This window comes from Pieris napi, chromosome Z, assembly GCF_905475465.1.
Source record: "Pieris napi chromosome Z, ilPieNapi1.2, whole genome shotgun sequence".
NCBI classification, from domain to species: domain Eukaryota; kingdom Metazoa; phylum Arthropoda; class Insecta; order Lepidoptera; family Pieridae; genus Pieris; species Pieris napi.
In genome coordinates this window covers 1,424,311-1,568,489 of record NC_062259.1, presented here as the reverse complement: position 1 = coordinate 1,568,489, position 144,179 = coordinate 1,424,311, and the positions used below count along the sequence as shown (strand labels likewise).

The 144,179-nt window shown below is 36.1% G+C and overlaps 7 protein-coding genes across 11 annotated transcripts; 4 read left to right on the top strand and 3 right to left on the bottom strand.

The window, feature by feature from the left end:
- Positions 1–1,160: 1,160 nt before the first annotated feature.
- Positions 1,161–53,754, bottom strand: LOC125062283 (homeobox protein invected-like). Of its 2 annotated transcripts, none has more exons than XM_047668077.1 (6): positions 53,647–53,754; positions 43,530–44,286; positions 42,630–42,707; positions 6,285–6,308; positions 3,817–3,917; positions 1,161–3,327 (listed from the first exon to the last, which is right to left on the bottom strand). In XM_047668077.1, the coding sequence occupies exons 2-6, from the start codon at positions 44,263–44,265 to the stop codon at positions 3,070–3,072; spliced, it is 1,197 nt and encodes a 398-aa protein (XP_047524033.1). In that variant the 5' UTR covers positions 44,266–44,286; positions 53,647–53,754; the 3' UTR covers positions 1,161–3,069. The 2 variants fall into 2 exon arrangements, with proteins under 2 accessions (XP_047524033.1, XP_047524034.1); XM_047668078.1 differs by having other exon boundaries at positions 6,303–6,308.
- An 8,300-nt stretch (positions 53,755–62,054) lies between these two features.
- On the bottom strand, positions 62,055–72,740 carry LOC125062780 (aldo-keto reductase AKR2E4-like). 2 transcript variants are annotated; one of them, XM_047668937.1, is made up of 9 exons: positions 72,653–72,740; positions 67,448–67,543; positions 66,959–67,023; positions 65,881–65,980; positions 64,825–64,935; positions 63,953–64,123; positions 63,410–63,607; positions 63,005–63,113; positions 62,055–62,361 (listed from the first exon to the last, which is right to left on the bottom strand). In XM_047668937.1, the coding sequence occupies exons 1-9, from the start codon at positions 72,668–72,670 to the stop codon at positions 62,267–62,269; spliced, it is 963 nt and encodes a 320-aa protein (XP_047524893.1). In that variant the 5' UTR covers positions 72,671–72,740; the 3' UTR covers positions 62,055–62,266. The 2 variants fall into 2 exon arrangements, with proteins under 2 accessions (XP_047524893.1, XP_047524892.1); XM_047668936.1 differs by lacking the exon at positions 72,653–72,740 and adding an exon at positions 68,240–68,352.
- Positions 72,741–78,140: 5,400 nt separating this feature from the next.
- LOC125062173 (aldo-keto reductase AKR2E4-like) lies at positions 78,141–83,834 on the top strand. 2 transcript variants are annotated; one of them, XM_047667873.1, is made up of 7 exons: positions 78,141–78,229; positions 80,046–80,129; positions 80,873–81,055; positions 81,209–81,325; positions 81,984–82,151; positions 82,427–82,627; positions 83,490–83,834. In XM_047667873.1, the coding sequence occupies exons 1-7, from the start codon at positions 78,221–78,223 to the stop codon at positions 83,748–83,750; spliced, it is 1,023 nt and encodes a 340-aa protein (XP_047523829.1). In that variant the 5' UTR covers positions 78,141–78,220; the 3' UTR covers positions 83,751–83,834. The 2 variants fall into 2 exon arrangements, with proteins under 2 accessions (XP_047523829.1, XP_047523828.1); XM_047667872.1 differs by having other exon boundaries at positions 78,173–78,229; positions 79,968–80,129.
- A 9,853-nt stretch (positions 83,835–93,687) lies between these two features.
- On the top strand, positions 93,688–100,335 carry LOC125062175 (aldo-keto reductase AKR2E4-like). The gene is made up of 9 exons (XM_047667875.1): positions 93,688–93,802; positions 94,557–94,652; positions 95,529–95,593; positions 96,670–96,769; positions 97,454–97,564; positions 98,278–98,448; positions 98,823–99,020; positions 99,323–99,431; positions 100,034–100,335. The coding sequence occupies exons 1-9, from the start codon at positions 93,755–93,757 to the stop codon at positions 100,126–100,128; spliced, it is 993 nt and encodes a 330-aa protein (XP_047523831.1). The 5' UTR covers positions 93,688–93,754; the 3' UTR covers positions 100,129–100,335.
- A 5,836-nt stretch (positions 100,336–106,171) lies between these two features.
- LOC125062174 (aldo-keto reductase AKR2E4-like) lies at positions 106,172–114,719 on the top strand. Its single transcript, XM_047667874.1, has 9 exons — positions 106,172–106,301; positions 107,002–107,100; positions 108,952–109,022; positions 110,253–110,352; positions 111,405–111,515; positions 112,405–112,575; positions 113,093–113,290; positions 113,477–113,585; positions 114,375–114,719. The coding sequence occupies exons 1-9, from the start codon at positions 106,248–106,250 to the stop codon at positions 114,491–114,493; spliced, it is 1,032 nt and encodes a 343-aa protein (XP_047523830.1). The 5' UTR covers positions 106,172–106,247; the 3' UTR covers positions 114,494–114,719.
- Positions 114,720–128,984, bottom strand: LOC125062176 (protein obstructor-E-like). The gene is made up of 6 exons (XM_047667876.1): positions 128,960–128,984; positions 118,157–118,251; positions 117,859–117,972; positions 117,242–117,341; positions 116,057–116,153; positions 114,720–115,487 (listed from the first exon to the last, which is right to left on the bottom strand). Exons 1-6 carry the CDS (start codon positions 128,964–128,966, stop codon positions 115,316–115,318), a joined length of 585 nt encoding a protein of 194 aa, XP_047523832.1. The 5' UTR covers positions 128,967–128,984; the 3' UTR covers positions 114,720–115,315.
- Positions 118,397–124,832, top strand: LOC125062172. Of its 2 annotated transcripts, XM_047667870.1 has the most exons (3): positions 118,397–119,049; positions 119,182–119,864; positions 124,071–124,832. In XM_047667870.1, the coding sequence occupies exons 1-3, from the start codon at positions 118,598–118,600 to the stop codon at positions 124,136–124,138; spliced, it is 1,203 nt and encodes a 400-aa protein (XP_047523826.1). In that variant the 5' UTR covers positions 118,397–118,597; the 3' UTR covers positions 124,139–124,832. The 2 variants fall into 2 exon arrangements, with proteins under 2 accessions (XP_047523826.1, XP_047523825.1); XM_047667869.1 differs by having other exon boundaries at positions 118,397–119,864.
- Positions 128,985–144,179: the final 15,195 nt, after the last annotated feature.

The window sequence follows — 144,179 nt, the reverse complement described above, 5'->3', positions numbered from 1 at the left end:
GGAAGACATCGTGAGGAAACCTTAGACCTTTAGAAGGCTGATCACCTACTGCTATACTGGTAGTAGTTGCCCTTCGAAGCCACGAACTTCGTTTCGCCTTAAAATGATTTCTTTTCTTCCTTGGTAGCTACTAGATTTGCTATGACATAGAGATGATTCGCTTTTCCAGAATACATACTGCCTTGCGATTCTGTAACTCACTATTCGAACTCTCGCAGCGGCGGTCGCGCTCAAATCAGTCGTGAAGCAGTAATTTTACTATTTGGCATTCTGATAAGGAGGGAGCTTGTAGTTTGTTGTTTATCAGAATGCCAAATGGTAAAATGACAGCTTTAAAAAAACCGCCGTGTGAGTTCGAAAAGTGAGTTACAGAATCACAAGGCTGGTCTGCCAATTTCTCCACAAAAACCTTCCTCAGAGTTCAAGGAATAAATAAATACTTGAATTGGTCCAGGATTTTTGTGCTTCTCAAAATATTTTGCTATTTTTTATTTACAAAGAAGATTTATGCAAATTCTTAGGGGTGTTGATTTTCACAAAATCGAGTTCATAGGGAAGGGGTGTTATATTGAAATTTCTGCGGTGGCATCTCGAATCGGGAATGCGAGTTCGATTCCCGACTTTAATTTACTTTTTTCTTTGGGGTGATGTTATTTGAACTGTGAAAGGGGATAGTGAAGTTTGTCGCTTCAAAGTTATATATCTGACAGATTCAATGTGTTAAAAGTGTTGTTTCTGTATTAAATTTGTGTTTAAAACGTTAAAAAATGTTTTTCTGGATTTTTTTAACACAAAATAATATAAAATGCTTAACCAGTAAAAAGTGGCAAAGAAAGAAAAAGGGACAGATTTTTTGTGTCTTATAAATATCTTAGAATACAAATTAATATTTCTGATGTAGCGAAAAAAAGAATTGCTTTTGCATTTCTAATTAAAATCTTAAAATAACATTAACTACTTTTCATTTAGTAAAAAGCATCAAAGGAATGTTTTTTTCGTGTTTCTAATAAAACAGTAAAAATAACATTAAATACTTTTCATGTAGGAAAAAAATTAGAAAAAACTACTGTTTTTTTTGTATTCCTAATAACTTTAGCACTTTTCATGAAGAAAAAAAAGGTCTGTTATACATTATTAATTAACACAAAATAAAACAAATGTTCCAGTCTGCAATTTCGTTTATTTAGGACCAAGAAACGCTACACTTCTTCGGCTATATTATTCAACCTATCCTATATATTTTGTACATCAAATCAATAATACATCCGAAAAATATCTAACACTAAATTGCACAATAAATAACTTAACATATTTACATTTTAATACAATTCCAGTGGGATTGAAAATCGCGCTCGTAATACCAAATACGAACAACAATACACCATTTAAAAAAACAGGCTCTCTTAGGTTCTCTTACTTGCATAACAGCAAATATATATAACGCTATACAGCAGTATTGCTAACATTCGAATGCAATGGATTTTACTAAGGCCTTCTACGCAGTAACACATCGTGAAAAACATAAATCTAAATCTACTGTTGTATACTCTTCGTAATGATGTAGTTATTGATTATTATGCATACATAGATAGATAGGTAATCAAATTTAACTAATTTTGCATATCTATGGTGTATGAAGTCGGATTGGATTGATTAACATTCTATACGAGCGCTTTTAAGAAGAGAGCGATGTCGTCGTCTGTTAACAGAAAGAAGTTAGGTTCGCGTTCGAAGGAATGTCTTTCGACCTAAAGAGAGGATCCTCCACCAGTTTAACCAGTGACTGGCTTTCGTTCTGTTGGTCTGGGGGCCAGGTTCAGACAGGCCCGTCCGATCATGTCAACGACGACCGACTGACGAGGTCAGATTTGTGGCGGCATGTGGTGCTCTTTATCCAAATTTTAGAGAGGATCCTTTACTAGTGTAACCACTTTTTTTGTAAGGAATCTCGCTGCTGGTCTTAAGGGCCTTTACAGCTGAACTTGGGCTGTTATGGCGAGCGTAGCTCAGCCTGAATGGGCGTTTTTCCCGCAACTAGCGCAAGGGCGTCTCCTGTGAGACTCGAACCTCGGCTTGGGCTGTCACGGGACAGGACGGAAGCTCACTGGAGTGAGCGAAGTACGAATTAAAGGTCCTCCCCGGTGAGTGTAACCACTGATTAGAATGTTACATATACCCAATGGGAAATACTTTGATAGCGCGTTTCAGGATATGACGTAATCGTACTGATAGCGACATGAGGAAGGAAGGGGCAGCTACTACCGACTTAAAGAGAGGATCTTCGAACAGTCTAACCAGTTTTGACACTTCTAACCGTCGACAGAGAATTGGCAGTCGAGCAAATCCTACAGGATCAGTAATAAATATCTCCAAATTGAAGTGTTTCAACTTTCATACATAGACGACGACATGAATATTTTAGTTTCAAACTAAACGTTTCTAATTTACGAGTAGATTGTAATACTTTACTATTTCGTTTGCTTGTGATTGGTCGATCTCTAGTTCAATACATAGTCCGCTGGCTGACCGAAATCATTCGGTTTGAAATACTTCAGTGGGCAGCTGGATCCACAGTGGTGGTTCGCGGCGAAAACTGCTTTGACGTCGAGATGATACGGGTGGAATTTAAAATGCCTTGACGACCGATGATGAAACTATGTTCTTTTGGTGCCGCCATTCTTCTGCCAACACGCCGTTACTACTAGGAGGTAGTAGCGGTTACGTCACCAATCACAATCAAAGAAAACTCTCTATTATCTATCTCTTCTTTCTATTGATCTATCATCAATGCATATTCACATTTAAAAGCCAATAAGTGTATTACATCGAATTTATTCTAGAATACTTGACTTAATACTTAATCAGAGTCGATTAATTCAAACCTTAATTCACATGCCTCAATAGGCATTTCGGAGCTACTAGACGTAGACTTTGAGCTGAAATCAGCAGGATTCCAAGATTTTGTATCGATATTACAAAGTTTAGGAACGTAACATCTTTAGTAACTCTGAGTACAGGAGTATAACTAATTTCTGTCCTTTCATCAAAGAATTCACAAAACACTTCTCTTCACTGTCGGGCCTGTTCTCTTTCTCTTGCCTTCATTTCCAGTTCCTCTTCCTCCTTCGTCAACGGTATCGTACTGTGGTTGTACAGCCCTTGTGCCATGAGCTGCAGAGCCAGAGGGTTGCGATGCCCTGAAGCCTTCTTGATTTTGGCTCGTTTGTTCTGGAACCAGATCTTGATTTGGGCCTCTGCCAGGCCCAGTTCTGCAGCCAGCGCCTGGCGTCGACGCTCAGTCAGGTACCGGTTTTCAGCGAACTCATGCTGTAACAATGGTATTGAATTAGATTATCAGTCATATTATTGATATTTATCCATAATTATATAATTGCGAGAAGATCCATGATAGGCTGGTTTCCATAAGGAACAGTATACCATGTGAATACTATGGAAGATATTAACATACACTCCACTAGCTACTTCTCAAATTAAGAGCGTAGAGACAGAAGAGTAAACTCTCCTTTTCACTCTTTTTGGTCACAAAGTTTTTGGTTTTACAACATATTTGTGAGGAGCTCATCCTCATCACATCTTAAAGCAATAGCATAATATGACTGGAGTCCAAATCAAGTGGAATGGGTATCTACTGGTCATAGAACAAATGATGGTAGGCATTTTCGATAAGAGAACCAACATGATTTAGTCTAGGCACTAAAGGCTGATCACCTATTAGTAAAATTATCACGAAACAGACATAGGAATCTGACACTTCCATCGCTGATGTGTAAATCTGATGCCAATCAAGGGTCTAACCTTTAGTCTAGCCAACTGAGGACCAGAGAAGGCTGTCCTGGGTCTCTTTTCATCATTATTGGTATCTCCAGGCGGCTTCTTCGGCTTTCTCGTCCGAGGGCCTGTAAAAGAAGAATGTCAAATAATAATAAATCCTTATACATGGCAGAAATATGATGCGTTTAAAACAATTAAAAAAAAGGAGTCTTAATGTTACATCCAAAATAAAATAAATCAGTGGCGCTACAACCTTTTTAGGTCTGGGCCCGAGACTTGCGTATCTGTTTCATGATTTGTCAGTCTAATAGTTTATCAGCCTCCTGTGCCTGACACGCCGTCGACTTTAGGTCGAAGTTTAGGCAACATCGAATCAAACAGAAGTCGTGGAATTAAGTATGTGTGGTGTGTGTGTACAATCACTACAATACACAGTACTCAAGAGTGTGCCAGAGAGTTGATGTAAGTGCGCTGTGTCTATGTTAGTTTTAGGTACATCAAAGCAGTTTTTATGGTTTTAACTAAATGTAACTCTTGAATGTGTCCACCATGTTTTTCATTACGTTCTGTGAATGTCTATAGGTTGTGGCTGCAATTGGACCGCTGTTGCTGACTTCAAAACTGTAGAATTACGGAGCATGGTTTCTGATTGATTCAGTTTTATTTGTATCGTTTTATATAAGCACAAAACACACAGTTTCAGATTAAACTCATGAGCTGAACGGTCTCTTAATTAAGTCCTTTCTGACGGTGGGTCAATGGACCAGGACCATTGAACGTTGCCCTACGTCTTACTCAGAAATACCTCAACTGACAGCTGGTTCCCGGTTTCATTTGTTCACCACACTCACTATCTTGCAAATAATTTAAAATTGTAATGATGAACAGATTGAAAGAAAATTGTATAATGCCATCCAGTGCCACAGTTTGATTTTATAGAAATCGCTTATAGTTTCATTGTCCTTGTTCAATCGTTTGACAGGTCGTTTTACTCAGCGTTGAGGGATGACAACGTGAAACGATTGGACGCTTCGTTCGATTGGGATTGGCTGTGTCCTAGTTGACACCTGACTTGCGACGTGATGATCCATTTTGCCATCTATTCTCATCTCATCTTGAATCTCAAAACGTGGCTGGGGTATTCAAATGTGATTACGTATTATGAATTGTCCTGTTTATTTTCTGAATCTCTAACGCCTAGGGTGTCTCATCATGGCTTTTTGGTGATGGTAGAGCAGTGGCTAGTAGACTTGGTATATACTTTAATTGATGTTTTCATACTGTTGCCCTTTGGATGTTTGTCAAAGGCCGTGCTAAAGACATACATTTAGAAATAACTCCGCCACTCCGTGCTATGTCCTTAAGGCAGAAAATACTTGTTGTCACCGTCATTTTCTCTTTTTCTAAGATGTTTCTGATGGAAATTCATGAAAACCCTTTACTTACATTCAAACAGCACTCGATGATAACCCCACCAATCGGACGATGCAATATCTTAACCAATTCATTAAATTTAGTTTAAAATTGGTCAAAATATTGCACCGACCGCCTGGCCGGTCGCAGTAACCTGTAAGTATTATCCAGAAATGTCATTTATGCACCATTTTCCAAAGTGCTGAGTGTACAAGCTGATCTGATGCCTGGTCTTCCACAGCCCCCTTTCCTTTTCCTGTAGAATCGGGTCCCAATGGAGGGCTTATAGTGGGAAGACGGGCAGTAAGTTAATGGTTATAAGGTACGCTCTTTTAAAGAATTAGGGTCTTAAAAGGCTGGTAAGCGCGAAACTAGATACCAATAGTAGTAATTTATTTATTCCTTGAACTCTGAGGAAGGTTTTTGCGCGGAAAACGTTTAAATCAGTTTATATTTCGGAAAAGCGAACAGTCTACTAATGAAGTCAAAAACCATATTAAGGCGAAACGAAGTTTTATATATTGTGTTTGGGCTAAATCCTTCTTTGACTGATACCGATTTGACAATTGTCGATTTTGACTTTGACACACCGGAAATGGGAGGTGTTCCGGCGTAATTGCACAAGGAATTGTTGGATTTTGGAACCGCTGTCGCGTGCGCACTGATATGGAACTTTTATTTTACAATTATTAATCCAGTGCCTGGAGTAGAACACACCCATGTACTTAGTCTTTTGGATTCCTTTTTTTTCTATAGTGACCTACCAGCGCATATATTATTTTACCAAGGGAAGGGAGCATCCTGGATACAGTTTCCGAATACTCGCACACATTGTACTGTGCTGAAATGACATTTCTGGATCAGAACACATGCATAATAACGATAAAAATAAAACTTTCATACATATTTCTATAACAAAAGCAGGTAAAAAATGTCGTAAATTGTTCAAAACAGGACAGTATTTTAAATTGATAAACAAAATCATAAAATGTTGATATGTTTTGAATAATTTAGGCACTTTTTAACCTGTTTTAAACATTTGGGATAGTAGTAGTAGCTTTAGTTAGTCATAATCTCACCATATAGTCCATACTTACTTCGACCTGAAACAAAAAGAAAACACATATTAAAACACACACAATAACATAGAAAGTCTAAAGAAATTTATTTTAAGTAACATTGAACGGACGATGATAAAGATGGCATTAAAGTATCTATCTGCTAAGCGTGTTATTAATTAAGTTTGGGTTCAAGTGCACATTCGCTAATTAAATAAGTTGGCGCCTGGTTTCCTTAACGAATAATCACAATACCTTTAAATTTGTTTTGATTTTCTATTAATTAAATAACAATAAGCAACTATTCTTCATTAGCTGAAAGTTACATTGGTGAAAACTGTTTAAAAAATCCGTGCAGTGGTGTTTGAGTTTCACTTGTTTGTATAATAGACATTCTTGTAGGCATTATCAAGCTCCTATTACTCTAGAACTCATATAAGGCAGCGTTCGTAAGAAAAGTTTTCGTTCGACTGTTCGTGTTTTTCTACCACGGTTCTTTGTATTTTCGGGTTCATATATCTTATTACTAACAAATAACGTAGCTTACTATTGGTAAAAGAATTCGAAATCACTTCAGTAGATTACCCTTCACAACCTCACAAAGTGGTTAATATTAGTATAAACAAAATGATAACCACAAAACTATCACATAAAATGCGGTTTTTATTCATGCGTTTAGTCAGCGGTTTGATTTATCTTTGGACTTCCATAAACACTTGTCAACATCAAATCCTACTTCCGTTAAAAAGTCTCTTTCTCTGGCTTTACTCTGGCATTTGACAGGTTAATATATCTCTAATTACTCACAAATAACGTGGCTGTCTATTGGTGAAAGAATTTTCCAAATCGGTTTAGTGAATCCAAACTACAAGATAAACTCTACTAATATTATTAGTAATAGATAGAGTACTTATATCTTTAGATCTAGGTATTAATAAAACAATGGTGTATAACAAGGACCTACATTTAGACCAATTTTTTTGATAAAACTCAGTCCAACTGTTAGGTAACACTATTGAGTTGAAAGGTGGTATTTAGGGTTAAATTAATTAGTAAAATTAATGGTGTATGACAAACAGGTCCTTGTTATACACCTTATAACCTATAATTTAGACCTAATTTTATAGAAAGTCGGGACAGTTGGTTCGCTTCAATTTAGGGTGGTATTTAGGGTTAAAAGTACGTATTAATTAATATGATGGCGTCAAGGACCTAAATTTAGACCAATTTTTTTAAACCAGCTCATTCGAATGTAACACAACACAATTTTTATTAGGATATATAACTATAAACATATAATAAAAATTAATTCGACTCAAAGGCGGCAAATGAAAGCGAATTCCATTTGATTTTATCTAAACGTCTTAATTATAAAGTGGGTGGTCTGACTTAAAAAAACTAGTGCTCACGATACGCAAAGCAGGGGCAAAATAATATATACCATAAACAATAGACTTGTGTTAGTTCAGGAGCAGTGCTGGCCTAGTGGCTTCATCGTGCGACTTTAATCCCTGAGGTTCGATCTCCGGCTGTGCACCAATGGACTTATTTGTGTTTAAAATTCGCTCATAGGAAAACATCGTGAGGAAACCGGTTTGCCTTAGACCCAATACGACGGCGTGTGTCAGGCACAGGAGGCTGATCACTTGCCTATTAGATTGACAAATGATCATGAACCAAATACAGAAATATGAAGCAAGATCTATAAATTGTTTTTGTGTTAGTTAGGATTGATTCGCCTTAGACAATCTATAACGCTTTGAAGCCAGAAAAAGCTTTACAAACTCTAGGTTTTTTTATAAGATACCTATAAAAGGCTGTCACCACAGCCCATGAAAACCCATTTTAGTGGGTCCCGTTGAAGGAGCAAGAGTATTTTTAAAATAATTCGAGGTATCACGCAAGGAAGACAACTCGAGCCGATTTTGTTACGTGTTTTCGTAATAGGCAAATAGGTTTTCTGACGATGTAACTAAACAAAGATTGCCACCTATACTTCGCAACGACAGCGGTATTAACAGTGGCAGTGCGAGTGATCTATTTCTGCTGCCCTATTGTTAAATACCAGTTAAAAACATACAGTTAAATATTCAATTAACTAATTAGGTTCACCTGGTGTTTAACAGGAAACGGCCTCCTTTGATATTAATTAAATTTAATTTATGTATGAATTTGTTCATGGGCGAGCCAGCAACTAAAGTTAAGCTTGGAGATGCTCTCATGCTTCAAGCGTTGGTTTCGGAACTGTCTTCTAGATTTTTGAAGTTATACTTCTTTTGGCGAGTTAGAGAAAACGTCAAATGTCGGTAAAACAGTCTGGGCCGCTAGTTGGCGCCTGCTCTGCTTTATCGACATGTTGCATTGTCTGTCATGGCGTAGTGTTTTTCAGAGTCGTATTTATTTAAACCAAAATAATGATTTCTATACGAGAAAACATGTTTCAATGTGATAAAAAACATAATGTTTATTGTAAAATATAATTATTAGTACATATTATATCGTTTCGATTGGAAGTGACCATTAAAATGGACAAGAAAAATGCAATTCGAAGAGGGAAACGTCCCTCTAAAGTGCTCGAAGAAAATTTTTACGAAAAAGAATTATAACTTCTAACGCGTGTACACACACGTTTTTTTCTCCATGACATTGTTTCTTCACTGAGATATAGACCATTAAGATCTGGTCTAACTAAAGACTTAGTAACTTAGGTTTATTTAACTAAAAAGCATACCTATTTAAGATCAAGTATCTCTACTACGGGGAAGACACGCTTCTGTTCTGCTTCTTCATTTACCACTTTGCACCTAAGACTAACGTGCACCAACCAGTGGCGTAACTATACCATCCGGGGCCCGTTAGGGGTAAAGACTTTTGATGGGGCCCTATCAGTAAAAGTAGTCAGTAACGTTGTACTCAGTTTTCGAGATTTTTCAGAGTACTCAATTAGACGTTGTATATGTCCCACTAATGGCCATAGGAATTCTCTCTTTGGCGAGAGGGAATTGACACTTCACATTCATCCATAGAACTTAATATCTCTTGCTTTTTGCATTAGTGATTACTAATTCAAATAGTTTTGTCTTCAATATTCTCACTAGGCCCAGCTCAAGTTGAATAGCCTCGACGTGGTAGATACTCTGACGTCCTCTACATTAAGGTCCCGCTGGAGCTGGAAGTACCAGGGAGCATTGACTCCTGAGGACTTTGTTAAGGAATCGCGCCCTGTAGATACCAGGTATCAGCCAGGTGCAAACCATGGTTAATAAGATATTTTATCTTATTGGTAAATAAAAATGTTTCTGGCCCAATTCGAGTTAGTTCCCTGAGAAAGGTTTTTGTGGAGAGAAATTGCATGGAAGGCCAGGGTTTGTTCCGAAGCGAACAGTCTCTATGGAGTGGCTAGCAAAACTAAGGTGTCAGAAATCATATTAAAGCGAAACAAAGTTCGCATTTGGGTAACAATCCCTGGTCCCAGGTCCATTTGATGGTTATTAGATCACAGTTCATATGCCGTACAACTAGCTGTTCTTCCCTGAAGACCTGAGGAACTGAATAAACTGGGTTGGAGTGTATTGTGGAGATCTATAGCAGCCAATACCAGCCCATGGACTCAATGCCGGAGGACTCGCGTTGCCGGCCTTTTAAGATTTGTACACTCGTCAAAGGACCCTAAGTCGATTTGGTTCGGAAATATCTGTCGCCGATGGACATAACTCTTCCAGAGGGCTCGCAAGTGCGTTGCCAGCCTTTTAATAATTGGTACGATACTGAAGGACCCTAAGTCGAACTGGTTCGTCTTTAGGTACCGCTTTAGATGGCGCTTTAAAGCCCTAAATCGCTGAATAGGAAAGCGCTTTGTTGGTAAACCGGTCGAGCTATTAATCAACTCATTAGACCATAGATAATAAAGCGATAAATGTCAAAATTATACTAATGACGCCATTTGCATTTTTAAACGCTGTCTTAGGAATGTATAAATTTGTATTAGTATAGGGGAAGATCGTTACCCTTCGTACGCGGGGCACATTCATACAGTCGAAATAAAACTTGAACGAAACAAAGTACAGTCTTGCTTTTGTATGTGGGCATGAGTCGAGGTACCAACTATACATCAACGAAGTTTCATGAAATTCGCACCGATGAGAGTGAAGTTACAGGCATGGACGTGTTTTCGCGCTCGGTAAGTAATTTTTTGATCTATGTTTTTATCTCTTGTTATCGTAGATAAAATAAGTTTTCGTGTAGAGTATTCTATCAGTAACTAGCAAAATATACTTAAGATACGTCTCCAATACTTAATTTATGACGTTTTCCTATTAATATTAAAATAAGTTATATTTTGTTGTTATTCAGTTAGTGGGGTACATTCGGACAGCACTAGATGGGGCACATTTGAACGAATTGTACAACTAAATTTGTATAAAAATTTGTCGACGCGAACTGTCATTTTCATACAAATTAAGTTTTCGACTTTCTACATATTACACTACTGTTAAGGCATCTTGACTAAGGTTGATTTTGATGCTTGTGAACCAGATGCTGTGAATAATTTACCAATCCATCAAATAGTAGTTCCTTCGAAGTCAGTTTTGACACCAGAGGCATTTCGACCCTATCCGCATTTTGTAAGAAGTAATAAAACAAACAAAATGACGATGACGGCCAGGAAAACCACGAATTTATACTGCCAAACCCGAAAATAAGAAGTGCTAATCCACACCAAAGTGTAAAAAATGTGATTCTAAATTTAAGATACCTAACTAATTAAATTTTGTTTTACATAAGAAAAGTATTTTATTTTTGTTTAATAGAAGTTAAATCTTTATTTTTGTGTTTAATTTCATTGCTAATAAATGAATTTTGAACTACCTCACAGCGTAAGAAGGTACCCCCAACACTGTACGAAGGTGCCCCGTTGATGGGGCAGATTCGTACGTATTCCAGATTTAGTTTAAATCATAATTATGGTTGAAACATCGGATGAAATCATTTGTCATTTTTTTATTTGAATCTCTGATAGTTAGACTATAAATTTAAGCTATCAGGTGATTGATTCATGGAAAAAGAAAAAATAAAAAAAATAAAATGTGAAAACCGTACGAAGGGTCCCCACCTTCCCCTATATTTTGTTTTACGTTACGTTAACTATAATGTATTAATATATTAAATTTATTCAATAAAAAAAAAACGATTCGTTATTATAACGCAGCGTATTTACAATTTATTAATTATCATTTACCTTAAACCAGTAATGGGGCAAAGGTTAAATATTAGACTATAGAAATATAGATAATAGAAACTCGTGCAAAAGCTAGAAACTTGACTTTAAAAGTTGTCAATTGTTTCGCTTTCTCTCATACATTGAGTGAACTCATAAAAATAAATTGCGCCAAAATTTACCTATGGTGTAAAAAAGTAATACGTAAAAAGACAAACAGAGTCACAGACTACACAATTAAATAAAGAAAACTCTTTGGTGATGTAACAATAGTTAGATATAGACCATTTTAAATGTATGTAGGCATTCAATATGAGTATAATAAATAATTTATAAATGGCGCCAATATTGGCATATGCCTCAGACTATTCAGCGTATAGACTGAGAAAGTCATCGCAAAAAAATAAAACGTAAAAAGACAAAATTTGGCCTACACAGAATATAAATATATAATGAAAAACCTTCGGTTAGATATCCACGATTTTAAATGTATAGGCATTGAATATAATAAATAATTTAAAAAAACGTACGAAAAGCGCCAAATTTTGGCATATACATAATATACTTAGGTACAGACTAAAAACCTGCGTACAAATAATAAAATAATAAATCATTGGCGCCAAAATTAGCCACAGCCTATATGGAGTATAGGCAAATACACTGCTCAAACAAATAATAATAACGGTAAACTTTTTGGTGAGAGTATAAAGGAAAAAAACAAAGAGTGAATGGCGCCAAAATTGGCCAACATCACAGACTATATAGAGTAAAGACTTAATTATTGCTTAAAAATAATAAACCGTATGCCGCGAAAATTTGTCACAGACTATAGACTAATCGCAAATAACTAATAAAAACTTAATGGTGTTGCCAAAATTGCAGCCAAAATTGATATATCTATACTACATAGAGTATAAAGTAAAAATCCGCGCGCGAAAAATAAAGCAAAGAGTGAATGGCGCCAAAATGAGCGACAGAGTATATAGACTAATAAATCATCGCAAACAAATAACGAAATCTTCTTGGTGACATTATTTTCGTAATATAAATCCAACTACTTTTCAATTTGGTATTTAAAAAAACGAATGCCGCCAAAATTTCCACATACTCTTTAGAACAGTAACCCTATTAGAATATACACTAATACTCTGCTCAAACAAATAATAATAACGGCAAACTTTTTAGTGAGAGTATAAAGGAGAAAAATAAAATTGAGTGATTGCCGCCAAAATTGACAAACGTCACAGACTATTATAAATAACTACATAGGCTTACTGCTTAAAAATAAAAAAAACGTAAGCCACAATAATGCAACAATAAAGTAAGAAAACTCTTTGGTGACATTATTAAAATATAGTATATTTAAAACCTTCCTCTTTTATTTGGTATTTAATCACAAAGTTTACCGCCAAAACTTCAACAGACTATATATACTATTGAGTAGAATAATGAAAACTTTTTGGTGTTAAAATAGTTTTTCCTGAAGGTTTCAGATGTTTGCGAGTTTTATATCACTATATCTAAATGTATGTATGGCGCCTAATTCAACGTACACTTGCTCGCACGGTGGTCTGGCCACCCAGTGCGGAACAGAAAACCGTGGAGTCGCATTCCAATAAGAAATATTTGTTTTGTATTTATTTAATAGTTTCCGCTAGAAGGTATAAAGGTTTCGTAACTTGTCTTATGTAAAACTCGTTTAAACGCGAATATCTCAAAAACTATTGAACGGATTTTGATACAGTGTTCACTTATAATAGTGTGTTTCACAAGGAAGGTTTTAATATATAATAATTTACTGAAATGTAACGATTCTTGTTGAAAAACAAAATGTGTCTATAATAAAATCGTTACATAATATAAAATTAAGTCCCCTGTTTGATACGAAGGCGATTAACTCAAAAACTATTGAACGGATTTTTATAGTGTTGACCCATTATAGTGTGATTCCTAAGGAAGGTTTTAATATATGATTAATTATGGTTTTATATTTTAAATATAACGATTTATGTCGAAGACACATCTAATTGGGTTATGCGATAATTAAATAATATATTTTAAACATTTTAACAAAATATATCCTTAAACATCAATTAAATATAGTTATACCTACCACGTTTTACGACTTATTTTTCTGAATATTTTTTGTTGAACTTTTCAACAACTAAATAATATCAAATCAACACCTCGGAGTTAACCTACCATAAAATTTCAATAAGACCGCCTAACTCAAAAGTTACTGCACGGATTTTTATACAGTTTACACTAATAGATAGCGTATCACATATGGAAGGTTTATTCATTATAGTTTTATGTAAATTGACTGAAATATAACGATTATTGAAAAGCAGGTCGATATGAAGGCAAAAATCTCAAAAACTACGTAATGGATTTTTATATAGTTCTTACCTATGATAGAGTGACTCCTAAAGAATCTTTACTTATATAATTTATTATGTATTAAAGTAATTAGACTGAAATATAACGATTATTGAACAGCAAAATGTGTCTATATTAAGATCCTTGTATAAAATGAAGGCCTCTGTTTGGACGCGTAATTCAAAAACTTTTGAACGGATTTTAATAGAGTTAACACCAATAGATAGAGTGATTCCTAAGGAAGGTTTTAATATATAAGGTTTCTTGTAAAGTGACTGAATAAAAATCATTATGTCATTTCTCATGATACACTCGCGGTCGGCTGATAGCTCCACTGATTTCTGTCCACGCATGCTTCGTTCATGTCACCAAAACATTTCGTCCAACCGCATTCGTCAATACAAACGAAAATCAATCTTATTTAATACTAATACAATCGAAATTTCATTGACTAATTATTTTAATCTCCAATTGCATGCTATTTTGGTCCTTAATTGTAGAAAATAAGGTTTAAAATATATAAATTAAATCCAGAAATGCATATCAAATTTTATCTACCAATAAGACATTTATGTTTCTAATACTTCATGGGAATTTCAGCTGTATTGTATTGACTTAAGATCGACTATTCCTTGTACTAATTGTAATTGAGACGTCGGAATTTTTTGTATGCTGTCTATATTTCCTGTTCAATTTGGATTAAACTGCTAAATGTTTAATAATTAAATATGCAATTAAAAATAGACCCGCGAACTCCTTTTCGCCTTAATATAAATGACCTAGTAGCTACATATGATTGCTATGCTACCCTATATATGTTTGAGTCCGGAATAAAAGATTTTACTACTTGAATTGTTCCTGTCTTCTTCTTCTTCAGAAGGCTGATCACCTTGTCTATTAAAACAGATACATAGGGCCCAGACCTAAACGGTTTTAGCGAGAACATCGTAATACCTTCACACGTACGAAGGAAGACATCGTGAGGAAACCTTAGACCCTTAGCAGGCTGATCACCTACTTATTAGTAACAGATAAGAGGACCAGACCTAAAAGATAGCCGGATTTTAGAGAATGAACTATTAACAACTTTATTAGAACGAAGATCGGGAATTGAACTGGAAGAATGTGTTTTTAAGGAATGGTTTGAGAGGGGTACTGAGAATAGCAGTGTTGGCTAGGCTTCAGTGACTCTCTTCTTGGAATGAATGGACTTCGGTCTAACACTCGCTCGTAAGAAAAATATCGTTCAAATACTCGACCTTCTGGTAGGAAACTTTAGACAGGATTTTTTAATAATACTTACAGAATCTGATTTTCGGGAAGGAAGACATAGTGAAAGGAAAGAAGGTAGGGAAGGAAAAGAAGGAAACACTGTTAAGATTCTGGGTGACTTAACTGAGTTGTTTTATAGAGCAGGGGAAGATGGCAGGAGGTTCATCTGATGTTAAGAATACCCTGGAAACTCAATGCCAGAGAACTCGCGAGTGCGTAGCAGGCCTTTAAATAATTGGTACGCCCTTGTACAATTAAATCAGGAAAATATAAGCAAAAGACTCACCTGATGTTAAGTGATACCATGGAAACCCAAAGCATGATGGCTCACGAGTGCGTTGCCGGCCTTTTAGGAATTGGTACGCTCTTGTAAAATTAAATCAGGGAACGAAAAGAAGGAGTCTCATCTGATGTTAAGTGATAGCATGGACCGTCAATGCCACTTTCGCGAGTGTGTTGCCGGCCTTTTAATAATTTTCACGCTCAATACATTTGTACAATTCAATCACGTAAAGGTCCTCCAAATACACTCAGATTATTGATAGTGATTAGGCGTACGTGTCCCCCTAATGACAGTCTTATCAGGGCATCAAACCCCCTGCCACTGAGTATATCATACATTTCACACTTTCGTAGCTATAATCCATGGGCCACCCAGAGAGTATTGCCGTCTCGCTCGCGCCTAACCACTGACTGTATTTCTGTCTCGCTCGCGCGGCTGTTTTTTACCACCATTGAAGTTTGCTGTCAAAATAAGGATTATAAAAGTTTGGACGGCTTTATGCAATTTTTTGTATATCAATTTTTAAACCTCATTTATTTTAAAAGAGCCACCAGGAAAATGAAATAGAGGTCACCCTCTCGCAAGGGCTGACGAGCTTAAAGAAGAAGGAGAAGATTGGGAGAATGCTCAAGATAGAGAGAGATGGAGATAATTGGAGGAGGCGTAATTAAATTAATTTCAAACAACCGAAGACTTGGACCACGTGTTACACCCTGCTACCACCTCCTTCAATGAGTAATGGGTAAAATCCAGCGTGTTGGTAGGACAAAATCATGTTAGGGAGTGGAAGGTTATTGCGACTGCGGAAGATTTATATCTGACACTGTTCACGAGACTGACAACTCCAGTAATGGAGTGGCACCAAAAGAAGAAGTTACTCTTTGTTCAGGCAATGCTTAACCCAACACAATGAAGCCAAATTCCGACCAAATAAAATGAGGAAAAATTCAGTAGTATTTCCAATATATATATATATTTTTTTTAAAGACAATTCACACCAATTGACCTAGTCCCATGCTAAGCTTGTGAAGCTTGTGTTATGGGTACTAGGCAACGGATATACTATTATATACTAAGTATAGATTCTTTTATTAAAGTAATGTGGGACCTTAGTTGGAGACTCCTTCTAAAATGGCGAATACGAATGTTTTGCGACCTGACATAACAGTTTAGTGTTTTCTCAGACCAAACATATAAAAACCAGTGGCGCTACTACCTTTTAGATCTGGGCCACAGATTTCTGTATCTTAATAGGCAGGTAGGTGACCAGCCCCCTGTGCCTAAGGGTCTACGGTTTTCTCACGAACTTCTCAGGAGCTAGTCTTAGATGTACATATAGAAAGTCCATTCTACCTTAGGAAAGAGAGTCACAGAAGCACCAGGCCAACACTGCTTTTATCGTCATTACACCTCTCAAAGAATTCCTTAACATTCTTCCAGTTCAATTCCCGATATTCCGTCATCTAATGAAGTTAATACATAGTTCATTCGCAAAAACCAATCTATCTTTGAGTCCCAGATATCTGTATCTGTTTCTTAATAGGCAAGTAGGTGATCAGCATTCTAAGGGTCTAAGGTTTCCTCACGATGTCTTCCTTCAGTAAGGTATGACGATGTTCTCGCAATAACCTGTTAGGTCTGGACAAATTCTATAATCCAAAAATTTGCATAACGCCATCCAGAGCGGAATTTATAAAAAAACGATTGAGTGATGACTTAATTTTAAGACCACCGACATGTTTGTATGACTCATGGACATTTTGTGATACATTGATCTTATGGTCGACCCTCAACCTTGGGAGTTCGAATCTAAGTGGTATACCATCACTGGAAGGAAGGAAGGGAAACACTGGAAAGACCAGATTCAGGGTGACCCGACTGAGTTCTTTTTATTGGACAGAGGAAGCTGGCAGGAGGTTCACCTGATGTTAAGTGCATAGACACTCAATGCCAGAGGGATCGCGAGTGCGTTGCCGGCCTTTTAATAATTGGTACGTCCTTGTACTATTAAATCAGGAAAATAAAAGCAAGATGCTCATCTGATGTTACGTGATACCCTCAACGCTCATGACTCAATGCCAGGGGCTCGCGAGTGTGTAGCCGGCCTTTGAGGAATTGTGTACGCTCTTGTATAAAATACAAAGAAATTAGGGAAAGAAATGGTTAGATAGATAGGCGGCAGCGCCACCTCTTGGCAGAATAAATATCAAATGATTAAAAATGTCTGTTGTCTAAGCTTGTTCTTGATAGCATAACCAAATTTACGATTTTCTTGCCAGTATTGCAATTTTTTATATTAACATTAAAAACATTAAGAAGAGAAAGTGACATAATCGTATTTACTTCATTCATCTACTTTACTTGGGATGACGTCATCGTACTGATGTGGAGGAAGGAGGTGCTGCTCTTCCTCCAACCAAAAGAAGAATCCTCGCCCAGTCTAACCACTGACTAGCCCGAAGACCCGAAGGCTATGTTCGAAAAGTAGCAGGCTTAGTCATCATGATTCTAGAACATGGAGGAACAGAGCTGCCAGACGTAGGACCAGACTACCACTAGATTACTACCCTGGAACATCTTGGCTTTACAGTATTTTGAAAAAGTTTGCGAGTAAATTGAGTACTATTTCATAGTTGATTCAGTTAAAATTGAACCCGATTCGACGCTAACCCAGCTCTGGAAGAGTCAAGAGTCAATCGTTTATCACAATTAATCTAAATTGAAAGCCATTTTCCCAATCTAAGTGCCCGTTTTGACATTAGGTTGACATTAATTTGACAGCTGTCGTTTCCCGTGATAGATTGTCAAGCTACCGATAAATATTACTTTTACAATAAAAATATTTAAGTTTCAACTGGATTTCATAGAGTTTTTGGACAATCGTTATATTTCAATCAATTTATATATCAACATGATTAGTTATATATTAAAACCTTCCCCAGGAGTTACACTAATGATAAGTGAAAACTGTGTAAAAATCCGTTCAATAGTTTTTGAGTTTATCCTGTTCAAACAGAGGACTTCATTTTATATAAGGATCTTAATATAGACATATTGCTGTTCCACAATAATCGTTATATTTCAGTAAATGAACATAAAACCATTATGAATTATAAATCAAAACCTTCCACAAGAATCACACTATCAATTGGTGGAAACTGTATAAAAATCCGTTCAATAGTTTTTGAGTTTGTCCTGTTCAAACAGAGGCCTTCATTTTGAATGCAAGTATCTTAATATCGACACAAAATGAATGAATTACGTTTGAGGTTCAATTAAAGAAGTATACCCATAACTTTGGAAATATATTATAGACTATGTTCATCAAGGTTTAAGGATTTTATTCTCTATAAGTAAATCTGTCAAGTTTTGGTGTCTGACATACAAAATCTTTCCTCTTCATATTAGTCTTGGCTAATATTGCCATAGATTAAACTGTTGTTAAATATAGCTTCTATAAATCACAAGTGATTTTTCACATTCTAATTGATTCGATTTAAATGTTTAATTGCGTCATTTATAAAGACAGTAACAAACGACATAGCTTATCAATTTTTATCTGTGTATTTGATAGATTATAGAGTCGGAAGCAAAAACAAAGTGTTTTTGTGTTGTTCTGTGACAGAATAAAAAAATAACTTTTATTGTGAGTAATCTGTATAAAACGTTGCTTTAAAAATCGTTTATATGGAGAAAATAAGTAGTAAATTCATTTGTAGGTCACGTGACCGAAAGCAGTCAGATTCGTCTAATAGAAGATTTTTTTTTATTATACCTACTGAATTTGGCCACAATTCCACTTGATGTTACATGTGGCATATTGGAGGGGCGCCTATTCCAGTCCAGGAGATGCCTATTTAAGGGCCGTTTAAATTTCCAATATTATAGGTATGCTTGCAAATGTCTAATACTAATACTGTCTTGGAGTTTAATTTATTCGGAGACTGATCGAACATTTGAGTCAGAGGGCTCGTGTGTGGGTTGCTGGTCTTTTAATAATTGGTATGCTCTTGTACAATTCAGGGAAAGAATAGCAAGAGGCTCATCTGATGTTAAGTGATACCACACTCAATGCCAGAGTGATCGCGAGTGCGTCCCGGCCTATTATGTAAGATGACCATCCAACTTATCCAACATAAATAGATCAATTGCTTACAGTGAACTGTCAAAATCATCGCAATAATCTGTGTCCGAATCGCAGAAAATTAATTTGAAAGAATAATAATTTTGACATAATTTCTAATGAGAGAGCATTTTAAAAACGCATTAACACTCCAAAAATATCACTTCATAAATACGTTGGCGCGAATATCAACAGCGCCACGAGATTTATTTTGGCACGTGGCAGAAATCGGTACTAACACTCAATAAACTAGACTTTATTACTAAATAGTTAAGGTTCATTATCGAACTTTACTTTCCCCCTTCAACTGTTTATTATCATTGTAAGTGGTCTGACAATTGACAGCTGACGTTGGCGCCAAATTCGCTGTCATTAAGATAAATAGGTAATTAATTTCATCTGTGAACCACAATTTTTACGAAAATGGATTAGACTTCTATGATTGGTTTCTTTCAAGTATTATCGAATTTAGACTATTATATGTTATTTTAGTAAATGTTAGCCTACTATGTCACGATTATAATTCACCGTACGCCATCGAAATCTCTTATCTCAATTTTTAATATCAGAGTGGTCGCGAGTGCGGTGTCGGCCTTTTAAGAATTGGGACGCTCCTGTACAATTGAATAAGGGAAAGAAAAGCATGAGGCTCACCTAATGCTAAGTGATACCACGGACACTTAATGCCAGATGGCTTGCAAATGCGTTGCCGGCCTTTTAAGAAATAGTAAGCTCTTTTATAATTATATCAAGGAAAGAAAAGCTGGCGGCGCACCTGATGTTAAGTGATACCGTGGACAATCAATATCAAAAGGCTCGCGAGTGCGTTACCGGCTTTTTAAGAATTGGTACAATTGAATCAGGGAAAGAAAAGCATGAGGCTCACCTGATGTTAAATTATACCACGGACACTCAATGCCAGAGGCTTTGCGAATGCGTTGCTGGCTTTTTAAAAATTGCTACACTCTTGAAAGACCCTAAGTCCAATTGGTTCGGAAATACTTCAGTAGGTAGCTGGTTCTACATTAGTGGTGTCTTAAAAACGCATAAAACGACGTGCAGGTGATACGGGTGGAACTTCATATTCATCTGATGAGCTGCAGCTCCAGAATTCTGAACACTGGTTGCAACGTCTCCGAAAACTAATTTAATATGATAGATATAATAACACGAATTAATTTGTCCGACCACACACAGCTTCCGGATAATAAGTGCTACTATTTTTAATTTTATAATAGGGCGATGTTAATATCGACTGAGTTGAGACAGGTGACAGAGTGATGCTTTTAGACTCCGAGGGTATGTCAAAAGCCACAAGCTTTTAGACCTGAGCCTCAGATTTCTGTATCTCAATAGGCAATGAAGGTCCTAGTGCTCAGAAGTCGAAATTCATAATTCGTCAGACAATTCTTTTGTCTCGTGATTCATTTTGAGCAGTGTTACCCTGGTCAGCGACAACCTTCCCTGAGCTCGTAGGAACTACGGCTCTTTATGGGCTTTTCCATAGGCATTAATAAGTGAGGAAACCTTAGACCCTTAGAAGGCTGATCACCTACTTGCCTATTAAAACAGATGCAGAGAGTCCAAAACCAAGAATTATAAAAGTCAAAAGCAAAAATCTTTTATTCATATATAGGTAACGTGAATGAAGGTCAAAAAAGAAATATACATTCAATGCTTCTAATTTTACATTTACTGCCAGTTCTCAAATCAAGGGCATAGAACGGAAGAGAAGAACTGGCAATAGCGCCACTATGTGGTGTATAAATCGAACCCGAGACCTCAAGATAAAGCAATTACAATATTTCTCAGCATATCAAATGTTGCAGCATAATGAATGTTTTGACAAATTAATTTTGTTGCGGACCATACTGATAGTCATACAGGGCTGTGGCAAAATTTGTTAGTGATTTTTTCTCGAATTTTTTTTTGGGCAAGATGCTAAGTGCCTATACACTGCCAACAGGCTTGCGTTGCCGGCCTTTCAATTGGGTATTAAAGATTGATACCAAGTTTTTATGCATTTTGTCAAATTATTTTAAATTCAAGTTGATATGCACGTAACTCAAAAACTATTGAACGGATTTTTATACCTTTCTCATCTGAAATAGTGTGTTTTCTTAGGAAGGTTTTGATGTATAATTAATACTGGTTTTATTTATATTTACTGAAATAAAACAATTATTATCGAAAAGCAACATATACAATATCGTTACATATAAAATGAAGTCCTCTGTTTGAAGGCGTAACCCAAAAAGTACAGAACTGATTTTTATATAGTTATCACCTATAATAGTGCAACTTCTAAGGAAGGTTTTGATATCAATTTAGTCATATTAGCTTTACAACACTTAAATCTAACTTCAAGTTATTATAGAAGTTCATTCAATTATTTATTTATTTTATTGATATTAAGATTTCTGTAATTATATCTTAATGGGCAAGTGATTAGCCTTCTGGTGCTTTAGGATTTCTAAAGTTTTCTTTCATACGAGCAAACGTTATTTATATAAAAGTCCATTGGTGCACAGCCAGACCTCAGGGATGAGAGTCCCTGAAGCCACCAGGCCAACACTGCTTTTATGCTTATTACAGTGGTAAATAATAATTAATACCTTAAAAACACAGTCTTCCAGTTCAATTTCCGATCTTACGTCATCAAATAAAGTGGTTCATTCGCAAAATCCGGCTACCTTTTAGTTCTGTGCCTTAGATATCTGTTTCTTACTAGGCAAGAAGATGATCAGCCTTTGCCTGATTGGGTCTGATGCCGCTGTTACGATGTTCTCGCTACAACCTTTCTGGTCTGGGCCCTATGTATCTGTTTCTTAATAGTCAAGTAGGTGATCAGCCTTCTAAGGGTCTAAGGTTTCCTCACGATGTCTTCCTTCGTACATATTTTTGCAAATTACCCTTAGTATATTTTCTTACTTATAAGCGCGTTGCATAATTTGTGTTAATTATTTGTAATAATTTAATAATTTTATTAAAATTATTTCCGAGCCAGCCCTATTAGCTAACTGGGTGGCCCGCGTCTCAAACCGTGGCAGTAAAACAAAACGAGTGATAGCACGATCGTGCCTCTCGCTCGCACTCTCGCGAATCGGTTAAATTATCGATTGAATCTACACTAATATTATAAAGAGGAATGATTTGATTGTTTTAATAGCCTCCAAAACAACAGGATTTGATAATACTTTCACCGTTAGAACCATACCCGATGAACATAGGCTATAAATTACGATAGAGTTAAGGTGTGAAGACCAATAAAGATTCCTATATGCTGCGGAAACTATTGACAATAGAGCAGTGTACTACAGTTTTATAGAAGTCAAAGATAAAATCATTTATATATATACAATGTACACTTATAAACGTCATAAAAGAAATACATATTAAATAGTTCTAATTTTACATTTACTGCCAGTTATCAAGAACGTAGAACGGAAAAGAAGAACTGGCAATAAATAGCCACTCTTTTTAAACGCCAAGTTTTTTGGGTTACACAATGTTTGTAAGGAGCTGTGATAACACCACAATATTCCACATGACTTAACTAATTAATAGTTAATTAAGAATAATAAAATAAATAAAAAACAAAGATTAATTGACCTGTATAGTCGAAATAACTAAAATCACCGCGACGAGTATGACGCATGGTCAGCCATAAGAGTAACTACAACTTTGATTTTGTTCCTTTTGGAGTGGACTTTTGGTGGGGTTCAAGTGCACAGCTAATTAAAGATTTAAGCGCCTGGTGGGTGGCCCCAGAGCTGGTGCTTTCATCAATGAATAATCGCAATACAGCGAGGAAATGCCAGTATTAAAGGGTCTGCCACAGGGAGCATTTTTAAGTACAATTTTTATTATGTAGATTTAAATAAATATCAATGTTATTCTATATTCTCTTCGTAATAATTGAATAAAAAAACTATGTGCCCTAGTAGCGGCGTTTGAACAATAAAAAAAATAATTATGTTAAAACGCGCAAAACATATTAGGGGCGGCTTTTTTATATTAAACAGGGCGCAAACGGGCAAGAGGCTCATCTTAAGTGATACCTACCATGGACACTCTCAATGCCGTTGTCGCGAGAGTGATGCCGGCCGTTTTAGAATTGGCACGCTCTTGTACAATTGAATCTGGAAACGAAAAGCAGGAGACTCATCTGATGGTAAGTACAAGGACACTCTCAATGCTAGAAGGCTCGCGAGTGAGTTGCCGGCCTTTTAAAAATTGGAACGCTTCTCCACGAGGCGTTCATACATAACAATAACATAAATGTAAAAAGTCTGGTTTTAGCAGGTATGCACAACAGACACGTCACAGCAGTGGCATAGTAAAAAGAAAAAGAGTCCAAAGGAATCTTCTTCTTATAGCGACATCTCCTTTCGAAGGTTGGCGATCATGGCTTCTTTAATTTTGGATACCGCGTTTCTAAACAATGACCTGGTGGTTTGACCAAACCAATCTTCCTAGTCTCCTACTTTCTGCCACTTTTCTATCATCAGTAGAAGGAGCTCGTATTTGGAAGCTTGGTATAAAGAATTACAATCCATAGATGAGGGTGAAAATCGAATAAACAATTTAACAGATAAAAAATCACCCGTAAGTAATGATCCGGAATTTATCAACACCCCACACGGATGGAGTTCAATTTAATCTCGCGGAGTTGTCGAGGGGTTTTAACGCCCCAATTCTACAGTTAACTTGGCTGGAAGTTAAGATTCTATACCTACATAGAGGAATAGTAAAAAAGTTGAAAATTATATTTTCTACTATACTATTCGATCGATTCTTAAAAGGCACTGATGAGCTCTTTGGCATTGAGTGTCCATAATATCACTTAAAATCAGGCGAGCTTCATGCTTTTCTTTCCCTGATTTAATTGTACAAGTGCGTACCAATTCTTAAAAGGCCGGCAACGCACTTGCGAGCCTTCTGGCTTTGAGGGTGTCCTTGTACTTAACATCAGATGAGCCTCCTTTTTTTCCTGATTTAATTATAAGGAAGCGAACCAATTCTAAAAAGGCCGGCAACGCACTTGCGAGCCTTCTGGCTTTGAGGGTGGCCTTGTACTTAACATCAGATGAGCCTCCTTTTCTTTTCCTGATTAAATTATACAGAAGCGAACCAATTCTTAAAAGGCCGGCAACGCACTTGCGAGCCTGCTGGCAATGTGAGTGTCAATGTGAGGGAGTAAGCCTCCTGCGCGTTTGCCCCCCTTTTACATATAAAAAAGGCAAAAGAAAATAATAATAGTAAATTAAGTCTCCAGGGATCCTAGGAATTACAGCTACCTGGGACGGTTCTGCAGAATGGGAAAAGGTTTAATAGAAGACCGAGGAATCGAGGAGGAGATAATTCCAACTTTAAAATACTATAAATTAGATAGCTGACCCGGCAAACGTTGTTTTGCCATTCCTAGGAACTTTTAGTTCAATAAAAATAACTAACTTCTATAATAAAAAATAGAGGTTGATCCTAGAGAAAATTAAGGGGTGTTTGTATTTTTGTATGATGTATCATAAAAAATTAAAAACAAAAAAAATTGTCGAAAAAATATAAATTTTTTTAAACATTTCATACGCCAAAACGCTAATCAAGATGGCGTCACACCAGTCGACTTGTTTTAAGTGTTAATTGTCATTCTAATGACACATTCAAAAACCGACCGACTAAATTAAACTCCAAGACTTTATGGATTTGACAGGCGAAGACATTTACAAGAATTTTACTAATCTGTGACCGTTTTGGGTCACGTGACTTATATAAACCAATAAAGTCCATAGATAGCGCTTTAAAGACACGTTTTATACAGACTATCATAGCTTATTATTACAAAACTGCACAGGCAATGCCAATATACATTTAGATTTTAAAGGAGCTCATTTTCTAATCGTCTTTAAGTCGCATTGTACAAATACCATAGACAAGAGAGGGTCAGTGAGAGCAATAAGTAACGAAGCTATAATTAAGTGAACGCCATTACGACTTAAGACGTCCGCCATTTACACCGACACGATTTTAATTTATTTTAATATATTTTGTTCGAAGCTTTTTCGCATTTCATAGTAGCGTAGTTGTTTAAGAGTGCTAAACCAATGGACTTTGGACGGTTAACTCTACATACTAAGGAAGACATCGTGAGGAAAGCTTAGACCTTTACAAGGCTTACCTACATGCCTATAAGATACAGAAATCTGATGCCCAGACCTAAAAGATAGCCTGATTTTAGCGAACGAATTATTAATTCGTATATGCATAGACATAGACATGAAATTCCACCCGTATCACCCGCACGTTTGTTGTTCCGTAAGCTTTTTTGATGCACCACTAATGTAGAACCAGCTGCCCACTGAAGTTTTTCCGAACTAATTTGACTTAGGGTCCTTCAAGAGCGTACCAATTATTCCTAAAAATCACTTAACATCAGGTGAGTGTACTGCCCGTTTGTCCCCAGTTTTATAAAAGAACCAAAAAACACGTCCATTACACGACCGTCTAAACAAAACCTTTGTCTTAAACTTGACTAATCGTTCGAGTAATTAACGCGCCCGCTATTGAGACTACAACTTCCAAGATGGCGGCCTGTCAAATTTGACATTTACAAGTTCGCGCGCAATGGCTACAGAGTAATGATTTTAAATGGTTATGGTCTCGAATTAAGCTATTGAATTTTACAGGGATTATAATTATCTAACAAAATCATATTATAGTAGAGTAAAGCCAGAGAAAGAGGCTTTTTAACCGAGGTAGGATTTGATGTTGACAAGTGTTTATGGAAGTCCAAAGATAAATCAAACCGCTGAACTAAACGCATGAATAAAAACCGCATTTTATGTGATAGTTTTGTGGTTATCATTTTGTTTATACTAATATTAACAAGTTTGTGAGGTTGTAAAGGGTGACCTACTGAAGTGATTTTAAAAAAAAAATACCATAAGAAAGCCACATTATTTGTGAGTAATAAGATATATTAACAAGAAAATAAAAAGAACCGTGGTAGAAAAAACAGTCGAACGAAAACGTTTCTTACGAACGCTGCCTTATATGAGTTCTAGAGAAATAGGAGCTTGATAATTCCTACAAGTCATATTTCTATTATATAATTCTGTGTAACTACTTACTGCACGAATTTTTATACAGTCTCCACCTGCCTTTCTATACGTATAGTAAGTAGTAAGTAGTTTAATAGTTGTATTCAACTTTGATTCTGTTCCCTTTGGAACCCCACGAAATGCACAGCTAATTAAAGATTTAAGCGCCTGGTAGGTGGCCCCAGATCTGGTGGTTTCGTTACGAATAATTGCAATTCAGCGAGGAAATGCCAGTTTTAAAGGGTCTGCCACAGGGAGCATTTTTAAGTACAATAATTATTATGTAGGTTCAGAATATTGTCAATAATGTAAAGTTATATATTTATCAATGTTTATTACTATGAATAATATATTTTTATAATTAATTAGCTGCCCCGCGAACTTCCTTAATTTGATTTTTTTTCCTTCGAAGCAAGAAATTCCCTATAGATACTGTTCACTTCCGGTAAAAACAGTTTTTTTTTATTTTTCCGCCGAATTTTCTCCACAAAAACCTTCATCAGAGTTCACAGAATAAATAAAATTACCCGAATTGTTCCAGTCTTCGAATTTTGATGACAATATTAGTTTATTTTAGAGAAAACGTTTTAAAAAAGGCACACACAAACGAGTGTCAGTTGTCATTATAAATCAAGACAATTTACACAATACAGTGAACAGTAAAACCGCATAGACAATTAAAATTCCTCATTAGCTGTCAAATTACAGGATTGACATTTGACTGGCGAAATGGGGCGACGTGAATTATGAAGATGTAGAGACAATTAGTATTGAAATATATTATCTGCTACTGGAATTATTTTGACGTTATTTATACTGAAAGTTAAATTTTTAATTAGCGGACCCAGCAGACGTCATGGTCATTGGAATTAATTAAAAATATTTCTCAAGGCATCAATAAATAAGACAATTGTAGCGAGAACATCGTTACAATTGAAAGAAAGACATGAAGAAAGACATCGTGAAGAAACCTTAGACCCTTAGAAGGCTGATCACCTACTTGCCTATTAAGCAGAAATCGCAGTTCATAATGATTGTCTTCTTCTCAATAGGCAAACCTTTCTTCTAACACATAGAATTCCATTCACAGTCGTTCGAACACACGAACCCACTACTTAAAAACCTATTATTGTATTAATAGTTGTAGTTTAAATGCATTTCCACTCCCGAAAAAGACAAGGGTGTGTCAACCCACCGGAATTTCTGATATTCAGGGACTGACACCCACTAAAACCACCTCGGATAGGACGTTCCTGGGTCATAATAGCGCTCTACTGGGGCAGGTCCTACCCTTAGAAAGAAGTTACTGGGCTCCAGGGTCACTCCACTGCCCGGTGGTCCCCCAACAAGTAGTTATTGGGTTTCAGGGTCACTCTACTGGAGCAGGTGATACTTCTAGCAAGTATATACTGTCACAGGATTTTTTTACAATTGCACAACCACTGCGCTGGGTGGGAATGATCCAAAGTCTAATTTAAATTATATTGGGTTAACTGGGGTCGTGGAATTAGCTCCGGATAGCGGAAAATCTTATTAAGGCGATATAGGGCATAAGCTGAAGCGATTCATATATAATACAGCACTTGGAAATAAATATTAAATAAAAAAAATGGGGAGTAAGGGGAGAACGGAAGTATAATGTCCGGCCCAATTGTCAACTCCACCTGCACGCGCGATCTTGGTGGTGATATGAGTAACGAGGCACTGGCGACCTTTAAGAGATGCGAAGAATCCCCAGGTGTAATAGAACTTTCAGCACAGGAACATGGAATATGAGAAGTCTAAAACAAGACTAATATTTTGCTTTCTGTATCTGTTTGTGTCTGAAATCCCAAAAATTATAATATTTTCTGCTGTCCCTTCCCTGTGACTGCAGTTATAACCCATAGGTCTTGGCTCTAAATTGCATCCATTTCTCAGTAGAGTATCATTAATTTATGGGTATAATGCAGGTTTCCTCACGGTGTTTGCCTACACCATTGGACAGGATGGTAAGATGGTTATGATGGTCAGAGCCCATGGTTATGATACCAATGCCCATGAATACTCTCAATGCCAGAGGGCTCGTGAGTGCGTTGCCGGCCCATTAGAATTGTTGTCGAGTTTGACGCGAGGACTGTGGGGCTGTCTACTCTCAAAGCTGCTATCCAGAGGGGTAGCGAGACCCTACCCACTAAAACATCTCGCGCGTCTCGCCCTTAATTGGCATTCGGGGTTCTCCAAGTTAAGCCAAGTTCACATTTCAAGGATCGTCATGCTCGTTTAAATGTCATTGCGTGTGGCACATGAGAAGTCATGTGGAACATGGTGTAATGGTTGCAGCTCCTTACAAACATTGTGTAAAACAAAAAACTTGGCGATTAAAAAGAGTGGCGGAAAGTTTATTGCCAGTTCTTTACTTCCGTTCTACGCCCTTGATTTGAGAACTGGCAGTAAATGTAAAATTTGAATCATTTAATATGTATTTCTTTTTTGACGTTCATAAGTGTACATTATGTTACCTATATGAATAAATGATTTTGACTTTGTCTCCAAGTCCTACAACTTGGACCAACCACGTCTAACTTCACAACTGTTAAAATGAAAATAGTTGACGTCGAAACAAATCGCTAACTTCACGTGAAATTGATTAATAATATTACTAATTTATTACATTTTTATTTGACACGATTTACAATGAATTTAAAACCCAAAAACATTTTATACACCTTTCAGGTCTTGAACCTGTGACCCGTGATCAGCTGTGGAGATAAAGATTCCTTTATGCTGCGGAGACTATTGACAATAGAGCAATGTACTACAGTTTTATAGAATCAATATCTACATATGTCTAAAAATTTCTGTTTTACCGAAAGCTTTAGACTATAGAACAATGAGCTTCCAAATGAATGCGGATGGAAGCTAGTAATACATAAAGACATTAAAAAAATTGTAAAAAGCACACAACTCATATCTGCCCTGCGATTCTGTAACTCACTTTTCGAACTCACACAGCGGTTTTCGCATCGGCGGTCGCTCTCAAATCAGTCGTGAAGCAGTCATTTTATGATTTGGCATTCTGAAAAGGTGGGAGCTTGTAGTTTATTGTTTATCAGAATGCCAAATCATAAAATGCCTGCTTCACGACTGATTTGAGAGCGACCGCCGATGCAAAAACCGCTGTGTGAGTTCGAAAAGTGAGTTACAGAATTGCAGGGCTGCTACCGTATGTGAGATCCAATACCAAGTCGGTTAATTTATTCCTTCAAATACCTTCTTACGTAATTGGATAACCTTACATCTTATAGTGACCCTAATAATTACGATACTGTTAAGGTGTGAAGACCAAAAAATACTCCTATACGCGGCGGAGACTGTTGACAATAGAGGAGTGTTCTACAGTTTTATTGAAGACATCAATATCTACATATGTCTAACAATTTCTGCATTTAAAAGTCTCTATATACCGAAAGCTGTAGACTATAGAACATCAAGATATTGAGTCCAAAACTGGACTAATGGGGAAATTCTTTCATCATTAGAATCCTAAATCCCTGATAGGCTATCGTATTGTTAAGGTGTGAAGACCAATGAAAAGTTCCATATGCACTGTTTACGATATAGTGTAGTTTTATAAAAAAAAATCAGTAGTGCTACATCCTCTTTAGGTCTTGGCCTCAGATGTCTGAATCTGTTTCATGATCATTTTTAAATCCAATAGGCAAGTAATCTGACACACGCCGTCGACTTTTTGGGTCTAAGACATGTCGGTTTCCTCATGATGTTTTCCTTCACCGTTCGAGCAAATGTTAAATGCGCACATAGAAAGTCCATTGGTGCACAGCCGGGGATCGAACCTACGACCTCAGGTATGAGAGTCTCACTGAAGCCACTAGGCCAACACTGCTGTTAGTTTATAGAATATTTATCTTGAATTTAAAGATCTTTTGAAATTTCGAAAAAGGTATTTAATTTTGACACAAAGTCGTACACATAAGTCCAACAGCTCACGTAGAACATCCAAACGAAGGGTGGCTTAGGGGGTTAGTGGGGTCTGACGTGGAAATTTCAATTGCCAAGTTAACCAATTAAAAGTCACTCAAATGGAGCCGAGCGCTTTATTAAATAGAACTTCGAGTTACATACAGTAGATTTAACTAGAATTATATATGTACAATATACACTTATGAACGTCAAAAAAGAAACAGTTCTCAAAGATCGCGTAGAACGGAAGAGAAGAACTGGCAATGAACTCCGCCATTCTTTTTAATCGCCAAGTTTTTTGTTTTACACAATATTTGTAAGGAGCTACAATCATTACACCATGTTCCACATGACATCTTAAGTAATTAATAATAACATAAATTAAGAACAAAGATTTGTCCTCTATCAGCAGGAGGCATGGTGAAATAACATTAGACCACGTATATCCCTCATGCCCTAGCCTCATCCAGACTACTACACATACTTTGACCTGTCCCTTCTCTGGACGTCCAGGGTTTGTTCCTGGTGCGACAACTCACTTACTGCACAACCTTGACAAAATTGCTGGTCAGGTCAATGGTATCACTACGCTGCTATGGACTAGGGTGAAATCTCTGGGTATAAAGGGATCCGTGAGGAAACCTTAGACCGTTAGAAGCCTGATCACCTATCTGCCTCTTGAAAGAGATACATAAGAGACCCAGACCTGGTGGTAGTGAGAACATCGTATTACCTTCATACGTAGGAAAGAAGACATCGTGAGGAAACCTTAGGCCCTTGGAAGGCTGGTCATCTCTTTGTTGAAACAGATACAGAAATCTGAGGCCCTGACCTAAAAGGTTGTAGCGCCACTGATTGATACATTGTAAGCTCCTGATATAATGCGTTGTACCTACCTACTAAAAACTAAGCACGCATTCTGTTCGTAAATGAACCGTAACACTTTTTTTCCAATTCCCAGTGTTCTTGGTAAAAGTAATGAGTCTATTATCTATTCTCATTGTTTATGGTATTTTCTATATATGGCAATTCAGTTTACGCGCATTAACACGATTTTTTATCGTAAATAACAACCTTTGTGTTAAATAAATGGGTTTATTAATCAGTTTGATTATTTATTAGTGATATACAAGGAGTTTAATTCAATATTTCCCTGGCGGGAGCGACGTAGCTATCTAATGCCCGGGTTACACGAGGCTAGCTTTTCAAGCTAGAATAGCAAGCTACTGTCAGTAAGCTAGCAAGCTAGTACTTTAGGCTTCGTGTAAACAAAACTAGCGTAATTGCTGAGTAGTTTCTCAGGATAGTTTTAATAGGATGTAGTTATATTTTTAGGATAGTAGCGCTCCCACCACTGTTTTTACTATCCTGGCTTGTGTACTAGCTTCATGTGGCCGGCAAAGCTAGTTTTCAGTTGGCTAGTAAGCAGGAACCACGTGTTTTGTTTATTTTTGTCACTGCGACGTGTTTTTGATATTTTAAGGTGCCCAAACTAAGTATGGATTTAATTTAAAGTTTGTACAACTGTACCGTGACTAAGAATGTCTGTGGAACGCCACCCTTCCAAGTTATAAAGACAAATATAAACGTGATTCAGCAGTACAAAAAATTCTAGTGCGAATTTGCACAGTTTTTGAAGATACACATTCAGTCGAATAGTGTTTGTTTTCGCATGCAGCTCATTTTAGACGTGTGGTCACCTCAGTCACTGCAATAAAATAATCCTAGCCTCATGTAAACTAGCATGTTCCAAGCCAGGACAGTACTAGCTTGCTATACTAGCTTGAAAAACTAGCCTCGTGTATCCCGGGCATAAGTGACAGACTGGCCTGGGTAAAATTAAGAAGTAATGAAAAAATAGACCTTTGTTTTTTCAAAATGGAGGTTTGCCCTTCGTTTCACATTCTGAAATACACACTGCTTGAAATATTATAATAATTAATAGAAAAGTATAAAATGTACGTTTCGTTTAACGAATTTCAGTACAAATTAAATATCTTTTTATACTTAGATGCAACTCCGGCAGTCAAAATTACTTGGAGGTGTTCCCCTAGACACCTACATAATCAGTATCATCAAATTCCCGCAAAGATGAAACCGATGGATCCGTAAGCTCCTTAAATGGAGAACGGCAGAACAAAACCGGGAGGCCGACCATAGACTAAGTGACGACATATGGGTATAAAGACCAGTGTAGGACGTACCTACTCGAGGAAAATTGAGGACGTCTAAATGAAATCAACATTTCAAACGCCAAAACGCTAAACAAAATGGCGTCGCACCGGTTGACGTGTTTTGAGTGTTAATTGTCATTCTTTAATGACATATTTCGTGACACAGTCTCCGATGAAATTAAACTCCAAGCCTGTATGGATTTGACATTTATAAGATTTGACTATTGTAACCGTTTTGTGTCACGTGACTTATAAACAATATTTTTTGATAAATGTATGATAATTTACAAGTTATTTTACTCGATAACGCTGAAAAGTCATTTTTTATACAGATTATAAAAATTGCAGTCCTGTCAAATAGAATTTATTGTGTTTTTAAGAGTTACAGAAATTTTATTTAGAGAAAAGTAAAATTTTAGAAAGAAGCAAGGAGAAGAGGGCGAAACGTGGATAGAAGAAATAGAAGACTTTGCAGGAAGCGAATGAAGAAAGAAAGCCGCTTCATTTTATATAAGGAACTTAATTAACACATAGCTTTTGAATAATCGTTACATTTCAGTAAATGTACATAAACTCATAATTAACTATACCTATATAAAACCCTTCCTCATAAAGCACTTGAAACCCTGATGGAAACTATACAAAAATCCGTTCAATAGTTTTAGGGTGTATCGCGTAAAGACAGGGGGATTTCGTTATATACAGGCAATTATCCTAATTAAAAATACTTGACACGTTATAATTTCCTTTGATTTCACTATGTTATTACACACTAATTATATATCACACCAAAAATCACAGTTGCACTAACTAGCAGTTAATTACCTGTTATTAGCTGTTATTTAGGACCGTTTCCGGCTGTCATACTGTAAGCATCGTAATTGTGTAGCTCCGTAATATTGAGTGCTAAAAAATAATTTCGTACACTGTTCTTGAGACTGCGACGTCACAAAACACAAATCGAAGTGTCGTCCGTGTAGTGGAACTACCGATTTCACACAATATCACGTAAGTTCTTGAATTTCAACAAAAGTATCTCCAAAAAGTGATAATTAGAGGTTAGAAATTCACCAATCATATTGAGCATAGACAAAAGATCAATGACATTGACACTTGTCACAGTAACAGCTAACTAGTGTTGCCAGAGCAAGTAAATAAAAACTACCACTAATTACGTTCCATAACACGCAGATTTAGTTTACAAGAATGGAAGATCAGTTTCAACTATTGTTTGATAAAATGAAGAATGAAATCTTGAACCAAACAATAGAATTGAAAGATTCGATAACAAATAATATAATGGAGAGATTAGACGAAAAACTTCAACCTATTATAACAGAAAATAGAAACTTAAAAATAAAAGTAGAAAATCTCGAAAAGGAAGTAGAAAGTTTAAAAAGAGGAAAGAAGCAAAACAATTTGATAATGTTTGGAGTAAATGAAGGCGAAAGGTCTACACAAGAATTAATACAAAATACAATACATATTTTCAAAACTGACCTTGACATACAATTACAAGAACATGAGATAAACAAAATATATCGTCTAGGAAAGGGAAAGTCTTCTGGAAAACCAAGACCAATTCTGATTTCCTTTACGAGCGAATGGAAGAAGAATGAAGTTATGGGAAAGAAGAAAAACTTCAAAAATGTATATGTTACAGAAGACTACACAAAGGAAGTAATAGAGAAAAGGAAAACGTTGCAGGCGCAGCTAAAAGAGGAGAGAGAAAAGGGAAATATCGCGTACCTGAAATTTGACAAACTAGTAGTAAAAGAAAAAAATACTAACATAAATAAGGAAAAGCGCAAAAGAGAAACGTCATCATCCCCACAAAACAATGCTCAACCAAGGAAACAACAAACTCTAATGCCGCCGATTAACAATAGACCAAATGCTTTCGACGTAATGAGGATTAGAGCTAATTCTCTTTCGTCTTTTCCCGCTAAGACAACAACTAACAAAGAATAACAATTAACTGTCGGTAAACGGAAAAATAAACAGCTCAACATGAACCAACATAAAATAACAAAACAAAATACTTCCCCAAGCCGACTGGTCATCGTGGGGAAAAATGACCACGACCCTCTAAAGGAAAAAAATAACACTAACATGAAAAATAACACTAACATGAAAAACAAAGTAAATGACATCCACATAGCAACTATTAACTGTCGATCTCTTAGAACACCTGAAAAACTCCAAGAACTAGAGCTGGCAATAGAAGAGTTAAAGTGGGATATTATAGGTATTAGCGAAATGCGCAGATTTGGAGAAGGTATAGAAAACCATGGCAAATACGTACTACATTATAAAGGGGAGACGCCCGGGCTGTATGGAGTTGGATTCATGGTGAAAGCAAATCTAGTCAACAACATAGAAGAACTTAGTGGATTCTCGGAACGTATTGCAATCCTTAATATAAAACTGCCCGTGAACGGAGATAAAGAAGAGAGATGGTCTATTATACAGGCATATTCACCAACTGAATCTGATAAAAAAGAGGACGTAAAAACAATTGAGGAATTCTATGAAAATCTCCAAAACGCTATTGATAACGCACACAAAAACGTCATCGTGATGGGAGACTTTAATGGACAAATTGGGATTCAAAATAGAGGGGAAGAAAATACCATAGGAAACTATGGGTATGGAAATAGAAGCAAAAACGGAACAAGACTAGTAAACTTTGCACTGGAAAACAGATTAAGTATTCTAAACAGTTTTTATAAAAGGAAACCATCAAAAAAATGGACATGGATCTCACCCAATGGACAATATAGGAATGAAATCGATTTTATTATGTCTAATAATAGAAAAGCCTTCAAGAACATTTCGATCATAAACAATTTAAACTTCCACACAGACCATAGGATGGTTCGAGTTGCGATGTCAGGAATGTTCAAGAAAACAAGACGATTTCAAAATAAACAATTAGCGGTACAATACTCAGGTGACCCTAAACTATTACTTAATAATCTTCAAACATCTCTAGATGCCGCGGAATTAGAGAAGAAAGAATATCCATCGATACAAGGAAAATACAACCTATTACTAAATCAACTAAAAACAGTAACCAGAAAAACAAACAAAAGTATCAAGAAAGAAGTCTCACTTACAATCAAACAATTATTACAAGAACGAAAAGAACTTTTACGACAAAAGGAAATTAAAGGAAACCGCCAAAGAGTAACAGAAGTAAGCAAAAAGATCAGTGAACAACTTAGGAAAGAAAGAAAAACTAAAAGATCTAATACAATGAAAAGTTACATAGAAAAGACAGGAGGAATAAAAAAGGCATTGAAGGAGTTAAACTACAAAAAGGACTGGATACCAAGTATGAGAAAGAAAGATGGCAATAATACAGGTAAAAGACTCGAAATATTAAAAATCGCTACAGAATTCTACCGAAACTTATACCGAAGTCAAAAAGAGAAAGACACTATAAAAGAAAACGACGAAATAACTAATGAAGAATATATACCGGAAATAATGAAGGAAGAAACCATAAAAGCAATAAATACACAAAAACTCGATAAAGCCCCTGGATCTGATCTTGTTACAAACGAACTTCTAAAAGCAACGTTACCAGTAATCGCTCCAAGACTTACAGATATATTTAATGAAATTATCAAAACGGAAAACATTCCAGAGGATTGGACAAAATCTACAATTATACTACTACATAAAAAAGGTGACAAAGGAGATATAGCAAATTACAGACCAATCAGTTTAATGTCCAATATTTACAAAGTGTTTTCAAAAATAATATTATCTAGAATCACAAACACACTTGAACAAAATCAACCCAAAGAACAAGCTGGATTCCGTAGACATTTTTCAACAATAGACCACATACACGCCCTTAGACAAATACTCCAGAAATTTAAAGAATATAACAAAATTTACTACATAGGGTTCGTGGATTTCAACAAAGCATTCGACACACTTGAACATAGATTTATCTGGGACGCATTAAAAGATCAAGGCGTACATGCAAAATACATACGGATACTGAAAAACGTATACACAAAAAGCACCGCACAAGTAAAACTAGAATCTATAGGCGAAGAATTTCCGGTTGAGAGAGGTGTACGCCAGGGAGACCCAATTTCACCAAAAATATTTGCAGCAGTTCTGGAAATGATATTCAGAAATCTGGATTGGACGAATAAAGGACTAAATATAAATGGCGAAAATCTGAGTCACCTACGCTTTGCAGACGACCTAATCTTATTTTCGGAAAACCCGAAAACCCTAAAGGAAATGTTGCAACAGTTAGCGGAAGAAAGTAAGAAGGCAGGCCTGTCAATGAACTTAACGAAAACAAAAGTAATGTCTAACTCCTCACAAACAGAGTCCATAACAGTAAATGATGAAGAAATAGAGTATGTAAAGGAGTATGTGTATTTGGGACAGTTAATATCTACTGAGGAATGTATGCAAAAAGAAATAGAAAGAAGAATAACTAATACTTGGAAGAGATATTGGTCACTCAGTGAAGTCATGAAGAACCAGGATATGTCTATGAGGAACAAGAGGAGAATATACAATATGTGTATCTTACCATGCTTACTATATGGGTGCCAAACATGGGCATTGACAGAAGAACAAGCAAGGAAAATAAAAGTTTGTCAGAATGGAATGGAGAGAAGCACAATAGGAATTAAAAGAAAAGACCGAGTTAAACTAAAATGTATCAAAAACAAAACAAAATTTAAGAATGCATACACAACATACAGGTGCTTAAAGTGGAGGTGGGCTGGACATATGTTAAGAGAGAAGAAGGAGAAATGGACGAGAATAATAACAGAATGGCAACCACGAGATAGTAAAAGAAACAGAGGCAGACAGACTAGAAGATGGGAGGACGACATCAAAAAAGTGGCGGGCCCAATATGGACGCGCATAGCGAAAAATAGAACAGAGTGGAAATCTTTAGAGGAGGCCTATGTCGAAAGACAAGCTGAAATGTAGAAACGACCGTTTACCGATACCGGATTTATGAAAAGAAAAGAAACTGTTAAAAGTTATAAACGTATTTGTAAGAAAAAAATTACTGTAAAAATAAGTTCAGCAATAAAGGCTATTTTATTTTATTTTATTTTATTTTATTTATTTTAGCTGTTATTTAATCAGGGTGAGGTGTGAAGTAGACTGATACATTGGTACGAAAATAAAATACAATAATTAATGCGTTGAAAAGCTAAAGGAAATTTCATTTCCATGTCAGCAACTAAGACCTAGCTTTATCAGAATAAATCTGGATATGGGTGAGGTTGGGTCAAAGTGCTTTCAACTAATTGGATGATGCCTGGGGTATCAGAAATTTAAATTTTGTTGGGGCAATGGACCTGATTCTTAAGGACGAATTGCTGTGTCAGTGTCTCGGGACTGCGGGGCGCAGTGGAGAGCTGCCCTGCGATTCTGTAACTCACTTTTCGCACTCACACAGCGGTTTTCGTATCGGCGGTCGCTCTGAAATCAGTCGTGATGCAGTCATTTTATGATTTGGCATTCTAATAAACAATAAACTACAAGCTCCCACCTTTTCAGATTGCCAAATCATAAAATGAATGCTTCACGACTAATTTGAGAGCGACCGCCGATGTGAAAACCGTTGAGTGAGTTACAGAATCGCAGGGCTGGAGCACTGAGGTGCGCCGGTCTAATTTAATAAATTTTTTTTCTGAAATAGATTACTTGGCTTGCGATAAAATATATCGTGTTAATTTCAAAATCATGTTCTATATACATTTTCGTCATAAATGAATTCAAAGTGTCATAAATTGGCTATGTTTGGATTTATTTCTTTCGAGCGAAGTTATTTAAATCGTGTATCGATCTTTCACAATAGATACATAAACTACTCAACTCCACCATATATTTCCATTCTCCCTACTTCTAGACATGATGACGAGAAATGGCAAGAAACAATGTAATTTTAAGAGTTAAAAATTTCATAATTCAAAAATCATTTAATCACACAGGTAACATAATGTACACTTATGACTTGTCAGTAAAGAAATACATATTAATGCTTCTAATTTTACATTTACTGCCAGTTCTCAAATCAAGGGCGTAGAACAGGAGAGAAGAACTGGCAAAGGCTATCATATCGGTCCTTAAGTATCTTCAACGCAATCGATTAATATACAGTATGTATTTACAATTTTATTAACCTACATAGTAATAACAAAAATAATTCAAAGAAAATTAAAAAAAATCTAAAAAGGTCCCTGTGGCACTGTACTGGTACTAACTTTAATCTTTAATTAGCTGTGCACTTGAACCCTACGGTCCAAGACCTAGTAGAATAGAAAGTAGAGAGAGAGAGAGAATCAAGCCGATCAGTACTAGAACTACAGATAATTTGGTGAAAAGGAAGAAGCTGGTATTTGGGGTATTATTTCCGTCTCAATTGGTAACTATAATTAATACAATTGGCAGATGTAACAATTTCCCGCTAACACACCCACAGATTATCATTGAGTGGAGGGATGTGGAAAAACATATGTCATTAGTGTTGGGATGTGTTATCGGTTTATAAAATACTTTTTAATAAAATTAAAAAGCTTTCTTGAGTTTCTACCATATTTTAGGTAAAAAGAACTTAAAAGAAAGAGCTTAGAAACAGGTGTATTTGTCTGATTTCCTTCATAAACAGTGGGAGTCTTCTATGATAGATACGCCCTCCAACTATTCAAAGTTAGAGTGTACTCCTCCCTCAAAGGCCGGCAACCCACCCACTAAAAATGGTTGCCCCCCCCCCCCAAATATTAAAAAAAAAAGCCTCTGAAGCCACAAATTTTGAGGGTTCAATAGAATTGCTGACTGCGTTGAACAGATTGGGATAATGGGTATGACATCCCTGGATAGCAATTCAATGTTTCCTATACTCATTTCTAGATGGCATTGTATGCTATTTGAAACGCGATATCAATGTTGTCTCAGTCTTCTCCGGGGAAGGTGAGTTTCCGTCTTGACCTTCAGGCCTTGGCGGATTGACCTGCCCGCGACTGCGAGTGTCACAGGAGCACCTTAGAGCTGGTCGTGGGGAAAAGCCCATGGGCAGAGCAAAGTTAAAACAGCCCGAGCTGAATTGTCAAGGACCTTCAGGCCACCAAGTACGGCATAGTCACATGATTGCCGATTGGTTCAGTATACGCAGACATTGAATACAATTTGTGTATTCCAAAGTGTCAAAAATTGATTACGGATTAAAACCAGTTTTTTTTTCAGTCGTCTCTTAACCTAAACATAACCTCAACAGCTGGACCGATTTTGATAAAATTTTGTGATTCAAGGATTTTTTGTTGTGTGAATATTTTCAAAAAGTTATTGGTAATGTATAAATGTAATACCATTTGAATGAAACATACTTAATTGACTAAAACAATTTAATAAATTATTTATCGACAACACCACAGCTCTACCCCTCATACATATTAATGAGACATCCCTACTCAATGCAATTGCACTAAACAATTTACACGGATTCTTGCTGGAGAAACTTAGATATTATAAATAGGAATGATTTGATTGTTTCCATTGAATATACTCCAAGACTGAAAAATTTGTGAGGTTATTTACTATATGTTTATAGATATATATCGTTATAAAAATTATGTTGTGTAGCATTCGAAACAGCTAGACCGAGTTTTATAAAAAAAGGTCTAAGTATTGGTCCTTGTTATACACCATTGTTTTTATTAATAACAATCTAGCGATATTAGTACTATAATGTGTTTATAGAGTTTATCTCTGGATCTATTGAACTGATTTCGAAAATTCTATTTCACCAATAGAAAGTCACGTTATTTGTGAGTAATTAGAGATATATTAACCTGTCAAATGCCAGAGTGAAGTCAGAGAAAGAGACTTTTTAACGGAAGTAGGATTTGATGTTGACAAGTGTTTATGGAAGTCCAAAGATAAATCAAACCGCTGACTAAACGCATGAATAAAACCGCATTTTATGTGATAGTTTTGAGGTTATCATTTTGTTTAAACTAATATAAACAACTTGGTTGTAAAGGGTAATCTACTTAAGCGATTTCGAAAATTCATTCACCAATAGAAAGTCACGTTATTTGTGAGTAATAAGATATATAAACCCGAAAAGAAAAAGAATCTTGGTAGAAAATTAATTTGCGATATTTGTTTTAAAATAAGTGTTGTTTGATGATTTGCTATTTTAAAAGAGTACCGAGAGTTTTTTACGCCGGCTTTTTCTCTCGGCCCGCTGTCTTCTTTGCCGATGAGTAGGGATGCCGACAAATTCAAATTTAATGACGTGGAATAAGTGATACATCTATTTTATGTTCCATAATAAACATACATTTTTTTTTTATCTATTTAGTAAATATAGATAGTGATTTGATACGACATTGGAAAGTGCGTATTACAATAATAATAAAAGGCCGTTTAATTTCCAATCATTACAAAAAAATAATATACTTACAGCCTAGATTTGATAAAAAAAAAAGAAAAAAACAGTCGAAAGAAAACGTTTCTTACGAACGCTATAAGGCAGCGTTCGTAAGAAACGTTCTAGAGAGTTCTAGAGAAATAGAAGCTTGATAATTCCTACAAGACTACTATAAAATCAAGTGTAACTCTAAAACTACTGAACGGATTTGGATACAGTTGACACCAATATCTAGAATGATTCATGAGGAAGCTGTAGGTATAGAAATCGCTTCAGTAGATCACCCCCTACGACCTCACAAACTAATATTAGTTTTGATAATTTAATTCATCCGTCCGTGAACACCGCAAGAGGGCGATAAGAACCAAATAATTTTTACAACAGCTTATCGTATAGGGGAGTGTTTAATGTACTCCCTCTTAATACACTTAAGAGAAATAAAAGGGCTGTTTTATAATCGAACAGGGGCAAGTGGGCAGCAGGCTCATCTGTTGTTAAGGACACTACATTTTTTTTTTTTGGACAATTCAAACCAATTGACCTAGTCCCATGCTAAGCTGGTGAAGCTTGTGTTATGGGTACTAGGCAACGGATATACATACATATTTAAACACCCAAGACCTAAGCACAACACCCAATGCTCATCACATCGATGTTTGTGTCAGCCGGGGATCGAACCCGGGACTCATGGATTCGTAGTCAGGGGTACTAACCACTAGACCAATGAGCCGTCAAACTCAACTCAATGCCAGAGGGCTTGCATTGCCGGCCTTATAAGAATTGGTTCGTTCTTGGTCCGGAAATACCTGTCGCCTATGGACACTTCCAGAGGGCTCGCAAGTGCGTTGCCGGCCTTTAGGAGTTGGTAAACTCATTTCTTGAAGGCAAATGTATTTTTTTGGCAGTAAAAACCCTACTTGATCCTTAGGTATTTGGCATGGCCTTTTGGCCTTTTGGCCTGTAGGCCTTTTTGGAAGTAGATTTGGCTTTAACGAAACGATGACAAAACCATATAAGAAGAAAAGTAACTAATATCTACTAATAGAACGCAACAATAATAAAAAATGTATAAATTAAATGACAATAAATAACAAACTTTATGAGTTAAATAACGGAATAGGCGACCTATAATCGGATAGATGGTCTGAAAAAATATCCAGATCGCACTAGCCTCACAGTAGATTTGTGGCCTTTTGGTTTTAAAGCAAGATAAGCCCTTACAAACGTCAATAAGGTCCGAGTTTTGCGTTTACACCTTGGCCATGGACTTTTGGTCTTTAGCCACCACGTTATCAGATCAAAATTTTCACCCTCAAATTTACCGCTTTTCATTTTCGACCAATTTGGCCTTTTAGCCTTTTGGCCTTAAACCTAAAGGCCGAAAATTTTCTACTGATATATGTATTTTTCTATAAAAACTTACCAGAACTGGGTCTGTCACTATATCGGGTACAGTACACCCAGGCGGGCCACACCATTGGGCCTTCACTGTTCGATGTCCCTGCAAAAATTCATTAAATGCATTCATTGAAACACGTAACCAGTGGCGCTAGAGCCTTTTAGGTCTTGGCCTCAGATCTCTATATCTAAATAGACAATTAGGTGATCAGCCTTCTAAGGGTCTAAGCTTTCCTCACGATGACTTCCACACAGGAACATGCAGAGAGAACGTTGGAGGACCTGGCTGCTAAAGTAAAAACTTCTAAATTCCTAGATAAAGTGGCCAGGGCAGTTAGAGGCAGCTGATAATGGAAAATTAATTAATTTTAATTTTCCACTTGCTCTCATCAATCACGTGATCACCTACTTGCCTTTTAAGAAACAGATAAGAAGACCAGACCTAAAAGGTTGTAGCGAGAACATCGTAATACCTTTACACGCACGAAGGAAGACATCGTGAGGAAACCTTAGACCCTTAGAAGGATGATCACCTATTAGCTTCAAGTAACAGATACATAGAACCCAGACCTAATAGATTGTAGCGAGAACATATTAACACCGGCATTAGATCCAATCAGGCAAAGGTTGATCACCTACTTTGTAATTATCCTACGAAAGGACTTGACCGATTTTCATGGATTTTGTGTATAATATTATTGCCCTCAGTGTTAAGGCATTTAAATTACAGTAAGCCCTTGATGATGAACCTTCCAACCTATTTAATAATCATTAAAGCTGGTTGGGTCAACTAATGCCAGGAGGTTTTTAGTTAAATGTGTCCAGACCTGTACTTGGAAGGTTGGTAAAGGAAAAATACATGGTCAAAGCTTAGAGTTAGGACTCTTATAAGTCAAATGGTGGTCAGCTGCAAATTCTAACTAACCTCCACTGGACGCCGGACTGCCATCTGCTTTAGACAAATCTATCGCCCCCTTTTCCTTTGCATCTGCTCTAACCTCCTGTCTCACCTCCTGCCTGACCTCCTGTCGAACCTGACTGATCTCCTTAAACTCCTTCTTCCCCTCGAACCTCTTTTTCCTAATCTTCAGCGGATCAGTTATACGTCTACCAAAATCCGCTTTCAAAATGTTATCAATACTAAACTTCAGGTTTGGATTAAAATCTCTATCCTCCTTCTGTTCCCTTCTGTACGTGTCCTCTCTTCTCTCTTCGTTCTGCTGGTATTTGACTTGTGGATAGAATGACTGGTTCAAGAACATCGGTATGGGATTCGGTCGTAGGAGCAAGGGTGTGTTAAAGTGACTCAACTGTGATATGGCGTTTAGGTGGGTTTGTATGTGTTTGAAGGACAGTTCATCATTTACTGGGTTCTCGTTACCCACAGACAACACTGTGTCATTGCTGCTGCACGAATTATCATCAACACTTATCTCTGTGTCGTCCAATCGTAGGCTTTCAGGGTTCGAGGCGTCTTCGAAGTTCGGAGTGCTTTGGAGGAGTTTATCCGTGGCGAAGACATTCTCTGGACTGGTTTCTCTTTCCTTTTTGAGCACGTCGTGAATGCTGAACGGCGTCACTTGTCTCTCCTCGTCGGGCGAGGGTTCATCATCGCTGTTCTCCTGGTTTAGTTGACCGGGAATTGGAGCGACGGCGGCCATTTTTGTTGGGATTTACGCCATCTGAAATTTATCTTTGCATTAGTATTTTCTTAGGGGAGTCATTGATGTGGTTTTGATATCATGGTTATTATAAACATCTCTAAATTTAACATTTTCGCAGAAGTTTCCGATTCTAACAGTTCAAGTTTCATTAAAATCGGTTCACTAGTTCTCGAGATATCCACACGTGTTACAGCTTTACTTAACAATTTAATTAATCAATTAACAATACGTTTCGGGTATCAGTTCGGTGAACGGGTTAAGAGATGTGAATTATGCTCTTCTTAAAAAATAGTTTGATATTTAAACTAAATAACTTATTCCAACTTTGATTTGATCCTTTGGAGTAGACTTTTGGGCCCCAGATATGGCGTTTTACAGCGTAATACAGCGAGGAAATGCCAGAATTAAAGGGTCTGCCACAGGGAGCATTTTTAAGTACAATTATTATTATGTAGGTTCAGAATATTGTGTTGGAAATAACATTATAGTTCAATAATAAAATACCTATGAAGACTTGGGTAAGATTCACAGTTAAGAGCTCGAAAAAACATTATAGGGCACGACGAGAAAAATATACTGATAAAGAATCTAATAAGAAAAATTACTTAAATTTCGCAAAGAACACGAAATAAGTGCAGTTTGACCAAGAGTATATGGATCACAATCAAAAGGATAATAATGACGTTATTAATTAAATAATAATTTAATCAGTAGGCCCAGGTCGCTGGATTTCGGAGGCCAAGACAGAGAGCCAGAGTAAGTGAGTAACTAACCCATGGACGTAGCTCAAACTGTCCAGTGTCAATTATGGCTTTTGACATACAGGTATCACACTTAGCGCTAAGACACGGCAAAAGCCAGACCTCGCAAACCCCCATGGGCTATTTAGAAGTAGGACTTTAAGGATATTTAAAAAACAGCAAAGGAGTGGAACTCCATGCCCACGTCCATCTTCCCTTGACAGTATAATATGGGTTCATTTAGCGGCGGTTAAACAGGCATCTCCTGGACAGGCGTGCCTTCCTCAGAGGTAAGCAAGGCAATAGGCCACATCTCACTCACAGGTGGATGAAAGTCCAATAAAAAAAAATTATATCTAAAAATAAGATTGTGACCAGAGTGAAAACCTTCGAAAAAAAAAGAAAAAAAATTCCTATAAACCATTGTTATGCAACAGAAATGTAATTAAAGCAATTAAATTAATAGAAAAATATTATAATTGAATTTAATTATATCGTTATGTTAAACGACTAATTAACTCGACACGGTATAAATAATTTTGAATAAATTTAATAATTTATTAACTAGTGATTACATACTGTTTCAGTTGCTTTAATTAGACTAATTAATAATTTTAACCAAGGTCAGTTATGAGTCCAGCCAGTACCTTAGGACTAACTCAAACTCTAACCCGAAAATTGATTCTAAACTTCTGTGCACCAATGGACTCTTAATGCGCATTTAAATCGCGCTCATACAAAGGAAAACTTTGTAAGGCTTTAGAGGAAGGCTTGCTTTAGACCCAACACGACGGCGTGTGTCAGGCATAGGAGGCTGATCACCTACTTGCCTATTAGTTTGACAAATCATGAAACAGATACAGAAATCTGAGGCCCAGACCTAAATGGTTGTATCGCCAGTGATTTCTTAATTTATTATTATATTTCAATTCCTAGTTTATTTTTTAATGTAATGATGTTGAGTGACATTGCCAGAAGGCTCGCAAGTGCGTTGCCGGCCTTTTAAGAATTGGTACGCTCTTATGTTAACGCCATCTATTGCAAAAAGTAATTACCAAACGTTTTGTAAAAATAGAGCAACATTCAAATCGTATAGGACCACACACGACGCCAACTCCAACAAAATCCATCCATTCAAAACTCATCCTTATTCCACTGTAATAGTAGTTAAATGTTAATATTAAGCATATTATTAGAACACTCAAAGTAATTTGAACTTTAATCCCACAGTGTAAGGTTTTAAATTGCAATTTTAATTATTTGTTTAAAATTTTCGGCGTTTTAATAACCAATCGCGATTTTGTATGCAATTTCCCAATATACATAATATAACACAATATCGGCGCTAAATCCTTTGACATATAACAAAACAATGTATGAAAGTATTGTTCCTCTCTTATATATCTATAAAAAAGTCTGTGACGGCATATATCTATCTATTAAGGATAGCTGGCTATACCTATTCAAACGCAACTAGAATATTATCAAACGTTTTCACTGAAAACGCTGGCCGACGGTGAGATTTTCTCAAATAAAATCTAAACCGTTTGACATATAACAAAAATATATATGGTGGAATGGTTCCTCTCTTATATATCTATAAAAAAGCCTATGACAGCATATATCTATATATCACGGCTGTTTATATTTTTTTAATGGCTTACCTACCTAAAAATGTTACAATTAAAAAATCTTTGAAATCGCGTAATTTTGTTTTATCTGACCACGATATGCTATGTAAAAAGAATTTTTCTATTAACTCTAAAAACTGCACCGATTTCGAATATTCTAAATATATTTTTTAATTGACATCAAAACATAATTCTAAATATATCAATATAAATTCTGTATCGCTAATGCTCTGGCGACGGCGAGTCTCATTCGCCACGGCCTTATATAAAGATTTCAGTGGTCAACAATAATTGTTATATTTTAAACAATTTACATAAAACCATAATTAATTATATATCCTAACCATCCTGAATAAACACACTATATATGGTGAAAACTATTTCAAAATCCGTTCAATAGTTTTTGAGTTTATCGCGCTCAAATAGACGGGTGACTTTAATATGTAAAGATGTTAATATAAGTAGACACATTTTGTTTTTTAACAAGAATCGTTATATTTTGAACAATTTACATAAAACCATAATTAATTATATATCAAAACCTTCCTCATTAAACACACTATATATAGTGAAAACTGTATAAAAATCCGTTCAATAGTTTTTGAGTTATTCGCAATTAGACGAAGGACTTTACGGAACTGAATAAAACATAATTATTTCTCGAGTCATATTCAAGATTTATTAAGTGTGAACTATGGAAACAATTTGAAAGTCTACAAGTTATGTCTCACGTCTACTTGGATAATAAATCTCTATGTCCATATCTAATATATGTATGTGTCCATGGGCGTCTGTATCACATGAGCATATGAGCCTAGAGCACCGGTTTTTTATGTTCGAGAAATTCCATTCGAGAGGGCTCGCGAGTGTGTTGCCGGCCTTTTTTATAACGAGGAAAACGGCCAGGATGCTCATCTGATCTTAAGTGATACCGCTGCTCATGTACACTGAAATTCAGAGGGATCGCGAGTGCGTTGCCAGCTTTTTTATAACGGGACAAAGGGACAGGAGGCTCATCTGCAAAGTGATACCGCCGCTCATAGACACTCAATTCACGAGGGCTCCCGAGTGCGTTGCCGGCCTTTTAATAATGTATGTTCTCATCGTCCTTTATTAGTCAATATATATCATATGTATTGATAACAGGTGTTATCGCATAAAAACTTAACCATAGATGGTAATAACAGGAATTATCAATAATTAACGCGTTCAAATAAGGCAAAACACTTGTTTCTACGCCATTAATTTATTAAATATAGCATTAACTGTTCCAGCGAGTTAAGCGAGTATGAGAAAACTTCGCCAAGTCTTTAGAAACCTTAATTAAATATTTGCTATGATTAATTTCTTTATCTCTACATTCATATAATAAACAATAAAAAATGTACTTAAAAATGCTCCCTGTGGCAGACCATCTATCTCGCTGTATTGCGATTATACGTTCAACGCACCAGCTCTGGTGTCACCGGTACCAACTTAAATCTTTAATTAGCTATGCACTTGATCTGTGAACCCTACTCCAAAGGGAACAAAATCAAAATTGGAGAAAAGACTATATTTCATACTGCTCTGCGGTCGCGGCTTTCGTAAGTTCCGAGATAAGACGGGGCTAACATGCTCCAAATATATGTGTATATATATATTTGTGTGTTAGACATAGATAAACACTAAACGTAAAGTTGGGCGTGTTGCGCCATGACCGCTATCACCTTCAGTTAATTATAATGGGTCAAATCCAGGGTAAACAGTGTTGGTAGGACGATGAAATCATGACTTCGTTAGGTATTGCGAATGCGGAAGAGTTGCTGCATCTGGCACAGGATACGCTTCAAAAGACCGCCAATTACCAGTAATGGAGAGAAAGAGAGCAGTAAAGAAGAGAAGAGATTTTTGCACAGCCAGCGGTCGTAGCCGCTAACCAATTGGAGTATTAGTTTATTCCTTGAACTCTGAGGTTGATGTAGAGAAAAATTGCAAGGAAGACCAGGATTTATTCCGGAATGGAACATATAATTATAATAGCAAATCATATGTAGCTAGTAATGAAGTAAAAAAAAAAGTCGGAATGAAGTTCGCGGGGGCAGCTATGCAAATAAAATTAATTCAAAATATAATGATTATATAACAAATTTAGTCAGACACGGCTGTCTTGTTTATTATAATTTATTGACATTTAAATGCGTGTTTAATTTTATTGTTTTTATATTTTATTTTAATTTATTGCTTTATTTCGATTTCGTACGCTTTTACAATAGTCGATATTATTCTGTCAATTTACATAAAATCATAATGAATTATATATCGAAACCGTTATCAAGAATTATACTATTACATATAATAACTATATAAAAATCCGTTCAGTTTTGAGGTTTTCGCCTACACGTCGATCGGGGGAAGTTATTTTATATGTAACGATCTTAATATAGACACATTTTGCTCCAACAAGAATCATTATAATTCTGTCAATTAACATATAACCATTATTAATTGTATATTAAAATCTTCCCCTTCAAATACACTATCAATTGTATCAAATTCGATTCAGTAGTTTTCGAGTTCATCGCGTTTATATCGGGGTTATATTTTGAGCCAAATCTCTTCCGGAAGGAATGCATCCTAAGAATAAAAAGCAATTGACACGAAGATAGACCGCCGAAGCTAACTGTTAGAAGGGACCTTAACAAACGTGGGAAGACCTCAAAAGAAATGGATGGAAGAAGTTCAGGAGGATTTTAGCCAAAAGGTTCAACAGCACATGAAACAATAAAAATAATCTAGGTTTAAAGTGGCTGTTATCGGAGATTTTAAAAGGTTTACTGCGGTGGAATCTTTTACCAGCCCTTGGAATATACCTAAACCTTCCTCACGAATCGTTCTAGATATTGGTGAAGACTGTATAAAAATCCGTGCATTGGTTTTTGTGTTACACTTGATTTAATAATTGACATGTCTAATAGGAATCAAGCTCCTATTCCTCTAGAACTCACATAAGGCAGCGTTCGTAAGAAACGTTTACGTTCGTTGTTTTTCTACCACGATTTATTTTTTCGAGTTGAAATATATTATTACTCACAAATAATGTGGTTTTCTATTCTTAAAAGAGTTTTCTCTTTTACGAATCCCTCTTCATAATTACAATACGCCAAAATTACCTCTAACGAAAACTATCGAATCGCTAAGTTAACGAAGATTTTGTGGGAATATTTCTCATTTTCAGTATATATTTGGTTAGTAATACTTATTTAATACGACTATTACTAATACCTACTGACTCTTAAAAGGTGTGATGCAAGAGCTACGCCAGCTAATTGACAGCGCCAGTAGACGTAGCTACAGAGTTGTATAAAGCAAATGAAAACTCACAAAGTTTTTGACTATTTAAAAAGGATTTATTACTCCAGATGCTTTTAATAAATATACCTTAGAGCGGAGTTGACCTAGCGGCTTCGGAAAGGTTGCGAGAACATCGTAATACCTTCATACATACGAAGGAAGACATCGTGAGGAAACCTTAGACCCTTAGAAGGCTGATCACCTACTTGCCTATTAAAAAACACACAGAAATCTCAAAATATTTAACGGCCAACTTTTATTGGTTCAAAAAGCTGATTAACAATTTCCGTCCAAATACCCTCCTATTGAAGTCGGTTCAAAAGGCGTTACAAAACTATTTCGGCGGGTTCGCGGGCGTGGCTGAATGGGCGGTCACTGCGATGCGGCTGACGGCAAAATAAAAACACATCCTGATACCTTGGTACGGGTTGCGACGGGGCTGCATCAAAACATCTAACAAATATTCCGAAATCAGAGAAAATTCACATGCGCAGAGGTGATGAGAACTTGGAGAACATCGTGATAACACAGAACACGTGACTCATCAACCTAAAAACTGTACGACCGGCGCTGGACAGAAACCGGTGAAAACAACCCGCCAGATGTTTCATTACCGCCGCCCATAGGCACTCTCAATGCCAGGAGGCTCGCGAGTGTGTTGCCGGCCGCTTAAGAATTGGTACGCCCTTTTCTTGAAGGACCCTAAGTCGAATCAGTTCGGAAATCAGTGGGCAACTGGTTCCACATAGTGGTGGTGCCCACTGCGTTTAAACGCTCTCTTGTATGTGGTGGACGTCGAGGAAATCCATGGTAAAGTAGAAGAAGGTAGAAGATGCCGCACATCCCTACGCATCGCCAAGGGTTCTAGCCGCTCGGAAAGGGAACTGCTCTTCCTTGAATACGGTCAAGTGGAAGGGGCTGGTACTGGGGAGCTCCCGCCCAGAGGTGAGAACAGTACTCCATGTGAGGCCGAATATGCGCTTTATACAGTTGCAAGCGGTGGCCCGGAGTACCGTCTCGCCTCGCACACCAAGCTTTTTGGAGGCTATTTAGCCTTTCCCTCATTGACCGCGAAACTGAACGTCAACGCCAAGTATTCCGATGCTGGCTGTGCTTGGGAGTGTCTTCGAAAAGAGAAGCTAAAACGGGTGTTCAAACTTGTCTTTGGACAAAAATTCGTCATTCCAAGATTCCCATTCCCAGTGCACTCGTGCGCATATCAATGAATGTTGACAAGTTGCAACATTTCATTGATATGCAAGGTCGGGGAAGGACAGCCTTGTGGGACACCAGCGTTCACGGGTTTAAGGCCGGAATATATTGCTTTTTAATACGTTTTACTTCAGTAAATTTTCCTTAACCCATAATAAATTTATACCTACCAAAACCTTTAGAATCACAAAGAATTCTGTATAAAAATCCATTAAATAGTTCACGTTACGCATTCAGAGCACTTCATTTTATAATACATATTGCTTTTCAATAATCGTTATATTTCAGACAATTTACATAAAACCCTAATTAATTATATATTAAAACCTTCCTTATCAAACTCACTATCTATTGGTGATAACTGTATTAAAATCCGTTCGGTATTTGTTGAGTGTATCACGTTTATATCCAGAATCAAAACATTAGTTTCTTATTTTCACGTACGACATAAATGCGACATAAAAAAGTGCATGCGTAAAGTAGGTACACATGTTAGAAGTGAAACTTCTTTGGCAAACTAATTTTTAAGTCTTATTCAAATTTATACAAACTAAAACTTTAGATTTCCGAGACTAAGAGGGAGAGAAAAGGGAAGATATGTTAGGAATTTAATCAATTTAATTATACATTTTTTTTTAATTTATTTCTTCGATCATAAAAACACGTGGTATTTTAATTTACAATTCGTCATTTGAGATTTCAATAAATTCTTTTGCATAAAATATAAAATACTAATAATTTCATAAAAACTTATTACAAAATTTTAATTTTTATAATAGAATTTCTATTAGGTAATTCGCCCTTCTCTCTCTCAATGGGTCTCAATCGTTCTCTCCAATTTCTTCGACAAAACCGCTGCACATATTAGTGACGTTTCATCCGTAAAAAAAATTGCCCTCATGCGCCTAAAGAATTTTCACTTTAAAACATATACTTTTATTTTCCAATTTCAAACTTAATCAAAGGCTATATACCTATATTTATTTATATTACGCTTTGGAGGTGTTTAATGATTAGTATTTTCAGCGACCACGCCTCATTTAACAGCCACATCGAAATAAATGTCCGTGACATTATATAGAAGCTTATTTGGTACCAAAATTTCAAGAATAATTAAAATAAATCCCTTAGATATCTGTATTTGTTTCATGATTTGTCAATCTAACAGGCAAATAGGTGATCCTGTGACACACGCCTTGGTTTTGTGTCTACGGCAAGCCGTTCTCAACACGATGTTTTCCTTCGCACAAGAGAATGTTAAATTCGCACATATGTCCATTGGTGCACAGCCGGGGATCGAACCTACGACCTCAGGTCTAGGCCAACACTGCTCAATTGTTAAAGAACATTTATTTAATTTAATAAATAAGATAGAAGAATAAATATCCTTTAATCAGGGAATTGCGTATTTACGACGGAATTAGGATTACAGACACTTTTAAAAGAACGGCCTTGCGATTCAAGTTTTCACATTGAATAAACTGTATTTTTTATTAATGGAATTAAATAACTTAACAATAAATTGTTTCATTTTGTTCTCTTTGTAATAGACTCTTCTGTGGGGTTCAAGTGCGCAGCTAATTAAAGATTTAAGTTAGCGCCTGATAGATATTACCAGAGCTGGTGTTTCTCTTAATGAATAAGTATCGCAATGCCAAAAAATGCCAGCGGTCCCAAGGACCAAACTTTTTAAATTTGTTTCAATTTTCTATTTAGTAATTATTAATTATTAATAATACAATGCAGGTTAAGAATTCTTACTATATAAAAATAAGTCGGGTTTTCCTTCCTGACGCTATAACTCCAGGACGCACGAACCGATTTCCACGGGTTTGCATTCGTTGGAAAGGTCTCGGGCTCCGTGTGGAAGAAAATTCAGGAAAAAATTTAACAGAAAAGCGGGATCACCAAACGAAATGTTACATAAAACGAAGCCATCTGGTGGCGAAACGGAGTTCGCCGAGTTTGCTAGTTTAAATTAGTTATTATTCAATTCAAACCCTTCAACTATTACGATTAATAATAATATATTAACAAATATATTTTTAAGTTGCGTAAGCCTTACATCTAGTTTTAATTAATTAGACAAAAAATTCACCCTTAAAATACTAACAAACCTGAGTTTTATAAATTAATTGCTAAAAATCATCGTCTAATATCATTATTTATTCGCAAATAACCATTACACACTAATGTCATTAAGAGTCCAGCCATCGGAAATCAGCCCAGCCCGCAAAGCATAAATACTTATACTATATTAAGTTATTGGTTAATTTAACCATGGTTTGATATCATGAAGTTAATTTAAATGTTAACTGATTCGGTACCTTGTTAAAATTGTAACCAAAATGAAAAATTAACCAATTTCTCCATATAAGTTATGAATAAACAGTCTAAGCATGTTTTAAATAAATAAATGATTCGATTATAATCACAGCAGGCTTATTTTAATAAATAATTACCTTATAAACACAATATCCACACACAAAACACAACACAACACAATTATAAAATGTCAACCGTACCACAGATTGCACACTGCGCACCGCGCGCGAATGGATTGAACTGGCGAATTGATGTTTCGCCCCACTCTGTGAGGCGTGGCCTGCGCCGTGTTTTGGGCGGGAACGGTTTTTATGACGTATTACCGCGTACAGCTTAATTGATGTGCATTTTTTGACAATTGACAATGTGGTTTTTTATTCTGCGCAGGTTTTTTGACAATTGTTAATACATTGTTATTAAGATTTCATGTTATACAGAATTAGCATTTGATTGTTAATCTCGAAATAGGTTAGGAAATTTAACATATTTTGCAAGAAGAATATAAGACAAAACTAAAGTCTAAAATCTAAATTATTAATAATATAAATGAAAAGAGTTTTTTTAATTAAAATTCGGCTGTTATTTATTTCTATTTTGCGTACATACGAAACGCTTCATGTCGGCCTGTTATGAATCATGTGTCAGACAAGGAAAGCGGATCACATCTATATATATAAAAATGAATTCCTATTTCCCTTGGTCACGGCATCACGCGTGAACGGCTGGACCGATTTCGCTAATTCCTTTTTTGTTGTTTGTTATTGTCAGGTTCTTATGAAAGAAAAAAATCAGAAAATTGCGCGGAAAATTAGAAAATCTAAGAATACTAAACCACCATAATTTTTTTTTAATGTAACCTTATGGCGTTTGACATAACATTAACAGAATGCGTGCTGCAAATATAGTCAAAGAGGATGTATAGCCTAGCGGTCTTATTAAGTGGCAGCTAGGTGAGGGGTACCGGGTTCGATTCCCGGTTCGAGGGCAAGTTTTAATTTAATTTAAATTTGTTCTCGGCCTTTGGGAGGGTTGTGCGGTACCGGGCGAGTGCCTAAACCGTACATGGAGGATATGGTCGAATTTCTAAGGCAAGCACGAATTATAAAAAATCTTATACTTGACGCTGGCTAATGCACAAACCGTGCCAGAGCCATAAAAAAAATACCTTATGGCGTTTGACATAACATTAATAGAATGCGTGCTGCAATATGTCAAAGAGGATGTAAGAAAAATGAATATCGTTTAAAACAAATGCTTCGAATGCGCGCCAGAAAAATAAACAAAGAATGTTGTACATCATAAAGCATTAGAATAATAAACACTTTGTTTCTGAAATATTTTTTTTAGTTAATTATACCAATTCGAAATCAATATTCATAGTTAAGACAAGACCGGTCGGGTCCGCTAGTTTGTTTATAAAAACGAACATTTAACGTTGTAGGTACCTTATTAGGTTATCTTTTATGTTTTAATTAATAAACTTTAAATAATATAAATAAATGTTGCGTAAATAGTTAAAAAAAAATTGACGGCATATTGTTTTGTAAAAGCCTGAAGAAGAATTATTAATAATAAGATTGGGTTGGTTTTATCGTTCTAGACTAAATCATAATTAGGTAATAAACTTGACTTAAGGTCCACTGAACATCAAGACAGAATCCAGCAGGAAACCAGCCTAGGTATTGTATGAATGAAGACATTTTAGTTTCAATAATTACCTACAACTAAAACTACGTATTTGGTCCGACTAACTTTGATACCTAAAAACGCTGCTTTCTTAAATTGCTTTTATTTTAATACGACAAGAAAAGAACCGTTTCTTATATGTATTTTCAATTAATACTAATGTTTTTATTAATTGTCGTTTAAAAATAGCTCGCGATGTTTTTTACGTTCGCATAGCGCTAGAGGGCGTTCGATAAACGAACATAAATGAACACTAATTTAACACACAAACATACTTATTTACAATACCTATACAGACATAGTATTATAAATACACAATACTCATTCACTAATATCCACTTATACAGAAAACAGTTGAAAAAACAAAAATAATTAAAAATAGGTATATATATATTATTAGACCAGTGTTGGCCTAGTGGCTTCAGCGTGCGACTCTCATCCCTGAGGTAGGGTTCGAACCTCGGCTGTGTACCAATGAAGTCTCATTATATGTGCGCATTTAACATTCGCTCGAACGGTGAAGGAAAATATCGTGAGGAAACCGACATATCTTAGACACAAAAAGTCGACGCTTAAACAGGCGACAACGCACCCGCGATACCTCTGGCATTGAGTGTCCATAGGCCACAGGTATTTCCGAACTAATTCAACTTAGGGTCCTTCAAAGAGCGTACCAATTTTTTAAAGGCCGACTGGCAATGTGCAATTAGATGAGCCTTCTGCTTTTACTACTAAGAAAATACTAAAAATAAATATATATAAATACTTATATTTCATAAATTCTCTTTACGGTATTTTAATTTTAAATATATAATTTCTATAAGGTAATTCACCCTTCACACTCTCTCAATCGCTCTCTTTCTTTCTTCGACAAAAACGCTGCACATCTTCGTGACGTTCCGTAAAAATTTTACCCTCATGCACCTAAAGAAGTTTCACTTCAAAAAAGCACTCCCGTAACTTCCCTTTAAAAGATCCCTCTTAATGTTACCTTACATAAAGCGAGGTCCTTAGAGTGACTCGTAAGAAAATTTAATTAAAAAATCTTCGGCATTCATTTGTTCTCTACCAAGCTCCGTTTACCAGTGGAAAGTTTGGAAAAAGTGTTTTACAGAACGAAACAAAATCAATTAAACTTGATGACACAAATTAAAAAAAAAAAAGGGTGCGTGTACTTATGTACGCGCATAAGAAGTTATACTTCTTTGGCTTTCTTTATTTTTTTAAATATAATTAATTAATAATTAATATTTAACCTAAACAATTTATTAATATTTAGTATATTTTTCAATTATTATTATTATTTATTATTTTATTATATTATTAATTCAATTTAATAACTTGGTATGTTTCATAACCTTTTAACTAAGTAACAATAGGTCTTTGTGAAAAAACATTGCTAAATTTCTTTGAAAAAATTATTAAAACTCCTTTATTTGTTTAAAAGGTAAATGTCATTATGGTCATTCAAAATTCTTTGCTAACTTCACGCATATTCTATTTCTTTTTACTTGTAGATTGTCTTATTCCCATCTCGCTCGCGCACGCTATAATCACACTGACAACTTTGTGTCACGGTGCGCGCGCAATCGTAAAATTTCACTGTCATCAATTTTTCATAACGCGCCTAAAGAAGAAAAACTTCAAAAAACATCTTTTTGTACCAGGCGCGCCAGACAGCCCCATGTGCAGAGGCTGTTTCAGCGCAGAGGAATCAGTCACCCACGTAGTCCTGGAACAGCCTCGCTGTGGCAACGTGCAGAAATCCTTGGAACTGTGAGGGCACTCCAAAGTACCCAAGAAGCTTCCGTGCTTTTGGAAGGAGTAAGCCAGGACTTTACGCACAACTGACCTATTGAGGACACTATGCTAGGTAGCTCGCGTTGCCGGCCTTTTTAGAAGCGCTCTTATACTATTCAGGGAGAGAAAAGCAGAAAGCTCATCTGATGTGAGAGCTCGCAAGTGCGTTGCCGACGTGATAAGAACGGTACGCTCTTGTACATTTAAATCAGGAGAAGCATGAGACACAAGTGATACCGCCCACGGCATAACAAAGTAGCGGGAAAGCGTACGTGGGCGGACCTAGGGCGGGCGGTCAAATATTAAAAGCATTTTTTAAAGAAAAAGACTAGCGAGTTCACTGGAGCTATCAAACGCCCCTTCGAAGTAATTAAAGACGATTTTTTTTTAAAAGAATTGCTGTAATAACGCTTCTTTTGAATCCATGGCTCAGTGGTGGAAGCCTCAAAAGATTTTATTGAAAACTAGCGTCCCATGGTGGGCATTTATGTTTTCTTTCAGATTAGCCAAAGTTCAAAATTCATTTATGGGGTACTGTGTTAAATGTTACAATAAAATACCTTGTGACATTTAAAAACTAAATGAACGAAAATTTAAATGTTTTATTAAAAGTACACTTTGTAAACAAGCATATTATAAATTAGAGGATTATATTCAAGATAAGAATGCTTGGAAACATGCTGGTCCTGCTCCATAGGACAATCATAGAGCCTGGACAAAATCCGATGAGATTCGAAGCAAAAATATATAATAACGATAACAATGATAGTAATAATTCTATTACAATAAATGAAATTCTGTAATAATCTAAGTAGTTATAAGGTAAAATAAAATAATTGTATTTGTATTCATGTCTATGATAAAAGCCTTTTTTAAACTTAATCTAAGTTAACTTTATTTAACCAATTTCTGTAAAGTTGCATATAGTAGATCATTTTTCGAAAAATAAGGTCATAAAGAAGTTTCACTTCTTACGTGTGTACACTAGTACACGCACACATTTTTTGTTCTATCATCAATAGTTTTCGCAGCGCATGCGTTGCTAGATATTGTAGTTTTAGTAACCTTATAACCTCTTGAACGCAGAATTTATTCTAGAACTGTCCACACCTGAGCCATTCGCTTTGCGCTACCTGGAACTGCTTCCCAAGGTCTATGTATCCTCTTTATAATATTAAGACAGAATCTTTAGACCCATTGAAAGAATCAAGGAAATCTGGACTATCGGGTTTCTTTCTGTCCAGCGCCTCTCTTATTACTTTTTTGAGGAAAGAGTCTTTCACTTGATCCATCTGGTTCGCGACTCTCATCCCTGAGGTCGTAGGTTCGAACCCCGGTGTGCACCAATGGAATTTCTTTCTATGTGCGCATTTAACATTCGCTCGAACGGTAAAGGAAAACATACACACAGAGGATGATCACCTACTTGCCTATAAGATTGTCAAATCATGAAACAGATACAGAAAGCTGAGGCCCAGACCTAAAAAGGTTGTAGCGCCACTAATTTATTAATTTATTTAAGTATAATATCTACTATGAACTAAAAAGTATGGCACGCAGAATTCGTAGTGATAGTAGGTACCTATTACCAAAATCATTTGATTTCAGGAAATGCTTTCAGCGATGTTTTAATGTTGAGAAAAAAAATCTCTATTAAAAACACCTAATTAAAACAGAGAATTGGATCAATTTTCTACTCATAAACGTTTCAATTAAACTTACAACATAATTAACTTTAATAAAAACGTACGAAGATAATATTTACGATCGCAACGTGTAGTTAGCAATTTACTAGAAATTACTGATAGCCATCTTGATTATTATCTATTGCTGCATGTGGCGCCATCTAGCGCCGAGTAGAATAAACTTAAAAAATTACAAGTTTTAATGTAGTATGTATAACTAACTTAACTATTACACTTGGAATAATAAAACTCATGAAAGCCCGTTTAATTTCCAATATCCTAGCTTCCTTCAAAACCAAATATCTCTGTCCATGGCTTTCTTTCTCCAATCGCTTCCTACCAACGCTTCTATTTTACTACCGACCTTCTTTTTTAAACTTAAACAAAGAAAACTGTAATTTAAGCGTGAAGCGCGTTTTGCCATCTAGCGTCGACAGGAAGAAACTTTAAATAATTTTTGTGGTGATATAAAACTGCTTACCAATAAACGTCAATCAATAAAACTTTATTAATTACATTACGTTTTTAAATAATTAATAACAAATACTTTATTTGGTAAACAATTTATCTATATATATTCTAGTTCATTATTACTACAAATAGCTTATGACTAATAAAATATTGTGTATTGTTTATACATTAACATAGACCATCTTTACATAAAATTTCATTATTTTATTTCTTACAACGACATCTGTTATTTATAGTAATATTAAAAACTGTTATGCAGATCAAATGCTATGTAGCTTTTGTATGAATATACACAGATGTCACTGAAATAGATTTGTGAAATAGTGATGTTTTCAGCAACCGCCGAAGAATCCACCTCCAGACCAAGCTTCCACAAAGGCCAAAGGGACTTCGGGTCAGTCTGAAGCCAGTCTGAGTCAGTTGAGAAGTAGTATAAATCCTAAGCAGAATTATGTTAGCGCATTTTACGGTATAATGTATATTAGATGTATGTTAAATGTATAATAGATGGCGCTACCAGACAAAGACATAAAATTTCATTCTTTGTTAATTTAATATTAATTAAGTTTTCCACACTTGCACTTATAGTATTTCTTCCTTATTTTCTTTTATTCCAGTTTGGGAAATATCGCTAACCTATATATGCTATATAAGTGTAATATAATATTACTTGACGAGGCATATGGAACTCCAACACGACGTTCAATCATCAGAAAAGATGCTAAATTGATTCGAAATGTACATTTACTACTTACTAGTTCGCAAGTCAAGGGCGTAGAAGCAAGAAGAACTGACAAGAAACTCTCCGCCACTCGTTTTAATCGCTAAGTTTTGAGTCATACAAATTGTTTAAACTATAGCAAATAAATCCCAAGGATTAGGATCATTGAAAAATTAATAATATATTAATAATAAATTAATTAATAAAAAGCTTTGGATTTATTCAGTGTTAATTCTCTAATTTCGCTTGGGAGTTTGTTGTTAAAACGAATACAATTTCCATATAAGGAGTGGTTTATCTTCTGGAGCCTGATTGGTACGACCAACCAGATTTGTTCTGTTTCGGGTACCTATTATTCTAGTGAAAGTCACCATTTGTTTTAACAATCATTTATATTTTTTGGAACATATAAGAAGGCTTCCTGAATATATTGACCTGATAATGTCATAATATTTCATTCCTTAAACTTATTTACTGAAGTGTTTCCGATCCAATTCGATTCATATTCTTATACCAGCAACGCACCAGCGAACCATCTGGCATTGAGAGTGTCTCCTGTCCATTTGCCCCGTGTTCTATATACAAAATTTTCTCATACGAAGTGCTACGAATAGTATAATAACAAATATATAATAGGCAAGGCAAGTGGGTCACAATAGGCTGACCGTCCTTAATTTATAAAAAAATATGAAATGTCAAAGGAATTATTTATAGCTTTAGAAGATGTCTGTTGTTCAAAGTGGCGCCATCTAGTAGCAACTAAGAAAAGTACTAGTTACTGATTTATAATGTAATTATATTATATGTAATTTATATATAACACAAATATTAATAATTACATTTTACTTGAATCTACAAATTAGAAAAAATTATAAAATAAAATATTATGATAGGAATAATGCTGTGTAATTGCGTTTTTTTTTAAACTTGTAAACTGAAAAGTTAGTTTTATTTTCCTATCATAAAATTGCTAATTAACTGTAATCAAGTTATACTAAAAAGTAAAAACATATTTAATATTTACATTTCCATAGCAGTATCGCAATTTTATATATTTTGTTTAAAGTCCTTCGGAGCGGTTTCGATCAAGCGACATCTTTTGGTGAAGTGGCCACACCACGAAGCTATAATGGTGTAGTAATCCTTGTAGTTCTATATTGTTTATATAGGTGGCGCTGTAACAAATTTTTATATTTTCTAAATTATTATTTTTTTACAACTGGCCACTGTCAACATAAATGACATTTAGACACTCATTTTGGCGCCAATTTGTAACAAAATTTTATGTTTTGGTATTTCTCAAATACCATTTGAGTAGTAGTTCGAACATAATCGTGATTCTAATAAATTTATTAAAGATTTTTCTAATATGAAATTATTCGTGGAATTTATGCTCTATGAGTTTTATGAAGTGTCTGAATTGTATTTTAGTAGTGTAGTTCAGGAAATTAAAACACAGTGAGTAAAATACTATCAACTAAAAACTAAGGCACGCAGAATTCGTAGCGATAGTACCTATCTTAGGTGACTTTTGTCCAAGCAATTAAGATATATGTACATTTAAAATGAGTTTAGAGATAATTATTCTAAGTTAACATAAATAAATAAAATAGTTTAAATATTGTAAACACTAGGAACACAAAAGGACTTTAAATAATGCTTCTTAAAGACCGACAACGCACTTGCGAGCCCTCTGGTAATGTAAGTGTCCATGGGCGGCTGTATTAAGTAATATCAGTTGACAAACTTTTTACTAGACAAAAAGGTTTTGACATTTTACAATCTTTGATTCAGTATAGACGCTTAAATACCATTTTACATTTCTCAATAAAAGATAGATTCAAGGTCATTTCTATATTAAAATTTAAAGAAAAATGTACTTAGGTATTGTAATTTCAAAAACCGCTAAGGTGGTGTTTTGGGTGCTGATTATAGAACGAATTAAAGTCGTATTTCGAGGTACCACTGTGCTTTGGTCTGTCAAACACTACTGAAGATATTTATTTAAAGCGAGCGACTCTCATCCCTGAGGTCTTAGGTTCGATCCCCGACTGTGCACCAATGGCTTGCCTTAGACCCACCACAACGGCGTGTGTCTGACACAGGAGGCTGATCAGCTAATTGCATATTTGATTGACAAATGAAAATGAAACAGATATCTGAAGAAATAAAACAACTCAAGTATTTTTTCTCTTTATTTTACCCAATCCCAACATGTTTCCTGTCGATACAGTTGTTATTTCTAAGTCATTTATTAATTAAAATTTAAGAATGGGATCCTCAAATATCGTACATAAATACGGAATAATGAATCCCATGAAAAAAATACTCAATGAATTAAACTAATTTTAAACTTCTACAGTTAAAGATCTCAATTTATTTAGAGGTTGGTTTTTAATTATCTGGATTCTCTTTCCTTTCAAAAGGATAATAAGGATGGTCCTGCCAAAAACTAGGCAAAACAACGCGATAGTTTTTATTGAATTGACCTGAAAAAAATACAATTGTTTCTGTTAACAAAATATAGGCACACATATTAAGTATATGCAAAAGGATGCTTTTCGAAAAGCATTAATTATTTTCTAGTTTTTACAAATGTATTTAAAAAAGAAAAAAATATTATTTAGTAATCGCGGAGCTCAGTGCGCACGTCACTGCTGGGCGACAGCCGACAGCGCATGCGTAGATCGTAAGCTCAATACACGAAAGTGGTTTAAAATGACAGCAGGTGGAGGCATAATTGACCGATATGATATTAATATAAGAAGAGTACATAGAGGAAAAAGCGAAAATTAAGACGAAAAATAAAAGTTTACCTACCTACCTTACCTACATTATGTCCTAAAACTGGACTTTAAAGACAACAGTATGGAAAGGACCAAGAGGAAGAAGGAGAGGAGGGCGCACCTAAGAAGGTGGATAGAAGATGTAGAAGCGTTGGCAGGAAGCAGCGAACGGAGAGAGAAAGCTATAGACAGAGATATTTGGAAAAAGATGGAGGTGGCCTTTGCCCGTGAAGGGGTTCCGATCAATGGTGAAGGAAGTTAGGATATCGAGGAAAAAGTTTATTCAACATTTGTTACAGGCTTTATTATTATTATAAGAAAAACATATTTGTTTTGAAATACTCACTCAAAGTAATCATATCCGGTTCGGTCAGTTCAAAATCAAATATGTCGATATTTTCTTCGTTTTTCTCTTTACCCATTGAGTGTGGAATGGGAGAAATACCTCGTTGTACCTGTAACGATATTTCATTATCATTGAAATAATAGGGCCTCATATTTCTTTATCTGTTTCATGATCATTTGTCAATCCAATAAGCAAGAAACAGCCTCCTGTGCCTGACACGCTTGCCGCCACAATGTTAAATGCGCACATTGGTGCACAGCCGGGGATCAAACCTACGACCTCAGGGATGAGAGTCACACGCTGAAGCCAACACACGACACATCTATTAATACCATAGACAATTTTATAGTTTAGCTGAATGGTTCAAAAGTCATACATTGTTTAAATAAAAATGTCTTCCCATACCAAATACCGTAGCGCAATTTGGGGTACTGTCTTCTTATATTTCTTGGCCAGTTCCACCATTGTTACGTCATCAATCCTGGGAGGAGGCGGTACACCAGTCTTGTCGTATAGAGGCCCAAATGGCAGGAAGCCCATTAAAGCGATATTTTCTCGTTTTGTAAATTCATGGAGTTCGTTTTGGGCCAAATTTAGGTGCACCTGAAATTTTTACACGGTATTTAAGGGTTAAGGAGAATCGTAATTCAGATATTGTTCTTGTCAAACTTAAAAGTCTATTGTTTTTGGTACAGGAATTTTTACTTATCTGTGGAGCCATATAGACATTAATATCAGCTGTCACTGAGTAACGTCAATTTGAAGCTGTAAGATCTTAACTGGAGACTATTGACAATAGAGCAATGTTATGGCTACTGGTTTCCAAAAATAGCTCTGACCTTCATTCGTATATATTATTATTGTTTATATCGGTAATATTAAACGCTTTGAATTTGCAACCAATATTGCAACAGTTAAGGAAATATATCGTGTTTTTTATTTACATACCTCAACCTGCAGAACAGCTGGTCGTATCTCACAATTCGATAATAGACGCTCCATCTGACTTATGTTGAAGTTAGAAACACCTATGGACTTGGCGAGGCCGAGGCGTTTCGCCTCCTCCATGCCCTTCCAAGTGTCTAAATAGTCTATGATATCAAAGCTATTGTCGTCGGGCTGAAACAAAAACGGTTTTAGATTGCACTTCACTTTCTTGAGCGATATTGTCTCTCATATAATAGATAGATATATGCTGTCCAAGACGTTTTTGTGAAAATATTTAAGAACATTTCCACGATGCATTATGTTCGTGTAACTCTTATAGTATTCGCAGTGCGTGCCAGAATATCTCGCAAAATGGAGAAATTTTCCAATTTAAATACAGCAACATCTTTATGAATGTGTTTTAAAAGTTTGCTCTGTTTTGAATGTCCATCGGTGGTGGTGTCACTTAACATCAGGTAAACCAGTTTTTCCGATGTTCTATATGAAAAAAAGACAGTGTTTTTCAATAAATATACTTCTAGAACGATGACAGAGGAAGGAAGGTGCTGAGCTTGCTCCTCATCCAGTCTAACTGTGCTATTTTTTGAATGGAATCTGGCCTGTTGGCCTGATGGTCTGACAGCCCAGCTCAAACTGTTTCGGGGAGCTTAGCTCTGCCTGATGGGCTGACTGTCCCAAATGTCAAGATTGTAGCGACATGGGGAAGAAGGAAGGTGCTGCTCTTCCTACAACATTAATGTAGGTGCCTCGTCTAACCAATGCCCCAAATGTCGAGACGTATATGTGGTCAACGGAAAATTCTTTGATAGCGCGTTTTATGATGTGACCACATCATCATACGATACAAAAAATTTAATAAAAAATGTACATACCTTCAACGCAATTGGATTGCTTATCAGATACAAATCGACATACGAAGTGTTCAGACGTTTCAGGGAACCTCGTAAGGATTGCAGAACATCTCTTTGTTCACTCAAACCGAGCTGCAAATAATTTAAATTATTTATTTTGTCTACATTCCAGCGTTTCTGTCGTCGGCAGTGAAGGATTTACTCATTTTCAAGGCTTTGGAGTTAGCCCTTGCCTCTACAATCAAACAATTTCGTTGAATTTTTGAGCACAAAATTATATACAAACCAGCCAGTTTGCAGCCTTTCAACCTGTAGTTTGACTGACATGTATGCGTTGATAGGGTTAAGAGAGAAAAAGGAAATACATTTTCTGCAATTTCGCTTCACTCAAAGTGTGAGCTGAGGGCGCAGACGTCAATTACTGGTTGTCTTACGCACAAACCGTTTTATTCTAGAATATAGAAGTTTGCTACTACGAGTGTATAATGACAAGTGAGAGGAGAAAGTTCTATGTGTAGAACGTAAAAAGCCGTCATGCAGAAACCTTTTGATTTCTTTGAAGTAGCAAAGAAAAATTCGGTTCCCAAAATCCAAAATCTGTCACCCTAGGCTCTAGCCAACTCAGCCTGCTGATAAATCCGCCACTGGTCGTGGGTACTTGGATAATATTCATAATGGGGTATATATAATAGTTCAAAAGCAGCAGAACAGTCTTCACCTAGAGGCTTGATTGACTCTCATCCAAAGGAATTGTCAGCAACATGTCTCAAAATCGATAAAAGGCTGATTTATTGTTCGTTCGTTTTTAAAAACTTGTATTAGCAATACTTTTTGCTGATTATTATTATTATGTTCAAGAGGGACTGGTGACTTGTAACAACCTTTTTCAAGCACCAATCTCTCAGTATAATACATAGCTTTAAGCTTATTGTCAAGTTTATTATTAATTAAATTAAAATTAAATTAAAAAAAATTACAAAAATAATATCTATGTTAGCTGTAAGTACTGCTGTAATTACTTGTAATTAAATAAATAAATTAAAAAAATAAAAATAAAATATACCAATAGAATATTACCTTAGTAACAATGAAAACCTGTTCCCTTGGTACATTAGAGTTAAGGATCCCTCTACCAACATCTTCTTCATTTTCGTAGCCGGAGGCTGTGTCTATCATTCTAAAACAAAATATATTTTTTAGGGCACGAGCAGGAGGCTCACGTAATGCTAAGTTATACCGCCCATGGACACTCAAAGGCAGAGGGCTCAGGGCTCACTTGTGCGTTGCTGGTTAAGAACCAATTCTTAATGGTACGCTCTTTGAGGACCCTAAGTCGAATTGGTTCTGAAGTATTTCTGGTTCTGGTGCAAAAAGTGCCGTAAAAATGCTCAGTTGGGGAAGAGACGTCGACGTGATACGGGTGTAATTTCGTATTATTGACGTCTGATGATGGAACCCAGCTGCAGGTCCGAACAACTCCTCTAAATCTCGATTTAACAAACAATGTGATTTGATTGCCAGGCACTTTTTTATAGACTTCGACTGCCAGAGATTTTATTGAAAGCGACCTTCGCATGCTAGAACCTTTGTTTTTGGAAATTAAATCTAGTGATTTTAAATTTACTTTTAAACAAAAATCATATTTACAGACCACAGAAGGTGAATTAATCGAACTAGTTTTTCAACAATATTTAAACTTTGTGACTAAACGAGACCCAAGAACCGTGATACCATCCTCTCTAAATCCGACAAAAACTCGCTCGCTCATGATCTACATTAATGTTATAAAGAGAGAAAGATTTCCGTGTTTCCTTTTATTTATTTAAATATACATAAATAATTAAAATTATCATATTAAATACATTTAACTAAGTAAAACCCAATTCGCCTGTGCTGTGTGATGACGTGAGGGTATGTAGGGTGTGCTCATGATGCAGGTTTAGTGCTATGGATATTCCTTAATACTTAAGCATATTACGTGACACTTTAAACAAGTCAAGGGTTAAATAGTGGTCGTTCAGCTTGGTTGAATGAATCAGGTTACAGTAAGAGATGTTTGATGAAAAACTAATAGAAGTACCAAGTAGAGTGTACCACTAAAACTTAAAAGACCGCAATTGCCAGGCGTTTGCCTCATGTCCCATAAAAATTTTACCTATATCCAGCATTAAGAGCCCAAGTCACAGGTTTCTCCACTTCTTCATCTTGTTCATGTCCGTTCTGAAAAGCAAAAAAGGTTTTTAAAGGTGTTAGTGAATGTCTGTAAGAAAATTCATCAAAAAAGATTCCAAATGTACATGGCAGTTCCGAAATTAAATTTTGTCGCAAAATATTCGTCATGAATTGCTGCTCATGCATAAACATGACATGAGAATTTAAGAAGGCCAACAAGATCCATGCAACTTCCTCAACAGCAGCAATATCGCAGCACACAACTCCCGATGGGACTCTTTGTGAGGTCGCATAGCTCCGCCAAGCGTAATATACAATGTATTTACATAATTATGTAAGAATAAAGAATATAATAATAGCAAATAACAGCAAGGATTCGCAAAACTCGGCTAAAGATTTCCATGGAGTCAATCATCACAGTTTTATTGTTAATCTGTTAACAGGACCTCAAATGAGAGACAGATGTACTTACTTCGTCAAAGCCAATCGTCCCCAATCCAATAGCAGGCATTAAATTTCCATCATTCAAAGGTATCCTTGGCGCTTTCCCGCCATCAGTGTCGCATATCTGTAAAGAAACATTAGAACTCTTAAACTTCACACCTTTCTTGAGATTTTTTTCTCGTTTTTGATTGGTTTTTGGTTTCCAAACTATTAAATGCTAATTTGGTTTTATATTTTTCCAATCAAAAATAAACGAATGGCGCTACAACCTTTAAGTCTGGACCTCAGATTCTGTATCTGTTTCATGATTGACCATCTAATAGGCAAGTAGGTGATCAGCGTGGGCCTGTCAGACGCCGTCGTGTTGGGTCTAAGGCAAGCCGGTTTCCTCACGATGTTTTCCTTGGTACGAGCGAGTGTTAAATGCGCATTAAAAGTCCATTGCACAGCTGGGGTTTGAACCTCAGGGATGAGAGTCGCACGTTGATGGCACTAGGCCAACACTGCTCTTTCGAATACATATGATTTTATCGTCTAAATTCGTGAAAATTCATGATTTCTGTATAAAAACGAAACGGTCGTATGAAAAGTGGATTTATTTAACTGTAAGAATTACGAAATATCTGGACCCACACTGGTGATAGGACAGGATATCCAAATAGACCTATTAATTAGATTTATATAATTATGTCTTAGGGATATTTCTACGTTCGCTATGAGTTCACAGTAGCGATTTAGTGTATATTTTATTCGACGTATTGGCTTAGTACTGAAAGGATAGCTTATGTATTTTTGTGTATAAATAATTAAAAATACTTACAATGTAATTTAAATTCAATAGAATTAACACGGCAGGAAGCATGTTCATTGTATGAAGTTTAGCTTAATACTAAAATTGAACAACATAGGGCTGTTACATTGACTCCTATTTTATATGTTTCCAGTGTTTGTTTTGCAATTTTTCGCAGGCAATTTGTTCGAGGGCTTTACGAAAATTTATTTGGTATTTGAATTTTCGTTTTGAAAGTTCACTTACAGTTTCGTTCACAATTTCCTAATAATTGAAGTGAAACTTCTTTGCGCATGAGGGTAAAATTTTTACGGAACGTCACGAAAATGTGCAGCGTTTTCGTCGAAGAAAAGGGAGAGAGCGATTGAGAGAGTGAGAAGGGCGAATTACCTTATATAAGTTCTATTTTTAAAATTAAAATTTTTATAAATAAATAAAAACAAATTATTATTTCTATTAATTTCCGACACTTTTAATATTTTAATGACAATTAAATTCCTAACATATCTTCCTTTTCCCTCTCTCTGTCTTGGAAATCTAAAGTTTTAGATTTGTATAAATATGAACAAGAGTTAAAAATTAGTTTGCCAAAGAAGTTTCACTTCTGACATGTGTACTTTGTACGCACGCACTTTTTTTAATATTAAAAATTCTTAGTCCAAAATGGGGCAAAAGTTTGCATTTTCATGTTCATATAAGAAAGAAATAACGACCTCCATCGGGATCTTAATTTAGAGGATGTCAGAATAATCAAAAAGATTGCTGGCGCTCACGATCAAAGGCTCCATCATGTCTACGCTGTTTAACTTGACACAACGGACTTGGTGAGAAGATTGAAGACAAATCGAATTGCTGTGTCAGTGTCTCGGGGTGGACTGCGGTGCGTAGTGGAGAGCTGGAGCACTGAGGCGCCCGGCCCGTAATAAAAATTAGTTATGTAAAACATTAAATCAAGGTAATTTTATCATTTTTTCTCTGAAATGGATTACTTGGCTTGCGATAAATATATAATATTATACATTTTCGTCATAAAATGAATTCAAAGTGTCAAAAATTGCCTATGTATGTGTTTGTATATGTATTTGTATGTTTAGATTTTTTTCTACTGAGCGAAGTTCTTAAAATCGTGTATCAATCTATCAAAATGGATACATAAACTACTCAACTCCACCATATATTTTTTCCATTCCCCTACTTCAAGAAATGATGACGAAAACTAGAAAGAAACAATGTACTTTTTTGGAGTTTGGCGACCATATAGATCCTTAAGTGCCAAGTGGTAAGTAGTGGTGGACACTTTATGTTAACTTCAGGTCAACGGGATTTGTAATCAGATTAATAGTTATTTTTAAGGATATTTACTGAAAAAATCTCGCGCTTAGGAGTTTGGTTATTTTTATGTGATTAGTCGACAACCCTGATAAATTAATGTAACCTTGAAGAACTTCTAAGAATCGTGATAATTTCCGGCTTCACATTAAGTATTTGCTTTTTTAATGGCGAACTTTTTTAGATATTGTCGTCCACACAAATATTATGAAGAGGAAACCTTTGATTGTTTGAATAGGCTCCAAAACTATTAGAAACATTACTTCACCATGAGAACCATCACTGAAGAAGGTTATAATTACGATAGTGTTAAGGTGTGAAGATTAATAAAGATTCCTTTATGCTGCGGAAACTATTGACAATAGAGCAGTGTTCTACAGTTTTATAGAATCTATATCTCCAACAAAAGATATAGGTACACACATCTGGAGTCAGCGGTTTCCCAGATCAGGTCAGTTCAAGCTGGACCTCAAACCAGAGTTTCCTTTGAACCTTTACAAAAGAGTGTCCTTTCTCCATAATGCGTGGCGGAGCTAATAATTAATTAAGTAGCTTTATAGGAATTGATTAAGAAAGTAGAAGCCAGTAGAAGTTGGTACAGAGGATGAGAAGAGAGCTGGCTGGTAAATAAATCAGTGGCGCTACAATCTTTTTATTTCTGGACTTCAGATTTCTATATCTGTTTTATGATTGGCCATCTAATAGGCAAGTAGGTGATCAGCCTGCCTGACACACGTGTGTTGGGGCAAGACAGTTTCTTCACGATGTCTTCCTTCGTAAGGGCGAGCGTTAAAAGTCCATTGCACAGCTGGGGTTCGAACCTCAGGAATGAGAGTCGCACGCTGAAGGCACTAGGCCAACACTGCTCTTTCAAATAAATATGATAATTTTTAGTAGTTTTGTGAAATGATTATATCGTCTATTCAAAAAGAAAATTCATGATTTCTGTATAAAAACGAAATGGTCATATGAAAAGTGTTTTTATTTAACTGTAAGAATTACGATATATCTGGATCCGCACTGGTGAGAGGACAGGATATCTAAATAGACCTATTAATTAGATTAAATAATTATTTGTCTTAGGGTTGGTGGGGTACTATTGAAACAAGACGGAACATACATACAGCAGGTTCACTGTACAAAGTATAGCGCATAGCGCAATAAATAAAGGCTGAACATAATATGTTTGGGGGATATTTGAAAATTTATTAAAATTCTTGGAATTTTCATTTTAGTTTTGAAAATTTACTTATTGTTTTGATAACAAATTCCTAGAAATTCCTAATCATTTAAGTTTCCTAATCAATATTTTTATCTATATATCTATACCACGAAAACCCCATCTAACTGATAAGGGGAATAAGGAAAACGCAAAAAGGAAATGGATTTGATATCCCAAAATTTTCGTAAATATTTTTATTTTGAATCCTACTAATATTATAAGCGAAAGTTTGTAAGTATGTATGGATGTTTGTTACTCTTTCACGTAAAAACTACTGAATGGATTTTGACGTGATAACGTCTTTAAAATCGTTTTAGTCGGGTGACATGTTCAGAAACTTGTGTCACACCAAAACCTCACGAGCGCGATCGCAGGTATAACGAGAGAGAGACGGACCGATCTCCCGTCTCATCTCGAGCGCTGCCAGTCATTCCGTGAATGTATGAAGAAAAATGTATATCATAGTCGAATAAGTAAACTTGTCATTTTACACCCGAAATTTATCATCAAAAGTGTGAATAAAACGATAGATGTGATTTAAAAATTGAAAAAATTGTTATCTTCATTAAATCCTTACTTCCCAAAAACTTATATCACCAATAAGACGTTATCACGTAAACATCTCGATCGTAAACCTACTTTACAAACAACCAATATTTTTTAATGAAACAATATAGCTTATACATCAGAATAACACATAGGCTACAATATATAAAGATATTGTGTGAATAGTCCAAAATATCAAGTCGGAAAAAATCTACCATCTGCGAGCTATTCTGGCGTGTGCTGCCAAAACCGTGAAAAAAAAAATGTGATGATGGAAATGTTTATCTTAAATAGTTTATAGAAGCACAATGCAGTAGCTACCTATAGGCCTATGATTAGGGCTCTGCAGTGCTTAGTAACCATATTTCTTATGTTGACAATATTGTTACGTTATTATAGTGCGACTGAAACATGCATAGACGAAGTCGAGGGGACAAGCTAGTATAACATGTGAAGTGGATGGGCTAAGGTATGGATTGCTACTTGTGTGGTCACGTTAGCTCCGTCTAACTTCCCTTGGACAAGGACAAAAGCTGGCGCAACCGCAGAGCAGGCGGAAAATAAGAATAATCTCCAACTTTTAATTTGTTCCCTTTGGAGTAGACTAGGCCGTGAGGTTCAAACGTACAGGCGTTGTATGCACATCGTGTGGTCTACGTTATAATACAAATTCAGTGGTACATACTTCGAAATACGAGTGTTTTGAGAAATAATTAAATATGATTATAATATATAAGTGTTTTTTTTTTTTTAACAGAAGCAATACACAGTCGTTAATTAGAAGTTAATAGGTCATTGGGTCTTTAGGCGTGCTTTAATCGTTAACTAATCTTTTAGATTAAATATTTATTGATTGATTCTCTATATTTAAATCAATTATTTAATAACAAAAAAACAAAAACTAACCATAGAATATAATAACTAAAATATATTATTATAAGGAGTCCCTTTAGGCCAGGTTCCGAAGGTACTGGCAGCGTTCCCCCTTTGAATAGCTAAACTAATTCTTTGTCCGAGGTAGCTGCCAGCTCTTCGGTCTCCTGTGATGTCGACTAACCTTTTGATGTTTCCTTAAAAAGCCTTATAGCGCTAGGACCCCACGGACCAAGGGTCTCGACACCGTATGGGACAAAATCATATTCGGAGCCTAGACCCCTGTATTTGCAGGCTTTAGCTTTTTAAGCCGCATCACAAGCCGCACCAGCTCTGTTCTTCGTTCAATGTAGATGGGTAGGGGCCAGTGTCTGAACAGGTTGCATCCCATACCAGCACCCGGCCCATCATCCATGGAATCAAACTGATACCGACTGGTCTCTTGCCTTAAAAAAAAGTAAAAAAAAACGAACCTTTGCCATGACGTCCATAGTTCACAAGAATACCAATTGTACTGATGTTATCGGATGCGCCGAAGTGCACAGAGTGCGGCAACTAAACGCGATGAATACTGTTTTTTAATCTAATCTACCTAAACTGTGTTCACGCAATCCTCTGTTATACCTATATAGTACCTAAAATCCTCTCTTACCGCACCTATTCCCTAAACACCACTCGGACTCTCTCACTCCCATACTAAAGAGAAGACTTACACTTTTATTTGGGAGAGACAGGTGACATGTGACAGGTGTTTCCATATCTACACCGCATTCCTCTTGGCCCTCGGTCTACTTTTCTTTGTCTTTGCTACATTATTTTTGGTCCTTCGAGCCGGATTATTTTATTTAAATTTGTTGTATTGTTATATCTTCTTCTACTTCTTTTGGTGGAGGCCATTACTGGAGGTTGGCCGTTAGTCTCTTGAACCGTGTCTTGTCCTGTGCCAGATACCGTCTACTCCCTAACGTTGCGAAGCCATGATTATTGATTACTTCCTTCTAGCAACACACCGTTATCAACAACCGCATTGTCCATATGGAGATTCGTAAAGCAACATTAGAACGAGCCGTGTTAATAGCAAAACAATAATCTACACGATATAAATTCTTTTTTATCGGGAATGATTTTTTTAGATAAAATTAGTGATAACTTTAATGAAACCGTAAATAAAATAATTACAATTGAATTAACGATTAATGCGTAACGATAAATTTTCAATGTCTAAAATCATTCGAAGATATCTAAATATATTAGTATAGTAAATATATTCCCGGCGGCGTATATGACGGCTCATTGGTCTAGTGGTTAGTACCCCTGACTGTGAATCCATGGTCCCGGGTTCGATCCCCGGCTAAGACAAACATCGATGTGATGAACATTTGGTGTTGTGCTTAGGTCTTGGGTGTTTAAATATGTATTTATATGTCTATCTATCTATAATATGTACCTATGTATATTGTATATCCGTTGCCTAGTACCCATAACACAAGCTTCACCAGCTTAGCATAGGACTAGGTCAATTGGTGTGAATTGTCCAATCATAAAAATAATTTTTTTTTTTTTGGAAAATGTTACAAATTTGTTGCACGGCAGTAATGGTTTGTCCAATTCAAATACACAATGTAAATCGTTCCACTTACCAAGGTTGGAACTAATGATATTTAATGGTTATGTCATTAAATGGCAGATATTTTATGAATATTTTATACGGACATACACGAAAATCCCAATTTTACAGATCGTGAACGCAATCAATATTGAATCAGTTAATTGTCAGATTCGGTCCCTTTCAATTTGTGCAGGTACCATTCTAAATACTGAAATTTATCCTTTAATTATATATAGCCAAGCGTTGCTGTGGCTAAAGGCCGATTTACGTTATCTTAGTGTTTAGGAGAGTGCTTTAGTACAACTTGAAAGGCAAGTTCTTTAGCGTAGCGTTTACTAAAGCAAGTAGCGTTTACATGTTTCAACTAAAGTACTATCCTAAAGCATTCTCCTAAACACTAAGATAATGTAAATCGTCCATAAGGTGCCGTTAACTAAAGGCCGTCATTTTATGGTTGTTAATAACGGCTGTCTTTACTTTTTACCATAATGCAAAAAAGCAATCATTTTCGCTCGTGCAAGTCACGTTTCCACTCATTGTATTAATTAAAGATGCGCACCGCTACACGCGAAAAACGTTGACCTACTGTTTATCACCGCTATGACGGCCGTCATGCAAATGACAGCACCACTATTTGACGTTTAGACCAGTGCCGATAATTTTTGAAACCTAAAAAAATTACAGTAGGATGAAACCCAACCCAAGGGGATGACAGGTCTGGGCGTTACTGCATACGATTTTTTGCGTTTTCTGAGAAGATTTACTATGGTAATATATATATATTTTTTTACCATAGGAAAGAAGAGATTTCAACGAACTGAAAGCACACCAACTTTTTAAAAAAAACTGAAATTTTGACGTCAGAATTTTCGATTGAAAATTAGGGTGTTTTTTCGATATTAATTCAAAATAAGGTGAACAAATAAATATTTTTAATCAAATAAATTACAGTGTATTTGGGACATAGAAAGGTAAGTTTTCACCAAATTTCGTTAAAAAAAAATTATTTTTGTTAAAGATAAAAATAAAAAACCAAAAACTTGGTTTTTTGAATTTTTCACATAAATTTTGAGGTTATGTGAAAAATGTGTGAATACAAAAGTTTTAGATCTTTTTATTACCTCCAACTTTACCATTTAACTTTCTTCGATAGGACTTGTAGTTTTGCCGGAAATCGAGATAAACCGTTTTTTACCCTTAAAACTCCCCCCCTTCCCCTTCCCGACCTCAGATCGACCGTAATTTATTTTTCCTTTCATTTTGATCATATTCCCCTGCTTTTCTAATGGGTTTCATCCTACTGTAATTTTTTTCACTTTTTATTTATATTAAAGGCTATCTGCACTGGTCTAGTTACAGAGCCACTCAACGTTCTCTACAAAACCTACTCCGATGTTATTTATAGACAACGTATGGCTGACGTCACCCGACGTTACATTACGGCCGTTAGATAACGGCACCGCTTTTCTAGGAAACCTAAGCTTTACTCAGAGCCAACAAAATTAGTTGGTTGTCAATAAGGGGATGCTTATGGGTCGGCTATTTTTAGTCACGCAGTAAGCAAGGAGCTTACAAAATTTTTATACAAATTTTACGATGCGCGCACACCGTGATACAAAATTAACAGAATAAAGTTGCCCACGGAAGATGCCACGGCATTGGACATAATATAAAAACAACATTCGAATAATAATAGAATTTATGTTACACTTAATGTAAGAGAATAATAATAAATATTTATTTATTTAATTTTTGAAATGTAAACTGAACTTTATTGACTATAATGACTCCTTTTCCAATCTTTGATTATTTAATTGTAATTAATTATTTGCATGCAATCAAAAACTACTTTTAATAATGCCAAAGAAGTATAACTTCTAACGCGCGTACATAAGTACACGCACCCTTTTTTTGTTCTAGCTCGAAAGTGCCTCTTGCCTCCGTCAATGTTCTATCCATTTTGTAGCCTACAGCCATCTAGGGACTAGGCAAGCGGCCGGATGGGATGTCGTTGATCCCTTGGAGGATGGGACGAGGGTATGGGATGGTACTTGTGTGGTTACGTTTGCCCCTTCTCACGGACAAGAAAAATCTGGGGCGGCCGCAGTCCAGGCGGGAAATAATAAAAGGCTCAAATATGAGATAATTTTGTTTCCAGTACAGACTCTTGGGCCGTAGGGTTCAAGTGCACAGCTAATTAAAGAGCCCCAAATTGGTATGCTCTTGTGCAACTAAATTAGGGAAACAGAAGCAGGTGTATCAACTAATGTTAAGTGATACCATGGACACTCAATGCAAGAGGGCTCGCGTGTGCGTTGCCTGCCTTTTAAGAATGCTCTTTCTTGATCCTAAATCGTATTGTGTTTGGGTTCGCCTATCAGGTCCTCGTGATGATATGGACCAATATACACCTAAAGTCTTCTGCGGTAAGACTTAGTATTGCTTATTAATTTAATAATACAAAGAACTTGACACATCTGTCACAACCTTTGATAGGAAATAGTAACCAAAGTGATGTAACCCATTTCAGTAGAACCCGTAAAAACAGTAGACTAAGATATTCCTTACGGTATTACGTCACATGACAAAGAGGTAAGGAGAAACAGTCCAGTAATCTGACAGAACGGTAGAATATTTATGGTGTGCCTTCGGTAGAGGAGGAGGAAGTGCTGAATTAAAAATATAATTTAAAAATACTCTGTATATAAAATATAAGAAACTCGAACGATCGCTTAAGAACTGTCAAAGTTCAATATGGTGCTTCACAAAAGGTGATTCTTCTGCTTCCTGCATAATAAAACACTCCGCAAAATGTATCTTGGCCTTCGAAACGAGAATATATTATTTATAATAAAAAAAATTATCGCTAGAGACGTTGGCAAGCGGACGGGAATTCGTTGATCCCTTGGAAGATGAAACGGGCTGGATGCTACTTGTGTGGACCCGTTTCACCTCTCTCAGACAAGCAAAAAAGAATATAAGAGTCTTTCCTCCAACTTTGATTTTGTTCTGTTTGGAGTAGAGACTCTTGGGCCATGGGATTCAAGTGCACAGGCGCTAATTAAAGGTTTACGTTGGCTTCTAGTACCGGTGACCCCAGAGCTGGTGCTTTCCTTAACGAAAAAGTATCGCTATGTTAACGTAAAATTGTAAACACCGTTAGATTGTAATCTATCTCGCGAGATTATAAACTGTCGAAAGATTGTGAACCTCAGCGTACTGCTTACAATTTAACGTATTATTATTCGGTAGATTGTACTACACTAACTTAGTTATCATTCAAACTTCTTTGGTCAATTACAGATTAATTTTACTTCCCAACAATTTCATATAACTACCGAATAATAATACGTTAATTTGTGAGCAGTTCGTTGAGATTCACAATCTTTCGACAGTTTACAATCTCGCGAGATAGATTACAATCTAACGGTTTTTACAATTTTACGGTGACAGCCAGCGTTGCCAACTCTACGTCTTTTTACGTAGATCTACGTATTTTAGGCCTTTTCTGAAAACCTACGAACTTCAGTCACAGAATCTACGTATTTTTAATCAAATTGAAAATTTTGCACAATATCCAAATTCATTAGGCTGAATAGGCATAATATCTATTACTTTCGAAAAAAAAAAGTTAAAAACAATCAGACCGGGAATGGAGAACTTTAAGAAACACAAATCTACCATTTCAAGAGGATCAGATATTCAAAGCAGATGACTTTTGGCGTCATATTGCCAAAATAAAAAAAATGAGATGCAACTCAGCAGTTTCCCCTCCTAGCCCAATTTACACAAAAGTTATTAACATTACCTCATAGTAGCGCAAATGTTGAACGACGTTTTTCTTTAATAAACTTGATGAAAACTAACATCAGAAACGGACCTCAGTCTACTGAAACCCTCACAGGGTTACATTTTACAAAAAGTGATCTGAAAAGTAATCCTGGGCCAACGCAAGATCATATTAAACTTTTTAATAAAAACATGTACAAATTTAATTTACCAGAAAATAATAATGAATATATTTTTTTTTATTTCCATTTCAAAAAAATAACACTCTTTTTATTCAGTTTTACCAACCCTACCCTCTTCATTTCACTCATAAAAAAAAGTACGTAGATCTACGAACTTTTCCTATACAATTTTTGCTAAATCTACGTAATTGTTTAATCTGACCTACGTAATTTTCAAAATCCGAGTTGGCAACACTGGTGACAGCTATACAGCGAGGAAATGCTAGGGTTAATGGTACACTGCCACAGGGACCAAACTTTTTATTATAATAAAATATTTGACATATCTTTAGTTTCTGTGTGATTTAAGAATGCAGTAGATTTAAAAAAAAGTTTTTTCCCCTTTTACAGGAGACAGTGCGTGCACTCCGGCGCATCCGATAACATCAGTACAATTCGTAATCTTGTGAACTGTGGACGTCATGGCAAAGGTTAGTTTTATCTAATTTTCTAAACATTCTAATTATCTAAACGATTAGTACTGACGACGGACGCTAAAATACCCTAGTAATTAACTAATCAAAGACTAAGAGTTGCTTTTTAATAAACACCTATAGCAATAGCTTTAGAAATTATAATCATAGTTAATTATTTCTCTAATTAAATAAAATAATTTTATCTTTAAATAAATATCGTAAGTAGTGTTTGACAAACAAATTACCTACAGTGGTACATCGACATACAAGTTTAATTCTTTCCGTACCAAGCTAGTGTCTCAAAGAAATTATCCCCATTGACATTAATTGAAATGCCAATAACAAACAGTCTGAGGTGGAAGTAATTGTTAGTGCAGTGTGCGATTCCTCGTTTCAAATCTTGCTCTCATCTCAAAGCAAAATATGTCTCGGCTGCTTGGATCTCAAAACACTCGTTTATCGAAGTACAACTGAATTTGTATTATTATTGACCACACGTTAAACAAACTAATTTGGGGTGCTTTGCCTGTATGTATTTGATAATAGACCTTATTCCTATACCATTAAGATAGATTTTTTATTAAAATTTAATATAGAAATGACCTTGAAGCTATCTTTTGTTGAGAAATGTAAAATGGTATTTAAGCGTCTATACTAAATCATAGATTATAAAATGTCAAAGACCGTTTTGTCTGGTAAAAAGTTTGCATATATAAACATTTCGGTAATAGTTACAATTATATTAAAATATCGCCAGTTGACTCTATAATAATTATTGTTCGGTTCTATTTAAATTGTTTTAGTTATTTATTGGTTATGACAAATTTAATAATTAAAAACGTGGAAATTAAACAACGCCATCTGTTGGGCATAGTACGGATATGCGGTATTTAAATTTAATTTAGTAAATTAGATTTTTAAATACATCAATATAAAATAAAAAAAGAGTAGTGTTAGCTTAGTGGATTCACGTGCGTATCTCATCCCTGAATTCGTAGGTTCAATCCCTTTCACACCAATCGACTTTCTTCATATGTGAGATGAAAGAAAAAATCGTGAGGAAACCGGCTTACATTAGACCAAAAAAGTCGACGGCGGGTGTCAGGTACAGAAGGCTGATCACCTACCTGCGGATACAGATATCTGAGGCCCAGATTTAAAATGGTTTTAGTGCCACTGATTAATTTATTATAGTGAAATAAACATTAAAGATTAAATATATATTTAATTTAATAATTTAGATTCGTCCTCTAATAACGGAATAGTATTCTTAATTTATTGTTGTTAAGAAATTTAATTTCAGTAATGCATGAATATGATGAAAATGCCATCTATTGGGTTATGCCCGTACTTGTACTACGGTACGAAATTGTAGGATTTCTATTTTATTTAATAGATTAGTTTATTTAATATATAAACAAGAAAATATTATTCATGTTATTAATTATGAGAAATTGTTATTAAGAATATTATATGTAAAATTAACATTAAAAGTATTAACATTAAATTTAATAAATTATTTTCTGTAATACATTTAAATGTGCAAAACGCCATCTATTGGGCATAGTATGAAATTGCAGGATTTCTATAAAATTTCATAATTCAATTTATTTATTTAAACTATATAATACTAATTGTACCCCATATAACCTAATAATATTAGTAAATAAAATAAATATTTTAAATCCTTATTAGGAATAATAATAAAAATATTAATGCTATGTTTAAAAAAAGTTCTGCCTTTGTCTCACAGATGGCGCTAAACAATATTTTCTATCGATTCGCCCACAAAACAATGAGAATGTTTTCGTCCAGTGTTTTAAAATTTCAGGTGACCATACCGAACTTTAAACTTAACAATGGCAAGGAAATGCCAGCTCTGGGGTTCGGCACGTGGCTGGGTCTTGATGAAAAGGTATCTTTAAACAATTAACCATTATAAATAAGATATTATAATATGCTATGGATATAGTTTCTAGTGATCGTGAGTGTTGATTACAGTACTAATATCGCTATTAAACAATTAATTAATGGCTCAGGGATAAAAATGTTGTGTAAAAAATCTTGACAATTCAAAATACTTCAGATTGTACAATCTTAAATTTTTAAAGATATGTACTAAAACTTTTACAAATTATTAATATTGCTTTAAAAATCAAATTGTCATAACTTCAAGAAGTCGCCAGAACGCTAGACAAGATGGCCGCTAGTCTTAACACGTAAACAAACGTCAAGATAGTGTTAATAATTATTAAATTACACAATCACACATATATTGAGTGTCCATTGTATCATTTAACATCAGATGAGTCTTCTGCCCGTGTGCAGGTAGTGTGTACTCAGTTTCCTCACTTAGACGATCATTTGATCTAAGTGCTGGGTAATTAAGCCAACCTAGCTCCTTCTAAACTTATGCTTCGTCCCTGAGCTTCTGCACAGAAGTTTCGTGAGCACTTCACAGAACGATCTCACTGCTCTGAGGATTTCTGCGCGTTGGGAAGCCACAGCAACGCAGGACCACTGATTCTTATGTGCTGAAACAGCACAAGTGACAGTCTGAAGCAAGGACAAAGAGATGTTTATTAAGGAGACAGGGGCTCGTTATTGTGCCATTATCTTGAGTAAAATTACAATTGTCAAAGAAATTATTTTTTTCAGTTGGAATTCAAGGTCTCCGACGCGCCTAAACTGGTCGACGCCATGTTGTACGCCATAGACATAGGTTACCGACATTTTGACACAGCGCACTTTTATAGAATGGAACCGGAAGTCGGTTATGTTATAAAGAAAAAGATAGAAGAAGGTGTTGTGCGAAGAGAAGATGTTTTTGTAACTACCAAGGTAAGGATTTGTAAAAGAAATAGAAATTTATATGAAGCTGGGAGTCGATTCACTAACTGCGAGTCTAATTGACTTATCTGCGTGTCAATTGAGTGTCTGTTTTGTGTATATCCAGTGTGATGAGGTCAGACTACTGAATTACACTTTTTTCAGGTATGGCAACACAATCACAGAACAGATGACGCCTATGCCTCTATCGAAGCGTCTTTAAGAAGATTGGGTCTAGATTATATAGACTTAGTGCTTATACATTGGCCTATATCTATGGATGTGAGTTAAATCAACACACACTAAATTATAATTAAACCTCTTTAAGTTTCAAAGAAATTTGTAGACAGAGAAACTGGCAGGAACTGCAAAACTTGCTAGCACTAATTACAGAAATCACTGCATCTGTCATGGACTGCCATGAGCAGCCTGGAGCTGGTGCTCCACATTAAAAATTTTCTCGAAAAGACCTCTGTCTTTTAGACCTGACCGGACGAGATAATAAAGGCCTCCAGTTTCTTCCAAACCTCTCCATCCATGCTTTTCTCCATAGCATCTGTCCATCTTCTATCCTTTTCTAGGGCATCCTCTTCTTCCTTTCCATTTAGTTTATAGAAACATTTATTATATTTCTCTGTTATTACTTGTTCGTAACTTCGTTCAGCACCATTGATCAGAACCCCCGAGGGGTCCTCCTCCAGTTTCTTCAAAAGTTCTCTATCCATGCCTTTCTCAATTGCAGCTATCCAACTTATATAATTTTTCTAGTGCGCCCTCATCTTCCTCCTTCCAGCTTTTTCATACATTTCTCCATTGAAGCTATCCATTATCTATCCTATTTCTAGTTTTTAAAGTACTTTCATTTGTCTTGCTATGTCTCCAGTCAGATGCAATTGGACTTCTGGATTCAGAGTACCACCAATAATTTTTGATATTATAGATAAACGGTGTGGATGAGAAAATAGACTACCTTGAGACGTATCGTGGCCTGGAGAATGCCATGAAAAATGGTTTAGTGAAGTCCATCGGTGTGTCCAACTTCAACTTGGCGCAGTTGGAACGTTTACTGTCTAACTGTGAAGTTAAACCAGCGGTTAATCAGATACAGGTAATGGAAAAGTAATTTTTTATAGAACAGTGGGAAAACGGGCAGTTTTTGCACCACTATGTGGAACCAGCTACCAACTGAAGTATTTCAGAATCAAGACAAGACAAGAGCGTTCCATTTCATTAGGCATCACGAGCCTTCAAGGATTGAGAGAGTGTCTTTGGTATCACTTAACATCAGGTGATACTCCTGCCCGTTTGCCTTCTGTTCTATGAAGTAAACAAGCCCAAGTAAAGGAACTTATCCAAATGGGATCCATAATCTTATTTTTTCAGGTAACGATTAACCTCCTCGAGAAAGAGCTTGTGTCCTTTTGCAAAGCCCAAAATATACTGGTCGTATCGTACTCCTCGTTCGGATCTTTGACGCGATCATATGCCACCGACGCACCACCACCAAAACCGGATGACCCATGTTTAGTCCAAATGGGACGGAAGTATAATAAGACGGCCACACAGCTTGTATTGAGATTTTTGGTAAGTAAATAGAAGTGTTGGCCTTGTGGCTTCAGTGTACGACTCTCATCCCTGAGAGGAAGAACCACTGGGCACCAATGGACTTTCAATGCGCATTAAACATTCGCTTGTACAAAAGAAAACATCGTGAGGAAACCGGCTTGCCTTAGACCCAAACGACGGCGTGTGTCACAGGTCACCCATTTGCCTATTAGACAGTCAAATCATGAAACAGATACATAAATCTGAGGCCCAGACCCGAGACCATGAATTAACCAACTTGGTATCACATTTAACGGAAGAAAAACTGATTGAGGATTTTTCTCAATGTTTTTGATGTCTTTATATTTTACCAGCTTCCACCCCCATTAATTGGTTAACACGATGTCCTATAGCCTAAAGCTTTCAGTAAATAGACTTACATATGTAGATATTGATGTCTTCTATAAAACTGTAGAACACTGCTCTATTGTCAATAGTTTCTGCAGTTTAGGAATCTTTATTGGTCTTCACACCTAAATACTATCGTAATTAAAGCCTATGTTCATCAAGGATGGTTCTAACGGTGAAAGAATGTTTCAAATCCGGAGGTAATCTGGAGGCAAACAAAATATTTCCTCTGTATAATAAATAATAAAAGCCCGTTTAATTTCCAATCATTACAAAAGTAGAATAAAGCCTAGATTTGTTTTTTTTTTCTGATCATCCTGTCTCTACCTTCAGTACCGTCGATCCGAACCCCTTCAGGGGTAAAGGCATCCTTTAGCTTTTTCCAACTGTCTCTGTCCATGGCTTTCTTACTCCATTCGCTTTCTGCTAACCTATCCACCTTCTTCGATCTTTTATCTTGCTTAATATATATTAATAAACTATTTTATTTCAGTACCAGAGAGGTATAGCGACAATACCAAAGTCACTGACCAAGGCCCGTATACTGGAGAACGCGTCAATTTTTGATTTTGAGATTGACAGCGGCGATGTTGCCACATTAGAAAAATTCGATTGCGGTTACCGATCGGATGTGCCAATATTCTGGCAGGAGTACACGAATTATCCGTTCGAGAAGCAGAAAAAGGAGTTCTTTATTGACATGCCCGAATCGCTTCTTAAATGGAAAAATGGCGCCAATCTTGATATTGATTGAGGCTCCGCTAGATGGGGCTTTTATAAATAATTTGATTTAAATGTTTAAAATCTGATTTTAAAAATAAAAGTAATTTGTCTATTATTTACCTATTATATTATACATGTTTCCTAGCGTAAATAACGATATCTCAAAAACTACCACCGATGATGAAAGTTATCTATGGATAAAGGACCATATTGTCTTTTGGTTTCCGAGAAATTTGTGGTCAAACATTCTCAAAATATAATCAAATAATGTCACATACAGAATGATTTATAGAATTATATTAGAAAATGGCTTCGCTTTAATTTCTAGAATAAAAAAAAGTGCGTGCGTACAAAGTACACATATCAGAAGTGAAACTTCTTTGGTAAACTAATTTTCCACTCTTGTTCATGTTTATACTAAAACCTTAGATTTACGAAAATGTATACTTATATTTTTTTTTCTTCTATAACTAAACTTGGCTATATATATAGCTAATATATGTTGTATATGATTTCTGTATGTCAAATCCCATATGTTTTTATCCATTTTTTTAAATACGACAACTAGTCATCCTAATTTATTTCCAACACACAAATATACAAGATTCTGAACCTACATAATAATAATTGAACTCAAAAATGCTCCCTGTGGCAGACCCTTTAATGCTGGCATTTCCTCGCTGTATTGCGATACTTATTCGTTGAAAGCAGATCTGGAGTCACCTACCAAGCGCCAAGTTAAATCTTTAATTAGCGCGTTTGCGTTTGAACCTCACAGCCTAAATCTGCTGCAAAGGGAACAAAATCAAAGTTGGAGGAAGACTCTAATATTTGAGCCTGCTCTGCGGCTGCGGCAAGTTTTGTCCTGGTCCAAGGGAGATGGGACGGGGCTATCGTGTCCACACAAGTAGCATGTCACGCAAAAGCCCGTCTAATCTTCCAAGGGATCAAAAATAAATAATATTGTAGCATTATAATACAAAATATTAACGAATATTTTGGGATTTAAAAAATCATTTATTTTTTTCTCGTTATCGTTTTCCTTATTCTCCTTATCAGTGGGATGTTGTTTTCGTGTTATAGATAACATATCAATAAATTTGTTATTACAAATAGTTAACTGCGACACGAATATTTTAGACAAACAAACAGTTCTTACATAGGAATTGACTAATAGACAATCAGTCTGGATATAATCTGGAGGGGAATATAGAACACTGATGTTACCATGTGGGGTGTTATTAATTTTCTGAAAATCAAACATTGCTGTACAAACTTTTGATGGATTCGATTGAGCTTCTATTGTACCAACGTAATCCATCTCTCTGGCTAGATTTTTAGATATTTTTTTAGATCCAATGGTGAGGTAGTGTTTTTCATTGAGTGACACAAGTCACACTGATCCTTTTTCGGTAACTGAAAACGAATGTTTAAATGTTGATTAACGATATCTTTATTTTGCCTTACGTATGTAGCTTTATCTTTGGTGGTATCAAATCGAACACCGGCTTCAGGTAAAAGTGGCATAAAAAACTTTTTTTTTCTTTTTTTATAGAACGGGGGGCAAACGGGCAGGAGGCTCACCTGATGTTAAGTGATACCGCCGCCCATGGACACTCTCAAAGCCAGAGGGCTCGCGAGTGCGTTGCCGGCCTTAAAAACATTTAATCTTCTAGAATTCTCCTTTTTTTTATTAGCTTCATATGCCTGGCAATAAAAGACCACTGCTGAGAATAATCACGTAGATTCCAAAATAAAAGCAATGCTTTTTCACAAAGACCTATTGTTACTTAGTTAAAAGGTTATGAAACATACCTAGTTATTAAATTGAATTAATAATATAATAAAATATTAAATAATAATTATTATTAATATTAATTAATAATTGAATAATATACTAAATATTAAATATTGTTAAATTATTAACGCTAAATATTTATTATTAATTATTTAATATTTCAAAAAAATAAAGAAAGCCAAAGAAGTATAACTTCTTACGCGCGTACATAAGTGCACGCACCATATTTTTTTTTTGTCAGTAGGTTTGTACAAACACTTTTACACGTCAAGCATATTTTTTTTTGAAACTAGATCAGTTCGACGTTTCCTATCTGACTACTCTGAGAAGAATCGCTGAAACAAACTCAGAGGTCACAGTCTCTTTTAAAGTCCAGACATAACCTGAATGTGAAGACCATGTAGATTGCAGTCTGAAATGGTCTTTTGAGGAAAGAACCACACAGATTGAGTGGACCTGTCAAGTCAGTGCACGCATTTGTCAGTAATCGTGCAGCTCAACTCAAAACTTAAGGAGCTTAACGATTCGACGAACAATACCAAAGAAAAGACGTTCGGGTAGGCCGCATAAATTACTCAAACTGTCAGACTATGACTAAAACTATTTTATTAGTATTTTTAGAGTTAGCAATATCCACTAATAACTTTGATCTATTGTTACTCATGTTTCACAGTATTATAGTGATCCTAATAATGCAAAATAACTATAACAAACACCACTTAACCGTACTATTAGTGCGTTTTACTACTGAAACCCCCGTAAATGACGTTAAGTTCGACTTGACACCCGCTCGCGTCGATTGGCAGCATGGATGGATTTAAAATCGTAATACAAAGGTATATGTATAGTTGTATATACGACATCAATTCTTTGAAACCAATATACTTGTTCTCTTACACGATAAGTTATCTAGTATACCACAAAAAAATTATTTAAAAAATTTACATACAGACAAAAATGAAATGAAAAAAAAAACTGAGAATTTTGACATGTCTTTAGGGATGTTGCTTCGGGTTGACTTGTTCAGAATTATTTGGTCGATGTTAAAATAAAACTCCCTAATTACTTGTAGAGAAGAGGTGAAGATGGAATAGTGAATGAATGAATGATTTTATTTACAAAACTGTGTACAATTATACTTAAAAATTATCCTACACTTACAACTAATATTGACATGTGGTGCCAAGATGCGGAGCGTTGATTGGTTGCGCAGGTACCAGAGTAGGCGATAAAAATGCGGCGCGTCAAAAAGTTGGCCTTTTTCTGCACGCAGCCGCCGAAGCGTACGAACGTGTTCATCTCAGAACACTTCGGTATCGTAGCCTTACGATAACGCTAAAACTGTCCTTTTCAGGACAAATTATCGTATCACGACTAAACGTCTAACAACTGTCCTTTTCAGGACATATTATTCTTGTTTCACGACGAAAACGTTTGACAACTGCCCTTGTCAGGGCAAATTACCGTGTCTTACGACACGATGAAACTGTTCTTTTCAGAACACACGACCGTAACTATTCTGATATGTTCTTGTCTGAACACATCACTGTTTCAATACGACACGTTAATCAATCACCTACAGGATTCCCCCTCTAGCGAAGCGTACCGGCAGGCGTATAACGCGGCCTCGGCGAGTTGTCCTTGTAGGTATTGAGTTGTTCCCAATGTCTTGTTGTTTCAGGTCGTTGTCATTTTGATGTTTCAGGTTGTTGTCGTTTTGATGTTTCAGGCTATTTGATGGTTTAGGTAGTTCGGTCGCACTTGATGTGATTTGCTTGTTGCAGGTACTCGGTATTGTATCAGTGGGCACATCTGGCTCGGCGATTGTGTAGGCGGGTTTGAGTCTGTCAATAGAGATCTTTGTTTCACGGTTAGGTAACTGCAGCGTGAATATCTTGCTGTCTCGTTTCAGCACGCGATAGGGTCCGTCGTAGGGTGCTTGTAATGGCTTCTTTACGGCGTCTATGCGTACGAATACGTATTCACATGTCTGCAGGTCGCGGTGTACGAATATATGTTTTGTGTTGCTGTGTGGTTGGTTAGGCATTGGTTGCAAGTTACGAATTGCGTCGCGCAGCTGATCGATGTAGGCAGAGTCCATAATGACGTTATCGCGGGTCGTTGATAAGAAATCACCGGGTAAGCGTATGTTGCATCCGTAGGTAAGTTGGGCAGCGCTTACGCCGGTGTCACTTCGCATAGCGGCGCGTAATCCGAGTAGGACGGTTGGTAGCTCGTTAATCCAGCTTCTTGCGGTCTGTAGTCTTGCCTTCAATGCGGCTTTAAGGACACGGTGCCATCGTTCGATGATACCGTTACATTGTGCATGGTATGATGTTGTACGCGTTTTCTCAATTCCGAGTAAGCGAGAAAGAGATGCAAATACTCTGCTTTCGAATTGGCGTCCTTGGTCCGTTGTTATTGTAGCAGGACAACCGAAACGGGAAATCCAACCTTCGTATAATGCTTTGGCGACGTCTTCAGCTGTTATTTCGCATAATGGGTATGCTTCGGGCCATCTCGTCGCTCTGTCGATCATTGTCACTAGGTATCGATGACCGGTGGCCGCTGTAGGTAGCGGACCAACGATATCGATGTGCACGTGTTCGAATCGTTCGGTTGGTGAAAATATTGATAATGGACTTGTTGTATGGCGTTGTATTTTAGCGCGCTGACACTTTAGGCATACTTTTGCCCACTTGCCGACATCTGCGTTCATTGAGGGCCAAAAGTAGCGTTGCGTAATTAATTTCCTCGTGGTCTTTATTCCAGGGTGGCTAACGTTATGTACTGCGTCGAATGCGGTACGTCGGTATTCTTCAGGTAGGTACGGACGTATGTATGAGGTTGAAGTTTCGCAGAGTAATTTAATGTTTGACGCGGGCAGGTTTACTTCTTTGAAAGATAAGTTGTTCTGTAAACCGAGTGCTTTAATGTTATCGCTGTCGCGCTCTTGAGCTTTTGCAAGTAAATTGTAGTCGATCGGCGATGGACATGTGATTGCGTCGATGCGTGATAATGCGTCTGCGGCTGCATTTTGAGACCCACTGACGTGTCGTATGTCAGTGGTAAATTCGCTGATATAGAGTAGCTGACGGGTGCGTCTCGGTGATTCGCTGTTGGTATTTGATTTTGTGTAAGCGAATGTTAGCGGCTTGTGGTCCGTGAATATTATAATTTCTCGTCCCTCGAACATTTTTCGGAAGTGTTTGACAGCCATGTAGATGGCGAGTAGCTCTCTATCGTAGGTACTATAGCGAGTCTGTGCGTCGCTGAATTTCTTCGAAAAATAGCCGAGTGGTTGCCATGTGTTGTTGACAAATTGATTTAGTGCGGCACCAGCTGTTTTGTCACTCGCGTCGCTGAATATAGCAAGCGTCGCATGGTGAGACGGATGAGCGAGTAAAGCGGCGTTTTTTATGCTCTCTTTACATGCTTCATAAGCTTGCGTCGATTCAGCGGTCCAGTCGATCTTTGTTTTGTCACGTTTCTTGATGTTGTGCAGGTAGGTATTTAGTGGCGCTTGTATGGTGGCGGCGTCTTTGATATTTTCGCGGTAGAAGTTTATCATACCGAGAAAACGTCGCAGCTCTTCTACGGTTTGTGGCTTTGGAAAGTCTGTGATAGCCTGTACCTTCTCTTGGGGTGGCTGTATTCCTTCCGCCGTGACTTGATGACCGAGGAATTTGACAGTTGGCTGGCCGAAAACACATTTTGATGGGTTGATGGTAATACCGTATTCTTCTAGTCGCTGTAATACGGTGCGTAGATGTTTTCGGTGCTCTTCCTCGTCGATTGACGCTATCAGCAGATCATCAACGAAAGGGAATACGAATTCGAGTTCGCGCAGTACTTCGTGAATAAAACGTTGGAATGTCTGGCCGGCGTTCTTTAGACCAGGACACATGCGCGGAAACTCGAAAAGGCCAAATGGTGTGATTATGGCGGTTTTCTCCACATCTTGCTCGCTGACTGGTAGTTGTTGGTAGGCGCGGTTGAGGTCAAGTGTGGAGAAAATTTTCTTCCCTGCAAGTTGGTAAGTGAAATCACGTATGCGTGGTATGGGATACCGATCGGGCTTGGTTATGGCGTTGAGCCTTCGGTAATCGCCACACACGCGTAACTCTCCACTCTTTTTAGGCACGACGTGAAGAGGTGATGCCCAAGGGCTTTTGCTTGGTCTGCATAACCCTTGATCAATCATGCTCTGAAATTCTTTCCTAACCATTTCGTAGCGATGCGGCGCAATGGGGCGTGGCCTGCAGTGAAGAGGCGGTCCATTTGTTTCAATGAAGTGTTCGACGGAATGTTTAGGACTAAGCTTCATTGAAGTGAGTCTAGTTGTGCCTGGGAAATCTGCTAATATGCTGTGGTAATTTTGCCCAATGTCTATACTGCGAACTGTAGGTATGCCCGCAGTACTGAGTTGAGCGTTAGTTACCAGCTGTGTTTTCCCGTCGATCAATCGTCGGTTTTTTACGTCGACAATGAGGTGGTGGTACTGTAAGAAATCTGCTCCCAGGATTGGCTTTGACACATCGGCTACGACGAATTTCCATGTGTATGGTCTTCGAAGGTTAAGATCGAGTGTGAGTGACTTCTCTCCGTATGTTGGAATTACAGTGTTGTTGGCGGCGTAGAGTTGAAACGGCAGTGGTTTTTCGCGTGAGCCTTTTTTCTTTGGTAGCACGGAGATATTGGCTCCTGTGTCGACCAAAAAGGTAAGTTTCGTTACCCTGTCGGTAACGAAAAGGCGGTGTGATGATTCGGTAACGCCAGTTCCCGCCGCGGCTAGCGTTACTTTTAGTTTTCCGACTGGTTAATGGGCTTGAAACTGCACGGTGGTGCGCATTTCTTCGCGTCCATACCGTAGCGATGATGGTAATAGCAGTACGGCATCGGAGATTTTTTTCGGCTTCGGTCTTCCATCTGCGACTCTCGTCGGTTTTCGTTGTGATGTGGAGATGCGTTCCGCGAGCGTGATAGGTAACGGTGGCGAGAGCGACTGTTGCGGTAATTGTCGCGAGGTTGTGCTCGTAGCTCAGCCACTTCCAAAGACAATCTTCTTATTTCACCGATGAGTGTGTCGATGGTTTGTTGTTGCGGATGAGGTGGTGGAGGCGATGGTACAGATGCGAAAGGCGTTGCGACGGCAGCGATGTGTTGCAACGGCGTGTGGACTTCCATCATTTTGTCCGCGAGCAAGGTAAGGTCGTCAAGCGTCGTTTTGATTTTAAACGCTTCGCTGACAGCTAGCACGGAACGAATGTGTGGCGGCAGATGCTCAAGCCACATCATTTTGATGGTGCTTTCGGGAAATTTATCCTTGTTGAGCTGCTTCATTTGCCTCATCAGCTGGCTGGGTTTCTGGTCTCCGAGCTCGACTTGCGACAGTAGTTTCTTCGTTTGTGCACTGTTAGACTCTTCGTATAGCGATATTAAACGGTCTTTAATTGCGTTGTAGTAATCAGCTTCCGGCGGCGAGCAAATGAGATCGGCGATGTTTTGTATGTCTTGCTTTTCAAGCTGTGCGATGACCATCTGGGCGAGCTGGGCCTGGCTTCGTTTTAAATCGGCGGTTGCTGCTTCGAAACTGCAGAACCAGAGGAGCGGCTGGTCGCGCCAGAATGGTGGCACGCGGAGCGACAGTGAAATGCCGGAGACTTCTTGGCTCGACGGTGTTGATGAAGTTTGACGCTCTGCACCGGAATTTTCTGTTGTCGACATCTTCAATGTTCTTGGTGTTCTTCTCGGGGTTGTTCTTCACGGGGTTGTTCTTCTCGGGGTTGTTCTTCACGGGGTTGTTCTTCACGGGCTTGTTCTTCTCGGGGTCACCACTTTAGGGATGTTTGCTTGAGGTTGACTTGTTCAGAATTATTTGGTCGATGTTAAAATAAAACTCCCTAATTACTTGTAGAGAAGAGGTGAAGATGGAATAGTGAATGAATGAATGATTTTATTTACAAAACTGTGTACAATTATACTTAAAAATTATCCTACACTTACAACTAATATTGACATGTGGTGCCAAGATGCGGAGCGTTGATTGGTTGCGCAGGTACCAGAGTAGGCGATAAAAATGCGGCGCGTCAAAAAGTTGGCCTTTTTCTGCACGCAGCCGCCGAAGCGTACGAACGTGTTCATCTCAGAACACTTCGGTATCGTAGCCTTACGATAACGCTAAAACTGTCCTTTTCAGGACAAATTATCGTATCACGACTAAACGTCTAACAACTGTCCTTTTCAGGACATATTATTCTTGTTTCACGACGAAAACGTTTGACAACTGCCCTTGTCAGGGCAAATTACCGTGTCTTACGACACGATGAAACTGTTCTTTTCAGAACACACGACCGTAACTATTCTGATATGTTCTTGTCTGAACACATCACTGTTTCAATACGACACGTTAATCAATCACCTACATGTCTTTATATAAGGACCGTCGCTATATTCATCAGGGATTTAGGATTGTACCTAATGGTTAAAAACCCCAAGTCCTGTCGTTTTGGAGCCTAATCAAACAATCAAATCGTTCCTCTTCATAATATTTGTGTAGACGTCGATATCTCAAATAACCGGAACTGAACACTTGACTTCTTAGAAGTTTTTCAAGGTTACTTTAACTTATTAGGGTTGTCGGCTATTCGAAAAAATATAAAAAAATCAACCAAACTGAGCGCGAGTTTTTTGCTCCGACTTTTCAGTTAATATCGTAAAAACTATTAATCTGATTACAATTCCCTTTGACCTGGAGCTGGTTACTGAAAATTCAAATAATTTACATTACAAAAACACCTGGTACATCAAGATCGGTCCACGAATTGAGATATTATTATTTGAGATATTAACTGAAATGTCTTATCAAATCGCACGATTTAGTCGCTTATAACATTTTTTATATCGATATTAATCCTTATGATTTAACTTAAGATAATCATACGAAAAATCTTTCTATTTATTTATTTATTAATTATTTAATTTAACGTATACACCAAAATTTGTTACATAATTTAGATTTATCTCGATGTAATTATCTTATAAGCGACTAAATGGTGCGAGTTCATGACGCATTTCAGTTAATAGCCCAAAAACTATAAGTCTGATAACAAATCCCGTTTAACTAGAGCTGGTTGCTGATAATACACACATTGACCATGCAAATCGGTCTAAGAATGGAGGAGTTAGAACAAGGACAAAATAGTATATTGTTGTCCTTTGCCAAGGTAACTACAGGCACATACAGCCATAGCAATGCTGGAAGTAGGCCCTCAAAACCAGATCGACTCTCTCTCCATAAGCCGAGTTATTCAAAGCAAAAATTATCCAGCCTAATTTAAGACCAATAACTAATTTAAGTCTAATTTACTAAACATTGCATTTAACATAAAGTGTCCAATAACACTTCTTACACTATAAAGTGGACGATAGTCTTCTATTCTATTTCTTCACTTACCATTTAGCACTTAAGACTAACGTGCACTAACTAAATCACTAATTCAAATGGATTTGTCTTCAATCTTCTCACTAGGCCCAGGTCAAGTTGAACAGCCTCCACATGGTGGAGCCTTTCGTCGTCTGCATGAATCTTTTTGAATATTCTGACGTGTGACGTGTCTAAGCCTTATGATAAATAAAAAAAAGGGTGCGTGTAATAAAAATATACTTCTTTGGAATTATTAAAAATAGTTTTTGATTGCATGCAAATAATTAATTACAATTAAATAATCAAAGACTGGAAAAGGAGTTATTATAGTCAAGAAAGTTCAGTTTACATTTGAAAAATTAAATAAATAAATATTTATTATTAATCTCTTACATTAAGTGTAACATAAATTCTATTATTATTCGAATGCTGTTTTTAAATTATGTCCAATGCCGTAGCATCTTCCGTGGCCAACTTTATTCTGTTAATTTTGTGTCACGGTGCGCGCGCATCGTCAAATTTCACTGTCATCAATTTTTCATAACGCGCCTAAAGAAGTATAACTTCAAAAATTGATTCAGTTTAAGAAATTAAAATTATACTTAGGTTTGAGAAATTACTAGGAAATTGTTACCGAAACAGTATGTAAATTTTCAATAAAAAATTCAAATTCCAAATAATTTTAATAAATTTACGAACCCTATCAAATTCCTGGAAAAATGGCAAAAACAAACACTGGAAACATATAAAATAGGAGTCAATGTAACAGCCCTATGTTGTTCAATTTTAGTATTAAGCTAAACATCGTACAATGAACATGCTTCCTGCTGTGTTAATTCTATTGAATTTCAATTACATTGTAAGTATTTTTTATTACGCACACTATAGTATTTATAGTATTCTACCATAAAAAAAATAAAAATTAGTAAGCGAAAATTAAAACAAATTTTAAAAGTTTGGTGCCTAGCAGTGCACCTTTAATATATATGTATAATGTATATAGGTATATATAAAGTACACAATATCGGAGACAGCATTCAGTAGCAATGTCTTCAATCTGTGCACCAGATTCTTGCCCCTGCTATCTTGGCTTTGGCCCCTAGGCACAAAGAGACCGAGTTCTTTAAGGCCTATCTAGGCCAACTAAGTCCCGTCTTGTTTCAATTGTACCCCACCAACCCTAAGACAAATAATTATTTAATCTAATTAATAGGTCTATTTAGATATCCTGTCCTCTCACCAGTGCGGCTCCAGATATTTCGTAATTCTTTCAGTTAAATAAAAACACTTTTCATATGACCATTTCGTTTTTATACAGAAATCATGAATTTTCACGAATTTAGACGATAAAATCATATTTATTCAAAAGAGTAGTGTTGGCCTAGTGCCTTCAGCGTGTGATTCTCATCCCTGAGGTTCAAGCACCAGCTGTGCAATACACTATTAGATTGTCAATCATGAAACAGATACAGAAATCTGAGGCCCAGACTTAAAATAGCATTTAATAGTTTGGTACGTAGAAAGCGATCGAACATTTTATAAACATATCAAAAACGTAAGAAAAAAATCTCAAGAAAGGTGTGAAGTTTCAGAGTTCTTATGTTTCTTTACAGATATGCGACACTGATGGCGGGAAAGCGCCAAGGATACCTTTGAATGATGGAAATTTAATGCCTGCTATTGGATTGGGAACGATTGGCTTTGACGAAGTAAGTAAAAGCCTGTCTCACGCTTGTGGTCCTATTAACAGATTAACAATGAAACTGTGATGATTAATGACTCCATGGAGATCTTTAGCCGAGTTTTGCGAATCCTTGCTGGGTTATTGGCTATTATTATATTCTATTTATTTACACTTTGTTGCATTATAATAGAAAAATTTAACATGTAAAGGAAAGGCAACTGGCGGCCTTATCGCTTTCGAGCGATCTCTTACAGGCAACCACAGTGAGAAAAGAAAATGTATTAAATTACATAAGGTAGGCAAGAAGTGCAAAAATACATGTATTACATATAGTAGTTAAGAAATTGAAACTAAACAGGAACAAAAAAACAAACTAAACTATCAACTATAACAATCATAATAATTTAATTTAAGATCAGTCTCACGTCAGTTAGTAGGTATTATTAAAGTTAGGGATACGATGTGGACAGGTAATGTTTGTACAGAAGAAATTTAAAGGAAGATAGAGAAGGAGCTAAGCGAATAGTAATAATAATACATAGTTATGTAATTACATTGTATATTACGCTTGGCGCAGCTATGCGACTTCACAAAGTCCCCTCGGGAGTGGTGTGCTGCGATATTGCTGCTGTTGAGGAAGTTGCATGGATCTGGTTGTTCTCATGTCACACGTGTATATCCTCCTCCTACCTTTAGGTCGGAGGAAGAGCAGCACCTTCCTCAAAAGGTTTATGAGGAGCTTCAGCAGCAGTTCGTGGCAAATATTTTGCGACAAAATTTAATTCGGGAACTGCCATTTACATTTGGAATCTTTTGTGATGAATTTTCTTACAGACATTCAGAAGTGAAAGGACGAATAAAACAATACAAAACACCTTTAAAATCCTTTCTTGCTTTTCAGAACGGTCATGAACAAGATGAAGAAGTGGAGAAACCTGTGACTTGGGCTCTTAATGCTGGATATAGGTAATATTTTTATGGGGCGTGAGGCAAACGCCTGGCAATTACGGCCTTTTAGTGGTACACTCTACTTGGTACTTCTATTAGTTTTTCTTCAAACATCTCTTACTGTAACCTGATTCATTCAACCAAGCTGAACGACCACTATTTAACCCTTGACTTGTTTAAACTATCGTGGAATATGCTTAAGTATTAAGGAATATCCATAGCACTAAACCTGTATCATGAGCTCACCCCACATACCCTCACTTTCACACCATCACACAGCACAGTCGAATTAGGTATTACTTAGGTAATTTATGTATTTAATATTATAATTTAGATTATTAATGTATGTGTACGGTTCCTGGATCATCAGGGGTTCGAAATAATAGAATAATTTTAACTTACTCTATATTTATCACTCGCGTAATACAATAGAATATGAGCGAAATAATAACTATTATGTTAATTGCTATATAATAAGTGCAATCTAACAATCAGAGAGAGTGCCGACGTCTGGCTATGCTCCCGGGGTGAAACTCCAACGATTTAGGAAATCGTTATGCTTATAAGTGACCAAACCGTACAGCCAGGGCACGTACTTACATAATAAAAACATCACGCTTGAGGATGATTGGAATGTACGAGCCCTGGCACGTACTTACATAGGGAATAATTAAGCTTATAAAACTAAGGAAGCCTGAGCGAGTAAAATGTACAGCCTTGGCTCGTACAGTATGTTTAAATAAATAAAATGAAACACGGAAATCTTTCTCTCTTTGTAACATTAATGTAGATTATGAGCGAGCGAGTTTTGGATTTAGAGGTATCACGGTTCTTGGGTTTCGTTTAGTCACAAAGTTTAAATACTGTTGAAAAACTAGTTCGATTAATTCACCTTTTTTAGTCTGTAAATATGATTTTTGTTTAAAAGTAAATTTAAAATCAATTCGACTAAGGGTCCTTCAAAGAGCGTACCAATTCTTAACCAGCAACTCACTAGTGAGCCCTCTGCCTTTAAGTGTCCATGGGCGGTATCCCTTAGCATCACGTTAGCCTCCTGCTCGTGTTCAGTTCTATAAAAATATATTTTGTTTTAGAATGATAGACACAGCCTCCGGCAACGAAAATGAAGAAGATGTTGGTAGAGGGATCCTTAACTCTAATGTACCAAGGGAACAGGTTTTCATTGTTACTAAGGTAATATTTTTATTGGTAAAGATTGAATTCTTCCTTTTTCTCTATTAATAATATTTTTATATAAACAAGTGATCAGCCTTTTATCGATTTTGAGACATGTTCCTGACAATTCCTTTGGTCTGAGTCAATCTAGCCTCTAGAGTCTAGATGAAGACAGTTCTGCTGCTTAATGTATATTATTATCTAACTACCCACGACCAGTGGAGGATTTACCAGCAGGCTGAGTAAGCTGGAGCCTAGATTGGCAGATTTTGGAATTTGAGAACCGAATTTTTCTTTGCTACTTCATAGAAATCAAAAGGTTTCTGCATGACGGTTTTATACGTTCTACACATAGAACTCTTGTCTGCAATCTGCAACAAAATTTGACTATGACTTTCCCCTCTCACTTGTACATTCCATATTCTAGAATAAAACAGTTTGTGCGCAACTCAACCAGTAATTAACGTCTGCGCCCTCAGCTCACACTTTGAGAGAAGCGAAATTGCAGAAAATGTACTTATTTCTTTTTTAACTACAGGTTGAAAGTTGCGAACAGGATGGTTTGTGTATAATTTTGTGCTCAAAAATTCAACGAAATAGTTGGATTGTAGAGGCAAGGGCTAACTTCACAGCCTATACCTTGACTGCCGACGACAGAAACGCTGGAATGTAGACAAAATAAATAATTTAAATTATTTGCAGCTCGGCTTGAGTGAACAAAGAGATGTTCTACAATCCTTACGAGGTTCCTTGAATCGTCTGAACACTTCGTATGTAGATTTGTATCTGATACACAATCCAATTGCATTGAAGGTATGTAAATTATTTACTAAATTATTTTTTTTCGTATGACCACGTGGTCACATCTTTAAACGCGCTATCAAAGAATTTTCCGTTGACCACATATACGTCTCGACATTTGGGGCAGTGGTTAGACGAGGAACCTACTTTCAGTTGGAGTTGGAGGAAGAGCAGCACCTTCCTTCCTCCACATGTCGCTACAATCTTGACATTTGGGACAGTCAGCCCATCAGGCAGAGCTAAGCTCCCCGAAACAGTTCGAGCTGAGCTGTCAAAGGCCATCAGGCCAACAGGGAGATTCCATTCAAAAAATGGCTCAGTTAGACTGGTGAAGGAGCAAGAGCAGCAACTTCCTTCCTCTGTCATCGTTCTAGAAGTATATTTATTGAAAAACACTGTCTTTTTTTTCATATAGAACATGGGGAAAACTGGTTTACCTGATGTTAAGTGACACCACCACCCATGGACATTCAAAGACAGAGCAAACTTTTAAAACACATTCATAAAGATGTTGCTGTATTTAAATTGGAAAATTTCTCCATTTTTCGAGATATTCTGGCACGCACTGCGAATACTACAAGAGTTACACGAACATAATGTATGGTGGAAATGTAGCTCTTAAATAGATGAACAAAAACGTCTCGGACAGCATATATCTATCTACTATATGAGAGACATTATCGCTAAAGCAAGTAAACTGCAATCTACAACCGTTTTTGTTTCAGCCCGACGACAATAGCTTTGATATCATAGACTATCTAGACACTTGGAAGGGCATGGAGGAGGCGAAATGCCTCGGCCTCGCAAAGTCCATAGGTGTTTCTAACTTCAACATAAGCCAGATGGAGCGTTTATTATCGAATTGTGAGATACGACCAGCTGTTCTGCAGGTTGAGGTCGGTATAAAAAAAAACTATATATTTCCTTAACTATTGCAATATTGGTCGAAAATTCAAAGCGTTTAATATTACCGACCGTTTATAAACAATAATAATATATTATACGAATGAAGGTCAGAGCTATTTTTGGAAATCAGTAGCCACAATCGACAATAGAGCAATAACATTGCTCTATTGTCGATAGTCTCCAGTTAAGATCTCCTTACAGCTTCAAATTGACGTTTCGCAGTGACAGCTGTTATTAATGTCTATATCGCTACACAGATTAGTAAAAATTCCTGTACCAAAAACAATAGAACTTTGAAGTTTGACAAGAACAATATCTGAATTACGTTTCTCCTAAACCCTAAAATACCGTGTAAACATTTCAGGTGCACCTAAATTTGGCCCAAAACAAACTCTATGAATTTACAAAAAGAGAAAATATCGCTTTAATGGGCTTCCTGCCATTTGGTTCGCTATTTGATAAGACTGGTGTACCGCCTCCGCCCAGGATTGATGACGCAACAATGGTGGAACTGGCCAAGAAATATAAGAAGACAGTACCCCAAATTGCGCTACGGTATTTGGTATGACATTTTTATTTAAACAATGTATGACATTTGAATCTTTCAGCTAAACTATAAAATTGTCTATGGTATTAATAGATGTGTCGTGTGTTGGCTTCAGCGTGTGACTCTCATCCCTGAGGTCGTAGGTTTGATCCCCAGACCAATGTGCGCATTTAACATTCGCTCGTATAAAGGAAAACATAGTGAGGAAACCGGCTTGCCTTAGGCTGTTACTTGCCTATTGGATTGACAAATGATCATGAAACAGATGAAGAAATATAAGGCCCTATTATTTCAATGATAATAAAATGTCGTTACAGGTACAACGAGGAATTTCGCCCATTCCACACTCAATGGGTAAAGAGAAAAATGAAGAAAATATCGACATATTTGATTTTGAACTGACCGAACCGGATATGATTACTTTGAGTGAGTACCTATTTAAAAAAACAAATATGTTTTTTTTGAAACAAATGTTGAATAAAATTTTTCCTCGATATCCTAACTTCCTTCACCATTGATCGGAACCCTTTCACCCTGTTCCAGCTTTTTCCAAATATCTCTGTCCATGACTTTCTATCTCCGTTCGCTTCCTACTAACTCTTCTACATCTTCTATCCACCTTTAATGATCCCTCCGCTCCATCTTCTCCTTGGTCCTTTCCATACTGTTGTCTTTTAAGTCCAGTTTTAGGACATAATATTGGTAAAGAACTTTTGTTTTTCGTCTTAATTTTCGCTTTTTCCTCTATGTACTCTTCTTATATTAATAGCATATCGGTCAATTATACCTCCTACCGCTGTTCTTTTAAAACACTTTCGTGTATTGAGCTACGATCTACGCATGCGCTGTCGCCCAGCAGTGACGTGCGCACTGAGCTCCGCCATTACCAAATAATATTTTTTTCTCTTTTTAAATACATTTGTAAAAAATCAATAAAATAGAAAATAATTAATGTTTTTGAATAGCATCCTTTGTGCATTGTTTATTATACAGTATTTGTTAACAAAAACAATTGTATTTTTTTTCAGGTCAATTCAATAAAAACTATCGCGTCTTTTTGCCTAGTTTTTGGCAGAACCATCCTTATTATCCTTTTGAAAGGAAAGAGAATCCAGATAATTAAAAACCAACCTCTAAATAAATTGAGATTGTAGAAGTTTAAAATTAGTTTAATTCATTGAGTTAGATTTTTCTATGGGATTCCTTTTTCCGTATTCATATACGATATTTGAGGATCCCATTCTTAAAATTTAATTAATAAATGATTAAGAAATAGCAATTTTATCGACAGGAAACGTGTTGGGATTGGTACAATAAAGATAAAAAATAATTGAGTTGTTTTATTGCTTTAATATTAAAATAATACTGTTAACATGGCAACTATTCCAATATCAGTATTATTATAAAATATAATCGCCACCGTATTATAGACTAACATACAAATGTTTTTGGCTTTGAATTACGCGGAAAGATTTAAATTTGGACATGCCCGGATCGCTTCTGGAATGGAATAATAGCGACAATTTTGACGTTGGCTGAGAGTCGCTAGATGGCGCTTTTACAAATAGTTTGACTTAAATGTTTAAAAGCTGTTAATGCAGGATAAAATGAAAGTTAAGAATAGTTTATTTTCTAAGAAAAAAGGATTATAAATTAAAGATGATATTGAATGTTAATAAATAATAGTTTAAAGTGTGGGTTGCTCGATAGTGGCACAGAGCGCCCCACGCTTTTTCACAATAATACCAGTATTTTCTGTTCATTACCATTTTCAGCCTAACTTAGGAATTATTTTTCACTTTTTAGTTTGATGTGCTTCAAAAGCGTGTTTTTTAGTTTTTTTTAACTATTATTTATGTTTTAGTTAAATTTTTTTTTCGGATTATTGCATTGTCATCGATCTTTGACAGGTGCGCAAAGTTTGAATTAAATCTGTCCGTTAAAAGTGGGTCAAAATCGAGTCCGAAGGAGTCGGTTACATACATACATACATACATACATACAGGTGAAGCTAATATAAAGCGCGTAAAAAAAACGCTTTGTTCCGCTTGTAGAAGATATGACATCTGCTGCGCAGTTGCTATTGAATATGTTTAGGCGCTATGCACCAACAATCTGTATATACAAGTTCCCTAGTATAGTAAGTAACTACAAAACCGATTTTGATGATGACAGCTCTCTATGGATAAAGGATGGATGCGCAAGTATGTCCTTTGATTCAATCAATAAAGCTTTTTATAAATTTGAGGAATACTTAAATGATCCTAATCCTTGGGATTGATTTGCTCCAGTTCAAACAATTTGTATGACAATACTTGGCGATTAAAAAGAGTGGCGGAAAGTTTCTTGCCAGTTCTTCTTACCCGCTATATGCCCTTGACTTGCGAACTGGTAGTAAATGTAAATTTACAATTAATTTAACTTATTTCTGAATTCATAAGTGTAATTGTTTACCTACATGAATAATGATATTTTGAGTTTGAGTTTATTTGGGTTGTCAAACATTCATAAAGTCTAAAATCTGTCACATATATTATTTTTTAAAGAATAATCGAAAAATGGCTTTCGCTTTCATTTCTAGAATTTAAAACAGTTATTAGGAGGCTGTCACAGCATGTTCATACTATGACCGTGCTGGGATCGATTTAAAGAAATATTTTATGAAAAGTATGAGACTATTAGACCATTTCATCGCCTACCAACAACTAACAATTCAAATTCTGTTGCCAATAGTTTCTGCATCATAGTAATCTTTATTGGTCTTCACACCTTAACACTTTCGTAATTATTATGGTGGCTATAATAAGATGTAAGGTTAGCCAATTACGTAATAAGAGAGAAGGTCTCTAAGCAATAAATTAACCGACTTGGTATTGGATCTCACTTTTTACGGCAGAAGAACAGAGTTATGAGGTTTTTTATAATGTTTTTGATGTCTTTTTATTTTACTAGCCTTTTTATTTTATATGGCTCCACAGATTAGTTAAATGTTTCCTCCATACCAAAAATAATAGAAGCTATTAAAGTTTGACAAGAATAATTTCTGACTATGACTATCTTAACTTGGCTTTTTTAAATATGATAAATCATCGTAATTTATTTCCGACACACAAATATTACAATATTCTGAACCTACATAATAATTATTGTACTTAAAAATGCTCCCTGTGGCAGACCCTTTAATACTGGCATTTCCTCGCTGAATTGCGATACTTATTCGTTGAAACCAGATCTGGAGTCACCTACCAAGCGCCAACTTAAATCTTTAATTAGCGCGTTTGCGTTTGAACCTCACAACCTAAATCTGCTCCAAAGGGAACAAAATCAAAGTTGGAGGAAGACTCTAATATATATATATATTTTTTTTTTTAGACAATTCACACCAACTGACCTAGTCCCATTACATGCTAAGCTGGTGAAGCTTGTGTTATGGGTACTAGGCAACGGATATACATACATATTATAGATAGATATACATATAAATACATATTTAAACACCCAAGACCTAAGAACAACACCAAATGCTCATCACATCGATGTTTGCCTCAGCCGGGGATCGAACCCGGGACCCATGGATTCGCAGTCAGGGGTACTAACCACTAGACCAATGAGTCGTCAAAAAATTTGAGCCTGTTCTGCGGCTGCGCCAAGTTGTCTTTGTCCAAGGGAGATGGGACAGGGCTTACGTGTCCACACAAGTAGCATGTCACGCAAAAGCCCGTCTAATCTTCCAAGGGATCAAATTCAAATAATAATATGACATAGCAGCTATCTAATATTCAAACTAAAAATGAATATTTTGGGATTCCAAAAACATATCCTCTTTGCGATTTCCTCCCCTTATCATTGGGTTGTTTTGGTGTTATAGATAACGTATCAACATATTTTAAACAATAAATTGCGACACGATTATTTTAGAAAAACAAACTTATACAAAAATTAGGAATCGAAAATGATGACAAATTCAGCCTCCGGCCTAAACTAATAGACACTCAGTCTGGATTTATTAACTATGACAACATATGGAAGCATCCCCAAAGGGTAATTAGGGGCAGCTGCCTCCAAGAGAATCGAAAAAACCTTTTCTAATAATTATATGTCAAAATGTGTTGGAAGGTCGTGATGCTGTCCACATATAATTGTCTATTTTTTTTTTTTTTTCACACCAATTGACCTAGTCCCATGCTAAGCTGGTGAAGCTTGTGTTATGGGTACTAGGCAACGGATATACATACATATTATAGATAGATAGACATATAAATACATATTTAAACATCCAAGACCTAAACACAACACCAAATGCTCATCACATCGATGTTCGTCTCAGCCGGGGATCGAACCCGGAAATCTATGAGGCACTGCATTTGAATTTGGATTATTAGACCAGTCATTATAGACATTCGAAATCGAAAATTTGATAATAATTCCAAAAGTTTTCAAACTTCGGTCAAGTGAATGGTACATTGGGACGACAATAAATCTCATTTTGCAACCTTGTCCGCAGTCCGGAACATTGTTAAAATTGCAATTAAATTAATTTTTGCTTGTATGGTCGTGAAAAAAAATCCATGTTCAGGTTGCAAAATTTTATAGTTTGTTTTAATACCACTCCCGACCTTACATCAAAATTTGAAAACTTTTGGAATTATAATGAATTAATTGTCTTGACTGACTGGACTATATGTTCTTTTATTTTTCGATGTGCGGTGTCATTTTTAATATAATACATTTTCTCATACAAGTAAACACAATGTTTTCAAGTATTATTTGCGTTTTAATTAATTGCTATAGCCGCTAGTCCAACCTATGAAAATGTAGTCTTAATGTATCTTAGAAGCCTTGTGAACAGCGTGGAACTCTCATCTCTGAGGTCGTAGGTGCGATCCCCGGCTATGCACCAATGACTTCCTTCCTATGTGAGCATTTAACATTCGATCAAAAACATCGTGAGGAAATCGGCTTGTCATAGACCCAACAGGACGGCGTGTGTCAGGCACAGGAGGCTGATCATCTTTCTTGCCTATTAGATTGTCAATCTGAGGCCCAAATCTAAAAAGATTGTAGCGCCACAGATTTATTTTTGTATTTAATAATCTTATTAATGTATGTTTTATTGTAAAATTCGCCGCTGACTCGAAATGTATCGCGGACTTTTTTGTAGATATTGTGATAAAACTGTAGAACATTGCTCTATTGTCAATAGTTTCACACCATTAACACTATTCTAATTAATAGCCTATTATTGTCAGGGATTTAGGACTCTAATGGGTCGAAAAGTGAGTTACAGAATCGCAAGGCAGTACCCTAAAGCTTTCGGTAAATAGACTTTTAAATGCAAGATTTTTATTAGACATATGTAGATATTGATGTCTTCTATAAAACTGTAGGACACTGCTCTATTATCAATAGTTTCCGCAGCATAAGGAGTATTTATTGGTCTTCACACCTTAACATTATCGTAATTAATAGCCTATCTTCATCAGTGATGGTTCTAATGGTGAAAGAATGTCTCAAATAGTTTTAGAGCCTATTCAATACAAATAAATCGTTCCTATTTATAATATTAGTAGCAAACAATATCTACAAAATACGCGATACAATTATATATTTAATAAAGCCGTGCAAAACCGGAACTGAACACGAATCTAATATGGAAGTTGTTAATTTGTAACCTGTTTTTCAAGGTTACGTTCACTTATAGGGTTGTCGGCGCATACGCAAGACGTCAGGCACGGTTAACCACAAACACTAAGCGCAGGATTTTTGAAGTTATACTTCTTTAAGCGCGTTATGAAAAATTGATGAGAGTGAAACTGAGACGATGCGCGCGCACCGTGACACAAAATTAACAGAATGAAGTTGCCCACGGAAGATGCTACGGCATTGGACATAATTTAAAAACAACATTCGAATAATAATATAATTTATGTTACACTTAATGTATTAATAATAAATATTTATTGATTTAATTTTTCAAATGTACACTGAACTTTATTGACTATAATGACTCATTTTCCAGTCTTTGATTATTTAATTGTAATTAATTATTAGCATGCAATCAAAAACTATTTTAATAATGCCAAAGAACTATAACTTCTTACGCGCGTACATAAGTAAACGCACCCTTTTTTTCTCAGACCTTTCAGTTGATATCCCAAAAACTATAAGTCTGATTACAAATTCTTTGACCTGGAGGCTGGAATAGGAATCAATTGACACCTGCAGCCCGCAAATTGAGATATAAACATACATAAACACTTTCTGTTAACTGACTTCACATGTACTATGTATAAAATAATAATACTTCCTATGTTTATTGGTGTTTTAAAAGAATTTAACGTATAATATATACAAGGGCGTATTGTATCTTAGATATATATTTATTTATACATTGTCTCTTCCAGTGAAGAGTCTCAGTAGACATCATGGAACATTACGATTCAGCCTAATTTAAGTCTCATTTACTAAAAAGGACAACAAACAAAGTGGATGACACTTCTGTGTTCCATTTCTTCACTTACCACTTAGCGCTTAAGACTAACGTGCACTAACACTAAATCACTCATTCAAATGGATTGTTTTCAATATTCTCACTAGGCTCAGCCCTGCGATTCTGTAACTCACTTCACGAACTCACACAGCGGTTTTCGCATCGGCGGTCTCTCTCAAATCAGTCGTGAAGCAGTCATTTTATGATTTGGCATTCTGATAAACAATAAAGTACAAGCTCCCACCTTTTCAGAATGCCAAATCATAAAATGACTGCTTCACGACTGATTTGAGAGAGACCGCCGATGCGAAAACCGCTGTGTGAGTTCGTGAAGTGAGTTACAGAATCGCAGGGCAGGTCAAGTTGAATAGCCTCGACATGGTGGAGCCTGGATTACTCTGACGTCCTCTACATTAGTTAGATATATGATCACGAAAAAAATATTAGGAGAGCTGTGTTTCCCAACCTTTGTGCCAAGCCCCATCTAAGCCCAATAATTTAAAAAAAATATTAAGAAACTTAAATGATAGGCTTTGTATAACTAGGAAATTGTAAATTTTCAAAACTGAAATTAAATTCCTAAAAAATTCAAATTGCACCCCTGCAATGGGGCATGGGGCACCTGTCTCTCTCTCTCTCTGTGGGGCATTAAACCCACGTTCGGAACTGGAAATACATATAATATAGAAGCAAATGTAACAGCCCTATTATATGTTCAATGTTAGTATTGCGCTATACTTCGCACAGTGAACATGTTTCTTGCTGTGCTTGCTTGCTTGCTGATTGTATTGAATTTCAATTATATTGTAAGTACTTTTAAATTATTTAAAAACAAAAATACATACACAATCCTTACAGTACTAAAACAATAGGATAATGTCGAAATAAAATATTATACACTATATCGCTACTGTGAACTCATAGCGAACGTAAAAATATCCCTAAGACATAATTATATAAATCTAATTAATAGGTCTATTTAGATATCCTGTCCTCTCACCAGTGCGGGTCAAGATATTTCGTAATTCTTACAGTTAAATAAAAACACTTTTCAAATGAACCTCGTTTTTATACAGAAATCATGAATTTTCACGAATTTAGACGATAAAATCATATTTATTCGAAAGAGCAGTGTTGGCCTAGTGGCTTCAGCGTGCGACTCTCATCCCTGAGGTTCAAACCCCAGCTGTGACTTTTAATGCGCATTAAACACTCGCTCGTACGAAGGAAAACATCGTGAGGAAACCGGCTTGCCTTAGACCCGACACTGGCGTGTGTCAGGCCCATGCTGATCACCAACTTGCCTATTAGATTGTCAATCATGAAACAGATATATAATCTTAGGCCCAGACTTAAAGGTTGTAGCGCCATTCGTTTATTTTTGATTGGAAAAATATAATACCAAATTAGCATTTAATAGTTTGGAAACCAAAAACCAATCAAAAACGCGAGAAAAAATGTCTCTAGAAAGGTGCAAAGTTTCAGAATTCTAATGTTTCTTTACAGAGATGCGACACTGATGGCGGGAAAGCGCCAAGGATACCTTTGAATGATGGAAATTTAATGCCTGCTATTGGATTGGGAACGTTTCTTGGCTTTGACGAAGTAAGTACATCTGTCTCTCGTGGTCCTATTAACAGATTAACAATAAAACTGTGATGATTAATGACTCCATGGAGATCTTTAGCCGAGTTTTGCGAATCCTTGCTGTTATTTGCCATTATTATATTCTTTATTCTTACATAATTATGTAAATATATTGTATATTACGCTTGGCGGAGCTATGCGACTTCACAAAGAGTTGTTGTGTGCTGCGATATTGCTGCTGTTGAGGAAGTTTCCTGGATCTAGTTGGCCTTCTTACGTTCTCATGTCATACATGTATATCGGTACCTTTCTAAAATATATTTTCATAATTAAATTAAAATAAACATACATAATAAAATACTTAAATACTTTCGTCTATGCCTGTGTGCTTACTCTATGAAGAAACAGATTAATTTTATAAATTTTGACTTAAATTTTTTCGCCACATTTGCCACATAGACCAGGGTCGATAATTTTTGAAACCAAAAAAAATTACAGTAGGATGAAACCCATTAGAAAAAAAAATTAGCCTTTAGATGGGCTAAAATTTTCGTATTTCATAGATATGTAAGGAAGGGGATGACGGGTCTGGGCGTTAGGTACTGCATACGATTTTTTGCATTTTCTGAGAAGATTTACTATGGTAAAATATATATATTTTTTTACCATAGGAAAGTAGAGATTTCAACGAACTGAAAGCCCCCAAACTTTTTGAAAAAAGCTGAAATTTTGACGTCAGAATTTTCGATTGAAAATTAGGGTGCTTTTTTGATATTATTTTAAAATGAGGCGAAAAAATAAATATTTTTAATCAAATAAATTACAGTATATTTGGGACATAATATTTTGTCCATGTAAGTTGGGTAAGTTTTCACCAAATTTCGAAGAAAATTTTTTTTTGAAAAAGATATAAATAAAAAACCAAAAACTTGGTTTTTTGAATTTTTCACCTAAATTTTGAGTTTATGTGAAAAAATTGCAAAAACAAAAGTTGTAGATCTTTTTATGACCTACAACTTTGCCATTGAACTTTTTTCCATAGGACTTGTAGTTTTGCCGGAAATCAAGATAAACAATTTTTCACCCTTAAAAACTCACCCCCTCCCCCTCCCACTTCCCGAACTCGGATCGACCGTAATTTATTTTTCCTTTAATTTTGATCATATTATCCTCCCTTTCCAATAGGTTTCATCCTACTATTATTTATTTCACTTTTTATTTATTTTAAAGGCAATCTGCACTGGTCTAACAGATTATATATCATTACGCTGTGGTTTTTTATAACGATAAGACAATTATTGTTTAGATTTTTGACTTTTAAACATTTTTAACAGCCTCAATTGTTTTTTGTTGCCGTATAAACATAAACCGACCAGGCGACCAGGCTCAAAAAGATAAACCACTCCTTATATGGAAATTGTATTCGTTTTTACAACAAACTCCCAAGCGAAATTAGAGAATTATCACTAAATAATTTACAATTAATTTAACTTGACAATTCAAAAGTGTACTTGGTTACCCACTTGAATAAAGATATTTTGAGTTTGAGTTTGAGTTTGAACCTCTCTCATTGTTCCTATAGTAATTCTTTATGTCCAACATTATTTATTTCTCTGGCATTGCGAGCGTCCATGGGCGGCGGGTACTTTCACTTGACATCAGCCTTGCGATTCTGTAACTCACTTTTCGAACTCACACAGCGGCTTTCGCAGCAGCGGTCGCGCCACTTCAGTCATTCGCGCACAAGTCATTTTACGATTTGGCATTCTGATAAACAATAAACTATCAGAATCCTTATCAGAATGCCAAATCAATAATAAAAATACAAAACACTAACACATTTAAAAACCTTTCATGCGTTTATTTCAGAACGGACAAAAACAAGTAGGAGATGAAGAAGTGGAGAGACCTGTGACTTGGGCTCTTAATGCTGGATATAGGTAATATTTTTATGGGGCGTGAGGCAAACGCCTGGCAATTACGGCATTTTAGTGGTACACTCTACTTGGTACTTCTATTAGGTTTTCGTCAACATCTCTTACTGTAACCTGATTCATTCAACCAAGCTGAACCACCACTATTTAACTCTTGACTTGTTTAAACTATCGTGGAATATGCTTAAGTATTAAGGAATATCCATAGCACTAAACTTGTATCATGAGCTCACCCCACATACCCTCATTTTCACACCATCACACAGCACAGCCGAATTAGATATTACTTAGTTAAATGTATTTAATAATTATTATTGATTTGTCAAATACATTTCAATTCATGTATAAACAAATAAAAGGAAAGACGGAAATCTTTCTCTCTTTATAATAATAGTGTAGATTATGAGTTTTTATTCTTTAGTGAATGACTGGGCCGGTAAATGAAACTCTTTAGTCTTGTATAAACTTGTTTAATTTCTTTATATGACCTTTCGCTGGTCAAGTACAAAAGGAAGTGATGGCGCACGTCGTCACACCTTACAATTATAATTAGAAAAAGCGCCTGATATAAAACTTGCGCAATGTCGCAACAATGGGCGAGCGAGTTTATGTCGGATTTAGAGTAATAATAATCTTTATTTTTCTTCTCTCACATACATAAGGTTTTTATGATTAAACTAAGATTATAACATTAGGAAGTGTATGTGAGAGACTGGTCTCTGTAACAGGAGACCTGAGTGACAGATAACCAGCCTCCACCACCGGACCGGAACGCGTACAATCATGTCATTGAAAGAGTGTGGGTATCACGGTTCTAGCGTCTCGTTTTGCCACAAAGTTTAAATATTGTTGCAAAACTGTTTGTTAGTTCGATTAATTTACCTCTTTTAGTCTGTAAAAAATTGTGTATAATCGTAAATTTAAAATCACGATTTAATTTCCAAAAACAAAGGTAGCTAGCATGGGAAGGCCGCTTACAATAAAGTCTCTGGCAGTTAAAGTCTATAAAAAAAGGTCTATACGAAATTCCACCTCTATCACCTCTAAGTCCCTTCTGACTGAGCATCTTTAAGGCACCACCAGTATGTGGAACCAGAAATACTTCAGTATTTCTGAACCAATTTGACTTAGGATTAACCAGCAACTCACTAGTGAGCCTGCCTTTGAGTGTCCATGGGCGGTATCACTTAGCATCACGTGCGCCTCCTGTTCTATAATAAAAATCTTTTGTTTTAGAATGATAGACACAGCCTCCGCCTATCATAATGAAGAACAAGTTGGTAAAGGGATCCTCAAATCGAATGTACCCAGGGAACAGGTCTTCATTGTTACTAAGGTAATCTTTTTATTGGTAAAGATTGAATTCTTCCTTTTTCTCTATTCATAATATTTTTATATAGACAGATGATCAACCTTTTATCGATTTTGAGATGTTTCTGACAATTCCTTTGGTCTGGGATGAGAGTCAATCAAGCCTCTAGATGAAGACTGTTCTGCTGCTTTTGAACTATTATATATGTCACCGTAAAATTGTAAACACCGTTAGATTGTAATCTATCTCGCGAGATTATAAACTGTCGAAAGATTGTGAAACTCAACGAACTGCTTACAATTTAACGGTTTATTATTCGGTAGTTGTTGTTGGAAAGTAAAATTAATCTGTAATTGACCAAAAAAGTTTGAATGATAACTAAGTTAGTGTAGTACAATCTACCGAATAATAATACGTTAAATTGTAAGCAGTAAGCTGAGGTTCACAATCTTTCGACAGTTTATAATCTCGCGAGATAGATTACAATCTAACGGTGTTTACAATTTTACGTTAACATATATACCCCATTATGTATATTATCCAAGTATCCACGACCAGTGGCGGATTTTCCAGCAGGCTGAGTAAGCTGGAGCCTAGATTGGCAGATTTTGGAATTTGGGAACCAAATTTTTTTTTTGCTATCATAGAAATCAAAAGGTTTCTGAATGAGGGGTTATTAATGTTTTACACATAGAACTGTTTTCTGCAATAATTTGCCTATCACTTTCCCCTCTCACTTATCATTGTACATTCGGAGAAGCAAACTTCCATATTCTAGAGTAAAACAGCTAGTGCGCCGCCTAACCAGTAATCGACGTCTGCGCATAGTGCAGCGAAATTGCAGAAAATGTATTTCCCTCTTTCCACTATCAACCCATACATGTCTATCCCTGTTACTGTTTGGAAGCTGCGAACAGGATGGTTTGTGTATAATTTTGTGCTCAAAAATTCAACGAAATAGTTGGATTGTAGAGGCAAGGGCTAACTTCACAGTCTATACCTTGAAAATGAGTAATCACTGCTGACGAAAGAAACGTTGGAATGTAGACAAAATTATTAATTTAAATTATTTGCAGCTCGGTTTGAATGAACAAAGAGATGTTCTACAATCCTTACGAGGTTCCCTGAAACGTCTGAACACTTCGTATGTCGATTTGTATCTGATACACAATCCAGTTGCATTGAAGGTAAGTAAATTTTTCACTAAATTAATTGTACCGTATGACGATGACGCATTGCCCACTGAGCATATAGGTATACATCTCGACATTTCCTACTGGTCTGTGCTATCACTGGTAGAGAGAGGAACCTTTAGGTTGGAGGAACAGCCATACCATCCTTTGTTGGTACTATCATTCCGATGTCGTTGTGACGTCATCTTTATAAAACGTATCGACAATTAAAACTTAAACTTAAAAAGTATACAATCGAAGAATTTCTCGTTTTGTTCCTGCCTTTCAGGAGATATAGAAGTATATTTATTTAAAAATACTGTCTTTTTTTCGTAAAGAACATGGGGAATACTGGCTCACCTGATGTTAAGTGACACCACCACCCAATAGACATTCAAAGACAAAGCAAACTTTTAAAACACATTTATAAAGATATTGCTAGGGGCCTCGTAGCCTAGCGGTCTTATTAAGTGGCAGCTAGGTGAGGGGTACCGGGTTCGATTCCCGGTTCGAGAGCAAGTTTTAATTTAATTTAAATTTGTTCTCGGCCTTTGGGAGGGTTGTGCGGTACCGGGCGAGTGCCTAAACCGTACATGGAGGACACGGTCGTATTTCTAAAGACAAGCACGAATTATAAAAAATCCTATACTTGACGCTGGCTAATGCACAAATCGTGCCAGAGCCATAAAAAAAAACATATTGCTGCAATTAAATTCTCCATTTCGCGAGATATTCTGGCATGCACTGCGAATACTATAAGTGTTACACGAATATAATGTATTGTGGAAATGTAGCTCTTGAATAGTTTTACAAAAGCCTCTAACACAGCATACATCTATCTATTGCATGAGACACATTATCGCTAAAGAAAGTGAACTGCGATCTGTAACCGTTTTTGTTTCAGCCCGACCACAGTGGCTTTGATATCATAGACTATTTAGACACTTGGAAGGGCATGGAGGAGGCGAAACGCCTCGGCCTCGCCAAGTCCATAGGTGTTTCTAACTTCAACATAAGCCAGATGGAGCGTTTATTATCGAACTGTGAGATACGACCAGCTGTTCTGCAGGTTGAGGTCGGTATAAAAAAACTATATATTTCCTTAACTATTACAAATATATGTCGCAGATTCAAAGCGTTTGCGTAGTTAATCAGAGAGCCGCTGACATTGACTTTCATAAGTTGACAATTTACAATCTGTAAGATGTCAGATACTGCGTGGTGTTGCCATTCTAATAAAACAAATGACAACGTGTTCTCTTATACACTATCTCTGACATATATACAATTTAAAAAGATTTATTAATTCAATTAATTTAATTGTCTCTCTATGCCCATGTTCATCAGGGATTTAGGGTTCTAATAATTGTGAAAGAATGTTTCAAATCCTGTAGTTTTGGAGCCTTCAATGCAATTAAATCTTTCTTATTCTTATCTCTTTACAGTTCTAGAGCCTCAAATTGCGTTTCTTGGAACGTCAGATGATATTTATATGACTTCACAGATACACTGTATCAAAAGAAAAGAACTTTCCAGATTGTTTATCTTAATTACGATTCTCTCAACTCTAAAATACCGTGTAAACGTTTCAGGTGAACCTAAATTTAGCCCAAAATAAACTCCAGGAATTTACAAAAAGAGAAAATATCACTTTAATGGCGTACACGCCATTTGGTTCGCTATTCGACAAGACTGGTGTACCGCCTCCTCCCAGGATTGATGACGCAACAATGGTGGAACTGGCCAAGAAATATAAGAAAAAAGTACCCCAAATTGCCCTACGATATTTGGTATGGCAACACATGTTTTATTTAAATAATGTATGACATTTGAACCTTTCAGCTTATGATGATATTAATTTATCCCTGGAAATGGAATTGAAAAGGCAAAGGACTTTAGTCCATACAGCCAGGTCTTTCAGCGAAACTAATATAATTATATAAATCATCAATCATCATAATAAAATTTAATTATAGGTACAACGAGGTATTTCGCCCATACCAAAGTCAGTGCGTAAAGAGAAAATCGAAGAAAATATCGACATATTTGATTTTGAACTTACCGAACCGGATATGATTACTTTGAGTGAGTATTTAAAAAAACAAATGTGATTTTCTTGTAAATGAATCCCGTTTATTTCCGTTACAAATGTTAAATAAACTTTTTCCTCGATATCCTAATTTCCTTCACCATTGATCGGAACCCCTTCACGGGCAAAGGCCACCTCCAGCTTTTTCCAAATATCTCTGTCTATAGCTTTCTCTCTCCGTACGCTGCTTCCTGCCAACGCTTCTACATCTTCTATCCACCTTCTTAGATGCGCCCTCCTCTCCTTCTTCCCCTTGGTCCTTTCCATGCAGTTTGTCTTTAAAGTCCAGTTTTAGGGCATAAGGTAGGTAAAAAAAAATTATTTTTATAAATATAGTAACAGCATATCGGCCAATTATGTCTCCTACCGCTTTTAATTTAAATCGATTTCGTGTATTAAGCTACACTCGACCAATAACAGACTTATTCCATTGGCGCTATTTCGTACATACGAATTTGAGTTATATTTTGTTGGATAAAACTTTAGTAACACTGACGATACCGATGAAATAATTTGACAAAAATTTAACTCGACGCACGTCTTTTGCCAGAAAAATCAAGAACAGCGTACGACAATGTTACCAAGACTTTATGAGTTGGAACATATTATAGTCACGAGATTAAATAAAGTGGTGTATGCAACTGCATATAATTAGGTATTAAAAAACTCGTGTAATCTTATTTTGAAAAACTACACTCATGTTTTAATAACTTTTTTATATAACAGTTGCATAAACTACTCTACTATTTTTTTTTTAAATATATATATATTTTTTTTTTTTTCAGGTCAATTCAATAAAAACTATCGCGTTGTGTGGCCTAGTTTTTGGCAAGAACATCCTTATTATCCTTTTGAAAGGAAAGAGAATCCAGATAATGATTTATTTAAACCAAAACCTAAATGAATTTAGATTGATTTGTCTATTCAGAGACGGTCTTTATCTGTAGAAGTTTAAAATTAATTAAATTAATTTAGTTACATTTTTCTATGGGATTCCTTATTCCATATTTATATACGACATTTCTTGAGGATCTTATTCTTTCCACATTTTTATTAGTAAATGATTTAGAAATAACAATTGTAATGACAGGAAACGTGTTGGAATTGGGTATAATAAAGTGAAAAAATACTTGAGTTGTTTTATTGCTTTAATATTAAAATAATACTGTCAACATGGCAACGATTCGAATACCAGTATTATTATAAATATTAGCCACCGTATTGTCGACTAACACGCAAATATTTTGTTTTTGGCTGTGAATTACGCGGAAAGTTTTGAATTTTGACAATGAACTAGTTGTATCCAATCTGTACTTGTCGGTAGACAGTTGCGTAAAATGTTTAGGATCTATTGTTTATGAATAATGTTGCTACCTCAAATTATTTATTTTCCCTTTAACAGATACTTCAGTAACAAAAAGTTTGGACCAAAATAGCTTTTACCAAGATTCTTTAGAAATTCTATGTTTTAAACAAATAACAAAATTGACAGATTACATATTTTCAAAACTTTCCAAAATTTATTTATCAGTTTAAACCAGTTCCTAGTGTAAAATTGATTTATAGTTTCATATTGTCTATGACAAGATAAAAGTGGTTATATAGGAGTTACAGCATCTTGAATTTATGAATAACATAAGAATTAGAAATTTAAAAATTCCTTAAACCTGATCACATATTTAGCTGTCAAATCAATTTCATTAGGAACTAGCAAAGGATATATTTTTTAGTTGTATTCAATAAATTCTGTGTGTAGTTCGTCAACATTTTCGTCAATACACTTGGAGTTAGCTTCAAAGTCACATTCCTGCTTTTCTTCATTGAAAAAGAGACCATCAGAACAGTAGTAAGCATGGGGTGAACCAGCTGTACAGCTCCAGTATCTTTGACAGTCACCCCTGTAATTTCAAATTAATATATGTTGGGAAAATTTATTGCACATTACTGGCTGATAATAAAAAAGTTAAGTTCCAGATAAAAGAAAGAAAGACGACTTAATCATTGTGTGCTTACTGACAAATTTGACGTTGGATGTCAAGTGTCAAATGTCAATGTAAAATTCAAAAGCTTTGCTATGCTATAGGGAATAAATAAATAAAATAAATCAGTGGCACTACAAACATTTTAGGTCTGGGCCTCAGATTTCAGTATCTGTCTCAATCTAATAGGCAAGTAGGTGATCAGCCTGTGACACACGCTGTGGTGTTGGGTCTAAGGCAAGCCGGTTTCCTCACGATGTTTTTCCTTCGTACGAGTGTAGTGTACTATGTACGCATTTAACACTAATGCGTACATAGAAAGAAAGTCCACCGGTGCATAGCTGAGGATGGAACCTAAGACCTCAGGGATGAGAGTCGCACGCTGAAGCCCCTAGGCCAACACTGCTTGTTATGGGATATATAGAGTTTAGAATTTGATAGTCTTTAGTATATATATATAATATAAGTATTTATTAAGTTGTTCGTACTTGAATCCAACTCTTCGTGAAGCTGTATCAAGATTGTGGCAGTCAAGACGTCCAGACATCATCGTTTCCGTTGAAGCTGGCTTAATTTCGATTTCAACTGAAAAGAAAGACAGAAACAATGTTTCGTTAAAAGTGAAATTGCCTGTGCCGTGGGCTAGTCTCTTCCATTTGACATATTAATGATTATAGTGCGTTTTCCAATTACAGCACTAGAGCGCATTTTGCGGCATAATGCTCTACGTTGAATGTTCCAACTACAGCAACGCTTCGCACAATTGAGCACTCCCAAAACGAATGCTCTCGCGTGCTTCTCGTAATAAATACCAACACAGTGACATAAAATTGACCAGTGTTTTTCTTTAAGTTGGCATTTATCGAAATTTTCGTTAGTAAATATTATTTATTGTTGAAAAATTTGTTTCGACGTAAATTTTGAAAATAATTAAAGTTATTTCAAACTGCTAAAAAAAATATAAGTACTAAATATAGTTACTTTTTTTATATTTCACATTTAAAATATGATTACAATTTTATTTTAAAATTCGGATCTGTAAACAAATTTATTTTACAGGATTATACTCTTGTAAACATTGCAATGGTTTTGAAAAAGTATATAATTTTTTTAGAAATAATTTTTTAAAAATTGCTGAAAACGTAAATGATGTAAACTTCTTACATGAAACTATATTATACTTTACTGTACTGTGTTAATTTAGCTGGTTAAAACCTTATATTCTTTAAAGGTTTTCTCTTAATTCAGTAAAAAAAATGTTAATGAAATAATTTGATTATTAAAATAAGCGTAAAAGTTTTCAACCAATTATTATTGTTAACCACATTATTTATACATTAATGAGGTTGCTAACTCTATTCAGAACATTTTTTTTTTCAACACTGACTTAGCGCACTCTGCTGATGCATTTGAAAACTAATTCACGTTCCAATTAAGCTTCAGCATTATGCGGCATTGTGCGGCACTGAGTCGCATAATGCTCTGTAATTGGAAAACGCACTTTAGGAACTTGACGTAGCGTAGGTTTGCGTATTGTATGGTGTGGTCGGTGTTTGTTTCCAAAAATTCTGAATAATTTTCCTTGGACATCAACACGGTAGGGATATTTAATTTTTTGTAGAGACTGTTTTGACATGGAACTAAAACTTTATTAAAAAATATTTTAAACTTACCTTCTTTTGGTGGGACAAATTCGTCTTCACCAGAACCTTCAATAATGTCGTCAGTGCCATTCCTGAGCCAGCATTTTGTTGCCCATGGCCAATTGCAAGTCTATAAAATGATATTTAATTATTTAACCACGAAGTTGTTTACTGAAATTAACATTTCAATTATAGCGGTCGTGGTAGGGGATGGACTGAAAGTAATGTTATTTGACACATTATAAATAAAGTTAAATAGACTGTTATTTTTTTGTATAATCTTCATAAACGTTAACCTTCAACAGACTTCTCAAACATGTTGACTAGAAAATATTAAACATACAAAAATACATATGTCAATAATAGATACAAAAAATAGCCTTCTGGTCGAGCACTTTTTCGACAACTAGAACATGACGTACCCTGAGTTGTAACGTAGATCTGTGGTCTGTACTTCGCAGTGCGAGAGCAATCAATCATTGAAAATCTATGGTTAGAGAACGTTTCAAAGTATTTACTACCACAGCTAATAAATAGACAATATATAATGCCACGTTCCTTGTTACAGTTATTTAATTAATTATCAGAAGCCATGGCTCCAGAAAAACACCTGTAACAGTAGTTTTAGATAAAAATATTTTGTTTACCTGAACTGGAAAGTCGAATATGGTATTTGGAGGGCAAGGTAATTCAACCTCAGAACCGTGGGCGCACATATAGAATTTGTTACAATCCGTAAAGTGTGGCAGGAGTAGATGGATCTGAAAAAATAAATTTGTTTACTGCAATCAACTAAATCAACAAAAATATAATTTTATATGTAAAGTATAGCAGCTGACAGTAACGCCATTGCTCTAATATAGGTTATAAAATTTAAAATATTGTATTATTAGCTCTGTATTTAGTACCATATTAATTTATGGAATAATTAAAAAAAGATCTTACCTGGCCAGTTGGGTCGCATTTTAGTGTATTGGGATCTACACCGTGAAAGTACCCGAAAGTACTTCCCATCAACGCGAACAGGAGACTAATACTTCCTGCAAGAACGATATGTTAATTTTAGTTAAATTTTTCACTTTCTCAAAAATGGCCACTAATTTTTAGGGAAAGTAGCAAACTTTCTACATATTGATTTTAATCTATAATTGTCAGTGGATTACATTCTGAATTTATATTATCTGTGTGAAAATACATGACAGTTGAAAAATGAATAATTTTTTAACATTAACAACGTTTGAAATTTTGAAACTGGTGATCACAAAAATCTAAAATACGTTTGGATTGTGTGTATGTAATAACTAATTTTTAATTGTTCGTGAATTTGTATAGAAAGTGTTATAATTTCCCTAATTAGTTTATTAATTTTTATTTCAATAAGTTATTATGTTTTCATCTGATTCCGAAGACGACTATTACGGTAACACCACGAAAAGGTTACAATATCTAAAAAATAAATACAGCGAAGACAAAATCGATTCAGCGAATTTACTGAAAGATTCTGTGCAACCAGATTCAGAAGCGTGTTGCAGTACCGCAGTGAACACCAGTAACACCTCAAGCTCAAAACCTAATGTTGAAACCAAGATAAGTTTGTTGGATGATTCTCTATTAGAAAACGAGTCATTTGAAGACCGAATTATACAGTCGATGCGACAATCTAGAGCTCAAAAGATGAAGGAAACTTTAACTAACTTTCTAAGTAGATCTTTAACTTTCAAGAAAAAAGGTAAAGAGGCTAAAGGGGGCAGAGGCAGTAAAAGTCAATCCAAGCTTTCTAAACATAACAGTAGCACAGAATTTTCACCTAATACTTTAAATGTGGCATCTAAGAGGAGGTCTATAGCACAAAGAGTTCAAGGCAGTTGCAGGGGCAGAGGCAGTAAAAGTCAATCCAAGCTTTCTAAACATACCCAAGACAGTGACACAGAATTTTCACATAATAATTTATATGTGGCACCTATGAGGAGGTCTATAGCACAAAGAGTTCAAGGCAGTTGTTCTCGTAATACACGACAAACGAGAAAGAGAGGAACGAGAAATGTGGAAAACATACAGATACAATCTGAGACCACCACATCTCAGACTGTATATCCAACATACAGTGTCGGTAACACAGCTGAGTATCAAGATTTATCAGAGAATGTTCATCTGTTTAATACAAAGCCTCTGACCCAAGAAGTTTATGATCCGTTAGATGAGAATGAAGAACTATCAGTAAAGGTATACTGGCGTAGTTCAGAAGTTGTCAGGTTCACTATACGTAAATTCCAGAAAATTTTGCAAATATTTGAATTCTTTGCTGAAAAAGAAAATGTAACAAGAGATAGACTTTTGTTTCTATATAATGATAGGATTTTAAAACCTCATTACACACCAGATAAGATTAATTATAAAATCACAAAGTTTATAGAAGGAGGCCTCATTCCATCCGCACCAATTTTAGATGACTCAATTATTAGCCATGGTTTTAGCCATGAAGAATTGGGCAATGGACTTAAACTGAAATTTCAATGTCAAAATATTAAGAAGCCATTGGTATTATATGTTCAAAAGGAAGAGAAACTTCTACAAGCTATGGTGAAATGTGCTGAGCACTTTGAAAAGCCGCTTAATGCTCTAAAGTTTGTCTTTGATGGAGATGCTATTTCAGGTATTTTTACAAACAATACTGTTATTTATTTTTATGTATGATAATGATTTACCCCAAACTACTGGATTTGAAAATTGTTTCACCATTAGAATGCTGTATTCATAACATTTTTTTTATATACAGTTCTCTGGTTTCCTATGTCTAGCATTTGCAGACAATGTACAATGATTAGTTCAAAAAAATGTTTTGCCATATAATGCTTACTTTATATCGCTATTAAAAGAAAGTTTGGTGTTGGTGTAGATCATTAATTCTGATCATGGGCCAGAGTTATTTTAACAGCACCATAGGTGGTGTATTTTAATGCCACATCATAAGTTTAGGGTAGATCAGCCTTTTCTATTTCTAGCGTCACGGTGTTTGTAATTAAACTCCTCCTAAATGACTCGACCGATTTTCGTGAATATTGGTTATGTGTGCGAATCAGCCATCATCTATTTTTCATCCCCCTAAAAGTTAAGGTTGGTCCACCACTAAATTTGCATACAAAAATACATACAACCAATAATTTTCACCCCTCTATGATCAACCCCTATCTTTTATTAAAGTAGATAGTTAATTTTATTGAACTAAAGAAATGTTTCCTAGAAATAATATACATGGCAAAACAAAGTTTGCCGGGTCAGCTAGTCACTTTATAAAAAGTAATGTAAATGCAAATGTCAAAAAAAAAAAATGGTGCCTGTACTTATGTACGCCCGTAAGAAGTTATACTTCTTTGGCTTTCTTTATTTTTTTTAAATATTAAATAATTAATAATAGATATTTAGCGTTAATAATTTAACAATATTTAATATTTAGTATATTATTCAATTATTAATTAATATTAATAACAATAATTATTATTTTATTATATTAGTAATTTAATAACTAGGTATGTTTCATAACCTTTTAACTAAGTAACAATAGGTCTTTGTGAAAAAGCATTGCTAAATTTCTTTGAAAAAATAATTAAAACTGCTTTATTTGTTTAAAAGGTACTACAAATGTCATTATGGTCATACGTCACGCATATTCTATTTCTTTTTACTTGTAGATTGTCTTATTCCCATCTCGCTCGCGCACGCTCGGCGCCCATACTGAATTTTGTGTCACGGTGCGCGCGCATCGTAAAATTTCACTCTCATAAATTTTTCATAACGCGTCTAAAGAAGTATAACTTCAATTAGTAGACTTCTCGGAATTTGGTGACAGAATATGGAAGGACTGATATAATATATTTCCAGCTATAGGTTTTTATGATAAAAAATTTCGGTTGTGACCAATGCTAAGAGATATCATAGTTCTCTGTTAGTATTGCTTTAGGAGTGAGTACATAATAGTTATGCTGGTGAGATCAGTAGAAGGGGCGACCCACAGTTTATTATCTGGCCTTGTAGGAACAACCACCTGGTTTTAATGGGTATTCCCAACTGAACAATTCTGGTGTGCGACTAGCCTTTTTCCTCTGTTCATGACTAGATATTTAGTATAGGTAATCCAATCAAGATTACGGTCTATATACTAGCAAAGTTTTTAAAATTTTTTTTTTGTTTGATTGGACAATTCACACCAATTGACCTAGTCCCATGCTAAGCTGGAGAAGCTTGTAATATGGGTACTAGGCAACGGATGTACATACATATTATAGATAGATAGACATAAAAATACATATTTAAACACCCAAAACCTAAGCACAACACCAAATGCTCATCACATCGATGTTTGTCCCAGCCAGGGATCGAACCCGGGACCCATGGATTCGCAGTCAGGGGTACTAACCACTGGACTAACTAGACTTGTTTTTAATTTACTTTATTATTTATTACTTAAGATGTCACGTGGAACATTTCGTTCTACGCCCTTGATTTGAGAACTGGCAATAAATATAAAGTTAAAAGCAATTTTTATATATTTCTTTTTTGACGTTCATAAGTATACATTGTGTTACCGATATGAATAAATGATCTTTGACTTTGAAACTTCAAATGGGTATTTTCAATTGAACAATTCTGGTGTTGGTCTTTACCTCGATAATGACTAGTGATTTGGTGTAATAATAATCCAATCTAGATAACTGTCCAGCTGTATTGAGGTTGAGAGTCCCATCATGATTCAATTCAATTCAAAAGTCATTTATTCATCAAGGTACAATTTGTACACTTATGCATCTCAATTTATGCTATCTCACTATCTTATAGCGGCATTAGTGGGTGGCGGGTGCCGACATCATTCATACACATATTGGGAGGCATGGCAGTGGGCCCATTCTTCCTTTTTCTCTTCTATGGCATTTTCGTACGCTTTCACAGCATCGTCAGGGCTCGTAAAGCGAATACCTCGAATTGTATCATACAGCATTTGAGTCACCGCTGTTGAACTTATCTAACATTTGACGACACCAGTCCATGCGAAGGTGTTTCTGGTCGTAGGTTAAAGTATGGGGAATCCATCTGGTACAAAGCTTCCTGACGCCTAAATATTCATGTAATATTTTTTGTACTCACTACTCATGTCAATGAGTCGAGTAGTATGAACCAATGCTTAGGCTTGCCCGTATCTGCTGATAGGTCACTCTCTTATCTTCCTCTATCATGCGTCGCATAGCACTGCTATCTTCTATTCTTCTAAGGACGTCCCTCACGCGGATCATCATTGAGATTGCTACGTCCACGCTTAAACTCGTTAAACCAATTGTAAATAGTAACAGGAGATGGGGCTTCATTAAGAAATGCTAATCGCAGCCTATCATAGTTGTTGAATAAGCACACAACGAAACTCATAATAAATCATTGACCGAAAATTTTCTCGCGTTAGGTTTATTTTCACGTGTAACAAGAGTTTTGGATTTGCCGCCAATTAATAAAAACAAATGACAAAGGAATGCAATATAGTACATTAGGTTACCAAAGAGTTCTAAAATTGAAATTAAAAAAAAAGTATTCATAAGCAATGTTCCTAACTGGCCAGTTCTAAACATTTTCAGTGTTGCCCACCTATATCATATGGAATCTTTGGAAACCGTAATAGATCAAGTATACAATTATTTACAAGTTAGCTATCATATATTTCGGTTATAACAAATTCCGTGTAAATCTGATTAAAAAAAAACTTTTAATTGTTTTGATTAAAATAACAATAAAAAGCACTTAACATTACCGATTAAACTAATACCCTTTAATTATTGATTGGCGATATAAGTGAATTTTTATCTAAAACTTTGGACGTTTTTTGCGCGGATTTTTATACAGTCATCACCAATATATAGAATGGTTCGCGAGGTAGGTTTAGATTTATTTTCGGGTCACATATATACATACTATGTTGCATAATAAGTGTTTTCACTAAACAGCTAAATCTAAACCTTTCAGTTCTGTTTCAAGGTTCACAATAATTGTCCGAGCGAATCCGGGACTGATAAAATCACGATAAAAATGATTTCTATCGACATAAAAGGGTTTATAATTGATATCTGATGCCAATCATTAGATAAACTGTTCCGATGAATTATCAAAACAAATAATGCGTCTCAAATTAAACAGTGATGATTATTTAAATGATCCTAATCCTTGGGATTGATTTGCTTCAGTTCAAACAATTTGTATGACTCAAAACTTGGTAATTAAAAAGAGTGGCGGAAAGTTTCTTGCCAGTTCTTCTTGCTTCTACGCCCTTGATTTGCGAATTAATAGTAAATGTAAATTTAGAATCAATTTAACATCTTTTCTGTTGACGTTCGTTTGTTTACCTATATTAATTTTTATTATTTTGAGTTTGTATTTAAATATTCACCGCGTTGGGTTTATCTAAATTTAACCGACTTTTGCTCTCGTAGTTAAGATACACTGGGGGAACATCCGTCTGTCTCGCTCTCTCTTCTTCGCTTTGCAATGCGTAAGAGAGACCACGCTGCCAAACGGCAATTTGAGTCGCAGAAAGTTTGCCTTTACACCCATAAGAACTGTGTTTCTATCCTACGTCTGAATTAGTTGCCTTGGACACCGCCAGTCTTGTCAATACAGACAAAATGGTGGATTATGATCAGCTGTTTGATGGTGATTTTGAATTTAATATCGACCTACTTAATTTTATATAAGGATCTTATAGAAACATTTCGCTTTTCAATAATAATCGTTACATTTCAGTTAATTTACATGAAACTGTATCAAAATCCGTTTGTTAGTTTTGAGGCTTTTCTTCAACTTATGTAAGAATTTTTATTTACAGGTTCAATGACACCTGACGAATTGGATTTGGAAGGAGACGAGTGTATTGATGTTAAATTCGTTAGTTAATAATAATGACTTAATATAAATTGTCTGCGTAAAAATTCATCACCGTTCTCTATTTTAAGTGTTTAAATGTAAATTAATTAATTGGAGTATCTTATAATTATTGTATTTTGTAACCTCATTGCGCTGTATATTTAAATTTGACACTTAACATTAAGTATGATCATAACATTATGTGTAAAAATTTGACATTTGAGACTCATAGTTCGCACTTTTTTTATGGCCTGATTGATTGGTGATTATACTTCATTTAATTTCACATGTTATTCTTATTCAAACGTTCCACTTTTTTTCTTAAATCTTCCCTACGGTATTTATATAATGCACTATAACACTTTTTTGTTTTTGAGAAAATCACACAACTGGCAACATTAACTTCCATTTCACTTGCCAGTAGTCTATTAAAAATGAAAATTTGGTTTTGGCATTTAAAAAAGATACAGTAAGAGCAAACATTGTTATCTATAATAAGTTTAGCGAGGTGTGCGGGTAGTTCGCGCTAAGTCTGAAGTATAGACTAAAATGTAGAAATTCTAAATCACCTTTAAAATCAGAACTCGCTAAGTGTCAAATCGTTTTTTACAAGTTAGTGCATGCGCAGCGCAGTGAAATGCATGTCGATGTTTAATTTTAATCTATGCTATAATGAAATTTAAATCTTATTTGTAATTTATGAATAAATAGATGATATTATTTTCTTTTTATTTATCTATTAGTTTTAAAAGCCCCATACTTCCACGTCTTAGTCTTTCATTGCACTATTTTGTCTTTATGTCGCAGCCAACTAACTTAATTAGCGCGTTAAATAAACTGGCTGGCTAATGCTTAGACAATTCGTACGTAGATTTGGCAGAAATAATATATATCTGCCATAAACAATATTTCTATAAAAATTAAATTGCTTGAGTCTGTCACAGCTAAATCATATTAATATTGTCACTACACTCTTTCATTGTACGGTTTTCATTAAACTTTGGAAAACACGCTCAAAGTTAAATCCTGTCATTTTACTAATACTTGTACTGACAAAGTATTTTGTCAGTACAAAAAATAAAGTGTCATTGTGAGTGATGTGAATTCTTATTTGTGTGTGTGTACGTCATACGCGCCAGTGTACGACGCCATCTTGACTCGAGGAGAGTTTTGGCGGGAAATTGAAATTAATCTGTAATGTGAATTTTCAAGCCAGATTTTTTTTTAAATGTATAGGTATGATAGTAAATAGTTTTTAAAATATCGTTAATCGACTAAAACAGCTATTGTTCTTAAAAAAATAGACTAGCGACTTATCTGTCGCTACAATTCCCTACGATGACGTCATAAACGTTTTAACGCGCGGTCGAAAATGGTAAGTCAGATCGAGATTCGTTATCCCATCCCATCCGCCCCTGAGACGTAAAATAACTCCAAAAATGGGACTACATAAATAATAAATAATGTTGAACGAATCTCAGGAACTGGGTTCAATTTGAACAATTATGTCTTTGCTACTAATGGACTGAGTAGAATGGTATAAATAAAATAACAATAATACGCCAGGCATCAGGTAATAATAATATGTCAAATACATTGTGATACGCTATTTTGATAAAGCAAATACTTTTGACTAATAATTCCAATTGTACAAAAAGAAAATTGTTGTTTTTATGTCATAAAATACTGATAGCATTTTTAATTTATTGTATAATAAACTTAGTCATTGCCCTCGTCGTATCTATTTTACATTCTCTGTTATATCAAGAATAATAACAAAACAATCGAAATTTCGAGATTTGCCTTCTTTATATGCCTTCCAAAGGAATTCAACTAATTGATATTATATTTGGTCTGTTATGATACTTGACACGTGATTATATTTTTAAATTTTGGTATGATGATATTTTAATTCAATTATTTTCAATTCAATTCAATCAGATGAAGAATAAAATTCTTAATTCAAACACAAAATAATGGCGCCAAAACCTATGTTACCAGGCTAGAACCGACGCCACAGATTTTCTATATTATTTATAATTGGACAAAGCTCAATAGCGCCAAAACACAGACTACCGCGCTAAAGTGGATTAACAATTTAAATAAGAATTCTATTAAATTAATTATCTTTGGTGAATTTTGAAATTTGTAGTAATTAGTGTAGAATAATCCTAATATGATAATAATGCGTTTTATTAGAATAAAAGCTTTTATCATTGGTTAATTAAAGCAAAACATGAGTATTTATGTTTCTCTATCTTAACGCAAATATATTTAGCAAAAACGATTCTAGATCTGTATTATTTTGAATTTTACGATGGTAAATTATTGAGTTTGGAATTACTTTAATAGCGATGATGTCTCACACATAACAGTTAGGTATATGCGGTTTTAGAAATTTTTATATATATAGACGTATTTAAGACCTAAATTTGCACTATACATTATATTCGCGTAACTTCTTGCCGACATTTTTACTCTAATATATTTTGGTCAATTTATTCAATATCTTTACAAATTACACTTTATATGTTAGTTTAATATATGAGCTATATTATTGTAAAGTTTCATTTCCATCTGTCAAGTAGTTTTCATGTAATAGTCTAAAACTTTTGCTGTGTGAAGTTTGCGCACGCGAGGACTCGGTGATCTGAACTCCTACTGAATGTTCCTAGGACAACAACCCCTAAATATCGATTAAAAACCCCTAAAGTTTTTGTTGTACACTCGGTGTGAGAGGGAATTTCAAATATGCATCACTAATACATTCAATTAGCATAAAATAGCTGTTATTTTGTTCGTAGAGTATTTCAGTATAGTCACGAGTTATATTGGTATGAATCTCGCTCTTGGCTAGGTCTTTACAGTTCAGCTCAGGCTGTTTTGACATGTCGGGGCCTCCTACGGACCTTTTTTGTCGGGAAGGGGTAGTAATTGATGCTTGACGCACTGACGCTAACTTCATCTATTGGGCTATGGTAGGGAGCTCCAACGGTCCAGAGCACCTGTAACTGGTGATATGGAAGACACAATGTGCGAACTATGCTAGCGTAGATCATGCATGGTCGGATACAGCCTATGTACTATCTCAAGGGACGTGTGACTCCTTTTATTTAGGAGGAAATAGAGGCGAGTGGCTTTAATCGTTTAAAACAAGAGCTTATAACATAAAACTAGGGTAGTGGGGTTGCTACTAGGGATGATCGAAGAAAAACATCGATATTGACATCGATGTCATAATCGAAAGCCCAACATCGATGTTCGATATTTATCGAAAACATCGATGATTTTTGGATTAATAATTGACAAAGAAATAAAATACAGTGAAATGGTTCAAAATTTATAAAACAGAACAAATTATTGCATATTCCGACATTTTTTATCAACTGTCTGAATGAAAAGTAATGTTGATAAAGAAGAACCTTTTAACAAATTCCTTTGTTGATAAAGAGTAGTGACGAAGTGTGAGAGAAAGAGCGAGCGAGACGCACGAAGAACGACCTGGGCAATGGGCATAGAATCAATACGCGTTCAAAATTTTAATAAACCTAATTTGTTTCGTAAGATGCATTGGTCGTGAGTTAACATCGATGTTACGAAATTTTTGGTATAGCAACACCGATGAACTCGAAATCCCTAGTTGCGTAACAAAAATCTAACTTGACTTATTCTCTGCGTGAAGCTCTTTATAAAAAAATAAAAAGGTAGCGTGTAAGAAGTTATACTTCTTTGGCATTATTAAAATAGTTTTTGATTGCATGCAATTAATTACAATTAAATAATCAAAGACTGGAAAAGGAGTCATTATAGTCAATAAAGTTCAGTTTACATTTGAAAAATTAAATAAATAAATATTTATTATTATTCTCTTACATTAAGTGTAACATAAATTATATTATTATTCGAATGTTGTTTTTAAATTATGTCCAATGCCGTAGCATCTTCCGTGGGCAACTTCATTCTGTTAATTTTGTGTCACGATGCGCGCGCATCGTAAAATTTCACTCACATCAATTTTTCATAACGCGCCTAAAGAAGTATAACTTAAAAAAAATTACATATTGAAGGGGTCATTGACCTACCTAAGTTACACTACTGTTACATATAAAGAATATAGTAGTCGACCTATTGGACATAAGCAGAAATGAGAATGTTATATTACAATTTATGAGTGTGGGAAAAACTTATCTCATTTTGGCTTCAAGTGTGCGATAATTGCTATTTGTTTTACGCTTCAAATTATTAACTAAAATATATATTAGGGTTCTGGGCTTAATATAAATTTTATTGTGTTATTAAGGAAAAAAAGGGTGCGTGTACTTATGTACGCGCGTAAGAAGTTATACTTCTTTGGCATTATTAAAAATAGTTTTTGAAAAATTTAATAAATAAATATTTATTATTATTCTCTTACATTAAGTGTAACATAAATTCGATTGTTGTGTTGTTTTTAAATTATGGCCAATGCCGTAGCATCTTCCGTGGGCAACTTCATTCTGTTAATTTTTCATAACGCGCCTAAAGAAATATAACTTGTATAAAATCCCCACAGGACATTTAACTAGTGTTTCTCTGTGAACTAGTGTTTCCCTAAATTTATGCGCAAAGCCTTTGTAATCATAAAATTCCTATTTAACATTACAATATCATCATAACAATCCAATTTTTTACTTAAAAAAATTGCATTGTTCCCTTAAGAAACTTAATGATAGGTTTTAGGAAGAAATTACTAGGAAATTATTAACGAAACACAGTAAGTACAATTTTCAAAATATATAGATACAAATTCGCCATAATAACACAAAATATTTTAATCCGTTCAGATCAGACATAATATATCAACTCACTTACCAATCATTTTAGCACTAACGTGTTTGATCTTATTATAATTCATAATTTTTTTCATTTATATAAAGATTAAAACCCTTATCAATTGATAAGATTTTTGCGTACGCACTGTACTTTTTAATGGTTCAATAAAATTCTATTCAAAGCTGTGTTGGTACGTCAACGTACGACTCTCATGTCTGAGGTCGTAGGTTCGTCAATCATGAAACAGAAACTGATATCTGAACCCCTGACCTAAAAAGGTAGCGCCACCGTCGCCTTGAAGCAACTGGCTCAACATTGGATAGACCTAAGTCTGGGAGACCAAGAACAGGCCGTTCACCTGAAAATATCGATGCTGTGCGCGAAGATGTAGTGTCCAGAAACATCAACGAGGCGACGGCAACTGTCGTGAAACAAACGGTGGGGAAATCGTCGACGAAATTCACGTTGTGTTTTTATCACTGATGAATTATTCCGTAAGAACATTGACACGATTATTCCACGTTCTTGGGGAGTAAAACGGTCCATGTTTATTTTCAGTGTATTTTGCATGTTGTTCACTACACAATTTTCAACAACAAAATGACATGAAATATAAAAAAAATAAACAAATTTTCTTTAGTGCCAGTATTTTTGCGCCACCCAGTATTTAGAAGACTTGAATTGGAGATGAATCTATTGAAATGTATGTTTATTTAAATCGTTTAGTTTAGACCGCCATTTAGCGGCACAATGCGAAGGAACCTCTCTGCAAGCGCAGTATTAAATGTATTAAAATGTATTAAGAATTAGTATTATTTTGTGATACTAAAAACGATATTTTCTGTATAAATAAGCGAAAAATCACGTATCTTTGGGACAAAGTACGAAACTTTTTTTATTAGTCGTGACTGGGAGCGTTCAAGTATTACGTAACGCAATTTTTGGAGATTATTGGACCCCCCCCCCCAATGTGACTCGCCGTAACGTTTTTCAGTACCCAAGTACAGTACTGTACCCAAGTATAGTAAAACGTTTTTTGACCACCTAGTGACTCTTTAGTTACTATTATGTGGTGTAAGTCGATAAAAATATTAACAATAACGCGTAATTTAATCCCCGCCCCGCATCGTAACGTTTTACAAAAGGACCCCCCCCCCCCCCACAAAATACGTTACGTAATACTTGAACGCTCCCTGTATCAATAGTGTCCTTTTGTTTTAGTTTTATTTGTACGGTTCCTGGCTTTAAAATAAGGTGAGACCAGAGCTGGTTGGAATTCCAACAGGAAACAGTGTTTATTTATTTCAGTAAATATTTTAATAAAACCTATTTTATTTATAAGTCTTTGACTTGCAAAAGAATAATCGATATTAAAGCCTCTTTCAGGACGTAACTTTGGTGTTACCACCACGCTTAACAAAATCTCTGTGCACCAAATGCACCTTTATTGTCTTGAAGTGGGGATTAAAATTGTAAAATAATTATACAATGTTGTTTTAATAATAAATACATTTTATTAGTAATCATAACAATCAAATATACAGTTTTTACAACGTACAAAGTTTTTTTTTTTAATGCCTCTGGCACGGTTTGTGCATTAGCCAGCGTCAAGTATAAGATTTTTATAATTCGTGCTTTTTGCCTTAGAAATTCGACCATGTCCTCCATGTACGGTTTAAGCACTCGCCCGGTACCGCACAACCCTCCCAAAGGCCGAGAACAAATTTTAAATTAAATGAAAATTGTTCTCGAACCGGGAATCGAACCCGGTACCCCTCACCTGCACCTACATAGTTATAATTAAAATAATTAAAAATTCGTAAAAAAAATTGCTTTTAAACAGTTTTTTTTTAAATTTTATCTTAGCTCACATAACCAAAGCAACAATTAACTCGATCAGAACATTTCCTGATAATCCTATCTTTCCCTGATATGTCAGGGTATGTAGGTATATTATAATTGTATAATTTGGTAGCAGTTCATATATAATATGTCTAAATATATATGAGCAGTGTTGGCCTAGTGGCTTCAGCGTGCAACTCTCATACTGAGGTCGTAAGTTCGATCCCTGGCTATTCACCAATGAACTGTCTGCGCATTTAACATTCGCTCGAACGGTGAAGAATAACATCGACAGGACTGGACTTAGACCCAAAAAGTCGACGGCATGTGTCACGCACCGAAAGCTAATCACCTACTTGCCTATTAGATTTAAAAATGATGAGAATCTGATTTTTTTTTAATAATAATTAATATATTTTGCTGTAACAGTGTGTAAACATAGCAAATTATAGATATATAAAGAACAATATGTTGTGTATAAGGAAGGAATGATTAGAACAATAAATTATATTGATTTATCATTATGATAACGTTTCGTAACGTTTGTCGGTTACTTACCTTAGAGTTCATTCCATGTTCTTTACCCTTATTAAAAAGCGTTTAAGGGCATTAGATTGAGACACGAAAGGAATATATGTCGCAGCCAACTAGATTAATAAGCCTAATTTACCGCCTAGCCTTTTAAATAGCGCAGTTTAACTAGCGGCCTGAAAGATATTCTATACTTAAGCCCTACAGATGTACCAAGATGTTTGCACCAAGAGACCTAAGTAGACGGAGCCCTGTTAGGATCAGTGGTTTAGTGTGGTGAGTTTTCAAAGCCTTTGGGCTCACCACGATAAGGGCTCAAGTCTTCCCCACTTTGGAGGAAGTGAGAAATGAATAAGACAGCTTTATTAAAATCTGATTTATTATTTAAAGATCTTCAAACTTACGCCTTTTTTATATAGAACAGCAAATGGGCAGGTGGCTCACCTGATGTTAAGTGATACCGCCGCCCATGGACACTGAATGCCAGAGGGCTCGCGAGTGCGATGCGGGCCTTTTAAGAATCGATACGCTCTTTTGTTGAAGAACCCTAAGTCGAATTGGTTCGGAAATAGTGGGCAGCTGGTTCCACATAGTGGTGGTGCCAAAAGCTGCCTTTAAAAACGCTCAGTTACGGAACGTCGATACGAAATACTTAATTTAAATACGAAATTTCGTATTCAGGTATTAATCTGAACATTCACACATATATTTTTCTTTGTCGATCGCATTTTCAGCTGTTATAATTTGGAATAAGTGGAGAGCCGTGTCAGCAGTTGGTATATTTTCAAAAATACATATATTTCAAATAACTCTTGTGAGCTGTTGGTGTAATGCATCTTCAGCTATTAAAGAACCGTGTCAGTTGGTCAAGGTTCAAATGCAATCTGAACAATGTAAATGTGCTTGCTGCTCAGCTGGTTACGTTAACAGCGCGTTTTAGGCGCGTAGGATAAAATTCAAAATCATTTCTTCATATAGGAACAATGTACACTTATGAACGTCCAAAAAGAAATATATGAAATGCTTCTAATTTTACATTTACTGCCAGTTCTCAAATCAAGGGCGTAGAACGGAAGAGAACTGGCAATAAACTCTCCGCCACTCATTTTAATCGCCAAGTTTTTTGTTTTACACAACGTTTGTAAGGAGCTGCAACCATTGCACCATGTTCCACATGATAGTGGTGACGAGGAAGAAGGGCTGCTCCTCCTCCGGTTTCTCGACCAATCACTTATTGATACGAAATTTGGAGATAGATATATACCCAACGGGAATTACTTCGATAGCGCGTTTCAGGGTATAACATACTAGTGATGGTGGTGACATGTGAAGGAAAGTTCTCTGTCAGCTAAATTTTTTATACCAAAAACAACAAAAAGACTGAATTAACAAAGACCAATAACTAGCCTATCAGCTTCATAAAAAGTTGAATCAGTTAATTATTATTATTTTATTACTGCCAATAACCTGCTGTCGGCATCTTCTTTTGAATTATTTCATTATCATAACGAAAATTACTCCATCGATAAATTTATTTGTATTTGTGATTTGTGATTACAAGCAGGACTTTCAACAATGAAGAATACGACTGAGAAAGTCTTCTAGCGTCAGGATTAAAGGTCCGGAGGAGAAACAAAGGAGTGGAGGCTGGCCCCAAATAAAATTAAAAAAAATTCAGAACAGTTTTTAATTAATGAATTATCAAGTAGATTCTATTAGTATCTAACAATCATTTATAAATATAAATACAGATCAATATAATAATAATATACCGATGTTATGTTTGTACAAAGGTTATGGAAGGTTTGTGTACTAGTATTTACGAGTCGGAATTTAAAACATATTTTCGAAGTCTCTATAGTGGGCTTCTGTTTTGTGGAGGCCCCGAAGCTGTCCCTCGGAGCCCTCCACTGAATCCAGCCTTGTCTAGCGTCTTCCTATCGAAGCGGTCTTAGTTTAATTTTGGATACTTCTAATGACTACAATGCTAGTTTGGATTGACCCAATTTTCAAAATAAAGTTGTCTTATAAATAACTTGTGAAATCTATAAATATTATTATAATGAAACTCATGTTGTGAACAATTTTGTCTCTAAAGAAGTATAACTTCAGAAAGTGTTCAGACACGAGTTAAGTTCGGTGGCGGTTGTGTCAACTGCCTTTAATCTATTTACTGGAATCTCGCTGTTAGCCTTAAGTGCCTTTACAGCTCAACTCGGGCTGTTTTGGCGAGCGTAGCTCGGCCTGAATTGGCGTTTTCCCAATAATACTTACTTGCCTATTGAGAAACTGATGCATAATAGGACCCAAACCTAACAGGTTGTAGCGAGAACATCGTTACACCTTCATTAGACCCAATCAGTCAAAGGCTGATCACCTTCTTGCCTCTTGAAACAGATACATAGGACGCAGAGCTAAAGGTTGTAGCGAGAACATCGTAACCTGCATAGGCAGACAACTGCGGTATCATAGCAAGATCAAGGTTTTTCAACGCTTTCATCATCATATATAATCATATTTTCCAATGTGATAAATAATATCTACTTTATATACACATTAACAATAAAATTTCTATTTTCGTGAATTTTTCCGCTATTGTAAATACATTTATTACTTGATTAGATAACGACGAAATGTTAAACATTCTATAATCGAAAAAGTTCTAAAAGTCTAATGAAAAACAGAAATTTCAAAATGTTTCACAAGAGAAAAGTCTTTGATGCCTGTATATTACCGTACCTGATGTTCATGTCAAACCTGGTCACTCACTGATAAACAAGAAAACAAACTAAGAGTATGTCAGAATAGTATCGAATGGAATGTTCTAGGTCTGAAATTGAAAGATAGAGTAAAAGACATGAAGGGGGCCTCATAGCCTAGCGGTCTTATTAAGTGGCAGCTAGGTGAGGGGTACCGGGTTCGATTCCTGGTTCGAGGGCAAGTTTTAATTTAATTTAAATTTGTTCTCGGCCTTTGGGAGAGTTGTGCGGTACCGGGCGAGTGCCTAAACCGTACATGGAGGACATGGTCGAATTTCTAAGGCAAAAAGCACGAATTATATATATACTTGACGCTGGCTAATGCACAAATCGTGCCAGAGCCATTAATAAAAAAAAAAAAGACATGAAAAAATTTAGAAATGCTGTTACTTCTAGTAAAAGGTTGAAATGTAAATGGACAGGACACAGGAGAGAAGACGTGTAAATGGACGAAAAAAGAGACGGAATGGCTTACTGGCTATGACAAAAGAAAACAGGCCCTATGTGGCTACGTGGAACTCTTCTCGGTGTCTAGCTTTACTCTTTATACTTAAAAGTTACCATACACAAAGTACTGAAAAGTGGAAAATAATATTAACAATAACGCGTAATTCAATCCCCGCCCCTCATAGTAACGTTTTATAAACGAACCCTCCAAAATTCGTTACGTAATACTTGAACGCTCCCTAAGCCAGCCCAGCTCCTTCCCGAAGGTCAGAAGTTTCCTGGGCTTCACGGACTGACCTCCGCTTCCAGGATTTCCGTTCGTTGGTAAACCACAGCCTCTCATTCCAGGACTACGTGGGTGACTGATTCTTCTGCGCTGAAACAGCCTCTACAAATCGGTATGTCTGTCGCGCCTAGGACAAACATACCGAGACAGTAGCGCGTAATGGTCCCTATCATTATATTGAGATTAGTTCTGTTGAGGATTAGAAATCTAAGTCATTAGCTGGTTAAAGGCTGGCCATTTTGGGCTGTCTGCAGTCCGCGTTTTGCGACCGTCGGTGATGTTGGAGTTCTGTGGATCTTTCGCGTTGGTTCGCACAAATTTCTCACTCTGTATGTATAAAATGTACGCTGTTTCATGTATGTATAAAAAGAGCAAGTAATTTTATTGAGTTTTCGTGTTATGAGATTATCTTTTATCTAATATTAATCCTAGATTAAATGAACACGTCATTTGTGATAATATTATGATTTAAATAATGTATTTACTAAAAAAATAGTAGACCTGGCATCTGGATACAAATACTGATATCCCGGACCTAAAATGTTATAGCACCAGTGGCGATTATCTGACTTTTATGTAATATAAAAGTTCTTGCTTCAAAATGAATAAAGCACTACAATCTTGTGATGTCTGCCTCATATTTCTGTAGCCTCCTTGCTTAACACGTCGTCGTGTTGTGTCTAAGGCCGATTTACATTATCTTAGTGTTTAGGAGAGTGCTTTAGGATAATACTTTAGTTGAAACATGTAAACGCTACTTGCTTTAGTAAACGTTACGGTAAAGAACTTGCTTTTCAAGTTGTACTAAAGCACTCTCCTAAACACTAAGATAATGTAAATCGGCCTTAAGGCAAGCGGGTCCTCACGATGTTTTCTTTCGCACGAGCGAATCTTAGATGCGCACATGGAAAGTCTAAAGATTTGCGTGGATCTGTTCCGGCGCCTTCTTAAGTTCTGATGTATTTTTTCTATAACGTATTCATAAGTATGTGTTTGTTCTTGTAACTCGTTATGATTGAGAGCTAAATTATAATAAATGGTGAAAATGGGAGCTGAGAAAATACATGAATTCTTTTTATATTATTTACCCTGAGTACATAAACTTGATAAATTAAATTCGTCATTAATAATCCAATTAATGTATCGTGTGATTCGTATCAGATTGAGATTACAAATTACTTTGTAGTTGCCGAATAATGTTTAAGAAAAGAATGAAAGAAATATCGCTTGCTTGGGAAAAAAGTCCTAAAGCACCATTAAGTGGGTTTCACACGGGTGACTAAAGCCGATATCAGTAAAAATCGTCCCTACTCAGTTTAATTTTAATAAACTTCGAGATTTTCAGCGTACTCAATTACACGTATATGTCCCACTAATGGCCATAGGCCTCCTCTCTTAGACGAGAGGGAATGGTCTGTAGTCCCCACGCTAGCCCAATGCGTATTGGAGACTTCACATTCATACATAGAACATAATATCTCTTGGACAGGGGCCCTCTAGGGTCGGGGGCCCGTGGCATTTTGCCAGCCCTGCCACCCTATTGTTACGCCACTGGGAAAAAGCATAAAAATAAAACTCGAGAACAGCTGGTCTGATGTTCATCCATCTTGATTTGTTGTATTTGTCACCGTCCTGAAAAGCTGAATTGAAACATGAGGTGGTACGAAGTTCGCCAGGTATGACGATGGCAAGCGGCCGGAAGGGATATCTTTGATCCGTTCGAGGATGGGACGGACTTTGGTATGGGATGCTACTTGTGTGGAAGCACGCCAAATCAAGCACTAATACAGGCGCGGCCGCAGAGCAGGCTCAAATATAAGTATTTCCTCTAACTTTGCTTTTGTTACCTTTGGAGTGGACTCTTGGTGGGGTTCAAGTGCACAGCTAATTAAAGATTTAAGCGCCTGGAAGGTGGCCCCAGAGCTGGTGCTTTCGTTAAGGAATAATCGCAATACAGCGAGGAAATTCCAGTACTGAAGGGTCTGCCACAAGGAGCATTTTTAAGTACTATTATTATTACTTTGTAGGTAAATGATAAATGATTTGTTTTCTGTATGTAGGTTTGTACAAACACTTTTACAAGCATTTTTTTTTTAAACTAGATGAGTTCGACGATCGCCTAATCTGAGAAGAAACGCCGAAACAAACTCAAAGGTCACAGTCTCTTTTAAATGCCAGACATAATCTTGGCCAGATCATGTGATGACATGTAGATTGCAGTCTGAAATGGTCTTTTGAGGAAAGAACCACACAGATTGAGTGGACCTGTCAAGTCAGTGCACGCATTTGTCATTTGTTAACAGCATTTATAATATAGTAGATATAGAAATTATTAATGATAATTTAAAAACTTTTGACGTTTAGTTATTAAGGATAGCAAATAATTTCAACGATATCATGTTAGATTATGCGACTACACTTAGTATAATCATGTAAATTTTAATCCATTTATCAACGGAAATAGTTTTAATTTTAAATATTTATTGGCTAATAAAAAGGATTAAACTTGAACGTTGATCAAATTACAATTAAACGCAATTTACTAGGCAAAGGTGATTGGGTTTTTAAAGTCAGGGTGCTTTTATAGCGTGGGCGAATATTTGGCCTATAAGTTTGACAACAATTAATTATAAATAGCTTGACTTATTATTATGACATTATGTTAATGTTTTTTTTTATGACATAGCAAAAAATTTATGACATTTGCATGCCTATTTATATGGCTGATTGTGCGGATATAAAAAATAAATTATGTGATTATAAAATCACATAAGGTATGATTGTAATATATAACTACTACGTAAACTAATTTTTAATTATGTAAGATAAATTTGCACGCCATTATATGTGGCAGAATATGCGGAGTTATTATTAGATTGTACAACCATAAGATTTTTATACCATATTCTTGCAAATGAATTATTATGATTATGAAATATTTATTTATTTATAGAAATACATACATTGTTACAGAAAAAAGAAATACAATAAAATCTAGATTTGATTTATTAATGATTATAACAATATATAATTTTTTTTAACCTGGAAAATGGGACGGGCTTTAGTATGGTATGCTACTTGTGTGGACACGTTTGCCCCGTCTCACATCCTTCAGACAAGCAAAAAAGCTGGGGCGACCGCAGAGCAGCCGGAGAATATAAGAGTATTTCCTTCAACTTTGATTTTGTTCCCTTTGGAGTAGAGACTCTTGGGCTTCAGTCTTTCTGCTTTTTTGATTATCCGAGGTTGGTGAAAGGGAGAAAACGTAACCATCCTCGGACACATCCTTATTGCCACACAAGTGGCAATAAAATTATTTACTATATCACAGCACAGTGACAGCGTTCAGTAGCAACATCTTATTTAACGGAGGTGCAACAGACTGGTGGTAACTTGACATGACAATGGGCTATTTGACTTCGGATTTTAACATTCCAGCCGCCATTTTTAAAATTAAAACAATATCTCTCTTTAATATACATGAATAATTAACTATGTAAAACTTTTGCTAACACATTCATAATGTTTTCGATTAATCCAACATAATCTGGTTTCTAATACCCTGATAAGTTTACCTAAAGATTAAGATTTAAGACTATGAATTAATAGATAAAAAATTTTTATTACGTAAATAATTTTATAAAATCTATATAATTTCTCGATGACAGCAGAAATTAGAACTCTCGCTTAAATCCACTCGGTTCCCGAACTTATTAAATCTATTTATGATACTACCAGCAATCAAATTCGTAAAAGAAAAATCTATTTTTTTCAGGAAAAATAAAAAAAGTTAATGCTATTTATTATCACTAGGTTCTTAAGAAAATGAAAGCTGCCTTTTCTATTCGATAATTTAAGCATTGTTTTATGTATTTAGTGTAAATAGTACAAAAATAACTAAATTTACATTACAGTAGGTATATTATTTAATTAGAGCATCTTCAGTCAATTTTAGTGGGAGTGCCATGCTGTTGCCTTCGGGCTTCAGCCAAATGGGCAGGCACGACCGGGGCAGTACCACTGTCTCTCAGAAAACCGGCGTGAAGTGATGCAATAGGTTCGCCCTATTGTACTTGCGTTTCGTGCGGTGAGAGAGACTCCTGGAGCCCATCCCCCTCCCCCCCCCCTCTACAAGAAATATGAAGGTGCAGAAAAAACAGAAACTACCCCAGGGGGGTACCACACGCGCTCGCGGTGGAGAATCCCCCTCTGGGCGTCCAACACCGGGACACACAGCACCCGGTGGTGGACGCACAGGCTGCCCTTCGTATTCTGGGGGGGGCAATTCTGCGCTCGATAAAAACAATAGTAATCGTTCTCGGGGCAAACGGAGCAATTTAACAAAGGCACCCCCGTCCACACTCGCCGTGGACTTCACAAATGTTAGGGGGCTCAATTCCAACATCAACGCTGTCCACCACCATTTAGAGACTGCGAAGCCGGCCTTGCTCTTTCTTACCGAGACTCAGATTTCCTCCCCGGCTGATACTTCCTACCTCTCCTACCCGGGGTACAAATTGGAACATTCATTTGTGCCGCGGGCTGGAGTTTGCGTGTACGTCAGAGAGGATATCTGTTCTCGTCGCCTCGGGACGCTTGAAGGAAGGGACCTATCTAACCTCTGGCTGCGCGTAGACTGCGATGACCATCCGCGATTCTACGCATGCCTGTATAGGTCCCATAGCGGAAATACCGAAACTGACCGACTCATTGAGCACATCCAAATGGCTACAGATTCCCTGCTCGAAAGGGTTCCTACCGCTGAAATCGTGATACTTGGCGATTTTAACGCCCACCATGCCGATTGGCTTGGCTCTGAAACTACCGATCACGCGGGAAGATCCTTTCACGACTTTGCTTTAGCCTACGACCTGACACAAATGGTTCCTGCGATTACGCGAATACCAGATGTGGATGGTCATAAACCCTCTTTGTTGGACCTTCTGCTGACTTCACATCCGGAGAACTACCAAGTCTCTGTTGAACCGCCATTGGGTTCATCAGATCATTGTGTGGTCCGGAGCATTGTGCCGTTCACGCGCCCTCTACGGCCTAGCTTCGCGGGCTGTCGCCGCGTGTGGCACTATAAGTCAGCAGATTGGGATGGGATGCGGTCTTTTTTTGCGTCCTACCCTTGGGGGCCCATTTGCTTTTCGTCGAGTACTCCAGATGCCGTCGCTGACTCTGTCGCCGAGGTGGTCCTGCAGGGTATGGATCTTTTTATTCCATTCTCTGCGGTGCCGGTCGGTGGCAAGTCCCAGCCTTGGTTTAGGCGTTCTTGCAAAGCGGCTTTGCGCCGTAAGCATGAATGCTTCAAAGCCTGGGCAGAAGCGGTGACATCCTGTGATGTGACTATCGGCGAACGTAAAAAAGCATACAATTCAGCCTCCAGGTCCTTCAAGCGGGAAATCGCTAAAGCAAAGTCAGAGCACATTGCCAGATTTGGTGAGAAGTTGGCCCACCTCCCTTCGGGAACTCGAGCCTTCTGGTCTCTTGCCAAAGCTGTCCAAGGGAATTTCTGTCAGCCCTCAATTCCACCATTGCATAGGGAGGATGACTCACTGGCCCATACCGCGAAAGAGAAGGCCGATCTTCTAGGCTGTCTCTTTGCGTCGAACTCCACTTTGGATGATCAAGGGAAGGAACCACCGACACTATTGCGGTGTGATACTACGATGCCCGAAGTTATATTCCGGCAACGTGCTATCCGTAAAGCTTTGTCTTCCTTGGACATCCATAAGTCGAGCGGGCCTGATGGCATTCCCCCAATTGTGCTGCGTACTTGTGCTCCTGAGTTGGCTCCGGTCCTAACGCGCCTTTTCCGGTACCTTTACACGCTCGGCACTGTTCCGAAGTGCTGGAAGATCGCTTCGGTACATCCGATCCCTAAAAAAGGCGATCGCTCTGATCCGTCCAACTATCGCCCAATAGCTATAACCTCCTTGTTCTCCAAAATAATGGAAACCATTATTAACAGCCAGCTCTTGAGGTATCTAGAGGGTCACCAGCTGATTAGCGATTCCCAGTACGGCTTTCGTCGTGGTCGCTCGGCTGGTGACCTCCTTGTATACCTTACACATAGGTGGGCAGAGGCAATTGAGTCCAAGGGGGAAGCGCTGGCGGTAAGTTTGGACATAGCGAAAGCCTTCGATCGGGTGTGGCACAGAGCATTGCTCTCGAAGCTTCCAGCCTATGGGCTCCCCGAGAAATTATGCAACTGGATTTCCAGCTTTCTCGCTGATCGAAGCATCAAAGTCGTCATCGACGGAGCATGCTCCGACCTGAAACCTGTGAATGCTGGTGTCCCACAAGGCTGTGTCCTATCCCCGACCCTGTTTATTCTGCATATCAATGATATGTTGCAGCTTAGCAACATTCATTGCTATGCGGACGACAGCACTGGGGATACTTTTTACACTGGCCGGGCAGGTATTTCTCGGGCTGTTGTCGATGAGTACCGGAACAAACTTGTGTCTGAAGTCGAAACTCTTCTTCGTGGAGTCTCGGACTGGGGTAGACTAAATCTAGTCCAATTTAACCCCAAGAAGACACAAGTATGCGCGTTGTCCGCTAAAAAAACTCCCTTTGTCGCTACTCCCCTCTTCGAAGACACTCTCCTTAAAGCCTCAGCTAGCATCGGAATACTGGGCGTTGACATATCGAATAACGTTCAGTTTCGCGGTCATCTGGAAGGAAAGGCTAAATTAGCCTCCAAAAAGCTTGGTGTGCTCAGCAAGGCGAGACGGTACTTCACTCCGGGCCACCGCTTGCAACTATATAAAGCGCAAATTCGGCCCCACATGGAGTACTGCTCTCACCTCTGGGCGGGAGCTCCCCAGTACCAGCTCCTTCCACTTGACCGTATTCAACGAAGAGCGGTTCGAATCGTCGACGACCAGTCACTTTCCGTGCGGCTTGATCCCTTGGCGTTGCGTAGAGATGTAGGATCTCTCTGCATCTTCTACCGCATTTACCATGGAGAGCGTTCAGAGGAGTTGTTCGGTCTAATACCTGCAGCTGAGTTTCATCATCGGACGTCAAGGCAAAATACAAAATACCATCCGTATCACCTCGACGTCCGTCGTTCCACAACAGAGCGTTTTCTAAGGCAGTTTTTGCCGCGCACCACCACTATGTGGAACCAGCTGCCCACAGAAGTATTTCCGAACCAATTCGACTTAGGGTCCTTCAAGAAAAGAGCGTACCAATTCTTGAAAGGCCGGCAACGCACTTGCGAGCCTTCTGGCATTGTGAGTGTCCATGGGCAGAGGTATCACTTAACATCAGGTGAGCCTCCTGCCCGTTTGCCTCCTATTACATAAAAAAAAAAAAAAAAAAAATTTTTACTATTGTTTCACTGTTTATGAACGACTCAGTAACCGCACATTACGACAGTAATTTTGACGATTTTAAAGTGAAAAACGATTTTTGTACCCGATTTTAATATTAAAAATCATTCATGGTCGATTTTTCATGCCACATCCCGAAATTGTCTGGTCTTTTATAACCCGGACCTCGAACTATTAGGGATATTCGAAATACATCGATGTTTACAATGCGATACATTGAGTAGATCCGCTGCTTTGAAGATGTATTGATGTTTTTTTATAAAACATCGAAATGGATCGGATGATAAAACCAGTTTGAATTGAATACTTTAATTTAAAAGTAAAATAAATTTATTGAGCAGCACAAGGTTACATAAAATAAAAAAGACAACAAAAATACTGCAATGTGCTTCTGACAAGACATAAGTACACTCAGCATTAATCAAATTTCACCTAAAATCTATGAAAACGAGATTAGGTTAATTTCAATTTTGATTATTCTAAAACTTTTATTTATGTTTATAATTTCTATTGTTTTTTTTAATCAATATTTAAAGGGTTTATCAAAAATTAATTCTGAAATTAGGAAAAGTCGATTATTTTTTAAGAAACATCGATTATTGATACTAAAAAAACAATCGATTAATAAAAAAAATATTTTTTATACAGAATGTCACATCCCCACCCCAACCGTCACCTTCAGATTGGATTTGCCGCTTTGTAACATAGGCAGCTATGGTGGAGGCTGATTGGCCCATGGAACACTTTCAAAGAAAATAGGGGAGAGGGTTCGGGCTTCAAGGTGGACAGGGAATACCCCCAGTATTTGAGGAATAAAACAAAAATTCCAAGTAAATATTTATTATAATAACGATTAATCTAGATCTACTATCTATTTACTATCTAAAATACAGTTACTCAAAGCGGAAGGTCAAAAGTTCACCGGGCAGTGTCCAACATGCCCAGAAAAACTGCTAATATCTAAGATACCTTCACCTTCGCTCCGTAGATAATATAGCCTTGTGATAAATGAAGCGCAATGTAGAGTAGCGTTGCTGGAAGTTACTATACTAATATCAAGAATGTAAATTTTTCGTAAATACCCTCATTTTCATAAAAATCTTATCTTTCCGTACTCTTTCGTCTCTGACAAATTGGGGTTACGCTATTGACAACTAAGTCTCCGAGTTACGAAAATACTACTTAGGGAGCGTTCAAGTATTACGTAACGAATTTGGGAGGGGTCCTTTTGTAAAGCATTACGATGCGGGGCGGGGATTGAATTACGCGTTATTGTTAATATTATTTACGACTTTCCAGTACTTAACACCACAATGGTAATGGTAACTTTTAGGTATAAAGAGTGGTGAGTTGGTGGTCACGAAACTTTTTACTATTGGGTACAGAAAAACGTTAAGGCGCGTTACATGGTGGGGGGGTTAATAATCTCCAAAGATTGCGTGACGTAATACTTGAACGCTTCCTTATATGAAAAAGAAGGGTAGGTCACTCTTTTGTTATAGTTTTTAATTCGAGGTGTGTAGGAGGTGAATGAAATACGGTCGGCAAAAAGAACCATTCGCAACCAACTAAAAATCACCTGTTGACTATCATTTAGAAACGGGTGCTTTCGGACGAACTGGTAATGGTAGGGTGATGGCAGAAGTCGGGGTACAATTATGGGTATCAACATCCCTAATGCCACACAAGCTGAGGATAGAGTGGCGTGGAGGAGCAATTGGATGTCTGCTAGGGCTTTTGAAGATAGGTACGACCTTCAGTAAGATTACGAAAAAGACTGGAAAAGCAGTCTCTATGGTAGCAAATCATGTGTAGCTACGACGATGTCGATAATATTAAGGCGAAACGAAGTTTTTGAGGGTACTTAAATAAATTAACTGCAAAAATTTCAAGTACCTTATTTTTATTAAATTATTTTGATGTTTTTGGTTATTGCCTGAAACGATAACAACTATGTCTATCCGGTTTTGAGTTGTGTAGTAATAAAATTTTAAAACTACCCTCAGCGTAAACAGAAAGAGACGAAAGAGTTATTTAGTATTCCT

Coding starts and splice junctions, on each gene's coding strand:
- LOC125062173 (XM_047667872.1), top strand. Junction 80,130..80,872: donor GGCTGGGTCTTGATGAAAAG/GTATCTTTAAAC, acceptor TATTTTTTTCAG/TTGGAATTCAAGGTCTCCGA. Junction 81,056..81,208: donor ATGTTTTTGTAACTACCAAG/GTAAGGATTTGT, acceptor CACTTTTTTCAG/GTATGGCAACACAATCACAG.
- LOC125062283 (XM_047668077.1), bottom strand. CDS start 44,265: ATGGCCGCCGTCGCTCCAATTCCCGGTCAACTAAACCAGGAGAACAGC. Junction 42,708..43,529: donor CAGTCCGGCGTCCAGTGGAG/GTTAGTTAGAAT, acceptor GAATTTTTGCAG/GGACATCGAACAGTGAAGGC. Junction 6,309..42,629: donor TAGTGACAGACCCAGTTCTG/GTAAGTTTTTAT, acceptor TTTTTGTTTCAG/GTCGAAGTAAGTATGGACTA.
- LOC125062175 (XM_047667875.1), top strand. CDS start 93,755: ATGAACATGCTTCCTGCTGTGTTAATTCTATTGAATTTCAATTACATT. Junction 93,803..94,556: donor TATTGAATTTCAATTACATT/GTAAGTATTTTT, acceptor GTTTCTTTACAG/ATATGCGACACTGATGGCGG. Junction 99,432..100,033: donor ACCGGATATGATTACTTTGA/GTGAGTACCTAT, acceptor ATTTTTTTTCAG/GTCAATTCAATAAAAACTAT.
- LOC125062172 (XM_047667869.1), top strand. CDS start 118,598: ATGTTTTCATCTGATTCCGAAGACGACTATTACGGTAACACCACGAAA. Junction 119,865..124,070: donor TGATGGAGATGCTATTTCAG/GTATTTTTACAA, acceptor TTTTATTTACAG/GTTCAATGACACCTGACGAA.
- LOC125062176 (XM_047667876.1), bottom strand. Junction 117,342..117,858: donor TATTCGACTTTCCAGTTCAG/GTAAACAAAATA, acceptor ATCATTTTATAG/ACTTGCAATTGGCCATGGGC. Junction 116,154..117,241: donor ATTTGTCCCACCAAAAGAAG/GTAAGTTTAAAA, acceptor CTTTCTTTTCAG/TTGAAATCGAAATTAAGCCA.
- LOC125062174 (XM_047667874.1), top strand. CDS start 106,248: ATGTTTCTTGCTGTGCTTGCTTGCTTGCTGATTGTATTGAATTTCAAT. Junction 107,101..108,951: donor CGTTTCTTGGCTTTGACGAA/GTAAGTACATCT, acceptor CGTTTATTTCAG/AACGGACAAAAACAAGTAGG. Junction 109,023..110,252: donor GCTCTTAATGCTGGATATAG/GTAATATTTTTA, acceptor CTTTTGTTTTAG/AATGATAGACACAGCCTCCG.
- LOC125062780 (XM_047668936.1), bottom strand. CDS start 68,287: ATGAACATGCTTCCTGCCGTGTTAATTCTATTGAATTTAAATTACATT. Junction 64,124..64,824: donor GCAATCCAATTGCGTTGAAG/GTATGTACATTT, acceptor TTTTTGTTTCAG/CCCGACGACAATAGCTTTGA. Junction 63,608..63,952: donor CAGCTGTTCTGCAGGTTGAG/GTATGTAAATAA, acceptor TAAAAATTTCAG/GTGCACCTAAATTTGGCCCA.